This window comes from Colossoma macropomum, unplaced genomic scaffold (assembly GCF_904425465.1).
Source record: "Colossoma macropomum unplaced genomic scaffold, Colossoma_macropomum, whole genome shotgun sequence".
Classification (NCBI taxonomy): domain Eukaryota; kingdom Metazoa; phylum Chordata; class Actinopteri; order Characiformes; family Serrasalmidae; genus Colossoma; species Colossoma macropomum.
In genome coordinates, this window is record NW_023494789.1 from 29934413 (window position 1) to 30059081 (window position 124669).

General features: G+C 38.3%; 2 protein-coding genes and 1 non-coding gene across 8 annotated transcripts; all 3 read right to left on the reverse strand.

Moving 5' to 3' along the window:
- Positions 1 to 8720: 8720 nt before the first annotated feature.
- Positions 8721 to 8793, reverse strand: trnaf-gaa. Its single transcript has one exon. It is a non-coding gene; the product is annotated as a tRNA-Phe (tRNA).
- Positions 8794 to 12943: 4150 nt separating this feature from the next.
- Positions 12944 to 20047, reverse strand: LOC118808284 (G-protein coupled receptor 22). The gene is made up of 2 exons (XM_036570847.1): positions 19984 to 20047; positions 12944 to 15421 (listed from the first exon to the last, which is right to left on the reverse strand). The coding sequence occupies exon 2, from the start codon at positions 15323 to 15325 to the stop codon at positions 13463 to 13465; it is 1863 nt and encodes a 620-aa protein (XP_036426740.1). The 5' UTR covers positions 15326 to 15421; positions 19984 to 20047; the 3' UTR covers positions 12944 to 13462.
- A 3853-nt stretch (positions 20048 to 23900) lies between these two features.
- col7a1 (collagen, type VII, alpha 1) lies at positions 23901 to 108632 on the reverse strand. 6 transcript variants are annotated; one of them, XM_036570843.1, is made up of 122 exons: positions 108314 to 108632; positions 96732 to 96804; positions 95092 to 95272; positions 94707 to 94863; positions 94186 to 94279; positions 93440 to 93598; positions 93165 to 93322; positions 91466 to 91595; positions 91185 to 91304; positions 88958 to 89113; positions 88514 to 88633; positions 87439 to 87588; positions 87139 to 87258; positions 86196 to 86342; positions 85920 to 86045; positions 85370 to 85516; positions 83115 to 83237; positions 82522 to 82782; positions 81615 to 81758; positions 81008 to 81136; positions 78367 to 78513; positions 77720 to 77842; positions 77476 to 77622; positions 77043 to 77162; positions 76814 to 76963; positions 75785 to 75921; positions 74847 to 74973; positions 74522 to 74665; positions 72530 to 72705; positions 72344 to 72382; positions 72228 to 72254; positions 71606 to 71650; positions 71370 to 71483; positions 70400 to 70471; positions 70163 to 70198; positions 70030 to 70083; positions 69659 to 69730; positions 69454 to 69558; positions 68565 to 68582; positions 68406 to 68459; positions 67674 to 67745; positions 67428 to 67487; positions 67056 to 67091; positions 66908 to 66952; positions 66497 to 66532; positions 66120 to 66164; positions 65991 to 66026; positions 65864 to 65899; positions 65499 to 65531; positions 64724 to 64795; positions 64366 to 64425; positions 64149 to 64184; positions 63949 to 64029; positions 61573 to 61608; positions 61438 to 61482; positions 61246 to 61317; positions 60588 to 60632; positions 60454 to 60489; positions 60332 to 60373; positions 60083 to 60163; positions 59961 to 59996; positions 58904 to 58939; positions 58398 to 58478; positions 57881 to 57916; positions 57626 to 57697; positions 57444 to 57488; positions 51900 to 51935; positions 51779 to 51814; positions 51074 to 51178; positions 50789 to 50854; positions 50337 to 50372; positions 50183 to 50218; positions 50046 to 50093; positions 49933 to 49968; positions 49730 to 49855; positions 49118 to 49327; positions 48945 to 48980; positions 48822 to 48866; positions 47077 to 47190; positions 46900 to 46971; positions 46753 to 46797; positions 45814 to 45849; positions 44122 to 44157; positions 43997 to 44041; positions 43802 to 43834; positions 42665 to 42727; positions 41813 to 41848; positions 40486 to 40566; positions 40303 to 40371; positions 39875 to 39910; positions 39395 to 39454; positions 38981 to 39025; positions 38848 to 38883; positions 38715 to 38750; positions 38553 to 38612; positions 38316 to 38441; positions 38094 to 38165; positions 37965 to 38000; positions 37715 to 37774; positions 35745 to 35789; positions 34831 to 34866; positions 34703 to 34738; positions 34515 to 34571; positions 33453 to 33524; positions 33211 to 33282; positions 32421 to 32456; positions 32201 to 32281; positions 31391 to 31444; positions 31255 to 31308; positions 29895 to 29957; positions 29608 to 29670; positions 29407 to 29523; positions 29190 to 29267; positions 28902 to 28955; positions 28754 to 28802; positions 28596 to 28604; positions 28047 to 28073; positions 27327 to 27422; positions 26330 to 26456; positions 26118 to 26180; positions 24677 to 24850; positions 23901 to 24588 (listed from the first exon to the last, which is right to left on the reverse strand). In XM_036570843.1, exons 1-120 carry the CDS (start codon positions 108332 to 108334, stop codon positions 26177 to 26179), a joined length of 9177 nt encoding a protein of 3058 aa, XP_036426736.1. In that variant the 5' UTR covers positions 108335 to 108632; the 3' UTR covers positions 23901 to 24588; positions 24677 to 24850; positions 26118 to 26176. The 6 variants fall into 6 exon arrangements, with proteins under 6 accessions (XP_036426736.1, XP_036426738.1, XP_036426733.1 ...); XM_036570845.1 differs by lacking the exon at positions 28047 to 28073; XM_036570840.1 differs by lacking the exon at positions 26118 to 26180.
- Between the last annotated feature and the right edge of the window lie 16037 nt (positions 108633 to 124669).

The window sequence follows — 124669 nt, forward strand, 5'->3', positions numbered from 1 at the left end:
CCTATAATAAATCTATATATAAATATATGGTATTGGATCCAAATAAAAATTAGCGGTATCGGTCATCCTTACTTAAAAACATCAGTTGATACCACTTTCTAGGGAAATGACCACACCCAACCAGCTAACACTAACCTAGCACTACCCTGCTGAAAAAAACCCTGCAGAAACCATTAAATGTTTCTGTAGGTTTCTGATGGTTTTGTAATGTGTTTTGGCCTTTTTAATGGGTTGATATCGGAATGTAAAGGATCCTAATATTTTAACAGCTGTCTAATGGTGGATTCTAAATGCATCTGAAGGTTTCCTAATAGGATCTAAAAGTGTTCTACAGGAAACTAGCGGTCTTCATTGTAAACCATTAAGCTAATTCACATTAAAAAGCAAAACCATTAGGTTTTAATCCTTATGGTTTCTAAAGATCCATCAGGGTAGTCAGCTAAAATGCTGCTAAAAGCAAATAGAGATTAACAGCTGACTTACCGTTTAGCATCACACACTGCCTCAAACACTTAGAGCATAAATACACCCACATAAATGAGAATTATTACCATGGATGTCAATCCGCCTCATTATGGAATCATGCTAGGCTAAGCTAGGTGGCATTAGCTGTCCTGACTGACAGGGATTGCTATAGCAGCCTTCTGCATAAGTTTGGGGTAAAGTCATTTTATATGGTCACATTACCATACAAATGCTGTTACTGCCCCTGTCATTTAACCAAGAAAAGCAGCTCTCATGGGAGTAACTTACATTAACAGGTACTTACTACTACGTTATCACTTTATGAAATAAAGTCTTAGCTAAATTACAAAGTATTAAATAAGCTGGTGTTACACCGAAATGACACCTTTGCAGCAGCTAAACAGTACCTTTTGTCATTACCTCGGATATCGTCAGGACGGACCAGCTCGGCAGGGGGACCACTACGGCCGCCACACCGGTTCAAATGATATTTGGAGCGGATTAGTGCTGATCCGTTGAATATCAGCTGAGTTTTGAATTAGAACTGAGCTGTTCAAGTGACCTCTGCGTTGAGCTTGTGCTCATTATCATTAAATTTTGAATGCAGCAGACTGCAGTTACAAATGCGCTTCTTCAGCCACTATACTGCAATTAAAGCCCAAACGGCGCTGAGAAAATGATAAGTGATGATACTTCTGGGGAAGGGCACTTCAAACAGTAGCAAAGGACATGTTCCCGTTGTCCCCTGTAAATACTGCCTATGAAAAACAGTGAAAAACATTCACCATTGTGTTTTTCTTAAACAACAAATGAGGGCCTACGTGCAGAACAAATATCCACAAAAGAAAGGCAAAGAAAGTTTCCTCTAAACAAGGTCTCCTATGATGGTACACATGAGGTTCATGTTGTATTTGTATGCGCATGCAGGTGTGTGTGTGTGTGTGCAGGCCCTTGGCAGACAGCAAGGCAGACAGTAAATTACAGTCTTTTTTAATGTCGCATCTTATTGTGGCAGTCCCCGTCACATGTCATTAACCATGTCTCCCGTCTGCCTGCAAGTGTATCTTAACAGTTTATTCATGCTGAGAAATGTGCATTTACTTGCCCATACATCATTATCTAACCCTCAACTCTAAAACATCACTAGGCACAACTCAGATAATGCAAACCAAGTGTCAGTGCAAAACAGAACAATATGTACTCCACTCAAAGGCTGCTACAGATCAGCCTTTTACTGTGGTTTGTTTAGTTAGGATAAAGATAAACCAAAACTAAATCACATCAATCTTGTTACTTAAATCGTGTTAATTATGAAAAAAAAAAAAGTGAAGAAACATGTGCATGTGAAATCACATAATACAGAGTGAAACAAATGACCATTTTTGAACATTTGGGGGCCCTAAACAACACAGGGGATCTCTACCCACCACAAACATATTATTTTGCATAAGAAAGACAAACAACAGGGGAAATAAAAGTTAAATCAGTCAAATCCATGAATAATTACATTTTTCAGCCAGTGGCATCACTGATACAAATAATTGAAAAGGAAAAAAAGAAAACTACAGAATCACAGGGTCCTTCTGTTTGACACATCATTGGAACGAACAGTAATAATGATGGGTTTACATACCAACATATCAAATCAGTTTAACCCATCAATCAGTATTTTGCAAACATTTAAGAGAACCACAGACTCTTCCTATTTATTGAGCTTAGATGTTTCAGCCACACCCATTGCTAACAGGTGTATAAAATCAAGCACATATCCATGCAATCTCTGCAGACACACACTGGCAGTAGAATGAGCTGTACTGAAGAGCTCAGTCACTTTAAATATAGCACTGTAATAGGATGCCATATTTGGCATAGGTCAGTTTGTGAAATTTATACCCTGCTAGACCTGCCCTCGTCAAATGCAAGTGCTACTATGAAATGGAAATGTCTAGGAGCAAGAACAGCTCAGCCACAACACGATAGATCATGTAGACTCACAGAGTGGGGCCTGGTGAGTTCTTAAGTATGTAGCACAGAAAAATCGCCTATCCTCACTCATCACTTCAGAGTTCCAGACTGCATCTGGAAGCAGCATCAGCACAAGAACTGTGCGTCGGAAGCTTCATGAAATGGGTTCCCATGGCTGAGCAGCTGCATACAAAACTAAGATCACTATGTAACAGGCCAAGCCTTAGCTGGAGTGGTGTAAAGCATGCCACCACTGGACTCTAGAGCAGTGACGGAGGAAGGATAATGGTCTGGGGCTGTTTTTAAGGGGTTGGGCTTGGTCCCTTAGTTCCAGTGAAGGGTAATGTTAAAGTTACAGCACACAAACACATTTTAGACAATTATATGCTTCCAATGTTGTGGTAACAGTTTGGAGAAGGCCCTTTCCTGTTCCAGCATGACTGTGCCCCTAGGCACAAAGCGAGCTCCATAAAGACATGGTTTGACGAGTTTGGTGTACAGGAACTCCAGAGGCCTGCACAAAGCCCTGACCTTGAGAAAGGCCTACTCATCCAACATCAGTGCTTGACTTCATAAATTATCTTTTAACTGAATGGGCACCCTAAAATCTTGTGGAAAGCCTTCCCAGAAGAATGGAAGCTATAAGTTATAGCTGCAACCCCATATTAGCAGGCCAAATGAAGCTCCTCTAAGTATCTCAGCATTATTGTTCTGGGGTCAAGTGGATGGTCTTTTGACAGACCTTGCCCAGAATTCATTGTGTCCACCTACCAACTTTTGTACATGACAACATTGTGTTTTACACTGGGAATACCATTGTGATACTTATTATAGCTCCTCATACAGTTTTTACCTCAACATGCTGTCTACAACTGTCTACTACGTAGCAGTCTAGAGTCTATAGTATTACATTATATTATACATAGATTATAGTGTAAAACCAGACTAAAGTATATTATTAGCAAATTATTAGCATATTATCAAAATGGTCTATATTCTGATTAGACTATTCTATTTGCTATATACTGTGTTTGCCTTCAGTCTCAGCTTCAGGATACTGGTGTGTCCAGTAGGGACAACTAGGAGTGCTGAAATAGACAGACAAGACACTAGATTTTAACCTGGTTCAAATTTTGTGTAAAGAAACAGCAAGACAATGTGCAGATGTATTGTCCTTCACAACAGTATGCTTTATTTTAGTGTGAAAGAATCAATATCACCTCCTACACACAATCACTGAATTAAGTAGTGAAATTTAACCTCTTATGACTCAGTGTCCCTCTGCTTTAACAGACTATAGTTATGTCTGTGTGTATTATTTACTATTTTTGGCACCACAAGGGATCTAGAACTCCAGCATGAACAACATTAACTCAGGTAATACATAAACAAGCTTTTGTGAAAAGATTACTGTTTATGTATTGTACCCATATGTGTGAATATGTGTGTCTACACAGTGGAGTATTTTGTGTTTGTCTATGTCTAGAACAGCACAGCATCAGCAGCTCTTGCAGATAATCACCAGGTCAACAGCATTACAGGCCTAAAGCCCATAAAGCACTGGAGCCGGCTACTGATATCAGTCTGCTCAAACAACCACAAATATTCAGAGTGGCTCCAGTGTTTAAGGGACACTGCGGCACACTGTTTTGCATTTGTGTTTGCATTTGCATGTTTTGCATGAGAAACTTATCAAAACTACTGACACACTAGAACTACAGTACATGCACACACCAACAAAACTGCTAAGTCATGAATGTTGTGGTAAATGCTAAGGACCAGCATAATTACTGTTGCACTTGAAAGAGCATGAGGGCCAAGACAGAAAGGTGCCATAAAAGAGCTGTAGCTATAGGTGTAATTTCCACCGAGGACATTAGGACACCTTTCAAAATGCAATTTTTGTCCCTTCCAACTTACAAAGCTAGCTAGATGTACACACTTAAAGAAGATAGTTCTTCAAGAGTTTTGAAGAAAATGGTTCTATGTAGAACCATAAACACTCAAAGAACCCTCTGCATAATTAAAAGGTTCTTTGTATCATGAAAGAGGTCTTCAACGTGGAGAACGTGGTGTATGTGGTTCTATATAGAACCTTTTTGATAAAGGTTCTATATAGCACCAAAAAGGGTTCTTCTATTGTTAGAAGCTTGACATTGTAACAATATGTGTATAGTAAATTGATAAATAGGGTAGGTCTACTATTGCTGCCCAACTACTAGCATCCAGATAATAGAAATAGAACTAATTGTGCTCTATTCTTTCACAGCAACTCTTAAGTTTGGACAAGCTTTACAGAATGCCAACAAAAATTCTAATTATCTTCATAAGAAACTGTATTACACAAACTCAGCTTTTGACAAATTGAGATGTTATTGTACACTATATAGCCAAAATGCCAACTATGAGCAATGCCAAGTGTTGGCTGGAGTGATTTAAAACATGTTGCCACTGGACTCTGGAGCAGTGGAAACATGTTCTCTGTAACAATGAATCATGCATCTCTATCTAGCACTAGTCTGATGGACAAATCAGGGTTTGGCAGATGCCAGGAGAACGCTACCTACTGGAATGCATAATGCTAACAGCAAAGTTTGGTGGAGGAAGGATAATGGTCTGGGGCTGTTATTCAGAGTTTGGGCTCAGACCCTTGGAATGCTGATTGTGAGCCAGGCATTCTCGTCCAACTTACAAATGCTATTTTGACCGAATAATACTAACAAATCTGAGAAAACATGCACTGTAAGTGGTTGAATGCTATTACGGGAAGAGTAAGAGGCAAACAATTTAGTTTTAAATATTCAAAACTAAAGGGAATAATACTTCATAGTGTCTAACGCTATAGTGCCCTCCAATTCCTGAAACCAATACTTATCTCTTGCTCTTAGCTAATGTTCAGCAACATTCTTCATTCTAACTGGTTCCCTGCACTGCATAGAAACAGTTCAACATTAGTTGTGCTTAGAGTGCTGTACATATTTGAAGCATTAGAACCCAACATACGCTGGAGCCATCACTGAACATAAGAAGATGAGTTTACAGCTTAGTTACTGTCACTACGTATACAAAACATCTAATACGGAGTGACAGTAACTAAGCACAGTGACAGGCACTGGGGAACTCTCTCTTTCACACGCATGCACACATACACACACACACACACACACACAAACCCACGTGTTAGGTTTAAGGCACACAGGGTTCAGGCTCCTCCAGGAAATCTGAGCATTGACAAAGAACTGGTTTCTGTGAGCAACATGTGCTCCCAGTACTGAAACAGCTCTCGTGGCCTTCTAGCACAAATATACATCCAATTTTTATCCTGCTAGCAAATTTTATTTGTTGGGTTACAATCTACATTCATATTGCTGTTGTCAGAAACAAAACTTTGTATCTCCTAAATGCTAACTTTACAGGAGAACGAAAAACCTACTTTACTTCCAATGTAAGTCAATGGAACCAGACTTTTTTCCAAGTAATTTTGGGCCATTTCTTTTAATCAATTCTTCAATTCTTCAAAAATTTATACACAATATAAAGGGCAACAGGCAATTTCAAATTTTGTGATAAACTAAAAAAAGTTACAAAAATGGAGATAGAAGATTTTGTTCCGACAGCAGAGATATATGTGAAGGTCAGTGGGTTCATGTTTTAATTAAATCCATCAATTGCAGTTTATTTTGTTACACCTGTAACAAAAACTATTAATCAGGTATTATTTTTATTTTGGTTTGGTTCTTCATCCAAATTCTATATTGTTATTTCAACTTAAGAAAATAGTTCTCTTTTAATAGCTTAAAGGTTAATATCTGATGTAGCCCACCATCATGACTCTGATGTGGCTCACAGAGTGAAGGAAACAAATGAAGAAGAGATTTACAACATGCTAAAGTGAGAAAGAGAAGGTGCTGCAGAAAAGCGCTTATGTGTATGAAATGCTTTACACAGCAGTCGTTCATGACATGCTTCTGGTTTTGGAGCTTTAGTGGCAGAGTGGTTTTTAGTTATGTCATACTTCTGAACAGATCACATGTGTTATTATGGCCTGCTTGCACATGCCGCAGGAACACTGCCGATAGTAAACTGACTCACTAACACAGATTATGAGTCTCTCTGTGTAGTCATTAACACAGAGATCAGAGGTCTCTCGTTCTCCCTGGTTCTCCTTCACACATAGAGTACTGCTGGTTGGACTGGTGTAGACTTTAACAAAATGCAAAATATGGGCAGAATAGAAAGAGAGAGACAAAGACAGAGCGAGAGAGAGAGAAATATGCCTGTAGGTTCCTATAAGGAATGCAGGAATGAAGCATAAAGATAAACAAGCATAAATAATTAAGGTTAATTCCTACAAATAAACAACCAGCCTCAAATGTCTATGGTTACACAATCAGGGGCAAAATCTAAAGGGCAAAATCTAATGTTGAAAAGAAGCGATGTTACAAAAAAGAAAAAAGACCTATTATGAGGCTAAAATATAAAGACTAATAGAGTGCAAAAAAAATGCATTAAGGCGTTTCACAGGTTTTACGAAATCAAACTTCTAATGTTTGTATGAGCATTTGTATCTATCTCTAAAATTATTTTTTCTATGTATCCCCTAAAAAGTGAGTTTTCCCATTTTTAATATACTTTGAATGAACTGAATGAATATTTTGTTACGTACAGATGAAATTTTTTTTTGTTGTTGTTTTTATATGCCCACGTTTGAGCACAGTGGTGTGAAAGTGCAGCAACTATTTGTATTTTCAAGAAAAAACAGATATACACACACATATATCCCAGATAGGAAGCATAAATCTATCTATCTATCTATCTATCTATATATATATAGAGAGAGAGAGAGAGAGAGAGAGAGAGAGAGATAACAACAATAATGCAATATAAATATATATATGAGATTTATATATATATATATATATATATATATATATATATATATATATACATATATATATATATAAAGTGTGCTATAATACCTTCAGAGCTCGGTATTATGAGCTCGAACTGTATCTGTCTGTCAGAAGTTCGTTGTTGACTCGAAAAAAAAACTGATTTTTTAATTCTTTTCTTCCAGGTGAGAATAAATCCACAGCTGTTACATGACCACTATGTGTGCCAGAATGGGGCTGCGGATGTGTCGACAGCTGTTTTAGCTGGCTAACTTTTAACTGGCTTGGCAGGTAGCTAGTTTATACAAACGTTGTTAGCATGTTTGCTAGCACTCTCACCTCCTTTTATAAATAATGAGACGCGCTCTTAGCACAATAAAACGATTAAATGTGACATTATGCACCATGGTAGAGCTAAAATGGTGATTAGACTGTGGCTGGGCATAGTGCAGGGTGTTGACGGAGAATATGACAAGGTAGCACGTTTTGGTCACCACAGCTCATTTTTTAATCCACAGTGAATATGTCGAGGTAAGTTAGCAGTAAGCTTGTAAGGATTTGTGGTCTACTATAATTCTTACCTTGAGGTTCACAGTCTCAGGTTGCTACATCAGCTGAATCAGCTGAATGCAGACACGTTATTGTCTAGAGAGTTCAGGTGAACCACAGTGCACAGTTCATGCAGCTCATGAAGTGAGTGCTTGATAGTTATCATGAGAATCAAACCTCTTACATTAGATACGGGAAAAAATAAAGTGTGTGACTCTGTAATACTGAAGAAGAACCTTGCTCAAATTTCAATTAAAGACAAATTAGCTGTTTAAATCAACAAATGAATTCAATACAGAACCTTAATCGTTGTGCAATGTTTTTAAGCTTCATGTGAAGTCCAGTAACTTCCAGATTCTTCGGACCTGCTGTGAGCTCCGCTGCTTTCTGCTCCGCAGTAAACGGGCGCCTGCGAAGTGGACTGGCAAGTTGTTGTCCAATGGCGCCACCTGGCGACAGATAATGATATCGACTGCGAAATTCTGAAACCGTCATCGAGAGGTTGCGATCAGAGCTCACACATAAGGTAAAGTCAATGTGAACAACTAGACAAACAATTATGTATTAAAAAATACGAAATTTGGGTTGCTGTAATAAATATATGATTTATTTTGAACATATATATTTTGAATAAATATATGATTTATTATTTTTATTTTTATATTGAAACGTTATTAGTCCTGTGCATATACTTTTTACATACATAGACTATATATTTATCTGTAGATACGCACACACATCCCTGAGTGTGTTTTTATGATACTGTGTGGAATGTACGACGGGTAGTCAATATAAACCATTATTTAAAAAAAAAAAAAGAAAGTGTACAATAAATGTTTTTCCCGCTGCTGCCGAAACCCGGGATCGAACCAGGGACCTTTAGATCTTCAGTCTAACGCTCTCCCAACTGAGCTATTTCGGCGCTGTGGACTGGGGGTCACATTTAGCTTTTAATGAATGGACGATTACTACGATTTCACTTGCGCCCCAAATACGCCGTCAGACAGTTTTCCGCATGTGCCGATTGTAGCTACCAGACGTGTCGGTGTGTTTATCTAACTATGCTAGCGTCTGTGCTGAACCCACAGCGGCGTTTCATAACCAGTTCAAACTGCAGTCTAGCGACATCATCTGGTGACATTGAACAGCAGCGGGTAATCCACACAGGGCTCGGGTGACATGTAATGACCTTCTAGGAGAGTGTTTTTTCAAAATAATGTGCGCATAGGTTCAGAAAACAATCGATAGCTTCAGTATAAATGCTCTCTTTATGTCTCAGCAGTAATTGTAGACTAAAGTATTATTTCATAAAATGGATAGATACAGAGTTCAATCAGGTAAAAAAGTGGAAGTGGAAGAAAAAGCAGTGCCTTCAAGAAGGACAGATTACACACTGTCGCTCCACAGAATAGCTGTGTATAGAATACATATCTATACAATGTACAAAAATGTAACATACGTATGTTTTATTAACCAGGTTCTGGAAGAGCTTCACTGCCAGACACCCTTAGAACTGTAGCTTATCTTCCTTTTTCCTTTTGATGCAGTAGCACTGGTTATATGGTTACTTATTCCACCACCCCTACAGAATCTCTCTCTCTCTCTCTCTCTCTTTCTCTCTCTCTCTCTCTCTCTCTCTCTCTCTTCCCCCATCCTCCAAGGTGACTTTCCCCCTGCAGAGGCAGATGTCTTTGTTCTTTAGGCGAGTCTGGAGACTGGAAAAGAGAAGAGTGTGGCGAGAATAAAGGAATAGAGGGGGAGGGCTAGTGAGAAAAAAGGAGGAAAATGACAGGAACTGGAACGGATGGGATTGAAAAAGGGATGTTTGAGCAGAAAAAGTGAGCGTATGTGTGTTTGAAAGGAAAGCATGACAGTATTTACCTCGGTTACAGTGGGGAATTACCCCCCCCCTCGTTCTCATTTATTGACCTGTGAGACAGATCAGTACTGACAGTCCCCAGTTTGTTGTGCTCACATCATAATTGTTGACAAACAATAACGTAATCGTTATGTTCTTACCTTTGTTTAGCATTTCTTTATTGCTACTCACTGAACCCATCTGTTTATAAAGGACATGACTGTTGTTTGAAGTGTGTTGAAATTAAATGTATACATCTCTTTCATTTTCAGACCAGGGCCTGTATTCCTGAAGTGTTGATTTGGGATCTGTTCCCCTTAGTTAAGTCATAGTAAAAAAGGGAAGAATTTGATCCTTGATCAGCACTCCTACTCTGAGAAGCTTTGTAAATACAGGCCCATACAGGTTTTCATTTTTAGTGGTCAGGTCTTTAGGACAGTGAGACTGAAGTAATATTGAATGTGATAGTCGCTTTGCGATTGTAGGATGATCTGTGCATATTGATGTGTAGCAGGATTTATAGCCAGACTATTCAGTTTAAATAATTCACAGATATTTCAGACATGCATTCAAGATTTTTTTTTACTTCTACAAGCTTGTGCTCTGCCTTTCTTTGTGACTTTGGCATGAAGGTCACTCTCACAACACTTTGTTCATGATATACCTGTTGACTGATATACGGAGCCTGTAATGAATAAATTTTAATGCTGTAGCTCCTGTAGTTTCAGAGTTCCAGAAGCCTTCATTTGATATTCATTTAGAGTATCCTTAACCTCTAAAAGAGCTGGACTTGAGTCTCCTTTACCATGCATCAAATGAGTCTCGAAATGTCAGTGTATGTCATCAAACATTAATAGATGTAAAGGTTATTAAACTGCACCTGTGGAGTTCAGCATACATCACTAATAATGAGGACTGAGCACCTGCACTTTACTGTAGCTTTTATTTACATCAGTGTCCAATAAGTCTTTAAAGATCAATAGACGACTCGGAGAGAGAGAGAGAGAGAGAGAGAGAGAGAGAGAGAGAGAGAGAGAGAGAGAGAAAGAGAGAGAGAGAGATTAGAGAGGCTACCATTTTACTAATTAAAGGGACATCGGCTTACCTACAGAATTCGATCGTTGATTTTAGAACACAGACACTCACAGAGACACAGGAGAGTTTTAATTGGCCTCTTTGACTTTTATCAGTTGGGATGGGATTAGGTGAACCTTTACTGTAACAGGGACTGAGATGAACCTGAGCAGACAATATTCCTGAAAAAGGGGCGTAAAGCCTAAAGCTTGACAGTGTGAAATCTTAAGGATTTACAGCTTGAAAGCTCTGGCTCTGAATTTCAAAGAATAGTGAAGTATGCACTTAGGGGCATTATGCCTAGAGCTGTGTGTGCACCAACAAGCAAAGACAAGAACATCCCCTGCAAGCTCTAAATTGTTTCTTTATTGTGTGTTGTTTGGAGGTGGAATCAAAGTTTTGTGAAACAGTTTCTGCAGCCGAAGGGGGTAGACACTAGAATGACAATGTATTAAAAATTTGATATTTAAATGACTTCACAATCCCTGATTGTAAAGGAAATAACAGAATCAGAGATGCTAATTTGGCTAACAGCAAATGAAAACTAGTAGCCACCAATTAGCAAGACATCATTTATATCATTCTACTTGGGTGCCAATATGAGCAGCATTAGCGTTTTGGTCTGAATTTGGTTTCTTTAACCCCTTTTCCCAGTAACCATCAAAAACTGTTTTCATGGAGGGGGTCCCACAGTTGAACTATGCATTTTTTCTTCAACACTGATAGAATATGTTTCAGAGGAAATGTATATGATTTACAAAGCCAGAAGTGACTTGGATTTTCATCTTTGTAGGTAAGCAAGCATTACTTTGTTAAAATTCTTAATCTGAATCTTTTAAAATCTAATCTAAATCTTTTATCATGCCAATTGTAATATTGTGGCAGCTGCCACCTGCTCCAGTTCACAGAAGGGGCTCTAGAGTTGTGGTATGCAGAGCTGCAGCATGTGTCCTATGTAGTTCTGTCAAAGGGAAGTTAAATGTTGTTGTTTGTATTGTTAATATTGTTCTTTGGCTTAAAGTGTGTGTAGGTGTTATTTTGTGTTGGCCTGTGCGGTAGTTAGTGTGGGGTTGTGTCTTAACCATGGAGAGAAAATATATAGCTAGGAGTGACTGGCTTGCTACTCCAGTGGCTTTTTATGTGCCTTTTCTGCTGGTGTTAATTAAGAGCACTTCTTTTAGCATAAATCATGGCCTCTCTTTTGTCTCCTACAAAATATTTTTGTATCATGAAAGCTGCAGGTGTGCTGTCTGTTTTATGTAAAGTAAGGCTGTCTTTGTAGAGAGATGTGACTTATATGTTTACCCCTCCCCTTTCACCCCTCATTGCTCGCTAGCGGCTCAACACATATATAGTCATAGCATTTCACACACAGACAACCAAAAGAGTCCTAGCTTGTCTGATAACAGAGTCATGGGAAACATTATTATTTTTTTGATTGTATTAATTTAAAAAAATTGAATCGCTTTCCATTTTGCCAGCAAAATGGCCACTAGGCTACAGCAGGGTGCCCAGTCCCAGTCCTGGCGACCCCATGCTCTGCATGCTCTGCATTTTCACGTTTCCCTAGTCTGACTCAGTCAACGAGGACCTTGTTAATTAAGTCATGAGTTGAATAATGTGTGCTAAATGAGACAAAGCACAAAAATGTGCATAGTGTGGGGACACCAGGACTGGGATTGGAAACCACTGGGCTATGGTAACTGAGGTCAAATCAGTTGCAGATCTGGTCAACTTTTGGCGCTCTAACTTACTTTGCATGAGATGCATTTTCCTTGGCGTGTGCAGAACAGCAAATGCCCTTTTTATGGATGCATATTTGCATGTATTAATTAGCATTGTTGGGTATGAGTGTTTATCCATGCATAAGCATTCACAGACACAATGTGAGTGTATGTAAGCGTGCAGGTCCACACATCCATATGTAATTCGTATTTAACACACGAGTTAAAACATAACAGCAACAAACAAGGGACTATATCTGTTTATTTATAGAATTTGGTCTTATTGCTCATCTATTGTAAAATGCACAATGACCACAAATGAATAGAAATAATTTAGAACACTGACTATATGTACACACATGGCACACAAAGTAAAATAAATAGATTTAGACCTTGTTGCAGTTATTTTTCCAAAGTCAGCTGCAAACCACAGATATTCATCATAATTTATAATATTATTTACATCCCTGATCATGTACATAAATAAACACAGTAAATCTATTGCACTCTATCAGTAAGAAGGGCACAGTAAGTACAAGATTTATGCCATTTATGTATATATAACGTGAATAAATGCTTCAAACCACATTGTATAATGTCAGTTTAAAATTAATCTGCATGATGTCTTTCATGCATACCCTGGTTTATGAAATTATTGCCTACAATCTCTTATACACTCACTCGCTGACACACTTGCTTAGTTTCTAGCACCACAACAGTAAATCTGATCTACGTGTTCATGGTTAATTAGACAGTGCCCTGTGGTTTTCTCTGAGATTAGCTCAGTGTGCTTTGGAACGTGCGCTTCTTATTTAACTGTGTACTGAATAAATGACATGCAAAATCAGACGATTTCTCCTTTTTGCTCCTGTGTGTTCTGTACCTCTGTTATACTTACACTCATACATATCCCACACACACAATCACATGGACTCTCACTCCCTGGTGGCCTCCGTTAGACAGCGGTCAGTGGCGTCGCTGCACTCTGCCCTGTGCTTACGCCGGTTCCTGGTATTGGTCCGAATGAGCGTATGTGTGTTGTTTGTGCGTAGCCTGCGGAGACGTGTGTGCAGAACTTTGCGCAGTTTCTGCCGTGTGAATGCGTACAGCAGTGGATGCAGCACCACTGTCCAATAGGCAAGCACCAGGAAACATAGCCTCAGGCGCTCCAGCCAATCAGAGGGTCCAATGGCTAGCAGAAGAAGGGGTGTAACAGAGAGAGGTGCCCAGCACAGTAGGAAAGAGAGGATGATGATGACGGACATGCGGAAGACACGTTTCTGCCGCTCCCGCCGGTCCCTGTGACGTCTCACAGCACGGCGCAAAGCCAAGATGGCTGACACTGAGGCACCAACACCAACACTTGGAGGGTTATGCGCACGAGCAGGACTTAATGGTGTGGTTACATGAGATACAGTAGGAGTGGGGCTCAAAGACGTGACTATGGTGGATGAGGGGTTAGGGGTAAGAGGAGAGGTTATAGTGGCAATAGCTGAGCTAGGGCTTAGAGGTGTAGCAGTGATGGATATAGTTGGATTGGAGTTTAAAGGTGAGGTTATAGTGAATGCAGCTGGGTTGGGGTTAAGAGGTGAGGCTGTAGTGGATGTAACTGGGATAGGGTTAAGGGGTGTAGCTATGGTGAATATAGCTGTGTTTGAGTTTAGCGGCATGGCTATGGTGGATATAGCTGTGTTGGAGTTAAATGGTGTGGTTATGGAGGATGTAGTTAGGTTAGGGTTTAGAGTTGTGGTTATGGTGGGTAGTGTAGGGCTAGGACTCAAGGGTGTTGATACCAAAGATAAGCCTACAGTAGGGGTCGGACTTAAGGGTGTGGTCACTATGGATATAGTGGGGGTGGGACTCAGCGGAGTGTTCACCGAGGGTGTGTTGGTCTCCGTGTTGATGGTTATTGTGGTAATGGTGTCCGAGGCCACTAGCGGACCAGTGGAGAGAGGAGGAGGGGAGATGGGTGTAGTCCTTGTTCTGTGATCTGGTGACTTCACTGATCTTTTCCTTCGTTGCCAGAGTCGCTGGGCAGGCCGCCGGGCATCCCGCTGAGATCTGGGTGGGTGTCCGATGCGAATGCGCAGGGCTTGCAGGATGCGAGAGTATGTAAACAGCATCACGGCCAAAGAGCACAGGAACACAGGCACCTGCAGCAAGAGGTGAGCTTGCAGAGTGCCTGCCCATTCTGAGCACAACACTGTGCTGTTAGCATGAACAGCCACTTCTGCCGACAGACCAGACACAAACCCTGCCTCAACAAACGGTAGGAGGGGCACAGTTAAAGACACCACCCACACTCCAGTCAGCAAAAAGGCTGCTCTTCGTGGCGTAAGCAGACGATTGGCTGGCCGGACGCTGATGTCGTAGCGATCGAGGCTGATGAGCAGCAGGTTGAGTGCCGTTCCCACGCTGGCGAAGGTGGCCGCTGATTCATGGAGGCAGCAGAGCAGGGTGTGGTGAGGGATGGAGGCCCCGCCCAGAAGGAGGAGTGTGGCAGTGACGGGCAAGCAGAAGAGGCAGAGCAAAAGGTCAAGTGTGTGCAAACTGAGTGTGACGGCATGGCTCACAGATTCCAGAAGGCTGCAGTGACCGCAGTATAACACCAGCACTGTCAGGTTCCCGCCCACTCCCAACAGCAACTCTAGTAGCAGCACGGCACTCACTGTTGCCCGGAAGCCGAGCCACGCCCCCTCCTGTTCAGCCAGCCCCGCCCCCACACCATCACTTGCCTGTAGGAGTGGGAGTCCAGGACCCTCAGTGATGCTGCCATCTGTCTCCATGGAAACCATCATGCACCATCAAGCACATTGCCAACCCCGCCCATCTGTCATGCTCCGCCTACTCATGCACCTTCTTGGAGCTTGAAGTGGCTTTACTGGTTGACAGGCCTAAGAAAAAAAGGAGAAAATAAGTCCTAACAGCATGATTTAAAGAGCTAATATCCTGAAAAGCTGGATCAAAATGAGGTTTCTTTGCTTTTTGCACTCTGAAAAGCCTAGAAAATACTGTTAAAATGAAAAATGCATGCAGTGCACCATTTCCCAGTGTTACTGGTGAAAAATCATGACTTGTCTTACAAGAGTTTCAGAAATAGCTCCAGTTATGATGTAAATCCTGGGACTCATTAGAATAGACCAACTTTATAAGACCAGTTACAATATTGCCTCCATTTACATATCGCTGTGTCAAATGATTGCATACTACAGCCAGAAATGTATATTTTGCTGGCAAGTGTAGTCCATGAGTAAGTAAGGGTTTGTTCAATGTGCCCGGGTCAGCACAATATAATCATATTGTTGAATTATATTGCTAATTATGAAGTCTGTTGTTTGCTGAATCAGATGTGTTAGAGCAGGAAAAAAAATTAAATGATGCTATCATAGTGGCTGATGCTGGAGTTGGACATCATGGTGTTTGTGCATATTCCAGAATTAAGTCTGTTTATTGTAATAATCCCTGATTGTGTGGCACATAGGCTTCACATATAAAAAACAGTTTGCAATAAGAGAAACGTGTTTGCAAACTTTGTGTTACAGATGGGACACTTCACTCCATTCAGTTGTTCTGCCTGGGGGCTTCACCCTGAGTTTTGTTAGCCAATCAGAGAAATGGCTCATGAATATGTGTAATGCAAGTACATTGCCATAACATGCATGAATAGGCTGCAGGAAACAATTTGAAAGAAATGAAAAAATAAGGGTCCCTCAACAAAGTAGTAGTTTGATTTCACACAGCCTGACATTGTTAATAAAATAATCTTTTCTCATGTAAATGTTGCATTTGAGAAGATACATATCTTTTGGTATATTTTGAGCAATCACATAGAACTTTTAAAAAATAATAACCACTCTGCAATGGAACATATCTAAAAAACACAAAAGCAATTCAGTGTTCCCAAGTGGAATGACAGACACACAAAGACATACACTCAGCAAATGTGTGCTGAATCTTAAGTGAGAGTCATCTTTAATTCTGACAGATGTAATGAGATATTGATTTGTCAGGGATAATATTATAAAGATGAGAAGTGTGTAGTACATGTGACCACAGCTAGTATTTACTGGTGTCCAACTTTAATAGGTCCATGAAAACCACTCAAATTATTCTGTTTATGGACCATTCTGCTGAAGTAGTTCAAACTGCAGTCCCACAGTGAAGAAAAAAAATTAACAATTAATATTCGGACTTTAGATATTTACAAGGATTATGTTATGATCTGTTTAAACCCATTCACTCAGGCATTCACTGAGACAGTAATAAGCTAAATATATACAAAATCATCATTTTTTGGGAGTTTCTATAGAGAGGTGTCTGTCTCAAACCCTAACCCCTGAATTTCAACTTGTGAAAAAATATTTAGATCACATTGATTCATTTTAAAGTGAAGAAGAAATATTAAAATTTATCAAGAATTTAGTTTTTAAATACAAAACTTTATTTTAAAAAAATTATGTTCCATGTTTTTATGTCACTAATGAAATACAAAGAGTCTTAGTCCATAGACAGAGCCTTATTTTAGCCACACCCCTGCATTTTAGAGCAGGAAGTGAGACTGCATCCCTGTCCCTCATTGCCTAATTCCCTGAATTGTTATTTCAAAGTAAATGCGTCCCAAAGTCTCCCAGAGAAAATCAGTGTATATCCTTGAGAATTGTCACTACAGAAACACATATTGTCTGCAATTATATAAACTGTTTTTGTGTTTTTTGTGTGTAGAAATGTTTAAAGCTGTGTTTGCTGGTCATGTACTGGCTATTAGCTAAAATTGTCACTCCTGAAACATTTGGCAATGTTTTGGCAGTGATAACTGTATGGGTAGTGACAAAAAGGAATATTCAGTAATTTGTTTTACTATTAATAAACATAATCAAGGTATAGGGTCACTGAAAGCAAAATAATTTTAGTTTAAAGTCCAAGTAAAAAGTCACAAATGTTTTTTGATTGCTGACTTTAAACCAGCTAGATAGAATGATCCTTATATATGTTTATACATATATTCCTTAAAACACATAAAACTGTGCTTTTGTATTAGGGGGTATGATTACCTACAGTATATTATCTGACACTGTATGACTATATTTAGTTAAGATTTATACTGCAAATTTATGTAAAATAAGATTAAGGTTAACAAGTGCAGAGCTGCTTCATTTAGAAAATTATGCAATTTGCGTAGATCACACAAAAGTGACTTAAAATTATGATTACTGTTCTGACAGTTGTAAATCAGCTGGAACTGGATGAAAATATGTGGGTTCAAAATCATGGCAGCCCATGCCAAAATAACCCTCTAGACAAATAAATAAATAAATAAGTTTGACTGGGGGCTGATCCCATTTCTATGATGGCTGTTACTATGGCAACTGGTCTGCGGGTTTAAGTGTGCGGTCGAAAATGTAAAAAAGAGAGACTATCTGTGTGTGTGTGCATGTGTGCGAAGTGCTCAGCCTCAGACATTGCCTTTTTAGCACAGCTGTGACACTGACCCCGGCTAGAGAGATTGAAGTTTTATGAAAGAGTGAGAAAGAACGGGTTTGGGACAGTACAGCACTGCCGCTACTGTGCTGATTAGAACAGGTCATTGACGAGTGCCAACGTGGGACAGAATTTTGTGCTGGTTCGGTTTCTTTAAAAAATAGTCCAAATCACTAGAATCTAACAATCTAATATACAGTATATACACTATAAGTATAATATAAGTATACACTATAATGTATGTTCAAAAGTGTCCAGACACTTAATCAGAGAATTCAGCAGATACGTCAAGGTGTATCAACTGCTGACACATCTGTTCAATTGCACACACACGGCTTATGTAATCTCCATAGAATAGTGTCGCTAATACAATGGGACGCCCTGTAGCAGCCACACATGAGGTTAACCATGCCCAATGTCAAGCTTCAGCTGGAAGGGTATAGAGCTCCCGAGCTCTGTGGAACAAGTGATGGAGCTCCATCCAACATCTTTGGGATGAAGTTTAAAGGAGTGGAGTTTGATCCAGAGCTAATCATCAAACCTCAGTACCTGATCTCATTCTTGTGGCTGAATGCAATCAAATCCTCACAGCAATGTTCCAACATCTGGTGTAAAGCCCATCTCAGAAGAGTAGGACAAACTCTGTATTTAGACCATTGATTTTGTAAGAAACGTTGGTTGAGCAGGTGTCTACAAACTTTTGGAGACGCAGTGTATATACATAAACACACAGTGTGAGGATGCTCAGACAGGTACAGGTAGAAAGATAAATAGAGAGAGACTGAGGGAGCATCAGCTGAGAGATAGAAAAAACTACACAGAAGCAAAAACAAGATTGATCAAAGTCAATAATGGTAGGCACCAGGGAAGAATGAATGAGAGAGAGAGAGAGAGAGAAGTGGGAGGTGCAGGTGCATGCTGAGTTGCAAAATTGCTGGAGGGAAATGTTTGTATCTCCTTCTCTCCATCCGTCATTCTGCTTCATCTCTCCATCCTTCCCTCTCCCTTCTGTAAACCGTTACTCACCACATCTCATCCCTCTGTCATGCATTTTTTGCACACTCATTTTTAAAAAGGAGAGATGACGCTGTATAAAGACACCGTATGTAACCCATACATACAAAAATACAGAGACCGCATTTAGTAAATATTAAATCTGTAAAACTAACTTTATATGAAGTTTAAGAAGTGCTGAGTTCTTTTGCCTCTCCATAACACTCCTAATATCTCCCTCCGGCTCTATTAACTTATCCCTCCCTCTGCGCTCTCTCTCTCTCTCTCTCTCTCTCTCTCTCTCTCTCTCTCTCTGTCCCTCTGTCTCTTTCTCTCTATCTCTCTCTCTCATATTAAGCTCATCTCTTTAGAACGGGGTCACATAATTGGAAAAAGGCACTCACACTGGAATAAAAAAAATAGATGAAGTCACGTGCTTGTGTGTGTGTTCTCCAAGCATGTGTGTGAGACAGTAGCTTATGTATCTAGGCTATGCAGGCTCTTATCATGATTATCATGATCATGATGGTAATGATGATGATACTTTCGAAAAATGAGAACTGGATAAACTGCCTCAGGCTAACAAATGGAAACTAGAAGGCATTAAAAAAACAAGCAGCCCCTGAATTCAAACCCATAATAAACGCGTCCATTCTGTAACAGTAGTGGCACTTTAACACGGGATACTGATGAATAGGCTAGTCCTGAATTTCTCTGGTAATATTTCTCCCGAGTCACATCTGGAAACTGCAGTAGCACATCTGGCGTCTGCACTGTGACAGTATCCAGTAAAGGAATCATAACGGACCTGCTGGTGGTCGCCCATCGATGAAGTGCTCGGACTCTGCAGAGTCCAGCTGCTCCATCACCTGCTTCCCTGCTCTGGCCTTCACCCTGACCGGTCCGTTTGGCCATCAGAAAGTGATGTACCGTGAAAGCGTAAAGAAACGGAAACACCATCGAGTGAAAGAGCTGCTTTACTCACCTCAGCCTCGCGCGCAGGGATTCCCGCGACATTCCACTGCGGTGTGTGTGTGTGTGAGAGTGAGTGAGTGACTGAGTGAGCGAGTGAGCGCGAGCCTCCGCTGGGCTTGGGGGAGCGCGCGCTGTCAGAGCGGGACGGGACGTGAGCGGAATGGGCGCGCGCGCGAGCAGAGGGAGCCCCGTGCTGTGAGGGACAGTGAAGAGGCTAACGCTCACACTCACTATCCTCCGTAGCGGTCTATTACAGCTGCTGCTGCACCAAACTCTCTACTCTGGCGTTCAAACGCTACACACACACACACACACACACACACACACACGGTCAGCTGCACCGCTTTCAAACGCAGAAGCACGTGGACATGCACAAAAGCACACATAAACACAAACACACAAGTATTCCTATCTTCATCGGTTATTTTCATTACTATCATTTATTACCAAACGGGCTGGGCCTACATGTTCCCCACGACATCAACATATTCATGTCTTTCTCTCAATCTGAGATCTGAGGATGTTTGCTCCCATAAAGAGCTGAATGCATTTAGAAAATGAATGTCAAAGGCAGATTAGATTTGAAAGGTATCTTTTATTCTAATCTGTCAGACGGTAGTACATGATGGATGTGACATGTAGAGGAAGATCTGCATGTAAATTCACATTATATACCTTATTGTAAACAAGGCAGAGACCACCCTTCACTTATTTAATTTACCAGGCAAAACTGACTTCATGTTCAAGCTATTCATTTTTCAGCAACAGGGAAAAGGCACAAAACATATATTTAACAAGTTACACTAAAGCTTCAACGATTCTCTATATATACTTCTCTCTATATATTTTTCACACATCCAAAGTTCAGTTTCATAAATTGGTTGCATTTTCTGCTTCTCACAATCAAAGTAATCCCAAACACATTCAGTGATGTTGAACTCTTGCATGGCCAGTTCATTCTGCACACCAGCTTTTTTGATTTGCAAAAAAATCTTTTTCTCTGTAATGGCTTCTTAAGAGCTGCACATTATTTTAGCCCTATAGTACTGAGTGGTATTCTCACAGTTTAAGGAGGGACAGAAACACCTGTAGATTTGTTCAGATCTGAAGCAGAAGTGGAGCTTGATTTTCTTCTACCAGGTCTTGTTTTAACTCCAGTTTTGGAAACTCCTGATTTTTTCACTTATTTGCCTTTGACTTTTATTTGACTTTCTTATACAAGTGGATTATTTTATATCTAATCTCCTCCTGAAAAATGAATAACTTTAAATAAACGAAGAGTGGTTGTTGGATATACATATCCAACAACCGAATATCCAACAGCCTGACTGATCTTATTTATTGGATTTATTGCAATCTGGCCAGTCTGCTGGAAAGACAATCAATACTGCCTAATTTGCCATGTAATGTGTATTTAATAACTCTTATTGCCTATGGACTGTCCCAAATTAGCATACATGAATTCAAGTTTCCCCAGGTTTTACTTGGAGACAGTCAGTGCATTGTCATTATTTGTGGCAGTGTGATTTTTTGTTAAGAAGGTGTGAGATGTTAGCTCACTGTAATAGCGTTCAATGCGTCTTCATTTCGCTATCAGGCATAACCACTCTTTCACACTGCCCACGAGGTGGAACGGATTTGTGTGAGCACGGTCTGTGCACGGAAACAGACCTTATCTCACACACCCCCTGAGTGTTTCTTCAGAGGGAAGTGTTACAGCTGGGATTCGGCTTCACTAAGACATTTTACATCTTTGGCTGCGAGGGAGATACGGCCATCTATTCGTACCAAAAGGTTAAGAGCATCTAAATGTTTGAAAGGAAAATAACTTCTGGCACCAGGGAGAAACATGGACACAGAAGTGTCTGACCCTTACCTACTGACTGGTAGTGTTCTTAAGTTCCACTGGGTTAAATGGAGCAAGTAGCAAAAAAGCCATGTGAACAGAAATCTAATTTTTGAATTGAGAGTTTACTGTAGAAAAGTGGTCACTGTGTTTAAAAAAAAAGTCTAACTCCAGCTCAGTTTCAACAGCATGCAGGCCCACATTTCTAAGTCCTGCTGAATAACTACCGTGCTTGCTGCCCTACATTTCCCAGACAATTCTCATAGGTAGCTCAGTCAAAAATAGTTATTTTAATAGAGTGTGACATGGAAAAAAAACCATAGCCATCCACAGTGACTCAGTACTGAGACATGTGAAAGTACATTCCATAGAAAGTAGGCAAAGTAATCATCAAAAATTTAGCAGTAATCAGCAAAAAAAGTCTTCTGTTTGTGAGAGACAATCAGTGTTAGTAAAACTCTCAGTAAAATCTCACCACTCATAAGCAGGCACCTCAAGTGAAAAGATGAAATGACGAATCCATATGAATACATATGAGTAGCTATGAATATGAAAATTATGTTTGAGTGACAGCTCTGGGGTAGCAGCCTAATTATTCTAATGCATTGCAATGAGATGGGGGAAAGTCATCTCTGACAAAGCTAACATAATGTATAAATGGGGCAGGCACATAACATATAATTTAATAAATAAGGAAGAGAGATAGAGATTGAAAACAATAGAGCTAATAAAGTGTGCAGTTTCTGTCTACAGTGGGCTGCTGCCTTTTAAATAGGACTTGAGTCAGATTACGAAAGCAGGAATTCTAACTGATACAGCAAATACATGTTGGCTGAGTGCTGATGTGTGCATCACACACAAAAACACCCATAAGTGGTATTGCAGTAGGTGGGGTGGTTTGGTGAGGTCACTGGCAGCTGACTCCCTTCACACTGTCAAGTGTCTTTTTACCACACATTAAAGACAGTTTAAAGTAATTTAGAAAATAAACGCGTACATGTATCTGATGAGATCTTTAATCTGCTTGACATAACTTTAAGGTTTATTAGAATCAGTTTACATGCTTTTACAGTATGTGTGCTCTTTCACCAGACAAAAAATAAACATGGAATATGTCACAGGATTGAACTGCTACGTATACTGGATCAAGCTATTTTTATGTAATTGTAGAATTTGAATGACATGTATTCATGAGTCCAGAACAGGTAAACAAACTGAAATGTTTAATCATCATTTATCAAATACAAAAGGACATTGTCAAACACACATTATAAATATGTCTGAAAAATAGCACCATTCTTTTTTAAAGTAAACATGCATTGATCATTTAAGAAATGTTCCTTTTAGGCTCCAAGCTGAAAAAATACAAATCTCTATTTACAGTGCTGCCCGACACAGCAGAGACTGACTGTGTACTAAAAATAGCAGCTGAGAAATGGCAGTCATGATTCTACACATGTAAGCAGGCCGACCTTTGCTTCTGACAAAATATATAGTTGCAGGTAAGGGTGTATGAACATTTTTTGGCTATACCAACAGAAACCAAAACTACAGTTATAAACAGATATAAATAATATATGCACTCAGACAGGGGTTGTTTTAGGCAGTTAATGCCAGTTAATGCAAAAAAAAAAAAACAACTACTCATGGAGCTCTTTTGTGAAAGTAGATCTCAATGTTATACATTTGATACACTGATAATAGCACTGTTGTTGCAGTCTTTAACATTTTGTATTAGATAGACAAATACAGGTATAACACTGCATGGGGTAAAACTAGCTGCTCCATCAAATGTCACTCAGAGCTTGTAGCTGTTACCAGACAGTGATGTGGTACCTGTTTTTCTTATGATATAAGAGGAAACTGGCTCCACATCCAGACAGTCAGTAAGGTGCTGATAGTGATTAACACATGCAACATTCTAGCATATTCTACAGCAGTGTTTCTCAAACTGGTTCTCATGGCCCCACACACAATCCATAATTTTGCTCCTAATTAGCTCACAATGCATAGGAATAGATCTAAATGTGGACCTTCTGTGGTGCCCTGAGAACCAGTTTGAGAAGTACTGCTCTGGAGTGCACCAAAAAGCAGGTTAATAGACCGTTAGGATTTATGGATCCTACTTCATGTCACATCTCTTAGCCCTTGAGTAGCAATATCACAAACTGTCATAACAATTAAGACATTTCTAACAGAGCTTTGCCCTTTTTCCATTAAGCCCGGATTTATATTAGTGGTATATATAACTGGCAGAAGTTGGCTTTGTGTAAACAAGCATATTGGCCCTAAATGTTACACACAACCTAGAATTCATAATGATACTTATATGGTCCTTTTAAGCATATCTTTTGCAGGGTACCATACTTTTACCAGGGTAACATTTAATTGTCTGTGTAGCTTGAGAACACTGTTCCATGTATTGAGAACACATGACCACAGTTCCGCTAATTTTATCCACTAGTCCAAAGATTTCCTGCAATAAACATATGGCTTGAAAACAATTTTGTCTGTATATTATTTAAGCTCCATGTGTCTAAAAAATGGCAAATGATATCAGCAATGCTTGGAATGTGATATAGGATGAACTGAAGTTATGTAACAGCTTCTTGATACACACAATAATAAATATGATATAGACTGTCCAGCCAATGATGGACATACCTATTCAGAAGCATTAGATGAATATGATGAGAATACTGAACACTGATTCTGTGCTGGAGAGTTTGTAATACAGGCTTTATTGTCCACTGTTCAAACCGACAGCAGCTGTAACACAGATCAGACAGGAATTATGCATGGTTGTGTGCTTTATTTTTATGTTCTGAAATCTTTGTTTATCAGGTTTTGTGTGTACCTTCTCTCCGTCATAGGCAGTGTTGTTCACACTCCTCTTTGTGTGTGTAGCGGTTAGCATTTCCTCCACAGCCACTGTAGATAAAGGGTCTACAGACGCCCACCTCAGAATTAAAGTACCAGCGCAGCGTATATCTGGAACATTCACCCTCATCCAGTGGCGACAAACACGCATCTATTGTGCACACAAACAAACAACAGAAATGCACAGCATAAGCTGATAGTAGGCTTAGAGAGAGGAGGACAGAGAAACAGTCATGCTTTAATAACTTCAGTATTTGGGGATATATGGTATTCATCAGACTTGTGAAATTCAGTATTCACATTTCCTGAAGATTTATTGATGTTAGTGTGCAGTAGTTATTCTGCATTAAGAATCAGGCTTACTTAGGGGAGGGTAATATACTATGCTTCAAGGCATTTTCACAATACACACTGTGCATCACAATATTCAGCTTTTCTGAAGTTAGAAAATTAAGTTAATAAATAAGTTAGAACAATAAAAAAGAACCAGTAGTACAACATGTGAAAATAGTCTATAAAAACTACAAAAATACAATCATTTTTACTCAATTTTTCACACAGTGCACTGCAACAAAAACAATTAAACTAATTGTGCTCTCTTTGAAATGAAACATGACATTTTTCAGTGTTCTGAAAGTATTGATGTTATCCACAACATAAAAGCACACTGTAAAGCTTATTGTGACATGAAGTGTCCTTGAGCATGATAAAAAATATATTTCCCACCCCTAGGCCCACTGGTAATGAGATTTGTTTTAAAGAAAACAGCAGGGTTTTCAAATTACAGTGGCCTGAACAGAAATACACAAAAAACTAACACAATTGCAGAGTGCATGCGCATGCTTTACAGAAATCAAAGCACAAATTTCCAGCATGAAAACTGGATGACATGTGGCCAAAAAGCATGAAAAAACTATCAAATATCAATGTTGCAACATTTTTATGGTTCTTATGTTGAAAACTGGAATGACGTCTCTGCTACAATTACTACAGTAATTTTCTTCCTTTCTCACATTCAGTTTTAAGACTTAACTTAAGGCTGAAATTACAGCGAACAGATGCTGAGGAGAGATGCATGCACATCCAAGCCTCTATCCAGCCACCCATGCACACATTCACCTGCCTGTGCATCCCTCATTTTGCCTAAATTTTTCCATTATTTTGCCAGTTCCTTGTAGCTAGCACTTATAAATGACAGCTGCACTGTGTGTGAACCATAAGGCCAAAAGTCTTTGTATGTCATCAATTCTAATGTAGTTCATAATTACTACTGTAGCTTATTTTCCAGGCATTCTATAATAGTTAGTGAGGATATCAGTAAAGCTTCAGTTCCCAGCAAACCCTTAACATGCTTAGTATGTTCATGCTCCGGTGCACAACCCTTCAAGAACCGTAACACAACAAAGGCCAGAGCTTACCTTCACCTTTAATCTCTCTTTTCTCTCTCACTGCATTTAATTCAACAACTCTGGTGGCCTTACCTGCCGAAATATTCATATTATGCCATTCTATGTGTGTATGAGTTCACATAGTAATACACTAATTTGCAGACTGTTCTGTTCACACACACCATGCACAAAGACAAACACCCAAACAACAATCTCATCTTTTGGTATAAGGATTGTCGTACCTTGGCTCTGGTTGACTGGGGGGAGTAATATCAACAATTTCTTCCATGGGGTCATCATAGCTCTCTATGGAGTAAATATGCTCATAGTCGGGGTCATTTGTGTTAACCACGACACGCAATTCATGACCTGAAAACAAACAAACACATGCACCATACACGCAAAAATAAATATTCATAATTGTTTGGAAATGTGTTTGTAAAGAGTTTTTAAAATCTAAAATCCTTAAAGCATTAAAGGAATTGTTTGACCAGAAATCAAACATACATGATTTTTTATTCAAGCATGGCTGATATAACAAGATGAAGTCTGCAGTTCATACATGGCTTCTGTAGGTTTGTACCAGACCTAAAATAGCCCCCAATATAGACAGGGGGCTATATAAAAATGTAGATGATTGGCAGGATTTTGAATGATTATAAAATATTATTTTTAATCCTGTGAACCATAGACTTCATTCAGAATTCAGTTATTAGCTTTAAGACTTAATACTCAGTAATTGCTTTGAAACTATTATGTAACATATATAGACATGAGACTGAAGAACTGAAGAGTTGCTGGCATTTTTAGAACATGCTAAAGATTTTTATCACAAACAGATTTTTAATTGTGGAACTATAACTACATAGAAAGTGATATATTTGTTTGCTTTGTTAAATGCTTAATAGCCTCTTGTTATCATGATTTGCCTTGTAGCTCTGGGACAAAACTACACATGTATGAACACAAAATGCAAAGCGAATAGCACGCAAGTGGAAAATCATGTAAATTTGAGTATTCCTTTAATTGAATGAGTATGGGACTGGAGAATGTTAAATACAAACACTGTATTTAACATGTCTCATGGGAGTTAATTACTTTCAGAGACATAATGGAGTACAAAGCTTGCACAATAATCACAGGACAAATATCAGCAAGAAGTTAACTACACAGAAGAGAGAAGAATAACATGAAGAGGAGGGACAGAAAGATGAGGGAATGATGGACAAAAAGACTCACCCTCCTCGTCCCCTCGGCCTAGTGAGCGCTCAGGGGACGTGGAGGAGCGACCTCGGAAAGACTGCACTGACGTATGGGCCTGAATTTCTCCAACACCTGACAACACGCCCACAAGAAAATCACACACACAGGCCAGCTAAACCCATCAGTGAACACATACTCCTACACACTTACTGACACACGTCACACCCCGGTGACATGCACACTCAAACTCCACATTCAGTAGACCATGCATTACCTCCCAACAGCATAATCAAATATACTGGCTAACACAAACAAACTTTAGATGAAGCAACTGGTCCCACACTTATGTAGAAGAGTGAGTCAGATATGTTGTTTGTTTTATTTGTTATGAAAAACTCTTTGTTATGAGAAGACCTAACCTGCACATATGAACACAATGCTGGGAAAGCTGATGCATGCTCAGTCTACCGGCTTTGTTAACATAATATTGTATGTAACATCAAATATTGTTTACAAAATGTGTTGTATATTACTAACACTAGGTATGTTTCCATCAGCTTTCTGCATAAATTGTAAGCGCTAAAATGTAAATGCATAAAACATTTCCATCAAACTGACTTTAAGTGATAAAATTGCTTTTTGTAATGATGTCATTTCCTGAGAAAAACTGTTGTCATACAGGTTTTGGTTTATTGATTTAAAAAATGTTGTGTTTGAAATGTTTGCATCTGTAATTCATGTTGCAATTTTGTGTACCTTTAGCTTCTCTGACATCCCCATGACCTAATGATAAGGACATTGTGTTTATTTTATTTTTTATTTTATTATAATTTTTCCCACTGCAACTGTTATGTGAGAGATTGACCATGTAAAGTTGTTTAAGCGCTTTCCATTTAGTAATGCTGTAGCCTTTTCTTTTGTTTCTTGAAAGTAGCACGGTAAAAAACATTTACTTTGTAGCTTTTTGCAACATTTCCGGTATCAACAGTCAATTTTTACTGCTAAAGCTGAACGGATAAAAGGTGCTTTGTCGACATTCCTTAAATATTTCCAAGAATTTCTGTTCCCTAGCCTACATCGGTCAACCTTCTGAAGTATTCAAAAATATTCATAAAATTTTCTGCTTCATGTTCTTGTGCTTCATCTTGTAGGACCTTTTGCACCTTTTCACATATTGCACCTTTAAAACAGAAGGAAATCAACCTGTGTTCCATAATGGTTTCTGTGCTAAGTGATTAGAATGAATTCTAATTTTAATTGCAGTAGTGTCGTGATACAATGAAAGTGTATTGTCACTGAACGTACCTCCACAGGCTTCAGAGAGGAATATGAAGAGACAGAGAATAACATAATATTAAAAAGGTTACAATATATGGCAGTACTTGTTATTATCTTGAAAGGAACAGAAGATTAATACAAATTGGTACATGTTGGATGCACCATGTATTAAAATACACACTCACCACAGTGCTGGTTCATCTCAGATCTAACAAAAGCACGAATCTCATCCTCCTAAAGAGGATAAGAGACAGGTTGAGTAATAAAATGGAAGAATGAGCAGAAGGAGTACACAAGAAGTGGAGATGAGTGTGTTACAGTGTATTTTCTGACCGTCATGCCTGGCTCTCCTCTGTCTCCTTTAGCTCCATCAAGGCCTACTTCTCCCTGACACAGACAAGAATGAGACATGAGTGAGAAAGGGATCCTTTTGGAAAACAAATACATGGAAATGTTGTTTTTTCTATATGTGAAATACATATCGCACACACTGTATTTCAATTTAAATGCATTCCAAACACTAAACCCTTAAACAAAAGGCATTTCTGGCCATTTACATATGCTGCAAAATGTTGCATATATTTTTCCATATAATGCAGAGAGGGATGTGTTTAGGCTAACCTGTTCTCCTCGTTCTCCTGGGATTCCTGGAATACCTCGAGGGCCAACCATCGCAGGACCTGGAGGACCACGTTCACCCTGCAAAGTATTTCACACATATTGGCTTTTACTGAAGTCTAACTATGGCCCTTGCTTTCCTACACAAAATAACGGAAAAGGAACAGAATAAAGATTAAAGCATCTTCCTCAGAACAGCAGCACACAGTGAGCACAGTACCTTCTGCCCCTGCAGTCCCTCTGGACCTTTAGCTCCAGCAGGCCCTTGAGGGCCCGTCAGTCCAGGGGGCCCATCTGCCCCTCGGGGACCTGGGGGGCCAGGGATGCCAGGGGGTCCCTGAAGAAGGAGAGATAGAGAGAAAGTTAGAAAGCAGCACTAGGGAAATTTACCCATGTTATCGTGTAGTTGAGCAATACTTACCCGTTCACCTTTGTCTCCTTGTGTTCCCTTTGGTCCCATTACACCATCGAAACCTCTTTCTCCCTGACCATTTACACACAGAAGTCTTAATGCACATACATACTCTTCATCAGCGCCAGTAACACTGGACTCAATGTCTCATTATATTCTGGCTTCCAAAGAAACAAATGTCTCTCATTGCGAAATGATACGTTTACACCTTTATCTTTGTTTCACTATGAACCTTTTATAATAAATATTTTATAGGATATATTAACACTTGAAACAATGTCTAAATATGCTCACACCTTAGGTCCAACAATTCCCTCTTTTCCTGGGGTTCCTGTGGCTCCTGAAGGCCCCACATCACCCTGTAATAGAAAGTCCATTGGCACAGGTATGAGAAAGTACACTGTAGCAGAAATTGTGTGTGTGTGTTTGTTGTTATAAATTTTTGAGACAAAATGTCCTGACAATGTAGAAAAACTGACAATGCAGGACAACTGAGAAAACAGAAGTAACATACTTTTTCATTGGGCAGCTCAACATGCTTAGAGGTGAACTCTAGCTGCCAATTCTGTTATGTCAACTAACACACACCTGGGGGGGGCAGTGATGGCATCCTACCCACCCAGAGAGAGTCAGGTCAATTACGCTATCTTTGACCACAAATTGCTGTGGCATCGCCGCAAACTATAGGGCCAGTGCTCAACTGGTTGTGCCATTTAGGAGCCCATGTTGATTTTTTTTTTTAACTGATAAGGCATATTCACTTTTTAGTTATTGAGGTTAAGTTTAGGGTTGGATTTACAATTAAGCTTGGAAAATTCTTATTGCATGTAAGTACTTACATATACAGTACTGTGCAAAAGTTTTAGGAAAATTAGATTTTAAAAGCTATTTATCTGGTCAGTATGCATTTATTTGCTCAGGAAAAAAAACACTTACTGTATATGCTTATTAAAACACGTATTGTATACACGTATTAAAAACACATTGTAAAAAAACACATTGTTATACTGTATAACTTTTTATGTAAGTTAATGTAATAAGATTTTCAAAATCTCATTTTCAAATTATGCTGGCATTTTCAAATTATGTCAAAAACTGAAAAACAAAAAATGAGATAGAAGGTTTTGTTCTGACACATAAAAAGTATTAATATTATTAATATCATTAACAATATTAATATAAATGATATTATTAAAATCATCAATAATATAAATATAATAAAAAGTGATTTTATGTATATCAATGTGTTTGTTTAAGCATTTCCAAACTTCTCCTTATAGCAACTCAGTATTTTCCAACAAATAAAATAATATTTGTTTGCCAGTCAATACTTCATGAAATTAAATCAGGTGTGCTGGTGAGGAAATATAACAAATCTATGCGATTGCTGGGGTCGTTGAGGAGATTTCTGGAACCAAACTTTGTTGAAAAAATGTCACTTTTTACTATATTTATGTTTATTTGCATTTATTCTAATGATTTATGGTGTTTTTACAAGTAAACCACTTATTTTCAAGATAAATGGGTTTAAATAATGTGTTTAGATGCCAGAGGCCTTTGCACAGTACTGTATATAATACATAATGGGACAGTATTAGACCTTGTGTCCTGACATGATCAAATATTATGCGTCTTTGTGTGCATGAGTGTGTGTACCGGCTCTCCTTTCCTCCCAGGTAAACCTGGTCTGCCATTAATTCCAGGATCCCCCTAAGAACAGACATCACATCATTCACAATGAAAAACGCATAACACAGCTTTCTCTCTGTACCTCTTTCTACATTTCACTTACCCTTTCTCCTTTTGGTCCATTTGGTCCACATGCCCCCTTGGACCCTCGTTCTCCCTGTAATCCAATGAGACTGTCAGTCAAGCTGCCAGTCACTCAACATGACAGAGAGCAGTAAAAGTATAGACTGTTCCACAGGAGAGCTCTATAAATGTCTCTGAAGAGTAGAGTACTATTCATCTGTCAGTCTCACACACACACACACACACACACACACACACACCTCAAGCATACTTCGATCGCAGTCTGTCTGGTTAGTGACTTTGAGCAAATGGGTTGAATCTAGACAAGAGATTGAGTGCTTTAGTCTGAGAGCTTTGACAATCCCTCCGTGGATCAGTGATGCTCCATCTGGGCAAGTGTGCTGAAGTACTGTGTACAGGTGTATACGTCTGTATGTGTGTGTTGCTCTGTCGTTGAAAGGGCAGTGAAAGAGGAATCTACTTAAGCCTCTCTACCCCGACGAGGAGTGATTCATACACAGGTGAATGCTTTTCATGCCCCCAGTGCAGTCAGCCAATCAGTCCCTCTACACACGCACACACATACCGGGGCTCATGTGAGTGTCAGGCAATGTGGCATCAGATCCAGACTGTAGCTGAATTATAAGCAGTGCTATCATCTGGCATGGAGGGCTTTTCAAGGTTAGAGATGAACTTATGCGGTTTGAGATCTAATAGAAAAGACAATTACAATGGCACAGCCACACACCAGCACATTGCAAAATGATTGCACATACACAAACGCACACACAAACACACACACACAGACACAAACAAGCAAACACACATGCATGCAAAAGCAATCACATACCTTAGGTCCACGCATTCCTGTTAGACCAATCTCTCCTTTCTCTCCTCTCATGCCGGAGAGGCCATCTTTTCCAGGTGTACCCTGATAAATACATACACAAATCAATCAAACGGCAAAACTGAGATTTGTTTGGAACTGCAAAAAAAAGTACTTCTCTATTAGAGAAATAGAGAAATTTGAAAAGATGACAGTTGAGAAAAGATGGATGAAAAATACATACAGCTTCTCCTGGAACTCCTGGCTGTCCCGCCTCTCCCTGCAGACCAATCAGTTTACATTCAGTTACATTCAAGTTTCCCAACTTAAAACACATACAGGTATGTTTCAAGTAGCGTGAAAACTGGGCTTAGTTTGCAATACTGAAAACCATACAGTACTGCACAAAAGTCAGAGACCATTCTTTTATTTAAGTCCAAGTCAAAACAGCCATTAAGTGCATTTTTTGTCAGGATATATTGCTGTGGAGATTAGTTATAAGATAATACACTTGCACAAGCAAGGGGAAAGTCAAAGGAAAATAAGTGAAAAAACAGGAGTTTCTAAAATAGGAATTCAAAAAAATTCTTAAAAGATATAGAGAAAATGGGTTTTCCTAATAACCATGTAAGACCTGTCAACATCAGATAAACAGTACTTAAAGCTTTCATCTTTGAGAGAGAGGAGAAAAATCAAGCTCCACTCTTGCTTCAGATATGAAAAAATCCTCAAGTGTTTCTGTCCAGACTTCCACTGTGAGAAGACAACTTAGCGCTATGAGTCTGAAAGGATGTGTGGCTGTCAAAAAGCTGTTACTGCGAAAAGGACATAGACAAAAAACAAAAAGAAAAATATTTGCAAAGAAGCTGCTGGTGTGCTGGGGCGTAATTTTCTGTTAAATATTTCTAAACTTGTATTTAATGGCCGTTTTGACCGCAAATTAAATAAATGAAGTGTGGTTCGGTACTGTATATTCTGTAGTATCTGACATTTCTGTTTCTCATGTTTTAGGTAGGAGATATTCACAGAAATACCTTCTGTCCTCCTGGACCGCGAGCACCCTGGAACCCAGAAGAGCCTCTCTCACCAGGCTCTCCTCTCAGACCCTATAAACAAAAGGAAAACATTTACTACAACACTGATAACCACAGACGTACACACACACACACATATATATATATATATATATAGAGAGAGAGAGAGAGAGAGAGAGAGCGAGAGAGAGAGAGATACAAACACATACTGCTTTCCTTGGAATAATTGTATACAGACTCACCTGTACCCCTGGTGGTCCCTCTTGCCCTTTAAGGCCCTTTTCACCTTGCATTCCTTTAGGCCCTCTTTCTCCCTGTTGAAAATGATAGCCACTTACTCATTACAAAGTCCTCAAACATTCGTGCTACCATAAGAAAACAGTCCTCAGAAACCCCAAATGTCAGTCTTGTGTTTTTATTACTACAAAAGAAAACACAATAGTCAATATCAAAATATATAATATCAGTGTAGGCTTATGAAACTCTGATTCTGAGATGTCCAGAACGTCTCATGCACATGTAAGCAGTTAGCATGCATACATTTCAGTAATCTTCTCTGAGGTATTTGCAAGTCTTAAAAAGTCTCTGTGTAAAACTAAACTCTACTCTCAAATCATTCAACCAATCAAAGGCGTAAAAACAGGGAAATGCTAACCTTAAGCCTTCAAGGGTTTAAAGATCCATTTCATCATCTCTTGCCCTTACCATTTCCCCTTAGGGGAATCCCCATCACAAGGTTAAGGGCAATTCCATAACATTACCAGCTATAGTGAAGTTTGCTATATGACCGCTCTGAACATAATTGTAGACTTCAAGAACAGAATTTGCCTACATCACAGATTTGTTTCTAATCCACAAAGTAAATAAATTGTGGACAAAGCTGTTTGTGTCTTTAAACATTTGATGTATTTACATCCAACTGTGTTTTATGTGGAAAACTATCTGTAAATAACAGCTGACGTTAGCTAGTATGTAAGGTATGTCTAGCAAATGTTTATATTGAGCTCATATTGTTGGTTGTTTTGTTGTAGATTGAAACTAAGTGTGCAAAATGCAAAAGAAATGTGAGGACAAGTACACTCTTATTGACAAATCTACTCGTGCATCCATGCAAAAATATATTCCTCCATCCTCCCCCTGCCCTGTCCTTGACCTTTCAAGTGACGCAGGTGATCTGTACTTGTGAGTCATGAGATGCTGACGAGGGCATGTTGGAAACAGTAATGAAAAAGGTCCCAAGTAAATGCTCTCTTCACATTCTGTTTGCGTAAATGTTATTAATTTCACAGCTTTAAATGACTCACCGTTTCTCCTTTATTTCCTTTCTCGCCAGAAGGCCCACCCACCAACACAGTTTCACCCTGCAAAATTCAAGACGAAACACAACAAGTCTGGAACTACAGTAACTGTTCATATTTCAATCACAAACAGTACTACGCTATATACTATAAAATACTACTATGAGACATTTATAAATCTAATAAACATTTACCTTTTCTCCTTTGCCTCCTTGAGGACCTGGCTCACCCTATTAGTTAAAAGGAAGTTTATGATATGCTTAGTATCTCTTACATCATTAGAAATAGTCTGAGTTTTAAATAGATGGTCAGTTACACTCACCTTGTCGCCTCTGCTCCCTTTGCTACCTGGAAAACCCTGCAGAAATCATGTACATTACAGTATTAATTACAAGATAAAAACAGACATAATCTGGTTGCATTATAACTAAGACGCATTATTACATTTATCCTGCATCTGTATCTTACATTTTCACAAATATATGTCCTAATTTGTTGAAACCCCTGTGTGTTGGTGTGTGATAAATGGGACATTTTAGATCATTTTTTGTGCTTTTGCTCAAAGCAAGCATCCAATGCCAACTGCAGAGGAAGTACCCCTGGAGCAATTTGGAGTTAAATACCTTGCTCAAGAGAACAATGGCAGGAGATAACAGAACTGCTGTGTTAATAGCTGAGATCATACCCATGATTTCTTGGATCATAGTCAAGCTCTCTGTCTGCCAGGCTGCCACTAGTATACATGCGTGTGTGTATTTTTGAGGTTTGATATACAACACAGTACAAGGTCTTGAATCATAATGATTTGGAAATTACAGTGAGTGGGAGAGGTATACATCATAGCACTAAATATAAAGTGTGACAAACACAACCACTCTCCCCACACATCCTATTCTGCCTCAGAATCTGCTTTTCCCTCCTACTGTTCCCTTGAACACATTCAGATATGATACCCTGTCTCTCCATCTGTAAACACCCTGGTAGAGACATTGACACAATTGACAGCCCTCTTTCTGGGCACCGTGTGTCACCATGGATTAATAGCAGACAGCAACAGACACAAACACTGTGGTAGCAGATAAATTATTGGGACAGCATGAATAGATTGTAGGGACTGCACAGAAAACAGGGACAGCATGAACCTGGATACAGATAAAGAGATGAGTAGGTAAGTTATGCGTTATATGAAATGACGTAATGTATGTCCGCAAACACATACGAAACATGCATAATTACCGGAGCGCCTCTTTCTCCATCTTGTCCAGGTCGTCCTTCTTCTCCCTACAAATGCATGACAAGCAAGCCACTTAAGCTATATAAGCTATTTATCTTATATATGTATAAAATATGTATTATATTATAAAAGTAATTTTTACATAGAACAAAACAAAACCTATGAATATGAGAAGTGTTTCCAAACTCAGTAGTGTAGATGCACAGTTACAGACTTTAGGCCATTTGTTGTCATACAGAATTTATCAGCCACTCTCTACCCCAGTGGTTCGCAATACTGGCCCTAGAGTACTTCTGCTTGTGCATAGTTTAGAATTTTTCTTGTTCTAACACACTCACTTCAACTCAGAAATGGCTTAAAAATTTGTTAGTTAGCTGAAGTGTTTAAACAGGTATGTTGGAGCAGGAAAAAAGACTACTACTCTGTGCAGGGCAGTGGTACTCCAGTGGCCATATAACAGAAACTTCTTAAGTCTGAAACCTTATCTTATCTGCTTAGTCACAATGACAACTTTAGTTAGCGCTGAATTTAGGACAGAAGTTATTACAGAACAACAGTTCTTAAGTTCATAATCTTATCCATTAACTCCAGATAGGAAAACAGTATTACAGAAACATCCTAACTAGACAAAATTTCCTAAATTCTGTCCTGACTGTAAGACAACCCCAGAGCTGTCATAACTTCTGTTTTAACCGTCAGTTTCTATTGTTTTGTGCAGTGACAGGCAGCATAGTTCACTATAACTAGCATAATGATGCTACATTTATCAACACTGAAAACGGTGCTTTGTTTTGTGAGGGTTTTTTTTTCTAACAGCGTTTTAAAACCCCAGACGCTGCAGACACGATGTCCACCGGCCCCTCTTATTATCTTCGGGTGTTACTATTGATGAAAACTCATGAGATAAAGTATTACAGGGACAGTGGTGAATAATGAGGAGACAGAGCTGAACGTGTGTCTGTTTATTAGGAGGAATAACATTAGCATGGTCAGCATTTGGGAAATGAAACTGAAACTGGGGAGTGGCGAAGCTCTGAAAAACACAATATTGTCAACTTTCAGTTTATCGCGCTTTAGTTTTGTTTGACCTTTTTTGTACATCAGTAACGGTAGCTAGCTGCCTGGCTAACTAGCTTGATTACTTTGATTACATGTTTGAGTTTCAGCTGTGCGTGTATAGTCAGTTGCTAGATAACTGACATGACAGTCGATTGTCAACAGATCGAGTAAGTTAAGATTTCTTAACTTGAGATTAGATGTTATAAGATTCCTAAATCAAGATAAGTTTTGCAAATTTGTGAAAAATCTTATCTTGACCTGTCAGATCTTAAGTTAAGACAAAAAGATAGGAAGTTTCTGTAATACCGCTCCAGGACCCTACCACATTCATCACTGTTCAGTTTCTGACCACAGTTGGTGGTCCATTCTCAACCCAACAGTGACACTGACATGGTACTGTGTGTGGTGTGGGTATGAGGCACAGCGATGTTGCTGGGTTTTTTTACACATCAGTGTCACTGCTAGGTTGAGAGTGGACCATCACCCAGAAATATATAGAGTGGCTCTGTGGTCGGAACCTGACCAGTGATAAAGAGACAGAGGATTGATGGGCTATTAACATTGCTTTTCTACCAGACAGTAAAGTTTTTATACAGAGCTGCTTCAAATCTGTGATCACCAATTTTCTCATCATTTCCACTGCCAAGTACCTGTACCATTACCAGAGTACCTGCGCTAAATTTGGTTACCCTTTTTGCTAAAATGGAGCTAGAAATTGTGCAAGCTGTTGATTGGTCAAACATAGCTGTCACAGATCATCACTCAAGTCACCAAGGTACAAATAGTTATCGATTATGATTAGTAACCGTACTGTGCTGCACACTATAACTGTACACAAAAAAGGTGAAACTGCAAAGTAGAAGGTCCCAATAAATATACTTCTAATATACAATACTTTGGTCTGAGGCCTTACCCGAGGTCCTGGATCTCCTCGCTCTCCTCTTTGTCCTGGTACACCTACAGCAACTTCACCCTGAAGAAAAAGGAGGCATATGATTTTTTTGTCCCCACAGGCTTGCTAACTCACAAAAACACTAATATTAAGACAATTACAAATAATATTAATAAAATAAGTAGTTATTACACATAAATACATTCGTGTTACTTTTACTGTATTTATGTTTATTTGCAATTATTCTAATGATATGGTCACAAACACTCACCTTATCACCCTTAAGCCCTGGCAGACCTCCATTACCCTAGTAAAGAAGGAAAGACACCATGGACACCATGATAAAACTTTTTCTTGTTTTTGAAAATGCTTTGTCTCTTTCTCTCTCTTTCCTACTCACTGGTGAGCCAGGGGGTCCAGGAGCACCATGGGTCCCTGGGTTTCCTGGTTTGCCTATAAGGCCTGGCAAACCCTTAAACACAGACCAAAACAAACATCAAGACGTGAAGTACAGAACATCAAATCTCTGACCAGAATTCAACACGAAAAAAAAAAAAAATCCTTGCTCAAGGGTTCAATATAATTTTCAACATGTGTAACTTTAAAATTGGCCATCACTAACCCTCTCTCCAGGGGGTCCTGGAGTCCCTGGCTGACCTGCTTCCCCTCTTTGGCCTGGTAGTCCTGGGGTTCCTGCTATACCTTGAGGCCCAGGAGGACCAGGATGGCCTGGAAGACCAGGATCACCCTGATATGAAACATATATCACAATCAAATTTAAAGCAAATCAGAAATACTGAGGTAAAAAAAGAATAGGACTGGCTGTTTGTGTGTGTGTGTGTGTGTATGTGTTTGAAACCTTTAAGCCTGGAGGTCCAGCTTGTCCTGGTGGGCCAACCATTCCCACACCTGTTTCACCCTGAAACCAAAAATAGCTTAAAGTTGACATCTTTGAAAAGATCCCACCGAAATGATCCAGCAAGCAGTAGTGCCAACAACTAAGGCAAAATTAGTTATTTACTTTGCCTCCCTTAGGCCCTGGTGGTCCTCTGTCTCCCTGAAAAAGCAGAGCAGAAAAGAGACATTCACTTTTAAGTACAGATCAGTCTGGTGATAGGATACATTGTTGCTTGTCCCTGTTTGCAGACACTCACTTTTTCACCAGGCTCCCCGGGATCACCTGTTATGCCCTGCAGGACAAACATACAACATCATTTTATCAGTGGTGTGGTGTTAGTGTTTGTGAGGTGTCTGTGGAGGGTCTGAAAACATGCATATCGCACTCACTCTGTCTCCTTTGATGCCAGCTGGTCCCTTGTCTCCTTTAACACCCTGGGACACAGAGAACACATCAATCGGATTAAGATTTACCATTTGAAAATAACCGTGTAATGTGTGAAGGAAGCATTGGGCAGCATGAAAATTAATGAGATTATTGGATTAGTCTATAATAACTTTTATAGGAGTATCAGAAAATGTACAAATATATTTCTTATTCTGGCTTTGAGTTAGTGTTAGAGGGAAATGTCATGCAGAAGATTTAAAAATAATCATTGCAGAGCCTTGACAAGTTTTCAGTTTTTGACTTTTTCATATGTCTGTTATGACGTATTTTGATTACTACTGCTGAATAAATATCAGTGCTTAGAAACAGGTGAACTGGATAGTTAGATGAAAGGATGACACTAGAGCAAGAATCACCTGTGGACCAGGTAGGCCTCGCTCTCCGACTATCCCTGCCAATGTTTCTCCAGGAGGACCCTTCAGTATTCAGAGAAAATATGGATTACATTTATATGCTGCTGCTAGCAGTGAAACAGTAATACAGGGAGTAATAGAAAAAAGATATAATCTATTGTTTGCAATTCATAACACACAATCCTGATATGGTACCAATCTATTTTCCAGAGGAGTCATAAATAATACAAATGACACTCTGGCCTGCACTAACGTCAGAAAATAAAGAAGCAGAATGTGTGCACAAACATCTCTGTCAACTGAAAGAGTAATCTGTGCTGTCTACTTCAAAACATTACATTTTTCTTTTTGTAGAAAGCAATAGATTGCTTCCAGTACACTGAACAAAACCTTCAAATTATCCACTACGCATCACTGCTCACATCACCTAGTCTCATAAAAACACATGCTGTTCTCTAGGAAATAACCAAGTCCATGACTCACCCTCTCACCCTTCACCCCAGGGGGTCCAGTTACTGACTGTATTTAAGTACAGGAGAGAAGTAGAGAGCGCAGGAGACCAAAGAATCACAGCATATTATTAGTATTAGTATTAGGTAAGTCTTGTGTGCCTTGCATTAAAACACATTCATAAGTATTACATGTTCAAATGTGTGCACACTGCTCATATTATTTATCCTGACTGTACAAACAATCATGCAGATGACTTTCTTTACACCTTAAGTCACTGGCATTCATAACGTTTCCTGCATTTGCTTTAGTCTTTGTGTCCTATATGTCGTATTTATTTGCATAGGTACAGCCTGAAGACTGTATGGCTTTTTGGCCATCTCATGCCCGTGGTGTTTTCACTGAAATTCCAATGAAACCATCTTTCAAAAAAGAAAAAAGCATATGCATTAGAAAGATACCTTTCCTGGTGGTCCACTGTCTCCTTGCTCACCTTTCGGTCCTGGAGACCCCATTGGTCCAGGAATTCCCTGTAGAAGACAGTGTGCAAAGACAAAGAGACATATGAACATTAAGGCAACAGATGAAACATTTAGACTACACACAATCATATTTACTGATGTCCAAAACACATGAACATTTGCCTGTTTTCCAGGTAAACCAGGTGTTCCTTCTTTTCCAGGTACACCATCTCTACCAGGGACACCAGGCTTTCCTCCCTCTCCCTGTGGAAAACAGTCAATGTAAGTGGACTAAAGTGTAAATGCTTTGTGATCAAACATAACTAGACTGTACTGTGCAAAACACCACCCTTTATTTACCTCATTTCAAGAGGTCAAATGGCCATTGAGTACAAGTTATTCATTTTTCAGCAGGAAAAAATCAGAAAACATATTTAACAGGAAACTACACAGAAGCTTCGATGACTAAACATTATACCAAACTGTTCAGTATTGAGCGTGTCCACAATTTGATTTTATTGCAGCTTCTCTTATTTTTGGGATACTTACTTTCAAAGAAATCTGCAGGGAACTTTTTCCACAATTATAAAGTTCAGTCTCAGAAGTTGGCTGCATCTTTTGCTTTTCACAATCCAAGTAATCTTAAATACAGTGAATGATAGTGAGGTCTAGACTCTGGGGCGGACAGTGCATTGTTCTGAGAACACCAGCAGTTTCTTTGTTTAATAAGTACACGTTGATCTTCTCAGCAGTGTGTCTGGGGTCGTTATCTTGCTGCAGAATAAATTTCTTCCCAATCAAACATTTCCCAGAGGGTACTGTACGATGTATTAAAATTGGTTTGTACTTATCAGCATTCATGATGCCTTCAATATAAAACAAATCACCAGATGTTATTATGTACTCCCAAACATACACAGCTCTGCCACAATTTTCTTGCACTTAACTGGAAATGAAATAAATGAAAGAATAGTTTCTCATGTTTGTAAAGTACTGTGCAATGAGTATAGTCTGCATGGTGTTTTTAAGCAATGGGACACAAGTTGGAGTGCACCGTTATGAATTAAATCACAGCTGTGATTTGACAGTTTATTGTATTATTATTATATTATACAATTTGTGATAACCTTAAGTGTTCTATTGATTTCATACAATAGTCCAGTTACTTTTTTGCCTCAGGTTAAAATTTCTTGATGAATGGACAAATAGAAATTGTCCAAAATTACTTGGAAAAAAAACTGTTACACTCCATGTTACTTCTAGTACAAGTTTAAAACGTTTTGTCCTTCTCCTGTTATCATTTTGGAGACACAATGATTTGTTTCAACAGCGATGATACGTTTTATGATTATATGTAATTTCTTTTGCCTAAACATTATTTCTCTGACAAGTGCTGTGCTGCACCCACTGTTGTTACTTAGTGTGGTCAGAGAAACTATAACAGTATGGTAAAAAATGTTATCAGATAAAACCAACAGTTGTATAAGGTATTTTATTACTGAAGTCTTACCACTTGTCCTGGGAGACCTGGAGGTCCTTGTGGGCCCTACAAGAAATCACACCATTCAGTTTTGACCTTCAGGGGATGAATATGCTGTACGTTATTCACCTTCTGAAGTCATTATTATTAAACATACAATTATAGAGAGGAAATGAGAGGAAAAATTCAGATAAGAATGTTACCCATTAGCACTTGCCAAAAAAGAAACATTAATTAGGCCCTAATGGGCTGGCTGACTTTCCCTGTTCTGCATGAAGTGGGTTATTAGAAGGAGTCAGATGAGAACACGTATGCCGCAGGATTAGCAATTTCATTATTTATTTCTGTATATTTTTTACTTAGAGCTTAATACAATGTGATTCTGTTGAATTGTACAGAAATGGATACTAGTGTCTAGAACTAGTATTGAACTAGCAATTATTCTTGAAGAAATTGATAAAACATTTTACTATTCAGTTTTAGCTATGTTTTAAGGATGATATCATAGGTCATATTCTGCATTTCAGACTCCTGTCTAGTTAGATGAAAGAGAATGACTGGTAGCCATTTTTTAAAATACAAAGCAAAAGTCTGTCACTTCAAAAGAGGCCTGTATTAATAATTTATTTGCATTTCTTATGCTCAGTGAAAGTCTAAGGGCATCGCGATGACGAGTAACAGCCCAGACAGATTATATGGTCTCATATCATTGAATTTTTTTATTTGAAGATCTATTTTTATGCAACACCAACAGCCCATTACATAATCTTACAGAAATCTTCTCTCACGCTTCAAAGATTGATTCAATGGAAGTTAAGGTGGAGATTAAGCTATTAGAAACATTAAGATTAGGGTTAGGACTGAATGTAGCTTTCATCTTACAATAGCCCCTGGTGTGCCTGTAATTCCAGGCAATCCTCTGATGCCTTGCGGTCCTGGCGGGCCCTGTAAAAGTATAAAGACATGACCAAGCTGAGAAGACTCTAGTGTTCTTGCCAGTGCAATGGTTTAACGTCCTTGGCTAAATGTGACAAAAGTAGTCAGTCAGTTTTTATCCCTTAGAATTAAAACAGGCTGTTTTTCTTACTGTGCCTTTAAGACTGATAAATGATCTCCCTTCTGATTGGCTGCCCTGTATTCCTGTACTTTGCCATAAAATAAAAATCAGTCCCTGCTGAAACACTCCTTCACTTCAGCAGTAATTGATGAGCCTAAACTGCTGTTGGCTGAATAGGTGGATATATGTAAATGAGTTGGATTTTCTGACATGACACAAACAATGAATTCAAAACAGGCTGATTTTGCAGGTTAGTTTCCATAAATGAGCCACATATACTGGAGAGTGAATGGTACATTTTAAAACACTAACAATGCTTACAGACCACACCAAAATCTTTTATTTTAAAATTACAGTACTTTGAGAATAGTCCAGGCTTCCATTTCTCACTGCAATAACTTAAGAATGAATCAATCGGTTTGCATTGTTTTTCATAAGTACTGAATAATCTGAATAATAAGCCTTAGGATGCAATAAGCATAGACACTGAAGGGCTTAATGACTGAATACATGTTATTTTAGGCCTATATCATGTAAAAATTTTTAAACAAATGTGTTCGATGTAATACATAAACATTATCAAAGTTTCTAAACATACCATTCCCCAGTCCATTCAGTCCATATATGGAAAGTATACTGTAAAAACAGCCTGTTTTGAATTAACTGCATTTACAGATATCCTTCTATTCGGTCTACAGCAGCCCCGCCCACTCACACTTAAGTTATAAGGAGTGTTTCAGCCTGGACTGCTTTTTGAATGAGGCACAATTCAGGGCAGCCAATCAGAATAGAGGTAATTTAAATATGTCAGTTTTGAAGGCAGAGTAACAAACACAGCCTCTTTAGGGATAAAGAGAAGTCCTGTAAAAATGTAAGTGTACCTCAGGAGGAAAAATAAATACAGCAAAAATGTAGGATGCAGGGCCCTTAAATGTAAGCATGTGGTTTAAATAAAGACTTACCTGAACTCCTACACCTGGCTCCCCACTGTCACCCTACGGGTTTCACACATAAACACACAAACACACACAATGACCTTTTCATTGTTGCAGTCAAACCTGGTCAGTCAATGGCATTCATCTATACAGAATAGCCAGAACATTCCTCCACTGTAACATTATTAGAATCACTGGCTATATGCCTGGCAACACACTGACCTTCACACCAGGTGGTCCTGGAGGTCCATTTGGACCCATTGGTCCCTGTAATGATACCCATAATTAGTAAAAGGCTTCTCTGCATGTTTTGTCTGACTATAAGTGCATGTGACACATATACTTACAGTTGGTCCTCGTATTCCCGGTTCTCCAGGATTTCCCTGTGTGCAATACACGTTACAGTCAGCACACTAACATACAGCAGGAGCTTCCAGCCACACACACAATCACATGTAAATAACACATGTAAACTTGTGCATATTCAACATTGTAAGAACTGACACACATTACACACTTGCCTATTCACTATACATATGCTTTTTAATTAGGGCTGTCAAACAAGTATTTACCTTATTTCCTCAATATATAGATGTTTTCCAATTAAAAAGCAGTGCTTTCTGATATAGTTTTATAAGCAGACACGATAAGCTTCACTGGAATGTATTTATCACTTTCAATAAATCAGTAAGATTCTTTTAATTGTGTGAGGCATGCAGGCTTCAAAATGAACCCGAAAATGTGATTTCCATAGGATGAACACAGTTTCCAACTTCCAGTGAAAGCAACAGTGGCCATATGTTCCAATCATATATACAATGCTTGTAGCCTGTTTGCTTTTGCTCACAGCTCAAGGATTCTCTTTGCAGTGGAGGCTCTGGAGAGGAATTATAGCTTTCCACTCTGCTATTGCCTTTGTTAGTTTGCTGCTCATTGATTTATCCATGGGTTCCCTAGGAGCACTGCCCTGCATAGCCTGTCAAAGGTCCCAAAGGTATTGCTTTAAAAGCCAGTTGTATTTGAGTAAGATGGCGAAAATGTTAAAAAAAAAACTGTGACAATCGTTTTTTTTGCATTAATGACAACCCTACTTTTAAAACATATGTACAGTTGAAGTTACAGACACACACCCCATAACATAAGCAGACACACATATACTACTGATGTAAATAATTGTAGCGATGCACCAATCCATCTTTTCTGTCTGGATACTGATTCTTATATCTGAGCTTGGCTGTACAGATCCAGTACCAGTGTTAAGACAATCGTGTTTTGGCAATTGTTTTGTAGTCACAAAGTACATAAATATACAGTAGAGGCTAGTGTACCATAGTGGAAGCTAGGGCTGAATGAGTAGGGCAAAATATCTAACTGCATTTTTTTTATACTTTGAACCCTAAATATAGTTTGCCAGACTGCTGGTTAGTTGTTGTTGTTTTATAATGTACACAGTACATGGGTGTTTGGTTGCTTCTTATTGGTGTAACTCATCTACACGCTGTTTAGAATCTCTGCAATGTCAGGTTAAATTTTCCCACTTGAAATTTGAAATAATCTTGTTGATAATATTAGCTGCAATACAAATTCAATTGTAATTTGAAAATTGCACTCTTTAAAATTGTGATATTTATATGAAAATGACCAGTCTTTCAGCCCAAGCGGAGGTAGTTTTTTTAAATTGCATGGTTCTATTAGGTCTATAAGAACTGTTACAATTATGCAATTATATAACATCCATGCTTAAGAAAGTATTAGTATTAAGAAAGCATTAAAACTGGACCGGTCACATCTTACCAATATCAAAAATATTTCAAATTAAAATTACTGTTGGTGTCAATTCCAGTATATTGGAATGGTGCATCATTACTCAATTGTAGCAAAAAGCTAAATAACTTAGACAAACACTTATAGAACACACAGTAAAGACAAACAGATGGACAGAAATATAAGCAGACAGACAGAGAGACACCCAGATATCATCCTCCCCACTCCCACCAAAAAGCATAGCAGCCAACAGTCACAGCCACAGAAAAACCTACCGGTCTGCCCAGCACTCCTGGGAACCCCGGCAAGCCCTAAAGAAAGAGAGAGGGGGGGATTGAGGAAGAGAAAGTATAGTAGAGAAAAGGACAGTGATGGTTAGAGAAGTTAGAAGTGAAATGTAAAAGGGCACAGATAAATCAGAAATGAGAAGAAAGGGACATAAGAAAGGAGTGGGAGTAGACAGGTATGAGGTTGGGGAAAAGAAAAGACAGGGAGGTGAGCTGTTAGAAGCAATGCTGCATATGTTACTATCTACAGTTCATCTATGGGTAGCCTCAGCCAAAGAGAAACAGCTCCAGCAGCTTTTGTAGCTTTCACAGCCAATCCCCAGGCTCTCCCAAGGGGGGCTGCCATGTTGGGCTACTGTTACTCACAGGTGGGCCTGCTGGACCGGCTGACCCCTTGAAACCCTGCTCCACAGGGGAATAAATAAAGGTGTGAGTGGAGCCTCAGTGCTCCTCCACCTCCTCAGTTCACTAATGTCCTACCTTCAACCACTGTCTCACTTCTTTCTCTGTCTCATCTTTCTTTAATGTAAAATTATCATGCATCTCAGTACTGTTTCTCTTGCCTTCATGTGATATTAACTGAAAACAACGCCACAGCTGGCAGAAAAAAATAAACTTTATAAAGCACTCCATAGAGGACAAACTGCTGAGTCCACCTTACTTTAAAGATTTTCCCAAGACAGCAAAAAGCTTTCTAGGACTCACCTTTTTCAGGTCACCTTAATATGGCAAGAATAATAATGAATATTCCAATATTCACATCAGCACTCATAGTTTCATCATTAAAGGTTGAACATTCCATACTAAATGATTGCCAAGCATATTATAAATCTTTGCACATAAGAACATTAATAAGGAGTACAGACAGTTAAAATAAGCCAAATATGTTTAACATTTTCAGGGTATCCATGGCAACCACTTTCTCACCGGCTTTCCATCCAGTCCAGGTTTTCCAGGTTCTCCTGTCAGCCCCTAAAAACGATTTTCCTTGTTAATTTAATATCAACACTGCAAACTGAACCACAGTTGCATATAAAGCAAAACAGACTCAAGCTTTAAAGAGTTCAGACTTACAGGGAGTCCATCTCTGCCTTTTTCACCTGCTTCTCCTCTATCACCCTTTTCTCCACGAACACCTGCAACACCCTAAATAATAATGGAATGACAGACGAATTTCATCTTTAGAAACAAAAATATGTGCAAAAAAGACAGTCAACACACAACACACACATACAAACAAAAGATACTTACTTGCTCTCCTTTAGGTCCAGGAGGACCTTGTGCACCAGCCTCTCCTTTAATACCTTGAGGGCCTGGTGGACCCCGTGGACCAGGCACACCAGGGAGCTCAATCACTGAATCGCCCTATAATCAGGGTTGTGAGGGTTACTTTAAAATGTATTCTGTTTAAAAATGTAATTGTAACCTAATCTAAAGTATTACTATTTCAAAGTAATGTAATTTGATGACTTTCCATTACTTTCGGTTTACTTGTCTTTTTAAAATCATATAATTACATGAAGAGAGTAGAAAATAATTTCAACATAACTTTTTCAACAGGAATTTAATTCAACACAAGGCAAACAGGAACACTGCACTGTTTTTATGAAACATAATAATAGTATATGAGTGAATGTTGTGCCACAAACGGTCACTAATCTGATGTTTAGAAAATGGCCAAATCTGAGCGGAGCAATATATGTAAACATTTCAATACGGAAATATGACAAACTTGTACAGTATAATTTGTTTAGACATGAGCAGTGAAAAAGGTGACAAGTTTTAAAAATCTAAGCACAGCTCCCCAGGATAAAAATTAAGTGATGTTAACAGAAAAATCAAAAAGCTTTGAGACTAAAATAGAAAGAAATAAGTAATCACTATACAATGATCCCATTCAACATGCAAATGCAGTGTAGTTTAAACTATATTGCTCTCCTTGGATTTTACCTTATTTGTTAAAATATGTAGCTACTATACAGTCGAAAAATCAATCTGACAGAAATCTGAGACCCTTATTAACAATAATTTATAAACAGAACTGGCCATCATTTGTGTTCCCCGGGTTTCATATTGGTGTGTCATACTTGAACTTTGATGACAGTAATTTGTAGATGCTCCCTCATCTCTCAGCGGTTTCAGCAGTTCTCACTTCATATGAAAACTAAGTGGAAGCTAATTGTCTTAGTTACAGAAAATGATAATTTACACATATTAACATTCTACACCCATGATTTTCATGTTGTGGAACTGTTAGGTACTATTAGTTCAACTTAGCATGAAAATCTGGCAGGTTAACGTTTGCAAAAGTTCGATTTATAGCCAGTGAAAGTGAAGAATTTTATGTAGCAACAAATTAAAATAAAATAAAGTTTACTTCCAGATCAGTTTGCGGCTGTACAATCTGGTGGAATGTAAAATCAGGGTAAAAGACTGATTTGAATATCTTTGGGAAAACGCTGCAGATCTTTTCTGACAATAATAGAAAAAAACTTTGACTAAATAAAACACTGTGTGCTGCTGGAGAGGAGGATTCTTCAGAAATCTCTCCTGAAAGCAGGACCCTCCTCTTCCCCAACGTAAAAACTCTTCAAATCTACACAATGTACGTGGTTTCAGTGTAATCCTGCTGGTGATCACCTTGTTTTTGAAATGTACCTATGATCTCATTACTGTCTTTTTTACTGTAACAGAATACAGTTATGTATAATGATTACATAACACCGTTACAGGTATTCAGTTACTACCCAATCCTGCTTATAACATATCTCCCTCACTCCCTCATCCACACACATACCCACACGTCAACACCAGTCACCATACACATAGCACTGTGCAAATGTCACAGAGTACTCTTAATTTCTAGTCAAAACTGTTTAAATTCAAATTATTTACTTCTCAGCATCAGGAAAAAAGCATATACATATACGTATACAGTCAAATGCAATAGTTTAGGTCCAGTGATTTTAGGTTATGTTTTTGCTCCTTATTTTTACCTTGGGTCCAGGAGGTCCTGCTGCACCAGCTAATCCAGGTTTACCCTAAAGACAAAGAGGCCAAATGTCAAGTTCTACTGTATAAACAGATTTAAGTGAAGATCTTGATGGATGTATACTCACAGATTCTCCTTTCTCTCCTTTCTCCCCTCTTTCTCCCTAAAAGTTGCACATGAAATTAAAACTGAATAGTCTCCTCATTTTTCCGAACGTACAGCCATATTTGTATAGTCATTAACATTAATGCAATCAACAAAGTAATAATAAGTATTACTGATAACTGTCTTTGCAACTACCTTATCTCCAGGTCTGCCAACCTCTCCCAGTTCGCCAGCTCGTCCCGGTACTCCTGGTATCCCTGGTTTTCCAGGCTCTCCTGCCTGTCCAGGAGGGCCCTCTGGGCCCCTTTCTCCTATAGCCCTGCCTGTTGGGCCCTGAGGGCCTGTAGGCCCTTGCTCGCCCTTATCACCTTTTAACCCTCGCTCACCAGGAAATCCACGAGAACCCTTACATTGAGAGTAAAAATGACAGAAGGAAAGCCACAGAGAGAAAGATTAAATGGAGTGAAGAAAAATGGGAGTGGCAAAAATTAAACTTCTAGTAAGCTCATTTTCATAACATAACTATGTTAAAACTAAAAAATAAACAAAGGAGAAAGAGACAAATGCAAATGAGACTGTGCTGCTGGAGGGTTTTAGGCAAGAGCAGCTGATGGCCTGTTGTCGGTTCAGCACCACAGACGGACAGCACCATGGACAGTGCCTGAGGAGAATTCAGCCCCTACACCTGCTCTTCTCTGCACAGGCCAGCAAAAAAGGCCAAGCTTTTAATTTGACCTACAATTAACTTGACAGACACACACACACACACACACACACAAACACACACACACACACGCTTACACTTACATCAGCACCAGAAGGGCCTTGGGATCCTGCATCTCCTTTATCTCCTTTTTGTCCTTTATCTGCTTTCTCTATGTCTACTTTCAGCAGGATATCCTTTTTGTCAAGCACCATCTTCAAATCTCTGACCTACAGAAAGAAAGAGGTTTTAAAACTCCATAAACATCATTAATGATTTCTGAATAATGATGATGACATCTGAATACCTCAATGCCAAAATCTGAAAGTGCCCTCTTCACATCCTGAAGGAGACAAAGAAGATGTTAGTAAACTCTCTATCTGTTTGTATGCATGTGTGTTTCACTGTGTGTAGGCTTACTACTGGCGTTCCTGGCTTCCCAGGTGACCCATCTTCGCCTGGATCTCCCTGAAAAAAAAGTATAATTTAAAAACATAAATAAACATAAATACGACAATCTAAAAATCAGATATACAGATAAAGTTAATAGAACATACTTGATCTCCTTTTACACCTTGTGGACCCCGCTCTCCCTTTAAAAAAGAGAATTAATTCATTTAGCAGCACAAATGAACTATGAAATTATAAATTATTATCTTGTTATGGTTTTTATTCTACATAGTAGCACTACATTTTTGCTTGTAAACTCACCCGAGCTCCTGCAGTTCCTGGGACCCCTGGAATTCCCTGAAAGAAATGATGAAAAAAATATGAAAACACACATATACAGATTTCCATTAGACTATCCCCACTTACAGTCTAGGAGTAATTTTTTTTGTTTTTGTCCACTGTACAAAAGGTTAACTAATGCCAAGCACCACTTCAAAACACGCAGGAAACAGAGACTTAAAGCTTCTGCCATTGTGACATTACCTGTACAAATGTACCTATTGTTTATAGATTCATTTAGATTGTGATATAAGGTCGCATTTGCTGGGGAAATGCTATAGACATCTGTGTAAAACATGAAGCAAATGTATTTAAATGCAGCAGTCATCACTGGCTGTGGGTAGTACCACTAATGGACATTTCAAAAGAGCTGTTATATCAACGGATGAAAATACTGGCATCTACTAAGATTTGCAATATTTGTTGTTACTCACTGGAGCTCCTGGAGGCCCTTGGGGTCCTGGGATTGGTGCTACCTCAGCCCCTTTAAAATATATCACCTGTGGGTGAGATAAGGATAGAGACAGAGAGAGTGAGACAGAGAGAGAGAGACAGAGAGAGAGAAAGATCAACAGGAAAATCCACAACACAAATTGATTTCATAATTAATGGACAAAAATTTGCACATCAAATAAATTCTTGAGGGACTACCAGTACGATCATGCATTCGAAAACCAAAAGACACACGAAAAACACAAGCACACACGAGACAAAGGCACCTGTCCTGGGGGTCCAATACTGCCAGGCACCCCAGGGGGGCCAGGGGGTCCTGCTGGCCCAGAGGGTCCTGCAATGCCATGATCACCCTTCAGCCCATCTTGACCCTGACATAGAGGGAAATCAAGAGAGGGGAGCATCCATGGAACAAATTAATTTTTTAATTAATGAGCATAAATTTGCACATCAAATAGTCTCATCTGTGAAGAGCTCTTCCCGTGGGCCTTCTCAAACACAGCTACTGTCAACAACACACACACCAGAACCCTTCCTTAAAGGAGAGGAATCTGGCTGTGTGTACAGATATGCGTGAAAATTTACACTACATTTTAGTTATGCTGTGATTGTGCTACACTTAACAGAAAATCTTTACATAATCATTAAAGAAAAATAATGCTGTGAGGTAAACATCAACTGGCTGCTATTGTGAAGCAGTAAAAAAGAAAGAAAAAAGACTAAGTTAGATAATGACACAAAGAGAGAATAACAGAATAGAAGAAAAATACATTTATAATAAATTTATTCACTTCATTATAGGATAATTCTCAAATTCATACAGCTTTCTCTGCGATTTTAGAATATTCTGTGGCTCTGTTCATCATTCTGGACTCATCTAACATTTCTTTATTTTAATTTAGAGCTTATAGCTTGTGTGTAAAGATAAAATATGGGGAAGAGATAGAGTTGAAGGAAAGTGCCTTGCTTACATTTCTTCCTGGGGGTCCTGGGTCTCCTTTCTCACCCTGCAGAGAAAAACAGCCAAGAGGCAATGAGAATAATATAAAAATAATGTATGATTCAGAAGCACTGCTCGGATTTTTTTTTTACCTTTCTGCCATCTTCCCCAGGGACACCATCTTCACCCTGAATTTTTTCAAAGGAAAAAAATAACAAATAAATATAAATCAAAGCAGCAAGGTCAGTTAGCAAATGTAGCTACTGCTCTCTGAGAAACCCATATACAATTGCATAAGCTTGTGAGGTGAGCACAAAAACAACATACAACATCTAGTATATAGGTTATTTAACCTGGTTACAGTCTTAGTATTAACACAATATGCACAAAAAAGGAAGCACCTAATATTAGCACCTAAAATGCTAAAAATTATATATATCACAAAGCTTTTCCTACTCAGTTCTTCATCTGCAAAATAACCTTTCTGTCTGTGTCTAGAACCCAATCGCAATCTGTAAACCTAAGCTGAAAATGTACTTTGATCTGAGGGTTCATGGATGTAGAGAATTAAAGTAAACTGAGAGGTCACTCTCACATGCTCCCTCAAGTCTGTTGACAATGGAAAGTATGTGTGCTGATGTCTCAGGGTGACCTCATGCCTGTGTTGCCTTCTGGCTCTTCTGTTTTAGTTTTAGTTATGTTACTAGAGCTAGGCCTGCTGGAGAGACTGTGTCTGCACTATGCACCATGCAGTAAGTACTAAATGCTCTGAACATAACTGGCGTGGTTGGTATAGTGTAGTGGGTAACGTCTCTGCCTTCCACGCTGTAGGCTGGGGTTCAATCCCCGCCTGGGCAAACACCCTACGCTTTACCAATAAGAGTCCTTGGGCAAGACTCCTAACACTACCTTCGCCTACCTGTGTAAAAATGATGAAATTGTAAGTCACTCTGGATAAGAGCGTCTGCCAAATGCCGTAAAATGTAAATAACTGACAACCTGTTGTGTTGTATGTGTCTTCCTGTTGTCTAATACAGCGCCCTCAACAATTATTGGCACCCCTCGTTAAGATGTGTTCTTAGGCTTCTAATAAATTCTTTTTTTTTTTTTAAATAGTACAGGACAACAATGCAAAAAAAGAGAAAAATCCAACCTTTAATTTAAAGTGCATTTATTCAGTGGGAAAAAAATCCCACATTAAGAAATAATTATTTTACATGAAATCATCTGTGCCACAATTATTGGCACCCCTGATGTTAATACTTTGTACAACCCCATTTTGCCAACAAGACAGCACTTAATCTTCTCCTATAACATTTCACAAGATGGGAGAATACAGAGAGAGGGATCTTCAACCATTCCTCTTTGCACAATCTCTCTAAATTGTCCAGAGTCCTGGGTCCTCTCCTATGCACTCTCTTCTTCAGCTCACCCCACAGGTTTTCAATTGGGTTGAGGTCTGGGGACTGAGATGGCCATGGGAGGAGCTTGATTTTGTGTCTGGTGAACCATTTTTGTGTAGATTTGGCCACATGTTTAGGGTCATTATCTTGCTGAAAGACCCAGTGACGACCCATCTTCAGCTTTCGGGCAGACGCCACCAGATTTTGATTTAAAATGTCCTGGTATTTCAAAGAGTTCATGATGGCATGCACCCTAACAAGGTTCCTGGGGCCTTTAGAAGAGAAACAGGCCCACAGCATCACCAATCCTCCCCCATACTTCACAGAGGGTGCTTTTCCGCATCTTTTGTGTTACGCCAGACCCACTTAGAGTGTTTGTTCCCAAAAGCTCTATCTTGGTCTCATCTGACCAAAGCACATGGTCCCAGCTGAAGTCCCAGTACCGCTTAGTGAGATGTTTACGTTTATGTTTCTAAGTGAGAAAAGGCTTTTTCCGTGCATGCCTCCCAAACAGCTTGTTGGCATGTGGATAGTGCCTGATGGTTGTTATGGAGACTTTGTGACCCCAAGATGCTACTCTTTGATGCAATTATCTAACAGTGAGAGAACTTTTTACTTCTTTTACCATCCTCCTCACTGTGTGTGGTGGCAAGATAAACTTGCGTCCTCGTCCAGGCTTGTTTGCCACTGTTCCAGTTGTTTTAAACTTCTTGATGATTCCTCTGACTGTAGATATGGGCAGGTGTAGGCGAATGGCTATTTTCTTGTAGCCATTGCCTGACTTATGAAGGTCGACACACATCTGCCTTACTTGAAGGTTGTGTTCTCTTGTCTTTCCCATGTTGAAGAGTGGATAAGAGAAATAGGCCTCTGTGTCATGTCATATTTATACCCCAGGGAAACAGGAAGTGATGAATTACTAATTAAAGTTCCTAGATACTCTGATCAACTTTATAAACTACAGTAGAAATGACAGAAATGCTTCAATTACATTTATTTTCTAGGAATTGTTAGGGGTGCCAATAATTGTGGAACAGGTGATTTTATGAAAAATAATGATTTCTAAGTCAGGGATTTTTTTTTTAATTCACTTGAGTTAAAGGTTACATTTTTCTACAATTTTCAGTGTGTGATTATGCTTCTGAAATAAAAATTGAATTTATTTTAAGGCTTTTAACACATCTTAACGAGCTGCGCCAATAATTGTTGAGGGCGCTGTATATGTATTTTGATGCATATATGTTATGCCGTTTTTTTATTTACCTGCCTCTTTTTAAAGCATTTTGAGCTGTATTACAATTTTAATTTTAATTTTAGTTTTCATTGTAGCAGAGATATGTATGTTGCTGTATGAAAAAAAAACATTTCTCAGATAATGGAGAAAATTAGAAAATCAAAGTGTTACATTGTGCTCACAAGCTTGCCTCCTCCTGCACTCAATCAAAATAATTGACATGTTTGTGAACAAAAGAGGGATGTGCAGTAACTACAAAATGGCTGTCGTTTTACTGGTGATTTGCAACCAACATTTTTTCATAAAACACATTTTGTGAAAGACCTTTAGCAGTATACATTGGCTTGTCTCATGGATGTTTGATCCATTTAATCTGTTTGCCTCTGTTAATGTCACATGTAAACCTGTGTCATAACTGTAATATTTGGTGTGGTCTAGAAGAGGCTGAATTTAACTGATTCTCTGTTCTTTCTTCTCAGCGTTTCTTCCTCATGCTCTTACAGAGTTTGTCCTGCTGCTACTGCCCTTGGCTTGCTCACTGGGGGTCTGGACCCAGACTTCGATACAGCTGCTGTGTGACAAGGTCTGTCATACAAAGCACTATGTAAATAAAACCAAACTTAAACTGATCTGACTGAAAGGAAAATATCTGGTGTATCTCTCTGATGAGAGGTTCAGTAAGTCTTAAACACAGTATTGGCAATCATTTAAGCTCTTCTTGGTGAAAGAACGGTATACTGTAAAATGCAGAAAAGAGCAGAACATGCTTTGAAGTGTTTCTGAGATTTTAAGTGATGTCTAATATTGCTTTTGTTCATTTAAATAAAAAAATTTGCTTTGCATTCACTGCATGAAGTAATTTTTTAGGTTGAAAAGACAAACCATTTTTTACACTGTACTTAATAAAAGAAAACATGCTACCTCAAATCACTGCATTAGATTTTTTAAGTGTCCTTCCATTATCTGCACTATTCATTTTCTGCAGTTCCTTCTGTTCATTTTTTATCAAAGGTGTTAACTGTTCTTGACTCGCTGTTAATGTACCAGTCCTGACAAACACTTTTCTGCTTATGCAACCAGTATTTTGGCATTTGTATGAAAACTCTGTGTTTGTAAGTGCGTTTGTAGCCTGTTCCCTCATCCATCAGCAGCCTTATAAAAACATAAATACAGTAGCTCTTATCATTGCTAAAGTAGTTTCAGTAATGTCATCAATAAGTAATTTCAAAATGGAGGACAGACTTGGAGCAGAGGCTCGCCGGCACATTGTAATCTCTCAGTTGGGTTACTGGAGCATTTCTACATGACTGAGTGGAGCTCATCTCCCGTTTCTGCTGCACTCGGTTTATTAGGCTGAATTATCTCACGCAGATAAGTCATTATGGTGCAAAGTGCTGATTTATGATCATCACTTTGGGCTGATTTATAATCAGCAAGATGGTTGAAATGCCTTATTACGTAATGCTTAATTGTCTCGTTAAGTGAGCCAGCCTGGGGTGTGTTCGCTCAGCTGGAATGAGAGCAGCATGATGACATTTCCATGGTGCAGCTCGACACATTTTGTACAGAGCTCCACTTCAGAGGGGAATAAATCATACCTGGAGGGTGATCTACCAACTGTAGCTACTGCTGTCTGAGAAAGCCATATAGGTTGCATGAGCTTGTGAAGTAAGCACAACACTGACCATCTACCATACATGCTATTTTACCAGATTCTGAGTGTAAAAAAGTGTTTTCCAGCTCACAGGAAGAGGGTGTTGCTCGCACAGTATCGTAGTGATGCTCTACTGAATAGCTCTGAGAGACTCTGGAGGGGTGGCTATGCAGACAGCCACATGGAAAGGCTCATGGTAGGTGCGGGCCCTCCAACAAAGGGACTCCTTGTGTTGTTAAATGTTGTTGTTTATTAGTTTAAGTTATGTGTATGTGTTACTTGTGTTATTCTGGGTTGTGGAGTGGGCTATTATCTTATATTATTGTGTGTGGACTATGTAAAAAATAGCAATGATAACGATAATAATAATTATACAACAGTTAGTTCCGGCCACGCAAGCCGATTGGTTGAGAAGTGTTCTAACCGTGCTGTTATTTCGCCATAACATTACAGGTTTTTCACAAACTCTGTATCACTCCGCTGAAACGCCGTTGCTAAGCAACGACTTTGACAGCTGTAGGAGACGCTCAAGCCATTTGAACGTTTTTACTTACTTCTTCGCGCACAAACAGAAAATGGATACTTTTAAGATCACATTTGACCTACAGCCGATTTGGTCAGACTCTGAAGATGAGACTACACAGTTGGTCTGTGTAAGGAGCTGGAGAACGAACTGCCGGCTGTGCAGCGAGTGAGTGGAGCTCGTAACTCTGACGTAGCAACAAGCTGCTTGTTAAGGAACTATAATTTGGTTGAAGGAATTGCTAACACTAAAACATATTAAATGCCACATGCACGGCCCAATTTATTTATTTCTTACTTTATGTATGGGGAATTTGGCTTGTACCTGCGACCAAATCACAGCCGTGATGTTATTTTGCGATAACACACTCCCTCTCGTGTTCTATTGCTTAAATATAACAGTCGACACACACGAAAAGCACCATTTTCTAAACCGCAAAGAACGATTTAAGCATTCAGGATGGTTCTTTAAGGTCTTATGCTTCTGTAAGCATTTATATTTACTTTAAAAATGTAGGTACACTGTATTTTATACTGTTGGTAAATATATAATGTTAAAACAGTGTCTTGCATAATTATTGGAATTCTTGGTAAAGGTGAACAAAAAGGCTAACAAGTCAAGTCTGTTATCAACTTAATCTTACAATGGAAATGAGAGAAATGTGACCTTTAATGAGAAAAAATATTCATTCTGATTCATTCATAAATGATTAATTAAAAGAAAAACACTCAAGGGATTTAAAATGACCTCAAAGTCGTAACAAGGCACAGAGCAGCATTCTCCACTGAAATTAGTATCCCTTCAGTTGGCTTGCATTTTAAATTTCTCAGAATATCTTCAAAGATGGAAAGGAAGAGCATGATTAGGAGTTTTGAGACTTACAACTTTTCCTGGAAGGCCAGGTTTTCCATCCTCTCCTGGTTTACCCTAGTAAAAAAAAATAGAAAAAAGTGTGTTTCATCATGTCACTGTACCCATGTCTACATAGCATTTCTGGGTTGTTGCACTGCATGCACTTAACCCTCATGTTTGTCTGTCTAGTATGTATGTTTAATATGTCTTACAGGTGTGCCAGCAGATCCTGGAGGTCCTACAGGCCCTGGGGGCCCCTGAGGTCCTCTGAGTCCTGGTAGACCCTGAGAAAGTAGCAAAATGCATATTGCAATGCTTGTCACAAAACATGCCTTCATAAGCCATTAAAGATTTTCACTTTGTGCCTCATCTGTGAGAGATGAGGAAAGCGTAATCTCCCTCTAGTGGATGAAGATTAAAACCATGCTTTTAAAAAAGACAGATGGAGAGCAATAACATTTACTCACATCTCGGCCAGGTTCTCCTGATTTACCAGAGTCACCCTGGAAAACATTAGACATCATGGTCACCGCAGTAGTGGAATTATCTTAAACTCACATTAAAGTCACAATCAGAGCTTTCTGAACATTCATCAGAAAGACTCATTAATTAACCATTGAGCAATTTAATTGATCAATATGTGCTGAAAGCCCAACATATTTGCTGGATTTTCAAATCATATTATGAATTACTTATTTTCTCATCTCTGCTTTCCTTATCACAAATTCATATAGACTGTTTTCATCTCTAGAACACAGTGCATTATGAGTGTGTCTTACAATCCATTTTATTTTATCCAAAAGAAAAAAAAACACTTTTAAAATGTATTCTAAAATGTATTTTATACTTTTAAAATGTATTAATATGTATTTCTCAGATTATCCCAGTAAACTGAAAATCAACATCAGCTCAATGCATATGTGAGCACAGTAGTCCTTTAAGTTTCTACAGTGAGATTTGCATTTAGAGAGCATGTGATCTGACCCTTAAACCAGCAGGTCCGGGTGGTCCAGGCTTTCCATCCTGACCAGGGCGTCCATCCAATCCAGCAGCTCCTCTCTCTCCCTGAGAGTGCCCACACACACACACACACACACACACACACACACACACACACACACACAAATACATACACAAAATCAATAACCACAGATGCTGTGGATGTTTAGAATGAATAACTGTGTCAGGGTAAACAAGATGATAACCTTGGTGAAACAATGCACATGTACGTGGATTAATACCAATAATTATGTGACAATTGGACAGTCTACACAAAGCATTACACAAACCATACGAAAGTCTTGATATTAGATATAGCGTTGCATGTAAAACTTGTTTAAAAAAAAATCAAGTGTGTTATAACAGAGTAATTATTTACAGACTAAATATGGTGGAATTGACTGATTGACTGAACAATTATACAGCAACTTTGGACCCAATCACATTAACTGTTGTCTTAAACTGGACAATGACATTCTGCGAGCTTGTACCTTCTCTCCTGGGCTGCCTCTTTCGCCTGGATCACCCTGTAGAGAAGCAATAGATGTGACTCATGATTTGTAGACTAGGAGTGGGCAATATGGCATACATATAACGTCACAATACGTCAAGACATTTTCACAATACACAATAGACATACTATATTTACTTTTTCAGAGGTTTGATAAAATGAAACAGAGAAAAAATAACCAGCAGAGACATTTAAAAAAACACTGTCAATACAAAACCAAAAAGCTATGAATACAATGACTTTATTCAACATTTCACATTCTGAACTGCACTCAATCCAATTAAAAAGGATTAATTATGCTCCTTTTAAATGAAACATGCAGTTAATCAGTTTTTTAAGAACTGACGATATCCATATGTTCAGAAAAGTATTGTGATGAAATGTGACAATTTATCACGAAACAATAAATATTGTCAAATATTGCTCACCCCTACTGTACACTATGGTAGAGTTAAGCTGATCATTTAGATGTTGAAGACACCAAGACAGTCTGACACAAAAAGCAGACTCTAGACGGGATGGTATTAAATTTTTTTATCATGATATCTGTGACCAAAAATATCATGGTTTTTAGCATTATTGTGGGGAATGTGTTTAAAAAGCACTAATACACAAGTAAATAATTTCACCAGTGGCATTATATTGACTTTTATCGTCTTTTATTGTCTTTATAACACCAAAAACAACTTTTTAAAAAAGAAAATACAAAATTCTGGTTTATGGTTCAGATTATAAATATGTTATCCTAGAGTGCACTTTGCAGGGAGACTGTAGCAGTAGGCTATTTACTTTCACCCTGACAGACAGTAATTGTGCACAAATTATTATTAGGAATTCTTAAAATGTGAAACATAATAATAATAATAATATTATTATTATTATTATTGTTATTAGGGGGTTTTATACCACAATATATCATTAAAACCAGAAACTGTCCTATCCTTCAGCAGACCATGAACCAAACTTAGAAAGACACAAACAGACAGACAGACTATGACACAGAATACCATCCAAAAAGACTCAGGTGTTTTACTTACTCTGGTTCCTGCAGGTCCACGTTGACCCTCAGGTCCCTGAAATAAAAAAAGAAATAGTTAACACAAAACAAGCAACAAAATTCAGAAACGTTTCTACAGAGTGAACACACTACAGTCCTTACCCGTACTCCTGAAGGGCCTGGAGGTCCTATATCACCTTGCTGACCTTTACTACCATGTTCCCCAGGGTCACCTGCCTCTCCCTAATTAGGATACCAGCAGCAAATTATTATGTTTTTATGCTGATATTTTGGCAGTAGCAAACATAGTAACAAATGTTTAAGGGCAGAATGAAATATACAGTCTGGGGGGGGTGGGTTGCAGGCCACATGGACTTATGTGTGTATGCATATATGAATTTTGTACTGTACCTTCTCTCCTCTGTCTCCTTTCAGTACTGTCTGCCCATCTGCCTAAAATACAAAGGCAAAGTATTAACAAAAATAGAAACAAAGAAGGCAAGATAACAATGCTAAAGTAAATGCAGACTTACTACATCTCCAGGGGGCCCAGGGGGACCTTGAATCCCCTACAGTGAAAACATAAAAGAGCATATAATTTGCCTGTCAATGCATGGTTGTGTAAGTGCACCAATAAAGAACAGCGCATGCATGTTTGATTTCACACCTGATCTCCCTTTGGCCCTCGTGGTCCTGCAGGTCCTGGAGCTCCCTGTGCATAACACAGCACTGTTCACAAACAACCAACGCATGCAACACTGAACACAACATTAATCATTCATGTTTAATGTGATTTATGCAGTTCTGCAGTTTAAATTGGGCACAGTACCAGCACTTTTAATTTATGACTGTCAGAGTGCCTGCATTTTTCATAGCGCAGTGGTGTTTCTTGGTGAAAGCCAGCACACTATGTGAGTTTGCCAAAACATGTCGGAATAGAAGGCATATGCACGAATAATGCCCAACGCATATGGTTTGTTTAACATGTTTGTCAAGTCACAGTCGGTGGCTACCACTTGTAACATGCTACAGAAAAGTGAACACAATCACCATCTTTGTACTACTACAGATTTTTGTACATCAGTGACCATAGAAATTTTACAGCTATTAAATACCTGAAAGTGAAACAGTTAGCTGTTGCTTCATGTGTGGTTTACAAGCAATGCCAGAAAATAATAAAATGATTTTTTAAGTGAAAAACAGGAAATATGATATTGAATACAATGAACTCCATCATCTTTGTATCTTTGCTAGAGAAATCATTCAAAGTTAGAAATATTTTCAGTGTGGATAATGTCTGAGGCATCTGTGTGATGATCTCTTACATTTCGTCCGTGCTCTCCAGGATCACCCATGTCTCCCTTTGCGCCTGGTTGACCTGGCTGTCCTGAAAGACCCTAAAATGTTAAGGATCAAAGGTTAGGATGCGCCTGACCTCCATAAGGAACAAAGGGCATTAGGATGGCAGACTAAAATGAGAAAAGAGTTGCGTATGATGAGGGTCTCCAGCTACTCACCCTCAGTCCTCGTTCTCCTGCTTTACCAGGCAATCCAGGCTCACCCTGAAAAGCACATAAAAGAATAGGAATATATTTACACACATACACACATACATACAAACACATAACCAAAACTGAAAATTTAAAACTCACTGGAAGGCCATCTTCTCCTTTATCACCTTTCAGCCCCTAAAGAAAGTAAGACAATATACTTGATTGAACGCCTTAATTAATGTCATGGTTTCTCAATGCTGACAGTTAAAAAAACAAAAACAAAAAACATTCAAGTGTGTACAAAATAACTCAAAGCCCACATGACATAATCATTGGAAATGTTTTAGGAACACCTATCATATAGCAGGTTTATGGTTACAGACCGTAACCCATCTGATGCTGTACATTTTATTAGCCCCTTCTACCCCATTCAATCAATGGAGACCACCATAGGAGCATCACTGGCAAGACATTATTTGGGTGGTGGACCATTCTCAGCACAGCAGTGATACCAACACTGTAGTGGCATGGTAGTGTGTTGTGCTGGTACGAGTGTATCAGGCAGAGCAGTGCTTCTGGAGTTTTTAAACACCTCAGTGTCACTGCTGGGCTGAGAATGTGCACTGACCAAAAACCACCCAACAAACAGAATTGTGGGGTCAGAAACTGACCACTGATGACGGCCTAGAGGATGACCAGGACTAACAGTGTCTGGAAATAGATGAGCTACAGCCTCAAACTGTTAACCTAAAAAGTGTACCAACAAGGTAGGTGTGTCTAATACAGGCGACAGCAACTGTGGCCAGCAACACCACTGTTTCTGATACACTCAGACCAGTGCAATACACACTAACATGCCACGACCATGTCAGCGTCACTTCTGTGCTGAGAACGATCGACCACCCAAATAAAATCTGTGCCTGTATTCACAAAGCTTCTCAGAATAGGAGAGCTGATCTAGGATCCGTTCCTCCTGGTTTTAGCACTTCAGACTAGGTCCGCAGTGGTCCTGGTGTGGTCCTACGGTGCTGACCAGAGCAAGGAAAGCTCTATAAATTTGACAAGCAATCTGTTGAAGCATATAATCATGCTAATATGAAACTACTAATAGATAAAATTCTCTGTGCTGTAGAGAGAGCCCCAAAGTAACCTAAGCAGATCAAATACGATTTTCATTCATGAAGAGTTTTGTAAGATTTACATTTTATTCTTAAAGGTTTTATTTTGAGACAGCTGTTTCTACTGGCTAGTTTCTGGGTTTTCAAACAGCATTAGCCGTTCATAATTTTAATCAAGCAAAACATTCATTTTGAGTTTCAGAGAGTAACATAGAAGTGAAGTAATGAGTAATGAGATTACATTTGCGAGGAAGTAATGAGTAAAGTCATCTCATTACATGTTTGAAATGAAGTAATGAATACTTTCTGGTGGATTCCTGTTTTGAGTGTTGTGACAGTGGATGCAAGGCCCGGTGCTGGAAATTGACAGCTGAGCCATGACAGTGCTCCAAAGCGTTCGCCAAGATGCTGAGAAGCCAGACCAAAACAATCATCAGCACCTTTGTTGTGGACCGCAGCACATGCAGAGGAAGGATGGTGCTGACTGATCGTACATGGCTGGCGGCCATTGAGGAGCACAGCTGCAGCACCAAGGGAGAGGGACAAGAAGGGCCACATAGGCAGCAGTGGCACAGAAGCTCTCCTGCTCCTTTTCTCCTTCTCCATCATCTGCTCCTTTTCTCCTTTTACCTCTCTCTCTCTCACCAGGCTTTATGGCAGACTCTGACCCATAAGTGGATTCCAGGCAGGTCTCATCACCCTCCGTACTCTGAGCTTTTCCCCAAGGGCCTGCCAAGGGTCCGTCTATGCACCAAAAAGCTTGAACACAGAGCCGTATTCTTTTTTTCCCTACCGCCTTAAAAGAGGAGTGTCTCTGGTATGTCTTTACCACTGATGGAGCAGGGCAGTGGTAGCTTTAAAATTTGTGCCCTTATATGGTAGGTTTACTTGATAAAATGGCCAATGACAATGAGTATTTCTGTTATTTTGTAAACATATTTTGTGTACCACAAAAAATAAGCATATTTATCTTCATTATAAATCCCATGAGATTATGTGGTATAACACAGGAGTGCTAAGAGGTAAGTCTGTGAAAAAGTGCTAGTGCATGATGAGTATGAGAAAGTGCATCAAGGTATTTAAAGGTGCATGCGAAGAAGCACATTAATTACCTTCATATCTCTATGGAAAAGAATGAGTGCAGGGAAACAACAGAGAAAAATGTTAATAGCTGTTACCTAGTTAGTTGCTATGATATAATATGCCTCAAACAGTCACCCCATCATAAAGTCTCCCAAGCTTTACGTTCAGTTATGGTCAGATGGTGGTATTCTCTCCAGAGTTATCATATATCATGACTTGCCATGTAATACTAAATGCTTGATATAAAATCTTATAGAATCCCAATATAAATCTTATGGCATTTTGTCAAGTGCAAAGACAAATGGAGTTCTCATAGAATGGCAGTTGGTCTCACATCTTTCCCTCTGGGTCCAAGTGGTCCTTGAGGACCAGAACTTCCTGGCTCTCCTCTCTCTCCTGCTTCCCCCTGGCTTCCCTGAAATATCATATGGGAAAACAGTGGCAAATTAAATATGATCCAGTCCAATATTACTGGTGTAATATCTCTACAGAGCTGCCAAAGAAACTGCCGATGATATCAAAGGGTGCACATACCTTTGGGCCTGGTCTTCCAGCTATGCCAGAAACTCCCTATCAGTAAATTAAATCGATATTTAAGATGCACAGGTACTTAGTATAAAAAAGTGAACTGTGAGCCACTGTGAACAGGAAATCTACGTTTCAACATTTTTTTTTACAAGGTAGAACCTCAAATACACAATATTTGTCTATTTTATGTAACCCGAGAATACAGAGAACAAAAGATACTAACCCGATCACCCTGCTCTCCTTTAGGTCCGGGCTGTCCAGGTGTTCCTGCTCCAGGCAGACCCTGAAAGAAAGTGTAAAGGAATAAAGGTCAAGTAGTAATATTAGTAAAGCATCATTAAAAGACTTTCTGTCTGATTTAAGCAGCAGAGCACAACCGTTTGGATTTTTATCATATCTGAGAACACCTTTCTATTTAAGGTTTTCCTGGACCTTAACAATCCTGAACAATCCATCAGCGAATATACTACTAAAATCTGGCCTACTGTTTTATCATATTGAAACTGCTGGTAGGTTAAAACAACAAACACTATTATACAGTTTCTTTTCTGAGCCACAAAAATCCAAATGACAAAACTCACCCTTTCCCCTTTCTGTCCTGGCTCTCCCTTTTCACCTGCGGGACCCTCAGGACCTGGATCACCTTTCTGACCCTGAAAGAGAAAAAGGAAGAGACAGTCAGAAGTCGTTGGGATGGGATTAACAATAAGAACATGAGGTAAAGAAGTTTACTTGTATTTCATTTTCTCCCTTCAACTAATAACATTTTTGTGGTTTTATGTTCCAAAAACATAATTAATACGTTTTTATTACAGTGTCTTTAACACTGACATATCTAAATGACCTCTGTTGTCTGTGGCTGCCTTGTCATATTGTGCCTTATTCAAAAGCAGCCTAGACTGAAACACTTCTTATAGCTTCAGGGAGAATGGGAGGGGCTAAACTGCTGTAAGCTGGACAGGCAGATGTATGTAAATGCGTTGGCTTTCGTAAGATGACTAAAAAAAATCTAAATGAGCAGTTCTGAATGCTTTCCATATATGGACTGTATGTATGGACTGGAGACTGAAAGGGAGTTTCAGGTTTAAAGATATTCATGGATATATAATGATATTTTGTATTAAAAATGATCAGTTGTTTATCATTCTTACAGCTGTCACTGAAAATTGTACCTACATACAATTTATGTTCAGTTGGGACTTTTACTGTTTTAATGATTGGCACTCAAAAGATATTGCAGTACTGACAGACTTTCCCTCAGTTGTCACAGAAGAGAATGTTTTTATGACAACAAAGATCTAAATCAGCCATATTTATCCAGCAATAAAACAAGCATGCACATGTTATTCCTCGCACCTGTTCTCCTTTCCTCCCAGCTGCCCCTGGACCCTGGAACCAAAACAAAAGCAAACAAGCCTCAGCCGAAAGACTTTATTACTAGAAAAATCAATGCATATATATATTTTTTACAACTCCTTTGATACCACATTTATGGTTTATAATACATGTTCTTAGGAAAAGATATTAGAAAAAATCTAAAATAACTTGTTCTGATGGGGTAAGTTAAGAGTTGAGTTCGGTTTACCTGTGTGTTCATACCTACATTTTATAATCTACAGTGCATTTGAAAGATATTAAGAGCTGCACTTTTATAAAGAATATGTTGTACAGACTTTATATTTACAAGCAATGTAACTTGACTTAATTAAGCCTTAACTCACACTGTCGCCTGGTTCTCCTTTAGCACCTGGAGCTCCCTGATGACAAAGACAGGATGAAGATGAATACACAGCAGAAAAAAGCTCTGAAGTGCCATCATTTGCTGTACTAAAATGAAGCGTTCCCTACCTTCTCGCCAGAAAGTCCAATTGTGCCCGGTAAACCCTGGGAAGCATACATATAAACATATAAACAAATTTACAACTCGCAAATACATGTATGCACTTTTACAAATTAGCCACAAGCTATAAGACTCACCCTGAGTCCTTGAGGTCCTGTGGGTCCTAGTCTACCTGTGTCACCCTAATACCACCACAAAAAAGGAAAGTACCCTCAATATTCATAATATATGTGAAGGAACATTACACACCACCCTGTTGCTATAATATCAAAACATTGTAGATTCTCTTTTCTTTTTTTGTTTTACACTGCTTGAAAACACAAGCTACCTTTTGGTCCAAAATTACTTGGAAAAAATCTCTGTACATTAACATACATTAAAAATTAAGAATGCTTTTTTCTCCTCCTATAACGTTACCATTTCAGAGATACAATATTTTATTGCAACACTGATGATATGCTTATAAAGTGTATTTATTTTTAAACTAAAAACAACAGAGTTACATGAGACTCACCTTCTCTCCTGCTGGGCCAGATGGGCCTCTCTCACCCTGATAAAAAAGACAACATAGAGACAGTGCAGACATGAAGGTTCAGGTGATCCAAAAATATTTTTCAACAATCAACGTTCAAAGTTCAGCGTTAAAAATCAAAGTTCACCCATAATCAGTCTGTCAAATCTGACAAAACTAATCTTAAATATGCCACTCTGTCAAAGGGATTGTATGCCACTCAGTAAAAAGAATCAACACTAGTAGAAACTGTTAAAGAATAACTGTTAAACAGTTGGCTGAAGAGGAAGAGATTGATGTAGCCCACTGACACCATCATTATCTCATGATGAATCATCATGATTCTTATTCAGCTTCATTCAGATAGCCAGATGATAAATATCATCCACAAATCATCCAGAAACATTCACTCACTTTGTCACCCTGTGATCCAGGCTGTCCTGGCTGCCCACGGTCACCCTAGCAAAGAGAACAGAGATGACAGTTTATTTCTTGCCTTTTTTCAAGTTTGTAAGTTTCTTGTAATGTAGTTTCAAAGTTCAAATAAATCACGCTTTTCAACCTTGCTTCCGATTTCACCTGGAGGCCCTCTTGGACCCTAGAACAATATATATGGACAACAACTGTAAAAGTACTGAAATTCAGTAGGCAGCAATAAACAATACATTTTTTGTCAAAACCTCAGTGTCCCAGCATTAACCATAAAAAATCCAGCATAAAGTGTAAAACACCAAAAGCTGAACCCTCAGAATTTAAATTTCAGTTACACTTTCAAATTACAGTGTATTTTTTTGCACAACTGTGGCTGTTCTTATGTTTCACTGTGCATAAGTGAAGCTGTGTGAGGTGGGTGAGTCAGTAAATTAAGAAATAAGTAATATATAAATTATAATAATGTGTGTTGCTTGTGTTGTGCACGTGTAAGCTGTCACACCCGATCACCCGGCTCTCCTTGTCTCCCTTGGGGACCTGGACTGCCTTCTGTGCTCTCTCCCTGAAATACACAGTAAAATTCACAGTTAACATGTTAAATATACATGACAAACATACAACCTTCTCCATGCTGTGACACACAGAGAAACTGAATTTCAATGCAAGGGAACAAATACAGATGCACCCACATTTATGCATAAACAAACAAGCTGAGGCGGCACAAAAACAAGAGTTAGAAAAACCTCACAGGTTCTCCTTTGGCTCCTTTTTGTCCAGACAGTCCTCTTGGGCCCTGTGGCCCTGCTGGTCCTGGGCTCCCCTGCAAACACAAAAACATAAACATGATTTTCATTACATAATACCTCTGTCTTACTGAATGTCTCATCAGAGACACATTCAGAAGCTTTCATTTTGTTCCCTTTAATTCATTAAAATCTGCAACCAGAAAGTTGGTATACGTGCATGTTCATGCTGGACATAGTAAAATGGATCAACGTGGGACTGGAGTCTCCTGTGTGCTACTGAGTTTTCTATCAGTATACAAACAGAAATTTTGCCTCAGTATTAAAGGGTTAAATTGGTTATACCCACGTCCGTTCTGAAAATAGTAAAATTTACACCTGTAAAGCCATTTTTGTCCACAAAACATGATGATACGTTATGATTCTCAAATATACAAATGATCAACACTTTCACTTGAAACATAAAAAATACAAAAGTTACAGCATTTAAATGTGTTTCTGTATAATAGTTACAGTTTGGTACATGAATTCAGATCCTGTCTATGATAGTTACAATGATACAATCACATGTCCCATCTCTTTCTATAGCATTTTAGATTAGATTTCTGAATTACTTTGATTATCTTTAATCAGCATGTTATTACTGAACGCACACACACAAACGCTCTCTCTCTCACACACACACACACAAACACACATACATGTTCTAAAAGGGATTTGGAAATGAGGACACTTACAGGTTCACCTTGATCTCCCTTCGCTGCCACCCCACTCCCCACTCCTGGAGGACCCTGTCAATCAGGAAGAGAGCAGGGAAGATATCAGTGCAGGATAACGTAGATAATATAATGTAATATATGTATATATTTGTAATTAGAGAATTCATTATGACTCACCCTTTCTCCTTGCTCCCCCTGAGTAAAAGAGAGTAATGATTATAAATGTGCTTATCTTTTAAAAAGATCTACTAATGACTGATCTTGTAGATCCTAAAGATCCTTGTAGAAGAGCTGATTCAGTGTATGAGTAATACAAAGCCTTCGATTTTTCCTGAGATTTTTTTTATCTTACAACAGTGTGATGTTGATTCTAGGGATGAACTGAGATTTAGGCCACTGAACATTTCCGGCTAAAAATCAAAAACGGCGCCTTCCACTGAAAATTTTAGCCAAAAGAAAAAAGATAACAAATACTAAAGAGGCCAACAACAGAGTATCAAAATGTAAAACTTTACAAAAATGGAAATGGAAATGAGAGACAGTGATTAATAATGCATTTTTTTTGCTTCACTTTCACAGTCACTGCACACACATTCAAGCAGATCAGCAAGGAAAGTGTCATCTGTGTGGAGGTATTTAACAATTTCTATGTGGCACTTCAGATAAGCATTTGCAATCACTACTCATCCCAAATATTAACAGGGACCAAGGATAACTCATTATAGGACTGAGACCACTTGAAAAATGCTTGATACACAATACAGCAAAACAATAAAAGCAGGAAAGAAAGCCCTGTGGGCTGGTAGACACCAACTGTATGAGTGTATTCAATCCACCATCTGTATTGAATAAACAAGTGCTACCCTAAAGAAATATGTAAAGAAACTTTTAATCTGTCATTACTCAGCGTTATTATATTAATTTGGGATTAATTAACTTAGTCAAAGAAGATGTAGCAAGTTTCACCTTGTGATGATTTCTGGTACTAAACAAACAACACCCCCCCTCCACACATACACACACACACACACACACACACAGAATAGAATGAGTGATTATATCGCACTTTTATTGACAGGCCAGGTGTGCCTGGTGTCCCAGGACGACCTGGCACTCCAGGAGCTCCTGCCGTTCCTTTTGTCCCGTCTGCTCCCGGCCGACCTGGCGTGCCCTACAGAGACACAGAGAGGTGCACTCAATAACTCAAAACAAGCCACCAAGAAAAGTAGCCACTGTAAGAGTTTGACTTTATATTACTGTGTGTTTCATACAGGTATTCCAGGTATTCCTGGTTCTCCTTTGCGTCCTGGAAGGCCTCCTCCTATAGACGATCCAGGCTCACCCTGAATAATAAGCATGTGCAACACTTTTTTTCAATTAAAGACACAAAATTAACCCAACCATTCAAATAAATCCTGGCAGTGATAAAATCATCCTTGGTAATGCTCATCTTTGAGCAATAAATTTGTGAACGTTGTGTTTAAAATTTATCGCTTTCTGACTAACAGCAACCAACTACAAATTCTGAACAATGCAAAGTAAACCACCTTTGTACCCTGCAGCAAGATCGCCATGACAGTCTAATGTTATGTTTGGAAGGCCCATCTGAATGCACTATAAAACAAGGAGAGGAAGGTCTTACCCTGTCACCTTTGTCTCCTTTTGATCCAGGGGATCCTGCAATACCAGGCTCTCCCTACAAAAAAGAAATACATATAAAAACTGAAATATATTTGTGTCTGTGTGAGTGAGTATCTGTGTGGGCAAGTACTCACAACGTCTCCTCTGACTCCAGGTAATCCCTGAGAGCCCTATAAGAAAGAAAAAGAGTTCAGTTACAAACCTCTGATGATTTAAAGCTTGAAGTCATAAAGCTATAACTTGGTGATAATCAGATTATTGCTTTGCGTATATTGCACTGCCGTCCATAACAGTTCGGAACAATAACAGATATTTAATTGGTTGCACTATTGTAACCACAGTTATTCCCAATGCCTTATTAGTTTATTTACCGGAGGTCCTGCAGCTCCAGGAGCACCGGGACGACCAGGGACTCCTGGACTCCCATCTATACCTGGAAAACCCTATAAGACAGAAAAAGAGGGAGATATGACAAGTGAAAGTAGGGAATTGTTAAACAGGTTGCTAAACACAGCAATATGTAGGGGAAATGTCACTCTACATGTCAGTTTGTGTTTTATTGATTTTTTTGCAAGGGTTTGAGGCAAATTGTGAAGTAAGTCTTTTTTCAAGGGAATTTACACAGTTTATTATAGTGACAGAAGGATCAATCAACTGTAAGAGCAACAAGAGCTTTTGATGGTTAAAAACAAGCACAAGTATCAAAAAGGCCACTGAGTAGTTAAAGATAGGCCAGAGAAAAATAAGGTAAAAACAAGTAATAAGATAACTAAGTTGCTTTTTTGTTTAGAACAGCTTCAACAATCTTGTTTGGAATGCTGTTCTAAGTTCCAGCGCCTGTTATAAGTTTCTGAGGAAAAACACACCATATGTAGGTCAACCCATTACACCAAGTTATGTTTTAAGATTCAAGTTTTTAAATTATTACAGCAGTCTTTGTTTTTATTTCAACACAGACTTTGATTATAGATGGTCACAAAAGGTTAGCACAAGTTTTGATTTAGAGGCAGCGTTTCTCTGTGTATGTGTATGTATATGTATATGTGTATGCACAATGCATAATCTATAATGAATGTATTGGACTCCTTATAAAATTGCATTCACTTCAACATACTGTAGGTCCCCTGGTTTGTCTGCCATTTCTACTGGTTTATCTAACCTCTGCTTGTTACAAGAGAGCTGGCAGCAGTTACCTTCTCTGGTTAAAACAGATTTTGTTTCTGAAGAAAAACACAGTTTAAAAACGTTTCGGCAGATTAAGCACAAAAGCAAAAGTGGTGGATGAATATCGTGCAGATTTAGTATGCCTTAGATATTAATGTACTGCATGTGTGTCCTCACCCTTTCTCCTTTTTCTCCTTTCTGTCCTATTACTGGTCCCTCACTGCTTCCTGGCAGACCAGGGGGTCCCTGAGGGCCTCTTGGGCCCTCACGACCAGGTATGCCATCACGACCCTGACATACACACACACAAATACACAAGTTTATAAAAATGCCGGTTCTAATTATAGTGTGGTACATAAATAATCTATCTGTATAACTTCCAGACAGAAAGTGAGGAATGATGATTAACTCACAGGTTCTCCTTTTCGTCCAGACACCCCATCTCTGCCTCTTTCCCCCTAAAACCAAAACCAGCATTAATTAATACTATCATATAATATAAAAATATCATACTAAAAAATATTGAGAATATTTCTTGATTAATGCTCATGCACAAAAATATGATCCATACACAGATAAAATAAATAAAATAATTACATGGTTTAGATGTTTCTACAATAACAAAATCTTTCAAAATATTAATTTATTTATTGACTTAGCACCATAAACACAACTGAAGCATAAGTGGTAGTAAGAAAAAAACTTGTTTGGTTGTCCATCTCCATAACGGTGGCTTGTTAATTTACAGGTGGTGTATGCTAATCAGAGTTATGGAGACAATAAGGTTCAATATACTGTATACTTCTATTGTTTTTTTTATCAGTAGACATGACTTGACAGGGCACATAAAGGCAGGAACAAATGTCTGTATTACACTAGCAAATAATACAGGAACAGGCCACATGTCTTCATGCAGTTCTGCTTACCATAATAATGAAATTATTGTGTATCTATAACCAAAACTGCTACAGTGGTTTAGCCACATTACTATGCACAGCACTTGTTTATAGTGCTTTAACAACAGTCTTTTTTTACCTTCTGTCCTGAGTCCCCTTTTTCACCCTATAAGAAAGGTAGAAACATTAATCACAACAATACATTTATGACAAAATAATTATTTTACATATGTGCATCTGTGTGCAGTTATTTACCGGGGGGCACTGGGCAGTGCACTGCTCTGGAATAATAACCTTTACCAAACACAAACACAAACCATCAAAAAACAGCCTGACATCACAGTTCAAAATTTCAAACTAAATATCACTTCAGTTATTCATATTCAGTTATTATGTTGATAAATCTAAGAAATTTCATGAAATAAAATGTTTTCATGTTACCGGGCCAGTAGTCCCTCTTGCAAGGCCGCAGAGGAGGTCTGCCAGTTCTGGGTGCAGTCTGTAGAGATCGGCTGTATCTCGAGCATACAACAGATTCTGAGTGCTGCCATCTGTAACAGCCCGACGCAGCTCCCCCAAGTCTGCACGCCCGATTCCTACGGCCAGCACTGTCACACCTGAGACACATGGGGTTGTCTGAACGTTATACCAGAGACAGGAAAATCTTCGAATGTTCAACTCTTTACGATTGATGTAAAAATATGCTACTTCTGTGTAGTCTACTCTTCTCCACTAAAGACATAATCTCTCAATACTGCTGTCATATAATTTTGATATGTACAGAATGTACATATCAAAACTGAAAGCTCAGAAATTGTTATTTAGTTCGTGTCACAAAATACCTTTGTGAACAAAAAACGCATGAATTGGAATCTGGTCATCCAGACCTATACTGTTACTCTGATTAAAGAAAACGATAGTAATTGATCAATGATCTGAAGTGCAAGGCAGTATGATGCTTCTTTTATACAGTGATATAAAACATGGTAAGACATAGAAAGCTCCAATTCTACACGCTGATACATTTTACAGTGGCCAACGTGGACATGCACATGCCTTAACTACTCTCTACCAAAATCATTTCTGGCAAGACAATTGGTTTGACCTCCTAGGTTCCCCATGATGTATACTCTTCTTACATTTTACTTCATTATTTTTACTTGTAGCTTATTGAAATAAGTGAAAAAATGATCTTGAAAGTCTGTATTCCTCATATTCAATCCATGCCACAGTTGTGTTTCTACATTTATTTTATCATAATTAGAATCTAATGAAAAGTCATGGCTGTCAGGCACGCGTCACCAGTCTTATCCACACGATCAGTGTGGCTGCAGGTTTTCATCCCTATCGAACACACCTCATATCACTAAACAGTTGTTTGAAGACTGAGACTAAATGATTAAACACACTGGCCCTGGTGACCCCTGGTGTGCAGTGTTGTTTTGTGGCAAAAAAAATCCTTCAAAGTTTTTGTAATTTTTTTTTAAGGAAAAAGTCAGAAGTATAGACTTAAACTTGACAACAGAATGTAAACCTAAAGTATAATAACAAATTATTATATACATTCTTAAAAAAAGTAAATAAAGGTAAATAAAATGATTCTATACAGATCCATGAACACTCAAAGAACAATTTCCATTCTTAAATGGCTCTTATCTGACTGTTACCTCACTGATCCCTTTCTTTGCCACTATACACCCTTTAACGGCTGCTGCACTCAGCACTTTAACTTAAGACACATACTTTGCACATTGAAAGGTTTACAGGTAGGACTCTATGTGTATGTGTGTGTGTGTGTGAATGAGTGATGGTAGGAATGTTTGTTTTATTTAATTTTTATTTTATGTTATTTTATTTTATTTTATTTTTATTTTATCTTATTTACTACATGTAAATGTTTGTCAGATACTTGTGCACTGTGAACTCCTGTAACCAAAACCATGCTTACACATACCTTATTGGCCAGGTATGTGTAAGCATACCTGGCCAATAAAGCTTGATTCTGATTCTGATTCTTTGCATGGTGAAATGTTGTGCTGTTTATGGTTCTATACAGCACCGAAAAGGGTTTTGCTATTGTTACAAGCTTGACGTCATAACAATATAACCATTTTCAAAAAGGTTCTTCCATATACAACACATTCTCCAATAATCTGAAGAACCATTTCACCATGCAGAGAACCATTTAAGCATGGAAATAATTCAAGGCTCAATATAGAACCAATGTCTTTACTAAAGAACACTTAAAGAACCATTTTTTTAAGAATTTAGCAATGTAGTTAATTATGTGACTGTGTAATTACATGCAAATAATTATGCAATATAAAAACATCTAGCAAATTTGCAATAGAAAATCTAGGCTTCTAAGTTGAAAGGGGAGTAAAGAGGGTGGAGTTGTTACGACAGAGTGTAACGTATGCATGAGCAACTCACCAGAAGCCTTAACTGCAGCAGCAGCTCGGCTAAGATCATCAGTTGATTTTTCATCAGCAATAATGACGACCACACCCGGAACCTGAGGCCTTCGACCTGCATTCACACTCAGCGCAAACTGCCGAGTGAATGTCATCGCCTGACCTAAATACACACACATAATTTCACAATTATCTTGTCAAACAGCACATGCACAAACCCAGACAAACAGATAATTACACAAAAAAACATGTAACTGCAGAAACATTCATACAAAATTCTATACTAAAAATTACATCTACATAAGACCAACACACTGAACAAAGCACCAAGATTCCACACAGACCTATACTATTTCCTGGTTCATCAATAAAAGGGGTAGATAGAATTTCCCGCAGAAGAGTTTCACTGTTGCTATGCTGACTGAGGGGGAAGCGCAAACTGGGTTCATCACTGTAGACCACCACCCCCACCTGGAGTAAGAAAGCATTACATGTAGAAACACACAGTAATTCAGTACGCAACAATTACATTTACACACTCACCCAACAGCCCACCCACTGTCTCTTCTACTCACTCAGTCTCCCACTAACTCACTCACCCACTAACCCACACACTCACTCACTCACTCATTCATTTACCCACTTACTCACTCACCAGCTTATTCTCTCGAACATTCACATACACTAAAATCACAAACCACACATAATTCCATAATGCCTCCTCTGAAACAAAGACTCTGAATAAGTATCTTCACATCTCTATTCATTTAAGATGAACTGTTGGAGCTGATTATTGATATTAATGTACATACATCATAAGCTAACTAGCTAGGTACAAATGTGTTTCTCTGAGCCATTTAGCAACAGTCAGTTGGTAAAACAGTAGGCCAATCTTCATAGCAATGCTTGGCTGTCAAATTTTATAAAAATCAGTTTACATGGAACAGGTTTACTGTATGGACAAATCTTTGACTTAGTTTTCTCATTTGTGACCTGTAAGCCATAATGCTTTGAAATGGCTTTGGATTTGGTCTTGGACTTTGGATAACGGCAAGTAATCTAGACTACTTAAAAGCTGAGGCATAATTTTAAAAAATTAGTCAAGTATTGACTAGCATAAGGGTTATGCTCTTATATTACTGTAAAAAAGTACAGTAAACAGTTACAGTAATGGACCTTAGCTCCGTCTGCTGTCCACACCAACCAAAGGTGCCAGAGCTCCATTCATGTGCGCTCTGACCCTGAACCAGAGGGTACATGTCACTGCGCCACCTAGACCCACCTGTGAATCCCTAGCGCCAATTGTAGTGAGGGATCCAGCAGCACTTGAAAGCAGAGACAGCAGAGGTTCCTCAAGAGCAGACCGATCACGAGAGGCAGGAACCAGAAACACCACATCCAAACGGCCATCCTCACACACTGAGAGAAGAGAAAATCATATAGATCTCCCTCAGGTCAATCAAGCAGTGGAAATAGTTCTCAAACTCTGATTTACACTATATATTTTTATTGATATTTTTATAACCACTATTAATATTAGTTAACCCTTAGTTTGTGATCGCCAAGGATAAGTTAAGGTTATTACCAGCTATATCTAAAGCAGGGTGTAATTTAATATGAATTACTTTTCAATTGTAGTTGAGTAAAACTAATAGTTCTGCTAAAGGGGAAATCTAAACTTTCAATCAATAGCAGAGGAGATATTTTATTACGATTTGAATTTGAGAAGTCATTGTTATGAGCTTGTTTCATGGAAAGAAAAAGGTTTTGTTTTCTTTTTTTTTTACATTTTTGCCAAATTTCGTAATCAAAAACAAAAAATCTAGAGGTGCAGACTCAACCTCATCAAAACAGAATGTAAAACAATGTAAATGTAATTCGTCATGTCAGTAGTTATGTAATTATGTTGTATTAAAATAGTGTAGTTAATCAACTATCAACGTTCCAGTTAGTAAGAAACATGAATCATTTTAACCAATGAAAGTAAGTAAACTAGCTGTTTTAAAATTACAGAAAAAAAATTGAACATCAAATAATAAGTTATCCTAACAGAACAATGGGGTTACATTCATGGGGTTACATTCTGTTCACTCATTATTTGGAGTTCAATAATATTACACATTTAAGGCAGTCCAGTTACATTTTTTTTCAAAACTCCAAATCAGTTTTTAAAATGCATTTTTAGGGTTTGAGGAAAAAACAAGACACATTTATTCATCACCTCAGGGGCTTTTAGCGTAGATGAACCTGTAAACATATGCTAAACAATTCTCACCTTAATAGGTAAAAGACAAAAGGGAAATCGTGTAACCTGTGCGCTCTTCCACGATGGCCTCGGGGCCGATGCTGTTGAAGAACGATGGCTGCAGAGTGAAACGGTATCGACGGCCCAATCTCAGACCGGTCACACGGAATGAGCTAGTCGTACCAGGAAGAGTCAGTGTCTGAGCAGTGCCTGGGTCTAAAGCAATTACACTCAGTTACACACACTTAAACACACCTTTCTCTAAAACAACTCTCAGTGGTCATGCGCGTCTCACCTCTCTCATCCTGCCAGCGCAGCGTGTATTCTGTAACACCTGATACTGGATTCCAAAGCAGCAACACAGAGTTCTGTTTAATATCTGCCACCCTGAGGTCTGTCACACGCTGCAGTGAAGCTGAGAGGGCAACATATATAAAGTAAGATTGCAGTAATTTGCAAGACAAAAAAGATGTTGTGTCATAACAAAGGAATGCTGTCATTTTGTTAGGGCTGTCAAAGTTAACACACAAGCACATCAATATGATTAATTATTAATGCCACTATTTTTTTTACATTTACAAAATGTAAATCGAATATAAATATAATTCATTACATAACTAAGTTTGATTAATAATATCATTATTTAATTACATTTAAACAGTACAACAATAGTAACGCTTAAGGATTAGTTGGTGATTTAAGATGTGTGTGTTGTTATTATTCTGTACCAGTGTATTCTGTGATGGTGACAGCTTGACCTTCTCTGCCTCTTATCACAGGAGCCAATCGTACAATGTAACTCAAACCAGGACGAAGTCCTTCCAAGCTGAATGAGGTTGCATCCCGGTCAATCAGACGACTTGTTTCAGCCTCGCCTAAAAAAAAGCAAGCGTAAAGCATTTGTGATGGAGCAGACTATGTGCGTGTACCATAAAATAATGACTTGAGTTATTGTTTAACATGCAGAAGTACCTTGTGAGGACCTCCAGTAGATTCTGTATCCATCAACACCTCTCACTGCTCTCCAAACAATACGCAGTGCTCCTGGGGTTGACTCTGCTACACGCATACCCTCTACCCGATCCACTAGTGGTTCTGGTGATGGAAAACACACAAACACAAATATATCCCATACGTAAACAAACATACATGAATATTATTATGCAATTTATTTATATATTTGCAAGCTCTTCATACATGGCATGCACATGGCATGACATCCTTTCATTGACACACTCTCCCACACATGCACACGTTAACATGCACTATCCTAGAACCACTTACAGCTCTGCTGGAGGAAGATAATTTTCTTATATAGCTCCTAAACTCTGGAATTGCATTCTAGGAAACATTAGAAATGCAAGCTCAACAGGTTTTTTTACATACAGATTACAAGCACTGTTTTAGGCTAGTATATGCCTTAGAAGTATTGTTTCTCCTGTTGTGATTGTGCTGTTATGTTCATTTGGAGTGTTAGTGTTTTTCTCCCTCCAATGTTTTATATTTCTGTGTAAAGCATTTTGAGATTTTGTGACTAAAATGAAAGGTGCTTTATAAATAAATATTACTATCAGATTTTTGTCACAGAACACTCCACACTCCTCTAGTGTAGTACTGACCTGTAGTGACTTTGATAGAGACTGGAGGCCCCTCTCTGTTCTGGACCAGAGCCACAACCTGTACGTCATACTGAGCTCCTCCCTCCAGTTTCTTCAGATCCACTGATGTTACGTTACCACCAACCAGCTGAACCTGCTCCTCTCCACCTACATATACACATAGACGCATCAACTCACCAGCAAACCTGTACATCTGATAATTAAATGAGAAATCAGAGGTCGCCTCTGTTTTATATTTCATAAATGGACAGGATAGCATACTTCATATGAGCAAACCACAGCAGAAGAAGACAGGCATACTATTCAGATGGGATTAGTTTTACATGGGGTGATGTTTATGACTGATTCACATGAATAAGAAATCTCGGTAGAAATTACAGAGACAAGAGTGGCTGCTTGATTTATGCACTGTCAACACTGGTGCATTTAAAAAACAAAAACAAAAAAAAAACGTCCTGCCACTTTACAGGTTCGGAGCTCCAATCAGACAATACATATCAGCTTGATTTTAGCCACAGATAATACAACCCCATTTCCAAAAGTGTTTGGACGCTGTGCAAAATGTAAATAAAAACAAAATGCAATGATGTGCAGAACATTTAAACCCTATTTTTAATTGACAATAGTACAAAGACAACATATCAAATGTTGAATCTGAGAAATTTTATTGATTTTTGAAAAATATATGCCCATTTTGAATTTGATGCCAACAATACATTCCAAAATGTTTACCACTGTGTTTCATCACCTCTTCTTTTAACAACACTCTGTAGGTGTTTGGGAACTGAGGAGACCAATTGCTGTAGTTTTGAAAGTGAAATGTCTTCCCATTCCTGCTTGATATAAGTTTTTAGCTGCTCAACAGTTCAGGATTTCTTTTGTTGTATTTTTCATTTCATAATACAGCAAATGTTTTAGTGGGTGACAGATCTGAACTGCAGGCAGGCCAGTTTAGCACCCAGACTCTTTTAATACAAAGCCATGCTGCTGTAATATGTGCAGAATGTGGTTTGGCATTGTCTGGCTGAAATAAGCAAGGCCTTCCCTGAAAAAGATGTCGTCTGGATGGCAGCATATGTTGCCAAAACATGTATATATCGTTCACCATTAATGGTGTCTTCACAGATGTGCACATCAACCATGCCATGTGCACTAATGCACCCCTATACCATCATTAATACTGGCTTTTAAACTGTGCTCTGATAACATGCTGAGTGGTCTTTAGCCTGGAGGACATTGTCCATGACTTCCAAAAAGAATTTCAAATTTTGATTTGTCCGACAATGGAACCCTTTTCCACTTCCCCTCAGTTCATTTTAAATGAGCTCGGGCCCAGAGAAGGTGGCAGCATTTCTGGATCCTGTTTATGTATGGTTTCTTCTTTGCATTTCAGAGTTTTATCTTGCATTTGTGAATGCAGCGACGAACTGTTTTCACAGACATTTTTTTTCAGAAGTGTTTCTGAGCCCATGCAGTGATTTTCACTGCAGAATCATGTCTGTTTTAAATGCAGTGCCACCTGAGGGCCCAAAGATAATGGCCACCAAATACTGGTTTTTGGCTTTGTCCCTTGCCTAGGAAGATTCCTCCAGTTTCTCTGAAATTTTTAATGTTATTTTGTACCATAGATTATGAAAAGCAAAAGTTCTTCGGTATTTCATTTTGAGAAACATTATTCTTGAATTGTTGCACTATTTGCATGTGAATCCCTCCGCATCTTTACTTCTGAAAGACTCAGCTTCTCTGGGATGCTCTTTTTATACCCAGTCATTTTACTGACCTGTTGCCAATCAACCACCAGGTGTTTTTTTAGCATTACACAATTTTACCAGCCTTTTGTTGCTCCTGTCCCATCTTTTTTGAAATATGTTTTTGGAATCAAATTCAAAATGGGCAAATATTTTTTAAAAAACAATTTTATTTTAATTAAATTTCTCAGTTTCAACATTCGATTTGTTGTCTTTGTACTATTTTCAATTAAATATAGGGTTTAAATGATTTGCACATTATTGCATTTTGTTTTTATTTACATTTTGCACAGCGTCCTGACATTTTTGGAAATGGGGTTGTACATGAACATGCTTGTTTGAATGCCTCCATACATAAAAAACCTGTGAAAACAGAATATGATTCTTGAATATGAATATTGATCGCCCTGGCAATCCACACAGAATTAACATAACCTAATGTTATTTCTATGGTTGGTTTTACAGTAGATAAAAGCCACCAGAATCTGTGCTAACACGGGAGCACGCGTCCATAAAAATCACTGACGTGGCGGATTTGAACAGGCCTGAAATCACTGAGTAACAGCATTAATAATTACATTGCTCCACCTACCCAATGAGAACTAACCCCATTAAAACCCCTAGACCAAAGAGTAGCTAAAGTGGTTCTAAAAGTGTTACTATAAAATGAACATGGTAGAACATTAACATTCTCAGTTCATTCTCAGTTCAGCTCTTGCAGCCCCAATGAGAGATTTAGTATGATGAACATTATTATGAGATAAGTACTGTTCACAATAATGGTTTGTACCACATGCAGTTCAGTTAAGTATAGTGTGTTCACTTCTGTAGAGTGGCTTTACACACTACTCAATCAATCATAAAAGTGTGCATGAGCATAATTGCTCGCTCACCGTCACTTCTCTTCCACAGCACTCTATATGCTGTTGCCCCCTGAACTCCAACCCAGCTGATTCTGACCACCTCTCCTCGTGGCTCATGCTGTAGATCAGTAACACGTCCAACCACAACCTCTCCTGAGACTGAGGTCAAACAAGAAAACAGTCATCTTAAGTAAGAAGAACACATGCAAAGGCTTTGTTAACATAAAACAGCTATTCATTCATACTTTGGTTATACTTGGCAGCTTCAGCATCAAAGTGATATTCCTTAGTGTGAAGATCATTACCTAAATAATCATTTCATCTCTCAAACTATTGTTAAAAGCTCATATTGAAAAAGGTGATAAACAGCTGACAGGTTTCAGTGCTGATGAGTGCATAAACATTTGAGCTTTAGCATTATTCTCAGAGACTACTGTCCCAACCACTTCTCAAATACTTAAAGGAAGAACCACCCATTTCATTTGTTATAGAAGATGAAGTTTAATAGTCTTTTCAAAGTGAACAGCAGACGACATGAGCTGTCCTATCTTGCCATGTGTGTTAAGTGAGTCTTCTACTTACTGACATGCTATATGTGGTGATGATGTGTGATTAGAGGTGGTAAGTGAGCTGGGACCTGTTCTGGTGTTCAGGGTGGCAGCAGGTCCCTCCCGGGAGCCAACAAGCGCAGAGACAGATATCCTGTAGGAGGAGCTCTGTAGGAGACCATCAATGGTGTAGGACCTGGCATCAGCAGGTATGATCTGAGAGTTCTCCACACCTGCAGTTAGAGAAGACAGGATTAATAAAAATTTGCAATCACTGTTCAGAAATATGGAATCAGTATACTTACAGTAATTCAAATATACAAAATTAATTTGTTCACAGGTAAATATATACTAATTCAAATGTGCTAGTCCTGTCCAACAAGGAAGCTCAAATTGCTGGAAGCAGAAAAAAATATCCAGAATGATAAACAGATATGCAGATGTTTCTAAAATGATTGTATTTTAAAAGTAATTATAAAATCATATGGCAGATAACAAAAATTAATGTGCATGGATACAGTCGAGCAAAGGTTTGGTTTGATTTTTCACCAAGTGAAAATAAGTACACATCCTCTACAGAAAATGTACTTCTGCACATTTTAATGCACTTTAAATAGGTTTTTTTTTTTGAATTTAATTCTGAAATTAACCTAAAGGAAAAAATAAACGTATGTTTCCAATAACATATTTTTCCAGTATGTTAAACTTATCTGCAGAAAAATAGAAATTAAACATCAACATAATAATATAATAATACATAATAATACATAATATGTATTTTGACTGGAGACTGTCAAAACTTTGCATACAACTATAATTAAAATATATTATTAATCATTTAAAAAACCTTTTATGTTAAATTATTAAATAATAAATAACATCAAGTCATACAAATAAGATTTCATACTGATTTCCAGTAACTATTTAGCCTTGCACTTTGCCAGTATTAATCTCTTATTACTTTACCAGCGCTCTTAACTCTAATTTCATGCCTACCATCACTCCGCCGCCAGGTGATTTTATAGCCTGTTGCTCTGCCTACAGGTGTCCAAGATATCTGAACACGGGTGGAGCTGACATCAATGATCTGCAGGCCTGTGACTGCATATCCGCTAGTTCTAGCGGAGAGGGTGGCCACGTCACCCACCCTGCCGTTACTCAAAGCAGCCACACCCACAACAACTGATTCATCAGGCTGGAGCCCTTCTATAGTAAAGGTACTGACATCTGCACCAAGCACACGGGTCTGCTCCGCATCTGTGAGAGACCGAGAGAGAGAGTGAGTGAGTGTGAGAGAGAGAGAAATTATCCATAAAACATTAAGGGTCTGGCCTCATACAACAATTTGATTCAATTACAACTGTACAGGAAACGATTCAAAGCATTATGATATCTCAAATTTGGTTTGATTATTTTAGCACGATTAATATGACTAGAGGAACTATTTACATAGTAGGGGAAAACTAACAATAAAAACAATGTGTCAAGCGTTTTTGGATTTTATGTTTGAAAACAGCCTGACAATTTCATTTTGGACAAACAAATGTATGTACTACTACACATTTATTTACTGTATTTCATACACTTACTATTGCCTTGTCTCCAGGTGACCCTGTAACCTGTTGCCTCGGTAACTCCAGTCCACGTGATTCTGATCCGTCTACTGTTGGCGCTCACTACACGAAGGTTGGTCACCTTGCTTGGAATTTGTGCTGTCAAATATTTGGTAACGCAAAAGAATGTAAGCAGGTACAAAAACACTCAATCATGCATTCATCCATCTATGCGTCTGTTCATGCATCTATCCATCAACCATCAAACTATCCATACATTTCGAAAAAAAATGTTTCTTTTGCTGCTCATTGAAGCAGTTAGTCTTTCACCGCTCCTAAAAGGTGAATGTGCCAATGCGGAATCAGAGCTGGCCTCAATTCAAGACACATCAACCAAAGTTAACATGAATGTTGGCAACTTGACAGCTTGAGTAGTGCCAAGAGGCAATATCATTTATAATCCCACAAACAAAACAAGAAAGGACATGTGTACGCACACAGCATGCTACCTGCTCTGCGCGTGATGGGCACTGATAAAAAGTTAATTAGTTCTACACTTAGTCCGCAGCTGGGATGCCCACTGTTGCATCTAGAGATCTCATGCCACGTATTAAGGGCGGGATTTGCGACACGCCCAAAATACAATAATATCACGACTCTGAATCACGATACAATCCTATTTCAATATTTTTGTGATATGGTAAGTATTGTGATATGACACATCGGGATATGGAGATTCATCATTTTTGACTACAATTTTTTTTCCCAAAGAAAATGTTCTGTTCTATCTCATGAACACTTTATCACTTAATTCTCACGTCAATCTTTTTATTGAAGCAAAAAAGAATTGTAGACAATCAAAAAACACATTGTCCATACCTTTCAACAGATGCTATTATTTGTGTAGAAATGTGAGAAGTCTTGCCTTATTGGACTGTTACTGATATATAATAGTGACCTTTCTAATTTCTGCCTGAATGGACACTGAAGTGACATGCAGACCCAGCGAGTTATCCACTTTGCTGAGTGTTTCTAACAGTGACTCCAATGAGGGAAACCTTGATCTCACCAGAGGGAAACCACGCCATCTTGTGGATTAAGACAGAACTGTATTCTAGTAATCGGCTTAATACACATTAAATAGATCAATAATTTAAAAATACAATTTTGCTACTTGGACCTCCTTGTATTGATACAATTTTTAAACTCAAAATATTGGTACATCGTATGGTATTAATTTTTTCTCCCACCTCTGAGGGCTGAAAAATTCATTGTTTTTATATACTATTATTTATTTAAATTATCATTTAAAAAAGGGTGGTTTTCGAAATACAAGCATTGCAATTTTAAATAAAGGCTACATTTTTCTTACATACAGTCTTAACAAGTTTTGAGTGGAGAAATTTAACATCATAACACACTACATTCAGAGTTTTCAAGCTTGAAGCGTGAAAAAATAGATGTGCTGATCCTCCTGGCATAGAGCCTTTAAAGAAAAGAGTCACATTTAAATCACAAAACTGATCGGGATTTAGAAATTGGGCACAGCGGGTAGTGCTGTCGCCTCACAGCAAGAAGGGCCTGGGCTCGATTCCCCGGCCAGGTGATCAGGGTCCTTTCTGTGTGGAGTTTGCATGTTCTCTCTGTGTCTGCATGGGTTTCCTGCCACAGTCCAAAGACATGCATCCAGGTAAACCAGATATACTAAATTGGGCCTAGGTGTGAGTAAATGTGTATGTCTGTGTGTATGCCCTGTGATGGACGCACTGTTTAGGGTTTCCTGCTTTCTGCCCTATGAGTGCAGATAGGCTCCAGCATCCCTTGCAACCCAGGAGGATAACAGACTTTGAAAATGTGTGTGCATTTCCAGCCCTGTCAAGGTACACTTGATACAGCTTATCAAAGTCTTCAGGAAGGTCTGAATATTTAAACCCATATTTAAGATTAGGACTGCAACTGAACTTTACAGGGGTGGGGATGGACATCCCCAGTCTATATTTCCCAGTAAACACATATTTATATAACTATATATAACTATAACTATAAAGTATTTTTTAAATCTAATTATTCAGTATCTTCATTCAGTTTCTGACTCAGTGGGTTTCAAACAAGAAAAACACAATTAAACAGGCAAGACCGCATCTTTTTTTCATTGGTCAGGTTTAGAATTGCAAGGAAAGCTGATGGCAGATTTGTTTGGGCAAAATGGCTTATCCTGTTTACACACTCCAACATGAAAGAACTCTTATTTCAGCACAGACAGATAGACAACCAAACAGACATACACACACCTGCTTTGATGTAGACAGTGACTGGGTCTCCCTCATTGTAGCCCACCAATGCAGTCACACTTATAGAGTAAGACACACCTCCTTGAAGGTCAGTTAGATCAAGGGTCGTCTGGTTTCCATGAACAACCCTGCTTACCTCTACCCCAGCTAGACAAAGAAAGACAAGACTATGATAACAGATTCTACACAAATAAGGCAAAATATAAACAGCTTAACCTTTAATATTTAAAAAATAAAAAGATCAGAAATCATACAAAACAAAGCATAAACTGCTCCTATATTTCTTAGCTCAGAATTCTGATAATTTAACTTTGTGCACTGAAAACAGTGATACATTACATTTTCTTGATTCAAATGTGTACATAACTTCAACATTCATAAAACAACAAAATATATCAATATAGTTATTGACAAAATGGAGTACATTTTATTAATGTGGAAATTACGTACACATTTGAATCAGCTAAATTTAATGCGTCCCTTTTTCAGTGTAGATATAAATTCATTCACGCTCACCATAAACATTTATGTTATGTTAATGCATTCTTACACTGAGTGTTGAGGATGCGGATGTTGTACTGTGTTGCCCCTGCGACCCCTATCCAGCCCAGCCGCACATTGCTGCCAAATGACTCTAACACACGGAGATTGGAGACTCTACCAATCGGCTGGTCCACTAAACACAATATTCACACAGTAACAACTGAATAAAAAACACAAAATGCACATATGCAATTTTACTTCAAACGACCATATCGGCATTGGCACCTGTATTCTGTACATGCCAACAATATTGTATAAATTTACACTGGCTGACGGCTCTGACCTGTTGATTCAGTGGAGATGTATGTGGCCTCCTCTCGTCCATCGTAGAGTGTGTACAGAGTTATGATGTAATCAGTACTTGGCTGCAGACCTCTTATCTCATAGCTTGTGGTGTCCTTAGAGAAAGTCTGTTTTTGAGTCCTGCTCCCTGTGATTTGAGAAATAAAATCCTTACATATAAAAATACATTACATTAATAAATATCCTGTTCAAATGATTTTTTGTACTGAATTTACAACAAAACATTATGCAAGGTTTGATAGAAAGTTACTAAATACAGCTTAGCTTTAGGAAATCCTACTAACTTTGTTTTGAAACATAAATTTAAACAAATGGGTTCACAACAGTTCAGTCACTGTAGAAAGAGACATCCTGTTACCTATGTTTGTATTCAGAATTTTACAGTTATCTCAAATTTGTATTTTTTTCACGTTTGGTTATTTAAATGGTCACAAATATTTACAAATGTCTCTATTTGTGATAGTAAAGTATGCAGTAGATTGGATGTGAAGAAAGTGTACTATGTAGGCGTGTAATGAAATGACATGGGATGGTGTATGCAGGTTTTTGGTATTATGGCAGTAAAAAGCAGTAAAATACATCGTAATTATTTATTTTTAACACCAAAAATCAACCAGAATTCAAATAAATATGAAATTATATCCAGCACTAATACTGTTTAGATTATATCCATGTAAACATGCAGAGGCCTGGCACTTTGTATGGAGACCGGTAGCTGGTAGGATTTACTGTATTTTTTTAAAAAGCCAACAAATGTACATGTTTATTGGAATTATTACATTATATTTATATATATCATTATATTTGAAAGAGCATTATGATCATTTAGTTTTATACAGTGGTATATTATTAAAAATGGTACCCGTCCTATCCCTAGCACTATGTGTAATGTTGTCTGCAGGTGTGCGTTTTTTGTGACTCACTCTCTCCTTCTTTCCACCACTCCAGCCGGTAGCCTCTGGCTGCTTCTATGAAGTTCCAGGTCAGCCTGATGCTGGTGGGTCCTGTAGTGGTGGCTTTTAAAACCTGCTGCTCCAAACGTTCTGAAGCACAACCACATTATAAATGTTTTAGCCTTCTTTATATACAAACATACACTCGTTCAGAGTTGCGTGACTCATTAAAAGAGGCTCTCAGTTTAATAATGATTCTGTTGCTTGAATTGCCAGACGTTGAGTCAGCGTTTGAATTAAAAACACACTGTGGTGTGTCAGTCTGTGTACCTATCTTGAAACGTGCAGTTGCAGCGGCCCCCTCTGCTTCTCCATTGTACAGAGCAATGACTGTAACAATATATTCTGTGTCTGGGAGCAAATTCACTAGAGTATGAGCCTCACTGTCACCTCTCACCTCTACAGTCTCTACATCACTTCCTGAAACAAACAGACAGAGAGAAAAAAAGAGAGATTAAAAAAAGATAATAAATAATTCATGTTGTGCTTGATATTTCCTCAGGTAACTCTGCTATCTTTTTTTTTATTATCACTGTTTAATGTTTAACCCCTTGAATGGCCAGGGCCCGCTGGTGGGCCCAAAGTTTCATTATACACTTCTATAACAAGAATAGCTCAACTAGCTTGCACTGAAGCCTGGGATTTTAATGGGTTAATACTATTTTGGGCTGTTTAACAAGGCATTATTAATTTTGTTTCAATGGGTGTAGAATTCTGTTTGCATCACCTAGTAAGACTGCAGCTTAGAACCAGTGTGAAAACCGTTTATGAAATGAATCAAACGAATACAAGCAAATCCAATTACTAAGGAACTCACACATCTTTAAAGGCATTTAAGCATTTTAATGAAACTATTACAATCACTCTAACTTATAAGCATTTATGCATACCCTACAAATGGTCCACATGGTTGCTACAAAATTTTGAAAAACAAAATCAATGCCTATGATACCTCGCGAATATGGCATGTATCCATGTCCATTCTATTCAAAAACAGATTTGTTAAAAATCAAAGATGTATATCATCGCTGTCAAAAAAAAACATGTCCATTTTTGTTGATCTTTACTTGTCTATGCAATTTGAGCACAGCAGTTGCTCTTTACTTTGTGTACGAATAAAATGTAAGTTAATAAAATTAACTTCCAACCTGATATTCTGGCATCATCTTAGAATTGAATACCTCTTTTAGTAAGAACTAAGACAGCTTCAGACATTTTAGCCTCCTTAAATGTTTAAAATCTATTTTAATACTTCATATAACATTTACCCTGGTCCATCTACAAAAGATCAGAGCATAATCAACCCAGAAAAATCTCCCATTTGTTAGTTAATCTGAACGCTGACCTCTGAAAGGTCCCCACACAAGCCTGTATCCTCTGGCCCCGGTCACTCCTCTCCAGCGCACTTCAACACTGCTGTTAGAGACAGTGACAACAGAGAGTTCTTGCACTCCTGCTAAACGCACTGCACACACAAACACACACACACACAGAAGTAAACAAATCGTACGCACACAATACAATACGGCTGTTATGGTTGCTAATTAAGTCACAGATTACAGATTTCAACATTATCTTTCACTGTATAGTTTTAACATTTCTACATACTCCTACATTTGCACAAGTCAGTCACCACTAAGGGGCAGCACCACATGGCTCAAAGGCCTAGGTGAGCTTAGCTGCAATGGGTGAAAAGCAAGAATGTACCATAGTGCATGTGTGCACACATGACTGGACAGTGAAAGCAGGAGATTGGTGTGTGTGTTTGTGGGACTGTGTGCCCACTCACAGGTGCGGGCATTCAGAGTAATGGGCGCAGCGTTGTTATTAGGGAAGAGAGGGTACAGGGTGATGACATATTCTGTGTCTGCTTCTAGACCATCCAGTGTGAGAGAAGTGGTCTCCACCCCAACTGTCTGCTCCTGCAGGAGAGAAGCAGGCTGACCTGTGAACAAAACAGACCCTATAAATTAAGAGATTTACAGCCTAATGGCAATAAGAAAGCACTCTTTTTCCCATTCAATTGGCAATTGTTCTTTATAGAGATCATACAAACTGTCAGCAATGGGTGCATCTTAAAGCATTTTGAAGTGACAGCAACAACGACCAAATCTGCAAATGAAAATCTGAATGTAAATAGGCACCATTTGAAATAACAGATCTACTTGACTTTGATTAAAAATAGTTAAGCAGATGTTCTTTGTAATAAATGTTTCAGAAATGTTCCAGTGAGCTTGATGCTTTGTTTCGTTGATGCATGATCAAATGAAAGCGGGCAGAACTGTGTGGGATAAAATCTTGTGTGAGCATGCATGAAACAACACTTCCTGCACCTACACACCACTCAAAACCCAAAGTTCTTTTCTGCTCAAAGACCTGAGTGAAGTATTCAGCCTTAAAAAGATAAACACGTGCACACAGTCATCTGCGTGTCAGACAGCAGATCAGACAGCAGGACAGGTTGAGGCATTTTTCACATGTCTATAAAACTCTCTGACCTGACTAAATACAGAGACACACCTAATCTAACCTATTAAGCCCCGCCAACTCAAACACTACTCACAGGAACCACACTAGGGATGCCCAACATGCCTCAGCCATGCTATATAATTGAGGAACAAAAGTATATGGAGTTCATAATAATGACTTTCTTTCACTACAGAGCTGACTACCCAGATAATACACTGAAGCATTCATTCCACTCAGTCTGCACTCTCTATCACACAAACTCAAGAAGGGATTAACATATGATCTTATAGTTATTACTTCACACACATTTCTTTACTTGAAAACTTAACTGCTGTAAATGTGCATCAAGCTACCAAACAGACTTAAGTTGTGTGTTATTTTATAGCTGGCATTATGCCCAAATAAGGAAGTCAGGGTCTAAGCCAGCTTCTTCTATGGGAAAAACATGAACAGTATTTTGTCCTGTGTACATTTTCCCCCAAATATCACTGGATTAATTAAATTATGAGTTCAGTTAGGAGATGAAATGCGAATAATAGGAATGCACAGAAATTTTGGGCACCGAAACTTTTCACCTAAAAACATCTGCATACTACATGCCCAACAGTGGATCGGAAATGTTCACACTGTACTGAAATTGTTGTGAAACCCCTTTTAGTCAAATGAGCATTGGCAAATGTTTTTCCGTGGTCCTTAGAAATCTCATTTAACTGAGACATGGCAGGCACTAACAAATGTGCGTGGTTAAGACCTGACTTTGATGGTGAAGACTCAGGTTGACCTTTTTTAAATAGTGTAGGTCACATTCAAACCCAATAGTCATCCATTTGACTCAACCTCCTGAACCTAATTAGCACTTATACCAAACTGATAATTCTAGGGGTTCACATACTTTTGCCAACCAAAATGATCACTTTGTTTAATACATGAAGGAAAAACTATACAACTGTTTTTTATTAGGTTCTCTTTTTCTACTGTAATGACTTAAATGAAGACCTGATCATAATTTAGGTCACATTTATATAGAAATTCACATAATGCTAAAGGGCTCAGTGTGTGGATGTTTTTCATTCCATTCATTTCATTTTTCAGATTTTTAAAGCAGCTGAATCAGTAGTGAAAGTCGCTCTGACAGCAGACAAGTTGCCTGAGGCGAGACAAAACTTTAATTTCCGTTACTTTCTAATAGTCTCCGGTTCCTAGTTAAACTATAGCTGTCTATTAAATCTTACAGCATAATCACAGCACGTTCTAGCTTCTCTCGTCCTCTCTATTACTCTCTGTTTAACTTGTTTAACACCCTTTCAATAGTAGTGTACTTCTTTTATCTGGCCTACAGTATTTACCCTCAACCTTGTTCTCTATTAACTTATTGACTTCATTTTCTCCAGTTCCTCAGGCAGTGTTTCCCTCCTTTCCTTCTTTCTTTTCTTATCCTTGCCCCAATTACAGGATCTACCATTGAATAGAGCTGCTGAGGGATTAAAGAAGGAGGTTAACTGATTTAATTGTGTGTTTAGCTGCGGGCGTGTGATTGTGTGTATTACCTCTGGGTCCGTATGTGATTCTGTAGCCCTGTATGGGGCCGGTGGGAGTGTCCCATGCCAGAGATAAAGTGAAGAACCCAGCCTGCACCAACCGCAGAGCAGCAACGCCTGGCAGAGACCCTGGAGAGAAAAACATGACAATACAGAGGATAATAAAAGAGCTTTTGTGCTGTGTAAGACATTCTCTGCAGGATTCTCTTAAGGATTGGCTGCCAGTATTTGAGTCTTTGTTTTTTTCATGCACGGGCAAGTGTGTGAGACTCTTTGAGTGTCTGACTCACTGGTTCGAGCTTTGGCAGACACAGTCTCTCCAACGCTATTGGGGTACTGGGCTATAACAGACACCAGGTAGTCAGTGCTCGAGCGAAGTTCACGTGCCACATAGATCTGCTGGCTGGCAGGCAGCGTCTCCTGGGAGTCAAGAGGAAAAATAACAATGGATGTTGGAGCTGATTGAACATACTGTATATCTCATGCAGATGTTTGAGAATATGCTGATATTCTGTGGGTATCAAATTGCATCTGTAGCAATTCAATGCATTGATTTTAGAATGCCAGAATTGATTATAATCCACTATCAAAATGTACAACATTTAGTAAAGTATGACCTCACTTTTGGCCAAAATGAAGTTCTCATAGGGGTGTATGATTTGGTGAAAACATTTTTCAACAATTTTCACAATGCACAATATGTCATGATATTCCTTTTTTTCTGACAACACTGCCACACTGAAAAAATACTATTAAAAACTATAAATTCAAAAAATTTTAAACAATATTTCACTCAGATTTTGGCACATCAAGAGGACTAATTATGCTCTCTTTGTAATGAAACATGCAGTAGGTCAGTGTTCTAGAAGTACTCATGATAATCACAATATACTCAAGAAAAACATATTAAGCTGTATTGTGATGTAATTCATCACAATCATGATATATTGTCATACAGATCGTCATACTGCCCAGCCCTAAACTTTCATGTCAAATATAAAAATTTCAAAAAGAGTTGGTGTGTTGTTTTTTAACCATCACTACATCCGTTGTAAACATGCCTACTCCCTTCTTACAGTGGTGCTGCAGCAGTCTCTAAAACAAAAAAAAACTTTTCTAAGTGGAAGTAAAATCTGAATTACTACAAATACCCAAATACAAATTCCCAATGACTATGTGACATATTTGCATAATGCATGATGGGTATGGTACTAAGGGAACAATGATGAACAAAAGTGATGCAAAATTGTGAACAGATGAGGCTGTGGAGAGTAATGGTGCACCATAGAACACTACATGACATAATAAATAATAAATTAAATCCTAGTTTTAGGCAGGAATGAGCCTTTGATAGCACCAATACAATTTGGTCAAACTGCAGCATAATTCCATGATGCATTGAATCATTTTCTAAAGAACTGTAATCAATTTGAATCATTGTGAGATCAGCGTTTTATACCCCAGTCACAGTGGGGTATAACATACAGTCTATTTCTTGCACACATGGAAAAATATGTTAATGTCCAACTTAACATTCCCAGAAATTCCACAAGTGAATGATGTCTTTCTCTGCAAAAAGCAGAGAAACTTTGCCCATACATTTACAGCTACCATTGTTCATCCCTGCCAGAACACACACATCCACAATCACCACAAAAATGAGAGAGGGAGAGACAAATTGAACTTTTTATCACTGCTCGAAATGAAAGTCTCTGTAAATTGGCTGTTCATTTCAAGATTAGTGATTAGTTGAAATGAAGATGAACTGCTTCACCTCAAAAGAGTGAGTCTGTACCAAGAACTAATGCCAACTCCTCCACAATGTAACAGCTGTCACAGCACAATAGGCATCACTACAAGCCTGAACAGCTCCTCTCTGCAGCAGAAAATAGCTGCAGTCTTCTTATAGAAACATGCACATGGTGTACATTCATTCACGCACATACAGTTTTCATACAACGACAATATAGCATTAATCATCACCCTCACCTGCCGTAGCTCTCCTGTAACTGGCTGACCCAGACCAGAAAGCGGAGTGTACTGAATAACGTAGCCAGTCACAGGGCCTCTTGCAGCTGTCCACTGAAATCGAACCGAATTAGTAGTCTCATCTGAAACCTGTAAGTTAGATGGGCCACTAAAAGCATCTGATAGAAAGTAAAAGAGGACAAAAAGAATTGGCTGCATTTATTCATGAATTTCTACTGTGTAAAATGCTTGACATTAGTTTCGGAGTACATGCAGAGTACATGCAACTTGGATACCATCACTTGAATAGGAGCCTCCAGATGATGCACATACACGTGGAGTCACCAGGGGCAGCAGAGAGCTCAAACCTCTAAAGTTCCCGATAAAGGAGGTGAATTCACTTTGAGGAGGCGAAGCAATGATGTTCAGTTCATTCTGATCTGCACTCTTTATACCTGATAGTGAAAGAGACAATAGATAATAAATAATATTAAAGGGCCCATGTAACTGAGAACTAAATTTTCCTCACTTCCTTGAAATAAGACTTTGAAGTAGTGCCTAAAAAACACTGTTTTTAAACACTGAGTTTTAAAACATAATGCTTACTCTCCAGTCTATACAGTCCATATATGAAAACTAAGCTGCAAAACTGCCCACTTTGAATTCACTGTTTCTGTGATGTCACAAAAACCATCACATCTACATATATCTGCCTGTTTTGCCCTACAGGGGTACCTATACTCCATATATTCATGCTGAAGTTATAGGGAGTGTTTCAGCCTGGACTGCTTTTTTAATGAGGCACAATACAGGACAGGACATAAACAGAGATCATTTACCATCTCGAAGGCACAGTAACAAAAACAGCCTGTTTAACTTCAGAACATAACAAAAGGTTAGAAATGGACATGTGCAAAATAAATGATGCTTTTGGTACATACATATCATACGTGGACCTCACAGATAAACAATGTGGGCCCTTTAACCAATGAAATAACTAAACAATAAATCAATAAAGCGTCATACAAGATGCAGTTCTCACCCACTGCAAATATTGTGACTCCTAGGCTGCGTAGTTTCTGAGCTGGGTCTTGAACATTGTCCTGAGATTTTCCATCGGTGATGAGAATAGCAATCTTTGATAAAAGGAGAGAGAAATGTTAAACAAACTAATGGGTCCCAGAATAAATCCTAAGATTTATACAGATTGACAGTCATTCATATCAAAAGTAGCATCAACCAAAGCAGCTCCAAAGCACAACAGCATAAGCAGTATAAGTAGTCACTGTTGTCAAGAGAAATCTCTCCTCCTTTCATAAATCTCTCAGTAAAGCTTCTCTCTACAAAACATAAAATCTCCTTTACGCTCCCTAGGCATTACAGAGCTCCATGACCTAAAACAACAAATATGATAACAAAGCTAAAACAGTGAAAATCATATAAAAGTTGATAATGTACAGCTGGAAGTTTTTATCTGAATATTATCTACAGTGGTAAGGGTGCTCTACAAAAACAACATATCAACTTATCACTACAAACCACAGCAACAATCAATCAACTCACCTTGGGCACATCTCTGGTAGTGGCAGGATTAAAGAAGTTATCTGCTATGTACTTCAGACCAGCTCCAGTGCGTGTGTTTCCTCCTTTATAGTTAAGATTTTCTATAGCACTCACCAGCTCAGTGCCATTCAGATACGTTGTGAAAGTAAACTCCACTCTGAGAATGACAACAGACATTTAAACAAAGCCACAAAGCAGATTAATTAACACATACACAAAGCAAGACTCCACACATTCAGAACATTTCAGCACAGATTAAGGGTGCCACAAGAAGAAAAAAGGTACTTACAGTGAAATGAAGTCTAATAGGCTTATTCTGTGGCCAGAAAATGAGCTGCCAGTGCAATAATCCACATATCTTAAAAACATTTAAACATGCATATACCTGGCAGTGTCACTGTACTGAACAGCTCCAAAGCGGACACCAGACGGCCCCACTCTTCTGGCAAAGGTTTTGACAATCCCTGCCATGAAACTCTTCACCAAAACAAAGTTGGCGCGTCCGATACTGGATGACCCATCCACAAGGAACACAATATCTGCCTCAGCAACATTATTACACTGACCTGCATGTGGAAACACCAACATTATTACACTGACCTGCATGTTGTTTTTTTTTAAAGAAGACACTGTACAAATTACCACTGCCAAAATGCCCATACAAAATCCTGAAAATGTTTCCTGAGGTTTGAAAGGATCACGAAAAGGTACCATGTGAAGGATACCAGAAGGGTTTGGGCCATACACATACATATTAGAGAGCAATATATCTGATGATGTTATCCTGTACATAGTGCTATGTTAAGCCACTTGGTCATCGTATTGATATCCCACCTCTGCACCAAAAATGAAGTGTTGTCTATAGACATAATGCAAAAATATGCCCAAATAATGGATATACAGTACTGTGCAGAAATCAGAGACCACCTTTTACTTATTTAATATACAGGCAAAACAGCCAATAAGTACAACTTATTAATTTTTCAGCATCAAAAAAACCAAAATATATATATTCAACAAAAAATATACAGAAACTACCTAAATATAATCTAAGTTTATGTATTTAGTGTATTCACCATTTGTCTTTATTACAGCTCTTGCTCTTGTTCTTAGGAGACCCATTTTTCCTACATTTTTTTATCATTTTTGAACTCCAGTGTTGGAAACTTCTGTGTTTTCCCTTGGGTTGGGTTTTGCAAATATAGCAAAGCACTAACATGTTTAGTTAATTATTTCTTTGACTAGTATTACTTTTAAATATATTTAAATAGTGTTGTTGACTTGATTCAGTTTACATACATGGTGAAGATATAAAACACTAGAAATTACAGTCTATCAAAGACTCATTGGGTCACACATACATACAAGTGCAAGGGCAGCACAAAATGTGCCTTGATTCGGCCACAATATTTGCTCATAATGGGCTTAAAATTAACATTCAATTCACTCTGCGTACAGCCTTACCTACCAATATGTTCATGAAGTACAGTGTTTAAAAGGCATAGTGAGCCGTCAGATAAATCAGAAAAAAAAGCTGATGAAGACATATTGGTGCTTATATATGAGGTTCTTTTACCACGAAAACCAACAGAGGTTAAAAAACAGAATTTGGGAAACTAACATAGACTACGTACACATACTGCGGCCGCATCACAGCATTTTTTCTGAGAAAAAAAATGGCACAAAAAGCTTAGTACATTAGGTACAATGTGCTTTTTAAATTTTTAATGAAAAATATAGCATATTAAAAAAAAAAACGTAGGTAGCCCTAAGGTAGGTCTCCAGTAGACCTCTAACATTCATACAGTTTGGCCAGAAGAAGCAGCAGTGTTGAGTGGCCCACCATAAAAAAATATATATATAACCATTTGTCATTATGTCACAGATGATGGGTTTGAAGATCATGCAAAGACCAATCCCATCCTCTAGTGTACCCTCAGTACAGTACACTACAGACTGTATGTTTGTTACAGGAGGATTAGAAGCTCTTCTCAGATGTTTGGAGATAAGCTTTTAAAACATTACCTTGGGCTGTAGCTGTATATGGGAAAAGCAGAAACACTGCAACTGCCACAGTCCAATGCCACATCTTCAGACCCTATACACAAGCACGCACACACACACACACACACACACACACACACACACACACACACACACAGAGCAAATATTCAGTCTTCTAAAAATAAGGACAATTCAGTCATCCCCATTGATCATAATGCATAAACATAGACATGATGTTTCAGCCAAATCTGGACATATGACCTTCATTCATCCCATATGACAAATGACTAGATAACAGAACTTAAACACTCAAAACTAAAAGAACCAAGGTGAGGTACAGCCCTAGGGTAGCACATTTTAAAAGACATAGGATATTTACTGTACATTAAGATATACTAAACATTAAAGAGCAACCTTCATTAAGAAACATGTTCAAACACACACACTTTGCAACATCACTATAGTATTCAATAAATGCACTCACCAAGAACTTTATCAGGAACACCTGTACACCTACTCAGTCATGCAATTATCTATTCAGCCAGTTGTGCGGCAGCAGTGCAGAGCATAAAATAATGCAGGTACAGGCCAGCAGCTTCAGGTAATGTTTAAATCAACCATCAGAAAGGGGTAAAATGTGATTTCAGTGATTTTGACCATGGCATGACTGTTTGTGCCAGACGGGCTGGTCTGAGTATCAGACACAACAGTCTCTAGAGTTCACTCAAAATGGTGCAATAAAGAAAAAACACCCATTGGCAGTTCTGTGGACAGAAATGCCTTGTTGATGAGAGAGGTCAACGGAGAATGGCCAGACTGGGTCAAGCTGACAGAAAGGCTACAGTAACTCAGATAAACACTCTGTACAATTGTGGTGAGCAAAAAAGCATCTCAGAACGCACATGTCGATTGGGCTACAACAACAGAAGACCACGTCTGAGTCCACTTCTGTCAGCCAAAAACAGAAAGCTGAGGCTGCAGCTCACCAAAACTAGACAGTTGAAGACTGGAAAAAATAGCATGGTCTGATGACTCTTGATTTCTGCTGAGGCACACAGGTGGTAGGGTCAGAATTTGGTGCCGACAGCATGAATCCATGTGTCCAAGCTGGTGGATGTTGATGTCATGAATGTTTTCTTTGCATGCTTTGGACCCGTTAATACCAATCGATCATTGCTTGAATGGCACTGCCTATTTCAGTATTGTTGCTGACCATGCACACCCCTTCACGGCCACAAATTTTCAATCTTTTAATTGCTAGTTTCCAATATCTTAGGGAATCCATGCCCTGAAGAACTGAGCAAAGTGAGGCTCTACCCAGTATAACGTTCTTAATAACGTGCTCAGTGAGTGTATTTATCTGATCTATAAAACTAATATCTACACAATCATCAGTAAGTCATTTTCAGAGAGGAGAATTCACACAGTACTGTGCAAAAGTCAGTAACCACCATTTTATTTATTGGCTTTCCAGTCAAACAGGCCATAAAGTACAAGTTATTCATTGTACAACGTCAGAAAAGTGACAGAACATTGCACATAAGCCTCAACAACTTAATTTAATATAAATTTGTTTCAATGTTTAGTGTGTCCACTCTTAGACTTTATTACAGGTTCCATTCTTTTCAGGAGACTTGCTTTCCATTTTTCAAAGAAATCTGCAGGGATATTATCGCACACCTACAAAGTTTAGCCTTAGAACTTTCTGCTTCTCACGATCCACATAATCCCAATTATAAATTTAGACCCATCGGTCCAAAAACCACACTCAGATGTCCAGCTTTGGTGTTCTAGTGCAAATTTTACACTCACAGTGTTAATTGTCTTGTCACAGTGGAAGGATGAACAGAAACACCTGTGGATTTTTTCAGATCTGAAGCAAAAGTGGAGCTTGATTTACACCTATCTCTCAAAGATGAAAGCTTTAAGTACTTTTATCTGATGTTAGTTTTGATGGTCTACCAGGCCACACATGGTTGTTAGGAATCACGTTTTCAATTAAAGTCATTCCGTTGATTTTCCCCTTCCTTACGTCAGTGGAGTATCTCATATTATATACCATTATGAACTTAAACACCATTTTAGATGCACATGAGGCTGTAAAATGCATGCGAAACACACTGGTTTGCTGGTTTGTTAAATGGTTTCACTTACTCTCTCTCTCTCTCACACACGCACACACACACAAATGCGCACGTGATTAAACCTTCAAAGTTGTGAATCAGAAAAGTATGATGAGTGACTGGGGGATTATTATTGCAGTGACTCTGCTGTCTGGGAAAAGGACTCAAACTCTTTGATCTTCTGCTTCTTTTATCCAGAAGCTCCTAATTAGTCTGAAATGCTTGTTTTGGTTTTATGTGCCTAAAAGTCTCTAAGTGAAATAAGGAGCCCAAACCAAAATATTCATATTACACACATACACGACTATAATGTATTCCAAATGGTATCTCAAACACATACACACACACTTTCAAACAAGCACAAACATATAGCAAAAACATAATGTCAACACTTGAGGACATTTTCATGACACACTATATACATACACAATATTTCATTTATTACTTTTAAAAAATGTAGTACCCCCTTTTCAAAAATACTCACAATATTCAAATATACTCAGAAATACCCTATATACTAATCCGGAAAAGCACAATACTATTATGACACAATAAAATATTGTCATGTTGCCATCCTATCGCACACATGTACGAATATACAAATGTACAAACACTTGACCTATATCCTTCAAAATTAATCTAAGATCATTCTCATATAGCCCAAAATCTTCCAGATCATGAAATCGTCTTGCCTTTTAATGTAGTTTATTTTATCTGAATGAATTTGTTCTATAAATGAGCCCTTTCATAGTAACATAACATAATGACAAGAGGTAACCAAAGAGAAAAGTTAATGGAACAGTCAGGAACCTAAAGCTACTAAGTTCAATGCTTTCAACACAGGCCCAAATCCTACATCACCACTTTATTTTAAGTTACAAAAACAGACATACACGATTAAGTAATATCACACTGAATTTACAATTCAAAAAATGATCTTTAGCTGTCTTTGTGGTAAACCCATTCCAAAAAGAAATCTGTCTTTATGCAATGTTTTAACTACTAGTCAATGTCTGTCTGCTTTCAATAACTCCCTAATTACTGCTTAATATTTGTTTCACATTAAGAACTTAATGGAAATGCACATTATTATTTATAGAGCTTTAATAAAAAAACCTTAGCAAAAAAGCTCCACCTTTCCCTCTCGCTCTCTCTCTGCGTTTCACATTCCGAGAGGCTCTCTCACACCTGCGGTTTCAGCGTGATTTGCTGAGGGGTGCGTCTCACACACACACATACACCTAGGGTCAAGGGCTCATCTCCGCTCATTACTGTACACACTGACATCCCTCGCTCTGGCCCTGACATGACATGACAAGCAGTGCTGAGTGTGTGTGTGTGTGTGTGTGTGTGTGTGTCCACGTGTGCATGTGATCAGTCAAAAAACCCTCTGCTACTTTTGACTTTATGTGAAAGGTCATCCATCAGTAACATAAATAATGAATTCCTATGTTACTGTACAAACTGTTCTAGCTGTCCTAGCTTGCAGCATGCATGAAATATTAAAAGGTCAATATGCCACTTTTTTCTGTATAAACTATAAATAAAGCAAATATGGAATGTTAGAAAGTGGTGGGCAACATAACAACACATTATCATGGTAAATGAAGTCAGGATACACTTTTCTGAGTGTACTGTGGGTGTCATCAGTACATTAAGAACGGAGATTTTCAATCATCAGGCTATAGATTGTTCGGTCTCGGGCTGCAACAATGCAGCAATGAGCCAGGAGCTAGTGTAATATTCTGTCATTTTTAACATCACATTTCTGTATGGCCTTGTGCAAGCATGTTGCCACTGGCTGATGTCATTTAATAAGAAACTGACAATATTAACCTCCTAATGCAGGTCTCATGATGCAAAAACTAAATGACCTCCAAAACAGGCAGAAATTGCATTTTTTGGCTACTGTGGGCTAACAAACTTTTTAACATTTTACAGCAATATAAAATACAGATTCATTGCCACTGGGAATGCAAATGTGCCAGATCCACTGTGTGTGGTCTGAAGGCATTTGAAGCTGTCTAATTACTTTGTCATTTGGAGACAAAACATTCTTAAATAACAGCAAAACATCCTCCCAAAAAAGTTGAGAACCCCAGATCTACAAACAGAACAACTGCATGTATGATAAAAAAACTCAATTATTAATTTAAGCAAATTATAGAGAGCCTGTTAATAACAACAACAATCAATGTAAATAGTTTAAAACACATTTCCTAAATCATTTATTTTTGCAAACATTAGATTGGAACAATTGATTTGCTTAAACTTTTTTAAATGTGGAGCTTTTAGCATGTCCTACTTGCTCTTGATCATAGTGTGATATGTATCATGCATCGTGAAAATGCATTAAGGCTATTTTGCCCATCCTTGTTATCAAGAGCAGTGACCTGAAACAATTCTTTTCTGGGCTTCCTAGAACAACATTTTTTCCACTCCCTTTTTACATCACCCCTAGGTTTACTGTGGTAAAGTGTATGTGTCAGGTTTTGTGTTTTTAGCTTGAAACTGAAGCCAAGTCAATAAAAGGGTGAAGCAGCAAAGCAACATAATGAGGGAGGAAGTTCCATCTTGAAAATTATAGGAAGAGGCATATGAAAGAGAATCGACAGAGAGGAGCTATTCATATAAAAAGTAGGAGAGACAAAGATAACAGAGAAAGAGAATCTGGAAAGAATCCAGTATAAGAAACAGTAATCAAGACTCAGCTAAGTAAGAAAGATTGGTCAGGAGCCAATTCGAGTTTGGTACAAGTCTGGGATGGAAAATGGATATGAAAGTGAGGCTGTGTATACGTTAGAAGAGGGATAAGTTACACAGTAACTAAATGAAAGATAGAGTTGAAGTCAGTCAGGTCTATGAGAAGGTGGAAGGACTGAAAAAAGTAGGAGTGAGTGGAGAAACAGAAATGAGTATAGGCTAATCCTAGTCATAGAGAACAGATGGAGAATACAGTGCCTGCAATATTCTTGATTCTTGAAGTCAACCACCCAACCTAAACCCCACTGAGCATGCATTTATCATACTGAAGATCAGATAGAAAGCAAAAAGGTCCCACAGCAAGTAGAAACTGAAAATGGCTCCATTACAGGCCACCAGGGCACAGACCCAGCAACAGTCATCAACTACACAGGATTTGCACCAAACCTGACAATTTAATTTAAGATGGTGTTAATGTGTCCAGTTACTTGTGGTCCCCTTATGTTATGCTCTTAAAATAGATCGAAATACCCTAAATTTAATGCTGAGAGCCAGAGCTGTAATCCCTTAAATGGCCAGGAAGTGCTCAGAGACTGCACGGTATACACACACACACACACACACCTTCTAAGCCGCTTATCCTTCTGGGCCGCGGGGGAAGCCAGAGCCCATCCCAGCCACCGCTGGGTGGAAGGCAGGATACACCACGAACAGGCCACTAGTCCATCGCAGGGCAGACAGATACATTCACACCTAGGGGTAATTTAGCATGTCCAAAAAGTAATTGCCCCCTTAGCAAACTAAATCAACTAGTTAAACAAATTCAATTGACTATTGGGTTTAATTTTAAACATCACTTAAATCGAAACTGTCTGGCAATGTGAATCAGGCTAGAAGGTCTCAAAAAACAGCACATGATGCCACATTCTACAGAGACTGAAATACAGATGTGAAAAAAAGTCTTTGAAATCTACCAGTCTGGAGAGGGTTACATAGCCATTGCTAGTGCTCTGGAACTCCAGCAAGCCTCAGTCAGTAACCCCAAATGGAGAAAACTTCGATTAGTGGTGAACCTTCCCATGAGGGGCGGCCTACCAAAATTTCACCAAGAGCGCATCAACAATTCGTCTAGGAGATCACAAAAGAACATAAATATGTAAAGAACTGCAGGCCTCACTCGCCTCAGTTAAGGTTAATGTACATGGTTCCACATTAAGAAAGACACTGAGCAAAAATGGCATTAATGGGAGAGCTACAAGGTGCAAATCACTGCAGACCAAAAACAACACAAAGACTTGTCTTGCAATTGACAAAAAAACATCTAGATGACCCCCAAGACTTTTGGGATAACATTCTGTGGACTAATGAGTCAAAAGTGGAACTTTTTGGAAGACATGGGCCCCGTCTGACATAAAGCTAACACCGCATTAAACCATAAGAACATTGTACCAACAGTCAACAGCTGGTGGTAGTGCAAATACCTTTTCACAGCACTGTATTCAAAAAAGCTTTTCTTTAAATAATGATTTACCAGATGCTATTCTCTTACAGTTGTCGATATGCGTATCATATAGCTCCAGAACAGTTGAGTCTGATATCAATCTTTGTGTAAATTGTTCTGTCCAAATCAATGATGTTTTCAAGAAATATGAAAAGATCTTAGCCAGAAAAGACAGTAATGATCAGAGAGTAATTATAAATAAGCACTTCCTGGACAGATTCACACAAATATGGACATTAAAAATGGGGCCCTGGTAAAAAGCCATATGGGGTCACAAAGAGATTAACCTAGCTAACAAAAAGTGACAATAAGTCAGATCTTTTGAAATATCCAAGCACTCTTACAAATGTATAAAAGCGGCCTCAGAAATGAGGGAGAGTGCATAAGAAGCTGCAAAGTAATAGGACACTGAATAATTTAATAAAATTCTGTATCTAGACTGCCATGCTACAAACTGTTATGCAAAGCACATTGAAGAAAACTGGTGAAGTAGAGCAAGACTAAAACAGACAGTGGGTGAGAAAGAGAGGATAGAGTCGGTTAAAGGAACATGTCGAAAGAGATGCAGTCACACAAGCAAATGCAAACAGAGTGGTGGATGCTGCTAAACATAAATAGGGATTTTTTTATTTCACCCTTATTTGGTAGTAATAATGTTTTACATTATGTTCAGCTTGCTTGACCAATACTATTCAGTAGTTTTAGGTCCAGTGCTAAAGCTAACAGGTTTTCTTGACATTAAAGTGTTTTATGTTTATTTATTTTATTTTTTGTTAAATGTTTGCCACTGAAGTCAGGCCTCAGACCAAAAGACCATGACCACAACCACCTGTTCAAGTGTTTACCCACATCATGTATTCAGTCTCCAGGAAGGGTAAAAAATATTTAAAACTATTACACTGCATCAAGATTATAACATTACATTCACAACACATTTCTGATATCCCTGAAGCAATATCTAGCCACAGCCCCCCAAGATTAGCGATGTGAAGCCTCAGGAATTGCAGATGAACCCCCTGTTTGCTCAGAAAAAGGCCCTACTTGGGCAGATGTAAAGTGGTTCTTCAAATAAAAAGTTAAGATTAGGATTAGAGTTCATTTTTCTCCAAACACATTAGTTTAAACTGCTCCATAAAATTAAAGTAGTTTAAATTCTTTCTTCAAAATATAATAAGTTAGGTTTAGGGTTAGCATTAGCCATATCCTACATGTTAGCTACCTATCTAACTAACACTCTAAAAGACTAATTTTAAGTTATCTAACTTTTCATGTATTTTTAACATTGTTACCACTTTACATGTTTTCTGAAACAAATTATTTCTGCAGACAAACTGATATAAATTGTAGCCATTTAACCAACACTTCAGCTGCTGTAGCCAGCTCACTTGTTACCTGGCTTACTTCTGTCCAAGTGAATAAACAGTGGCCTACATTTCTACTTTTGCACATGCAGAAACAGAAAATGGAAATGTCAAAAAACTTCCATAAGCTCATATTTGAACTGCAGCCCATTTGGTCAGATTCTGAAGAAGAGTGTGACAGCAGACCTACATCAAGATCTGAATCTGTTGTTGCCCCTATGTGAGATTTTCAGTCAGCAGCTGTGACAGAAGAGCACCTAAACACACTAGAAAAGGTCAGAAACAAACAAAATAAAACGTGGCAAACAAGATGGGCTGAGGAATGTTTTATACTGTGTGAAGCAAAACAACATTTACACTAATCTGGCAAATACTGAAAAAGCGCTGAACTTGATATTGACAATATTTGGAACGTCTTTGCTTTACTTTTTCTTTAATTTTGAAGAACAGTTGTATAAAAGTAATAAAACATTCAGGCTTGTGGGTTCTCATGAATACTACCATTATTGTGATGTCTTTCATGAGAACTGACTCCCTCTCGCGGCGTTGTTTAAATGCTGCATGGCTGGAAGCTTAGGATGTTCATAACCTAATGAGACATTTCAAGACATTCAGAAACTTTAGTTTAAAATAACAGGTTAAAAAAAATGGTTAAACGTAGTGTAGGAAAATATTCCCAGCTTTGTAATAATTGTAGAATCATTGTATTAAATAGCTGCAGGGAATTACAACAGGATAGTTGGAAAACAGTACTGAATAACTAGAGTGTACTGAATAACTCTGCAAAGAAAAAAGGGAAGAAAAAGAAACATAGAGAACCATGTTTAGGTATAAAAAATGAAAACACCAGAAGCCACAACAAAGTTCCTGCTGCCCTCAAAAAGCCAGCAGAGCGCAGCCAAAAAGTCTATTAAAACAGCACAACTTAGAACAGATCATTCTTTATAGCTTCCAGAGAGTGAGGAGAGGGCCACTTCCTTTCCCATAGATGTGGATCTGCAGTACATGTTTTTGATAAGTGAGTGAGTGAGTGAGTGAGTGAATGAATGAATGAATGAGTGGGATAAGAACAGAAAATAATTTTTAGCAACAGAGACAAAAATGTGCCCAGAAGGAACGTGACTAAGGCACGGCCAAACACATTCTAATCAGGAAGCAGAGGAGTCAGAGAGACTGATGCACAGATGCTCTCTGTCATACATACAGGTCACACAGATGTGAAATAGGCCAGTAAAGAACAAGAGTGGCTACAGTATGGCCTAAACAGAGTACTGAACCGAGACTTGGAAGGGGCCTTTATAGAAATAATTAAGATAAGAAAACTTGGGCTAAGACAGCTGATGGCTTGATGTGGAGAGAAGATTTCAATGAGAGATCACTGCAGGGAGCTGAAATAGAAATGCTATTCATAATTTAATTGGTCATAATTTAAGTGTGAGACTTTTTTCAAAATTAATCAAACTACTGCCGAATGTGCTATTGAAAGTACACTTGAAAGAAGTCTCAGGACTGCCAGAAGTGTGCAGTAGACCAAACACATTCAGAAAGAGGTATTGAAACAAATGACATGGGGATCAGGAATTCTGTTTACAAGCAGTGCTCAGACATGGTTTTGCTTAGAAGTGTGAAAATTTCAACGTACAAATTGCCTGACCGCAATTATTCAAGCCAATAGCAATTAACTGAGCTGATCGCAATTATTTCCACAGTTGTTAATATGTTTACAATACAAGTAAAAGAAAGTGAATTGGGTGTGTTTTTCTCAGTTGGATTGAGGCAAAAAATGTGCATAGAAAAAAAGAAAATGGAAAACATATTTATTGAGACACACCATGAGTCTTACAAAAAAAAAATATTAAGTTCTGACTGGTGCTATAACACCTTTAGAGGGCTGTAGTAAGCAATGTTTGTTTATTTGAGCTCAAATTTTGTCTGTGATCAGAAGGGAGCTACAATGTGTCAACAGCTAGGAAACAAGATCAGCCAACCTAAGGTAATCAGCCAAAATGGCCATCTTAGGCTCGTACTGTAATAACTGCATAGATTGAACAAAAAAGACATTTAAACTGCAAATCACAGTTACTCATATGGCTATTAATTTTCAGCTAAAAATTCAGGATTGTGGCAGGCCCAATAAATAACTCACACGTTTTAATTGTACATTTGTAACACACTGACGTTCCAGTTTTGGTGGGGTTAAAAAACTGAGATATGCGGTTTTGAGGCATTGAAAGTTTTTGTATTGTCCATAGCTCAGCTGCTTTGTAAGACCACTTCGCACAAGCATATACTATTCTACTTGCACTCTTTTGTACTAAAATAAAACTAGCTTTTTTCTGAGATAGAGCAGTTTGTGTATATATATTTTGAGCTCCACAGAATCAAACATTTTGAGCTCTATTTTCGAAAATATGGATGTTGTTACACTCATAATGCACTTACACACACATTCGCATATGGAGTAAAAATCTGTTCCTTTTGCCAGGCACTCTTACCAGGCCTCCAGTGCCACAGAGCCACCCGTTCACTGCCTATCAGAGTGTGAGATATCCAAAGTGACGAATCACTGAGTTCAGCTCAGGTCATGGTCCCGCCCCCCTCATCCAGACCCTGCAGAAATGCTGTAGTGCTTCAGCAGGAGCAAACCCAGCACACATACTGTGTGCCCCAAAATAAAGCCACATCGAACATTCAGTCCTAAGGCTAGAAACAATGTTATAAACTTACAAAGCAGTGAACAGATATCCTATCACTGTCTCTTAGAAATCCCCCACTTAATCTGGCATTAGAGTGCAGTATGCATCAACGGGTCTATTAAACATAAGTGAGCGTTAAACCACATCAAGGAAATATTGCTATACGAACCTAATCCTCGTGAAGAATAAAGAGTTAAAAAGTGAAACATTTCATGAGACATACAGTAAACCTGCAAAGAAACAATCATGGTTAAACATTCCCATGTTCAACATTTCTAATATGTTGAATTACAACCACCACAAGGCCATACATTATCATGATGAAATGGTATAAATATCCAGGTCTGATACTGTGAAAACATTTCAAGCACTATTATATAAAATCTAATGTTTGGTTATCACCATAGATACTGAGCTCAAACAATGAGAGAGTATGCTGTGTAAACATATATTCTGCTCTGTCCAGGCGTGCTGTGCTGGCAGAGAGATAAAAATCTGATGCTTAACTGGATCTTCCACAACTAAAACATTATACTTTGATGCTCTTAAACACTCATCACATGGAAAAGTTACAGACTCCTGCAAAAGATTACAACCCACATGCCACCCACGCATTCAGACACCCTCCTGTGAAGACCGCTACATGACACTGCGACAGGGGTAGCTGGAGCATCCGCACTTCCTTTTCATGTTACAGCAAATCTCTGTGCTGAGCAATCCCTGTGCTAGAACAGGGGGTGTCCCTCTTCTAGATTATCAGTGTACTCAGGTGTGTTAAATTTAGGAAAACACAAAAATCAGATTGGCATTAGAAAGCAGTTCTATTGATCAGTCAGAAAATGTGTGAGCATTCTCTTAAGAGTTAAATTGCCACATGAAAAGCTGCTCAAGCTAATGTTTCAGTTTGGGGAACTTCGGTTTATTTCTGAAGGTGCTCAAGATGTGTTATTTCTCAAAGTATTAGCTAGTTAAAGAGGTTATTTTAACCCTCGCAGGAAGAGTTAAACTGATATCATGAGACATCATGACACGAAATTAATGAAAAAAAACACAGTGCACAGAAACATCCAGAACATTTTTTCCCACAATAAACAGACCCACATGTCCCAAAATGACTCTCATAAATCATTGAGCTTGTTAACTCCTTTTCTTCATTTCTTAGTGTTTTTCTGTCACTGTCGTGAACACTGGACTTAAAATGGTTTAAGGTAGAACTTACCGGTGAAAAGACAAACGGCATCAACACCGAGAGGGAAACGAATCAGCTCTCCTGGCACATAATTCCCCACGTTCACTTTTAAAACCTGCCTTGCAGAAACACCAACTTCACACGCTTGGACTCGACCCACAAGCCACTCTTCTCGGTGAGAAACTCCCGTTTTGGAAACCCTCGCGTTCACTAACTGTGCCTTTTTGATACGCATATAGAGTGATATTTCAGTAGCGCGGTTACTTGCTCCAGTAATAACTGAAGCTCCAGCACTGTAGTCCAGACTTGTTGGGATGCCTGCAGCTAAGTCTCTCCTCTGACATTCCGTTTTTTTCTACTCTTCACTTCAGGATCACTTTTCGGCGCCTAGCGACGTAGAGCCCGCCTGCAGGCGTCGCAGCCAATCGGCTCACGAGTTTGCAGTTGTTGTTCCTTCGCGCGTGCTCTGCCCGAACCAATCACATCACAGTACTGCTGCATTTAGAATCACGGACGCAAAGCAACTGGCCTAAACATGCCAACCTTCACCTCAATTTATACTAATTTTTATCAGCTTTTTCATGATTTAGTGGCATTTACTTCAATTTACATGTTCATATGTATTTTTTACCACGTGTTTCATGATCCTGTAGCTTTAATTTGTTTCTCATATTCTTATATTTTTATGTTTTGTGTAAGAGTAGTTTTTCACATCGTTTCTCAGTCCATCAGTTAACAACTGAGTTGTATTGAGAACTTTTGGGTTTTGAAAGCAGGAGGAAAGTGGTGTGCAGGGGGTCCACTGGGACAGTGAGGGTAAATTACAATGTGAATTTAGGAGCAGTTTCATTCAAATGTGGATTGCTACAAGTTGAAGCCTAGGCAGATGAGAATGCATATTTGTGCAGCTTATTTTATAAAGCTTTTATTAATGTTACTGTGTGCTCCTGACAAATTAGGCAGGAATATTTGCTGTGCTGACAAAACCTTAGAGCACACTGCACAAGTCAAAGGCAAAACTACATGCTGCATAGTGGATTTTTTAGTTTCAGGATTCAGTGCATTATAAACAAGATACAGTCTAATTACATTTTATTATAATTTGTGCACCCTCCCCCACCAAAAAAAATGGCCAAATGAACATCAAAACCATGCCCTCCCTTCCTCCCTGCAACTCAGCATAGGCTATATACTCATTTGCACCACACCCAAGCATCTGTCCACACTCATCTGGAATCCAAGCCCAGGGGGCATCCAAACCTAAGTGTCTGTATCACCTGCTCTCTCTCTCTCTCTCTCTCTCTCTCTCTCTCTCTCTCTCTGCCCACATATATAAGCATGTAAAATTTCCCTGTGTAAGTGTTAAAATTTACAGTTACAACTATAAATGAATATGGGATTTCCCTGCTCTTCTTTTGCAGGCAGAAATACATATGCATCTTCTGATAACACACATAAGATTACCTTAGCTCATTGTACCACTTCTGTAGCACTTGAAAGCTTACTTGAATATAGAATAGCATCATGAAATGCATATGAAGACTCAATAAAGTGCTCCGACCCTAAAAAAGGGTGTGCACATTTGCATGATATGTTTACATCACTTCAGCAAGAATGAAATATACTACATCAGCATAATTATGGCTGATCGTAAATAAACTTAAAGATAAAAAGGCGTTAATGTAATTTACACTTTAAACTATGTGAACACCCTACCTAATTATTGAGTTTAGGAAATACAGCCACACCCTTTGCTAATACATCTATTAAATCAATCACATTGTCATTCAGTCTCCTTAGACAAACATTGGCAGAAGACCTGGTCATACTGAAGAGTTTTGTGACTTTGAACATGACCCTGTCCTAGAATGCTACAGAAGTAGTACAATGAGCTGCCCCACAAGATCTATCCTGATCACCTACAAGTGCTATTATTGTGAAATGAATGTGTCCTAAACTGCCTCTGGAAGCATCTGCAGAACAAGAACTGTCTGTCAGGAGCTTCATGGAATGACTGTCTATGGCCTAGTAGCTGCACACGAGCGTAAGATTATTATGCGGAATGCTAGCGTCAGCTGGAGTGGTGTAAAGCATGCTGCCGCTGGACTCTAGAGCAGTGGAAACATGTTCTATGGAGTGATGAATCACACTTCACTGTCTGGCAGTCTGATGGACAAATGTGAGTTTGGCAGACCCCAGGAGAATGCTGCCTACCGAAATGCATAGTGCCAACAGTAAAGTTTGGTGGAGGAGGGATAATGGTCTGGGGCTGTTTTTCAGGGTGTGGGCTCAGCCCCTTCAGTTCTAGTGAAAGGTAATGTTAATGTTACACCATAAAAGGCATTGTAAACAATCACATGCTTCCAATTTTAAGGCAACAGTTTGGGAAAGGCCCTTTCTAGTATGACTGTGCACCTGTGCACAAAACAAGTTCCATAATAACATGGTTTGATAAATTTGGTGTGGAGAAACTCCAGTGGCCTGCACAGAGCCAAGCCACTGGAACATTGATTGTGAACCAGGCCTTCTTGTCCAACATCAGGGCCTGACTTCACAAATGTTTTTGTTTTTGGTTTTTTTTGTTTTTGTTTTTTAAATGTTTTTTTTTATGTTTTTTTAAATTTCCACATACACTCCAAAATCTTGTGCAAAGCCTTCTTAGAAGAGTGGAGGCTGTTATAGTTGTAAATGTAATGGTAATGGTCAGGTTTCCTGTGACAGTATATTATGGTGTGGTGTTTCACCCACCTCTGTCACTGTACAAAGACATGAAATGATTTAGGTTTAAAATGAGCTAGTTTAAACATGCCTGTTTGAAAATTCCAATGAAATTTGAAAACTGAGATAGCTGATGTGTTAGAGGGAAAAGCGTGTGTATATATGATCAGGGGGAAACGTGTGAGAACATTCCAGCACTGTACTGGACTGCAGATGCTTTTAGTTGGTGTGGGACATGTTACACATATGTGCGTACGTGAGTACACATATTCTGTCTTTCTCACTCTCATCCTCTCTCTCTCTTTCTGTCTCTCCTTACATAGTGTCAGAATGTCAGGTCATGCATATGTTCCAATATGTATTGTAGTGTATATATTTAAGTATTCACATGTGATAAGAATTTTCTAAGCCCAACTCTAAATGTCATTACAGAGTAAACTTATAACCTCAGTAACAAAAAAACATTTTATCCTTTCGATTAAAAAAATACAAAAAAATAGCTTTTGTATGAGGTACTTTATGTAACTGAGTGGCACAACGGCCTGTGCACTGGCCCTAGCATCGGGAGAGTGCAAGCTTGGTCCCTGGTAATGTCACATGCATCCGTGGCCGAGAGTCTAAAGGCACTTTTTAACCATTGGGATAGATACAGCATGGTTACAAATCTGAGCAAGCATTTCGTAGTAATTTCCACTGCCAAGTGAGCTGTACCATGCCTGAGCACCGGTGCCAAATTTGGTCAACCCTCTTGCTGGAGTACCAAGCATACTGAGCCAGAATGTATGGCGGGAGTTAGTAATGGTGCAAACCATTGATTGGCCAAATGCAATCACTAGCAACCCAGAATTGCTGTCTGTGACTCTTCACATAAAAACAAACACAGAGTAAAAGCTACATTTCTAAACTGTTGCTACTGTTGTTTGTGTGTACTGTTAATGCCAGATTCATGTGAGAGATCCTGTGATTACACAAGCTAAAGAGAACTCCACCTATTTTCACAGTTCTATTATGTGGTGGGGAACGTACCCAAATCACGAGTATTTCTGGGTTTAGATTTGTAACCATACAATGTTATACTGTACTGTCTGGTGGAGAAATGCCAGAGAGCATAACTGGCCTCACACACTCTGCGTGGGTAGGATGGCCCTCTATGTTCCCCCCATCACTCAGGATGATGTTAGCAAATGCAGGCGTCTGTTAGCTAACGTCTGTTAGTTAGTGGTGAGTTGCCTAGGAAAAATGGGGTGGCATTTCATGTGTCTCAGAGGAAGCATGTGCTAGTCTTCACCCTCCCAGCCTGGAAGCGTTGTGTCGAGACCCAGCTAGCAGGTGGAAACTGGCCAAGACTAGAAAAAGTAAAAAAAAATAAAAGGCACTTTATTAAGTCAGGAGCATTTTCTTGGTCTCACATGAACACCTGACCTATAACCTTAAAAAAATAAAAATATAAAGCAGTCCTATAAAACCCATTACAGCACAGTTCATGGAATCTTCTTGTCTTTTAATATACTTTTTATCTGAATGAAACTGACCCATTAAAATATGTATTTTTGATAGTAAATGTTAATCACATTATAAAAAAGATTGCATTTTAAAAAATAACAAATAATAATAAATGATAAAAAATAAATAAAATAATTTTATAAGTACTTTCGGCTCATAATGAGACAAGTGCACTCACTGTTTACTTCTGTAAGCTAAATTTAAACTTTTCTTTAAATAAATAAACTTTATTGTTTATTGAGACAGTGGAGTGCCTTCAAATTGAGTTAACTAAAAAAACAGTGCAGCTGCTTGCTTTATAATTTTACATTGACCTAAATTTGATTTACTGTTGTGGTGTCTATCCATAAATTAAACGGTTAATGGAACAGTTATAAGACTAATAAAGCTCTATTTTGGCTTAAGGCTATTTGCTCTTTCAGTTTTACAACTTGAAAGGTGTAGCCTTTGTGAAAAGCACTTTATAAAGTCGGTCTTGAAAACATACTGAAAATGTAGGAAAACAAGTACACACAAACACACATGCATACTCACACAGATGCACTCTATGGTGTGAAAGGAGGCAGAGGAGAGGCAGATGTTGGTAAAAAAAAAAAAGAAAGGAGCTTTAATAAATCATTGAGCAACAAAGCAGAATGTAATGCTGTGAGGTCACCCACTTTGTTCCTTCATATGGATACTGGAACCAGGTGTGTTAGGCGTTCTGGAGAGGTGTTTAATGGCTTATTTCATGGAACTCTTTGCATGACAGTCAAAATTTATGAGATGCGTGTGTAACAGATTTTGAAATGTCAATTGAGCAGAAGCCCTGATAGAACCACCCTGAAACGTAAGCACACACTGGATCACTCTACAGATTCAGTCTATCAGTCACCATAACCTGTGTTTTCCACTGTTTACTTGCTTTTCCTCCATTTATATTCCCTGACTTATGGGGGCAGTTAAGTTCACAATGACAAGTAGATGCACCAAAGCACAGAATTTCGAAAACAACGCCAGATCCAATAAATAATTTTTGCCATACACAAACAGTTTGGATCAGTGGAAGACTGAACTGAAATGATTTAAAATCATATTCTGGGCAAACACAGCTTTTTACAGAAAAATAGAAATACAAATACAAAACATATACAACTTCAGCTCTGATAAGAAGTCAGCTGTCAAATAAATCATATCCAGATGAAGTACAAAAAAACAGAGTTGGATTTGCACTGATGCATTTTGTAGAGGCTTCATACTGCCAGCATGTTCTTGCATGCATGATAAAGACGCACCAGCGATATTGTTTTTCCCTCCATTACCAATACTGGATCCTCAAGTATGTGATCTGATACCAACTCTGTCTAACCTAACTCTGTCTTATAGGTGCCCCTATAAATCCTGGTATTTGTGCCATCCTACTTGTTTCTTGGTATTTTCTTGTTATATATATATATATATATATATATATATATATATATATATACAGATAATAATATATATATATATATATATATATATATATACTATATATCATTCCACAATAAGACTTTAGATTTTAGATGATTAAGAAAGCATTTTTAAGTGCACAGTGGCTTACTACTCTGGAAAGCCACTTCACTTTGAACAAGAACCATGATTAACAATTTTAGTAAGTTTAAAATATTTTTATTGTGAAACATTGTCAAGACAACTGAACAATATATAGACAAAACCTGTTGTCCATACACGTAAGCACACAGCAGCTTCTCTGGTTTGGCAAAAAAAAAGCTTGGTGCTAAATACTATTTCATGTTAAAATTTTTCTGGTCATTTGCTTCATACCCCTTACACACTCATGCTTATATCTATGAGTGTCAGACTGCTGCTAATTTTGGGTAAATATTACAGTCATACATGCTGTCAGTAGTAGCTGCTGAGCCACGGGTTCTCGGCTTGATGTGAGCACCAGGCCCTGAGACCACATCGTTGTCTATTGCAGCTGACCGATGGAGTGCAATGTGCCTAACAGAATGGTGCAATGGTACTAACAGAAGCGCAGCCAGGGAGCTGCTGTATTAAAGGCTAAGACTAGGCTAAAGACTCTCATTACCCCAAGAGACCAGCTGTTCCTATATACATCTCTTCAATGTTCACTCCCTCAATAATAGCCTTGACTAACATTAATTCGGACAGTAACTGACTACCCAGCAGGAGATTAGGGATTGCTGAAAGATGCCTGACTTAGCTATTCGGCTGACGGTGTGTTTTGCACTGTTTGTACCATGCCCTCCATAAATATTGGCACCCCAGAAAACATGAGCAAAATGGGATGTAAAAAACATTCTTTATTGCTTATTCTTTTGAGCTTTCATTCAAAATACTAACAAAAATCTAGCTTTAATTTGAAGTACAATGATATAAAGAAAAAAAAAATTTAATCTTATTATGAAATGAGTATTCCTCCCAAATCTGTGTGCCGCAATTGTTGGCACCCCTACAAATTCTGTGAAATCTGATAGAAGTATATTTCCAATTATACTATATGATGTAAAGTTCACCAGAGCAATTAGGGGCTCTGAAATGGTCAACCCTGATTCCTCTTTCACTGGGACATAAAGATGAGGTGACGCACAGGCGAAATTCCCTTCATCATCCATCGTTGAGCTGCGCAAATTAGGAAATTGCTACCTGAAAATAGGTAAAAGTTGAAAATGCCAATTTCCAGTGTCAAGGTAACAATTATAAAGATTGAAGTAACTGGAGTTGTTAAGAATATGCCAGGAAGAGGATGTATATCTATAATGACCCCTCTCACAGTGAGGAGGGTTATTCAAGTGGACAAAGAATCTCTAAGAATCACAGATGGGGAAATGCAGACATTAGTTGCGGTCAGAACTTCTCCCAAACTACAATCAGACACCACCTACATAACCACAAGTTATTTGGAAGGGTTGCCAGAGGAAAGCCTCTGCTGTCATGTACCAACAAACTCAAACCTCTAGAGTTTGCCAAATGTTACTAGAACTTTCAATGGGACCATGTTTTATGATCAGATGAGACCAAATTAAAGCTTTTCAGCAGATGCCAGAGGTGGGTTTGGAGTAGACACACAGATGTAGAAAAGTACCTCATTCCCACTGTGAAATATGGTGGTGGATCTGTGATGTTGTGGGACTGTTTTAATGTCCAGCAGATATTGAATCAAAACCTGATTGCCTCAGCCAGCAAGCTTAAACTGGGCTGTGGTTGGGTCTTCCAGCAGGACAGTGATCCAAATCACACCTCAAAATCAACACAGAAATTGTTCACTGACCACAGAATCAAGGTCCATAGAAGATCTATAGGATCAGTGGAAGAGGAGAGTCTACAAGCGGAGACCCAAGATTATGAGGATAGATTCTGTTCGGAGGCATGGCCTCAGATCCTTTGCCATGTGTTCTCCAGTCTCATTAAGCATTCACCAAGGCTTCACCAAGTATTATATGAAAGTGTGCCAACAATTGTGGCACTCCTAAAGTTGGAGAAAAATATTTATTTCATGACGAAATATAGGCTTTTTCTTTCAATCATGGTACTTTAAATAAAGGTTTGTAAATATTTGTAATGAAAGATCAAAAGGAAAAGCAATAAAACATTTTTTTACAACACATTTTGCTCACTTACCAGGGGTGCCAATATTTGTGGAGGGCACTGTGCATTGCATTTTCTATGCTTATTTGTGGCATACTGGTATACAGGTTATGACAAAACTAATACTACAGGAAGAATTTTAACCAGTATGTGATCCATTGCTATTGGCTCCCCTCAAAATACTGCTGTTACACATTTTGCAATGAGCATTTTTTACTATTGCTTGTCTCAAATGTGAAATAATCCCACATTGCTGACATGTCGCTTGCTTCAACCATCTGTTGGAACTCATGCAAGTGTCACTCAATAACTCTTCACTGCAGGTCATAAATTTCCATATTGTTTCAGAATTCTCTGCAGCTGAGACTCTGTATCGGTATCAGTGCAACACTAATGTGTGAGCTAGGTGAGATAAAATGAATTGGAGAATGAGACAGACCAAAATGATTGATAATCTGATAATTACCATGTGAAGTGTGAAAATTCTGTCCAACTCCTACTAATGGAAAGCTTGCTCTCTGTCTCTCACTCTCTCTGTCAGGTCATGCTGTCATCCGTCACTTGGACAGGTAGGTATTCAGAGGGTGTGTCTGAAGCTCAAGGGATTATTTTAGCAGCTTTTACTTCAGTTTCTTATCTCTTTACCCACTGTGTCTTCCTCTCAGTTGCTGGTCTTATCTTTTCTTACCCTATCTCCATTTGGAAGGTTCACTGACCCGACATTCCAGCTTTTTCAAGACTATCTTACATTCCAGAGGAGGATGCCACTACACGGCTGTGGGATTGTGCTGGGACACAGAGCGATTGAAAGTGTAGACAGGGAGAGGAGAGATGAGGGCTGCTGGAATACACTTCTCACTCAGCACACACATTGACGGATATAGATGTGTTTAGAGAGGCAGCATCCTAAATACACAATGTATAGGTGTGCACACACACACACACACACACACACACACACACACACACGCATAGACATATAGGCTCTTGTCAAAGGAAAGTTCACGCTAATGTGCTAACAAGGGTAACATCACTCAGCAGTGTAAGGAAGCAAGAATGAGGGACGAAAGAAATTCGCACAAGAAACATGGTAGAGAGAGTATATCAGTTCTTACAATCTGCACAGAAAATGATGAAATGTATCCCATATTATGATCATATATTTCCTTCCAAATTTAAATCGATTTAATGCACATCATGCAAAAAATAAGAAAAAAAATTCTGAGCAGTAAAAATTACTTAGTTTAACTGATTTATGTTCAGATAATTTGGACCTTGATTCATTATTCATTAAATTCAATCCAAATTCAATATTGATCATGTCCTGTTAATCCATTTAAATTCATGAACTGATATTGATATTCAGGAAAAAAATAATTCTGAACCCCATAAGTTAAATGTTCGCTTAGTTCACACTGCCTTGTGTCTCAGTTTGGGTAAATAATACCAATAGAAATTCGTATGTGTGGTCGGGAGTCAAGAGGGGATGCACTCAGCCCCCATCCCCCTAGCCTTGGGCATTGATAGTCAGAGTCCTAGCCTGTGGGTGGGAATTTGCAATGACCAAATTGTAGGGTGGGGAATGTGAGTGAAAATACAACCAAAAATGTTAACAATTTCAGTTTATAAGGAGGCCACCCCATTCACTGTTTTCTAAGTAAGCTTAAACTGCATTGTTTACTGTAATACAGTATTAAAATGTGAGTTAGGAGAATATTTAACTACTTTTGAGTGAAGGTGCTAATTCCCACCCACAGGCTAGGTTTCCTCCCTATGTCCCCACACTTTGGAAGTGAGTGCTGAGTGTTTTCTCCTCCAGTAAAACATAATGATTAATATCAGAGGCCAATCAGGAGTCTAAAATAGTGCCAATGAGAATTAAATATGGACTGGATTAAGTTCACTTCACTAAAGTCTCCATAAGGTCCAGCCAAGTTTGAAGGCTTCCATGGAGTTGCATCAGAAAGGTGAATGGCGCACGCAGGTACAGGCAGATGAGGCTTTGTAGCACAACAGAAGGGTGTGTGGCTCATGCAAGTGAAGTTTTTTGGCACAGCAGGAGAGTCAGAGGCACATACATATGGTTCTGTGATGGCTCTGAGCTGGTCTGGAAGAACAAGCGAGCAGGAACACACAAGCATCAAACCGGACAGGAGGGGCAGTCATTCGGCTAAGAAAGGAAATATTGCAGACTGTTACTTTTGGTTGGAGTACATTTTACACAATCTGATTAATATAGTATAACCAGCAGGTGTAGCTAGATGAGCTTGGTTAAAAAGGGGGAGCTAGAAGGTATGACAGGCATGACTGTGGCTTTAAGATCGCATGAGAACTCTTTCTTGCCAGATGTTTATGTTAGTATCTTTCTAAACCAAAAAAGAAAAAGAAGTCATCAGAAAAGGAATCACAATCAGCTGTGATGAGAACTGTGAAGATTCAGGAGATTAGAATTAAAGATTCAACAATATAGAATTAAATTAAATCCATATGCCACATGCTGGAAAATGATTTTTGATTTGCCTGTTCTGATTCTCACCAAGAGTAAAACTCTGGACTGAATTAAAAACCAGTGTTACACCTACAGTACAGAATTTAAAAAGAGGTGCCACAGGAGAACCACTTTTGGTTCCCTTAAGAACAATCAACACGTTTACATGCACTAGAGTATTCAGATAATGGGAAAACTCCAGGTCTACATGAGTCAGACAGTAATCAGATTTCTGCATTGCAACTGGCCAATAAACTCACAGAAGAAGACGTGACATGAACGTAACGTAAAACTCAAACTTTATGCCATGGCTTTTTTTTTTAAAAAACATCGCGCCACTTTACCTGAAACTATGAACATACGTCATCTAGAAGATGAAGAACATTTAAACTCTTATTTAATCAAGCATGTAGTTGATTTCAGCATCACTCCAAAAGTGTTTTGCTGCCTCTTGTGGCAAAACGGCTTGCTGATTTCCGGTAGCGCCATCTGTTTTCGCACATTTGCAGACTGAAAAATCCGAAAGAAATCAGAGTAAGAGTTTACATGCACCGAGAAATCTGATTACTGAGCTAAAATCCAGCTCTCCTTATTGGATTTATTAATCAGATTTCTAGACCTTACTACGATCTAAGAAATCAGAGTGTGCTGTTAACATCACCATTTGAATAATCAGATAACTGCAGAACTCTGATTATGATCAGATTACTGAGTGCATGTAAACGCACACAATGTTTGGAAAAGAGATTTGTGGGTGTGAAGAACTTTACGGGTTTGAAAACCCCTTACATAATGTGATGGAGTTCATCCTAGAACGTTTATGTGTATGTGTCAGCTTTAAAAAATTCTTAACATGCACACATTTAATTTACAAAGACATCTCGCTAAAGAACCATCCATTTAAAGATTTTTTGGGGAACTAAAAGTGGATCTTCTATTGTATTGCTCCAAAGAAGCCCTTTTTGGGACCTTTATTTTGAAGAGTGTAGAAAAGTGTATACCTTAAGTTTTATGGATTTTGTCAAATCATCCACTTTGCTATGGAAGAGACTATACTTTATGTAGGCCTAATAATACATGAACATGACATGATTTACTACGATAATTATGTTTGCTGTGTTTCTTTACCTCTTTCTGTCTCTCTCTTTCTGTCTCTCTCACTCACACACACACTCACAGTTATAGACCATCTAAACATTTATATTTATGCCATTTGGCAGACGTTCTTATCCAGAGTGACTTACAATTTGATCATTTTATACAGCTAGGTGAAGGTAGTGTTAGGAGTCTTGCCCCAGGACAGACATCATAAATGCTGTCCTCAAATTAAGAGGCGACTAGCCGTTGACTCACTGGTGAAGCATGAATTGCATGGAAGAGAGGAGCAGGATGAGGAAGAAAGGAGACAGAGAGTGGCGCCCCATGGTTTTCATTTTCTCCTCCTGCCATCTGCAGTGCTCGCATCTAGGAAAACTCTCTTACATGCACTCATTGGATTGGGTCTACGATGTACCAGACTAAACCACAGCTATTTCTCACTCTGTTTGTGTCTCGCTCTCTGTCGCACAGACATATGTCCCATACGTAATGAATATATTAAGAGTTTAATTCCAAACTGATGCATATCCATTCATAAGAAGAAGAGGTTTAAAAAAAAGAAGCTGATGTACAACACACTTTGTCAAAAACACACTTTTATTTCTCTTATAAAAGTAGTAGTAATCATAAAACAGCACTGATATTTCCTGTATTTGTAATAACCACTTACAACAACATATGATGCTGTGCAAAAGTCAAAAAGGCAGAGACCACCTCTTTGTTTATTTAATTTCCAGTCAAAAAGTTATTAATTTTTCAGTGTCAGAAAAAAAGAAGGAAACATATATTTAGCAGAAAATCACACAGAAAATTACGAAAACTAGACCTAAAAGAAGCCTAAAGCCTTAAAGCACTAAGCACAATATCACCACTATGGGTATGAAAGGTATAGCTGTCAAGAAGCTGTTACTGAGAAAAGAAAATAGACATAAAAGTGTTTTTAGCACTATGGCACCAAATTTGAGCTAGAACACTGAAATTGGACAGAGCTCAGACCTCAACATCACTGAGTGTGTTTGGGATTATTTGGATCTTGAGATGCAAAACATGCAATCAACCTTTAAGGCTGAACATTGTAGGTGTTTACAAGAAGCTTGAAAAAAATCTTCTTCTTTGGAAAACTGAAACAACTCTTCTGAGAAAAATGGAATGAAGGCAAAGGGTGGACGCACTAAACACTGACAAGAACTGATATTAAGGTTCAGTTGTTGAGTTGTCTGTGTGTTATTCTGTGTGTACACTCCCATGTCAAGCCCAAAATTGCAAAACATTCAACTTTAACGGTCTTTAAACAAATCATTAAACAATTAGATATAATGACTTAGTATGGGACAGATTTTCGCTTTGATTTCCTTAAGTGTTGAAGTCTTGTGGGTAAACTTGCAGACAACGTTTTACAGCAGGAAGAGTCAATATTTTCACACTCAGCATCAACGGCTTCAAACAGTTGAAAATACATTGCCAAAGCCAATACATTCTCTATGGGGTTGAAATTTTGACTGTGACCAGGCCAAAACCATCAGAAAAAAAAACAGTATGTTTTGGGTTTGGCCTATTTTTTTTTCACAGGAGTGGAAAATAAATAAATAAAAGGGTGGTCTCTGGGGTGGTAAAATGGTGGTTCATCTTAAAATAGTAATAATAATGTGTATTTTCTAAGCCTAACTCTAAACCTAACCCGAACTTTAACCTCCTCTAAAAAGAAATGGTTTTATTCACTCAGCTCAAAAAAATGACAAATGCTTTTTCTAGATTTCTTACATTTTTGTTTAGAAAATGTTTGAAAAACAACACCCCCCTCCCCCCAAACACACACAATTAATAGAAAATGTACTTGTTAAAGACACCACCATAAGAGAATGATCTCTGTTTTCCAGTGCCAGCTCCACTGAAAATGAGAAGAAGAAGAGTGCCATCTGGTAGCGCTCCTGCAGTCACTTAAGAGCCATTAAAGTGTGTGGCTGCATACATGTGTATGCGTGAGTCAGGGAAAAGAGATCTGCTCTGTTCTTTAGTTCCATCACTGGTTCAGTGTGTATGCAGTGAACACCTGGAGTGATGAATCAGTTACTGAGTAAGGCACACAAAAGAATTAATCACATTATGATAGCAGTGTATTTACATTTGTTCATCTATTTAGCCTACAGCAGTTTAACAAGCCTGTTCACACCGAAGTTATAAGGAGTGTTTCAGCTGGTTTGCTTTTTAAACAAGGCTCAATACAGGGCAATTAAAACAGAGATCATTTACACATATCAGTCTTGAAAGCATGATAAAAGAAATTAATTATGAAAAAAAAAAATATATATATATATATACACACAGAATTAATAAATTACTGTCTTTAATACTTAAATTACACCAATACTATAAATGGAAAATATAAGAAAAATGCCAATACAATATGGGCTCTTTAACACATTTTATTCTTTGTGAAAGTAAAGAGGCAAGTAAACATCACCTGTAGTCGTGTCAGGAAACTACTGGCAATTTGCTGTAATTTGATTGTACTGTGTTTTTATAATAATTATTATGATTTTATTGCTGTAATGTTACAAAGAAATCCCACAGTATAGTATTGTATATTTATAGTACTTTATTGACAAATAAGCTGCCAGTACATTACGTACTTAGACTAAAATTCTTTTGCTTTGAGTGACCTATGCCTTAATTATGTTTATTTTATTAAAACAAATGATTGAGCACCTATTTTCACTACCAAACCAATCATAACAATATTGAAACTTTACAAAATGTTTTGGTAGTGAATGTTTCAGCAATTTTAGCTCATGTTAAGCAGAACTCAAAAGCCAGTACGCAGCCTTCAACAGTTCACACATACAAACAAACATATAAACATAAAAATATTTTTAATATAAACATTTTTATTAAAACACAGAAAACGTTTTCTTATTTGCAGAAAATATGTGTTTCTGTAGTGACAAGGCACAATGGCCCATATATGTTTCTACATGTTCAATCCATCTGCAAGTTAAATGCAATTTAAGCTCTGGTCAGTGTGTGGGGGGTAAAGTGCACTCCTTGCTCTCCACCAAAACTCCACACCTGCCTCATACATTCTAAATGTTCAGTACTTCTGCACAGATTGTGCCAATCTCTGTTGGCCCTTTACTTGGTTCTGGCAATGAGACATAGTGTTTTTTCTCTGCAGTCAGATTGAATGTGTGATTGTCAGTGCCTTTTTGTTTCTCTTTATCTGAATATGAAATGTCTTTTTGCACGTCTGTGCTTCCATATAATATTACGTGTATGTGGCCGTGTGCCACAATCTGTCTAATATCAAATCTACTTCAATAACAGACAGATGTACAGGTAAATGCTTTGTTTTATGTAAATCACTGTTTTAATTATAAAGCATGTGTTATATTAATCTTACTAAAGGTTTACATTGGCTCATTTGGAGTATCACACAAATGCCAGAATATATGTTTGTTTAGTTTCTTTAACATAAAAATTACATTTTTCTTAAGTACAACTAGTGTAGCGCCCTTTAAATAGGGACAGCATGTTTATTTCCTTTCTCAGGAAAGTGTGAGAGTAGCTGGACATGTGGAGCATTTCAATTAGCTAAGCTACTCTAAACAACCAACATCCATCTACTGTAAGGACAGTCACTCCAACACACACACAGAACCCCAATCATACATTGATAGACTGAGAAATTAACCATTGTGCTCACTGATGTCATCTAGTGGTGAGTTCATGAATTTACACTTTAGTCAGTGAACCAGGAATAGTGAATACCCAGCAAAGTAAGTAGCTTGTTAGTAGGTATATTTACCTGCTAAATTTAGGGAGAGATGAAGTTTTAAAAATAATAATTTGCAATAAATGCTCCTCATTAGCACCTGCATTGTTAATGACATGATGTTATAAACTTTATACTAGTACAAAAAAATTAGGTAAATACTAGTGATTGTAACAATACATTAATTCTGATTAGTGCATTATTTCCCTAGGTACAACATGACACTGCCAATCCAAGGTATGTATATCAACCAAAATATTACATTTGCAGTCAAAGTTGAAAGACTATTACATGGTTTATGTTCAAGCAGAGCTTAATGGATGCTTACTATCAACATGCTTTTGGTGGAAAGATAATATTTTCAACTTGAAAAGTGCATCTTCTCATTATATATGATAATATTAATCTAACAGTCCTGTGAACATTACACAGAAGCCTCAACAACTAAATATAATATACATTTTTTTCAGCATTTAGTATGCCAACCCTTTGCCTTTATGACAGCTTCCATTCTTTTCAGGAGACTTACTTTCAGTTTTTCAAAGAAATCTGCATGGATATTTTTCCAAATAAAGTTCAGTGTTAGAAGTTGGTTGGCATTTTCTGCTTCCTACAATCCAAATAGTCCCAAATACAATCAGTGATGTTGAGGTCTGGACTAGCGTGGTGAGCTCATTATTCTGAGAACAAATCTGTTGACAAATTATTGGCCTACAGTCAAAATAACATTATGTCGAAAGTTTCCAGTATTGCCCTGGTATCAGCTAAAAGTGATTATTTCCAATGAAGATTCTTTATTCACAGTATAACTTCAACAGGCCCCAGGAAAAAATCTAAATCTAAGCTGCAGAAATAATCTTGGTAATAGAGATGGACGTTGAGAAGCAATTTTGGTTTTCTTTGTTTTTTTGTCTTACTTTTTTCTTGTGTTTTCACATGATGGATGAAGCTTTAATACTGCAGATCGCTGTCTAATGGGGTAATTTAGCATTATAACTGGCCGGCATGCTCCTATGCAAAGGAACTTGAGTTCCTGCATAGCAATTAGTGATTGAAGAATGTGTGGTAGTGTAAAAATGTGCAGCATTTTGTGAATAGATTATAACTGCTTAAAATCATTTTCAATTAAAAAATGGCTGAAATTAAATTTTAGCATAAAACAATTAAAGAAACCTTGTATTACCGTCTGCAGTTACATTTTGTATTCAGCACATTTTTC

Bases quoted from the DNA above. Each gene is read 5' to 3' on its own strand.
- col7a1 (XM_036570840.1), bottom strand. From the start codon at position 108,334: ATGCCGTTTGTCTTTTCACCG. The intron at 44,042-44,121 runs GTAAGTATATGT...GTATCATTACAG, and splicing joins CGGGAATACGAGGACCAACT to GGACCAATGGGTCCAAATGG. The intron at 29,268-29,406 runs GTACTGTGCTCA...AATACTTTGCAG, and splicing joins AGGGACTGCAGGGGCAGAAG to GGTGAACGTGGTCCTCCAGG.
- LOC118808284 (XM_036570847.1), bottom strand. From the start codon at position 15,325: ATGATGGTTTCCATGGAGACAGATGGCAGCATCACTGAGGGTCCTGGA.